General features: G+C 47.9%; 1 protein-coding gene and 1 long non-coding RNA gene across 4 annotated transcripts; one reads left to right on the forward strand and one right to left on the reverse strand.

Annotated features, from left to right (window-relative positions):
* Positions 1–62,536: 62,536 nt before the first annotated feature.
* On the reverse strand, positions 62,537–63,092 carry LOC138677430 (uncharacterized). Its single transcript, XR_011320885.1, has 3 exons — positions 62,921–63,092; positions 62,712–62,860; positions 62,537–62,670 (listed from the first exon to the last, which is right to left on the reverse strand). It is a non-coding gene; the product is annotated as an uncharacterized lncRNA (long non-coding RNA).
* A 34-nt stretch (positions 63,093–63,126) lies between these two features.
* Positions 63,127–116,819, forward strand: GIGYF1 (GRB10 interacting GYF protein 1). Of its 3 annotated transcripts, XM_069767546.1 has the most exons (26): positions 63,127–63,647; positions 88,552–88,610; positions 90,269–90,321; positions 97,492–97,621; positions 97,706–97,801; positions 102,308–102,419; positions 102,572–102,680; positions 102,753–102,793; positions 102,879–103,055; positions 103,131–103,351; positions 103,439–103,550; positions 104,381–104,563; positions 104,646–104,785; positions 104,863–105,013; positions 105,160–105,326; positions 105,560–105,651; positions 108,995–109,090; positions 109,460–109,560; positions 109,645–109,727; positions 109,818–109,946; positions 110,022–110,192; positions 110,273–110,436; positions 110,924–111,072; positions 112,159–112,313; positions 112,413–112,542; positions 112,648–116,819. In XM_069767546.1, the coding sequence occupies exons 3-26, from the start codon at positions 90,287–90,289 to the stop codon at positions 112,698–112,700; spliced, it is 2,997 nt and encodes a 998-aa protein (XP_069623647.1). In that variant the 5' UTR covers positions 63,127–63,647; positions 88,552–88,610; positions 90,269–90,286; the 3' UTR covers positions 112,701–116,819. The 3 variants fall into 3 exon arrangements, with proteins under 3 accessions (XP_069623647.1, XP_069623648.1, XP_069623650.1); XM_069767547.1 differs by lacking the exon at positions 90,269–90,321; XM_069767549.1 differs by lacking the exon at positions 108,995–109,090 and having other exon boundaries at positions 63,128–63,647.
* The last annotated feature ends 27,360 nt before the right edge of the window (positions 116,820–144,179 follow it).

The following is a 144,179-nucleotide window of genomic DNA, read 5'->3' on the forward strand; positions in this document are numbered from 1 at the left end:
GCTCAGGACTGGCACACAAGCCCAGAGGCCAATATTAATCTCCCTTTTTTTCTGGGAGAATTTATAAAACCAAAAAAATATTTAAATAGGCTTTCTATGGCCCACTATTTGTGAGAGAGATGGCACGCTCAGGACTGGCACAGATGGCACGCTCACAACTGGCACACAAGCCCAGAGGCCAATATTAATCTCCCTTTTTTCAGGGAAAATTTATAAAACAAAAAAAAAAATTAAATAGGCTTTCTATGGCCCACTATTTGTGAGAGAGATGGCACGCTCAGGGCTGGCACAGATGGCACGCTCAGGACTGGCACACAAGCCCAGAGGCCAATATTAATCTCCCTTTTTTTCAGGGAGAATTTATAAAACCAAAAAAAAAAATAAATAGGCTTTCTATGGCCCACTATTTGTGAGAGAGATGGCACACTCAGGACTGGCACACAAGCCCAAAGGCCAATATTAATCTCCCACTGTATTTTTATCAGGGAGAATTTATACACCCCACAAAAAAAAATACAGAAAAATGAAAAGGCTTTCTATGGCCCACTATGTGAGAGAGATGGCACACACAGGGATGGCACTCTAGCAGAAATGCCAAATTGCCAATCTTAATCTCCCACCAAAAAAAAAAAAAAAAAAAAAACAGGGAATGTCCTACAATTACTATCTCCCTGCCTGCAGTAATCTCAGCCAGGTATGGCAGGCAGCTACTATCTCCCTGCCTGCAGTAATCTCAGCCAGGTATGGCAGGCAGCAATAAGGAGTGGACTGATGCACAAATGAAATAAAAAGTGTGGACAAACAAAAAAGATAGCTGTGCAGAAAGGAAGGAACAAGAGGATTTGTGCTTTGAAAAAAGCAGTTGGTTTGCACAGCGGCGTACACACAGCAATGCAGCTATCAGGGAGCCTTCTAGGGCAGCCCAATGAGCTACAGCGCTGAGGGGAAAAAAAAAAAAAAAAAACTTCCACTGTCCCTGCACACCGAGGGTGGTGTTGGACAGTGCAAATCGCTGCAGCACAAGCGGTTTTGTGGTTAATGGACCCTGCCTAACGCTATCCCTGCTTCTGACAAAGCGGCAGCAACCTCTCCCTAAGCTCAGATCAGCAGCAGTAAGATGGCGGTCGGCGGGAACGCCTCTTTATAGCCCCTGTGACGTCGCAGACAGCAAGCCAATCACTGCAATGCCCTTCTCTAAGATGGTGGGGACCAGGACCTATGTCATCACGCTGCCCACACTCTGCGTTTACCTTCATTGGCTGAGAAATGGCGCTTTTCGCGTCATTGAAACGCGACTTTGGCGCGAAAGTCGCGTACCGCATGGCCGACCCCGCACAGGGGTCGGATCGGGTTTCATGAAACCCCGACTTAGCCAAAAGTCGGCGACTTTTGAAAATGTTCGACCCGTTTCGCTCAACCCTAGGTACCAGAGATTTGGTGGCTAGATCCTTTTGGTGGCCTTCTTTGTCACGGGATGTGCGTTCTTTTGTGCAGTCCTGTGGGACTTGTGCTCGGGCTAAGCCCTGCTGTTCTCGTGCCAGTGGGTTGCTTTTGCCCTTGCCGATCCCGAAGAGGCCCTGGACGCATATTTCCATGGATTTTATTTCTGATCTCCCTGTTTCTCAAAAGATGTCGGTCATTTGGGTGGTTTGTGATCGCTTCTCTAAGATGGTCCATTTGGTACCCTTATCTAAATTGCCTTCCTCCTCTGATTTGGTGCCGTTGTTTTTCCAGCATGTGGTTCGTTTGCATGGCATTCCAGAGAACATCGTCTCGGACAGAGGTTCCCAGTTTGTTTCAAGGTTTTGGCGGTCCTTTTGCGCTAAGATGGGCATTGATTTGTCTTTTTCTTCGGCTTTCCATCCTCAGACTAATGGCCAAACCGAACGAACTAATCAGACTTTGGAGACATATTTGAGATGCTTTGTTTCTGCTGATCAGGATGATTGGGTGTCCTTCTTGCCTTTGGCTGAGTTCGCCCTTAATAATCGGGCCAGCTCGGCTACTTTAGTTTCTCCTTTTTTCTGTAATTCTGGTTTCCATCCTCGTTTCTCTTCAGGGCAGGTTGAGCTTTCGGACTGTCCTGGTGTGGATGCGGTGGTGGACAGGTTGCAGCAGATTTGGACTCATGTGGTGGACAATTTGACATTGTCCCAGGAGAAGGCTCAACGTTTCGCTAACCGCCAGCGTTGTGTTGGTCCCCGACTTCGTGTTGGGGATTTGGTTTGGTTGTCATCTCGTCACGTTCCTATGAAGGTTTCCTCTCCTAAGTTTAAGCCTCGTTTCATTGGGCCATATAAGATTTCTGAAGTTCTTAATCCTGTGTCATTTCGTTTGGACCTTCCGGCTTCTTTTGCCATCCATAATGTGTTCCATGGGTCGTTGTTGCGGAGATACGTGGCGCCTATGGTTCCCTCCGTTGATCCTCCTGCCCCGGTGTTGGTCGAGGGGGAGTTGGAGTATGTGGTGGAGAAGATTTTGGATTCTCGTGTTTCGAGACGGAAACTCCAGTACCTGGTCAAGTGGAAGGGTTATGGTCAGGAAGATAATTCCTGGGTTTTTGCCTCTGATGTTCATGCTGCCGATCTTGTTCGTGCCTTTCATTTGGCTCATCCTGATCGGCCTGGGGGCTCTGGTGAGGGTTCGGTGACCCCTCCTCAAGGGGGGGGTACTGTTGTGAATTCTGTTGTCGAATTCCCTCCTGTGGTCGTGAATGGTACTTCGGCGAGTTCTGTCTATGGGCTCCCTCTGGTGGCTATGAGTGAAGCTGCTGCTTCTGAGGTTCCTTACACAGGTGACGTGGTTTATCCTTTGGTTGGCTGCTCTATTTAACTCCTCTCAGATCGTTACTCCATGCCAGCTGTCAATGTTTTTGCATTGATTCAGTTCGCTCCTGGATCTCTCTGGTGACCTGCCTTCTCCTGCAGAAGCTAAGTTCCTGATAGTCATTATTTGTTCACTGTTTTCTTGTCCAGCTGGTTATCATGATTTTGTCTTGCTAGCTGGAAGGTCTGGGATGCAGAGTGGCCCCTCCGCACCGTGAGTCGGTGCGGAGGTCTTTTTTGCACACTCTGCGTGGTCTTTTGTAGGTTTTTGTGCTGATCGCAAAGTTACCTTTCCTATCCTCTGTCTATTTAGTAAGTCTGGCCTCCCTTTGCTGAAACCTGTTTCATTTCTGCGTTTGTGACTTTCATCTTTACTCACAGTCAATATGTGTGGGGGGCTTCCTTTACCTTTGGGGAATTTCTCTGAGGCAAGGTAGGCTTTATTTTCTATCTTTAGGGCTAGATAGCTCTTAGGCTGTGACGAGGCGCCTAGGTATGGTCAGGAGCGCTCCACGGCTATTTCTAGTGTGTGTGATAGGATTAGGGCTTGCGGTCAGCAGAGCTCCCACATCCCAGAGCTCGTCCTGTATGAGGTTCAACTATCAGGTCATTCCGGGTGCTCCTAACCACCAGGTCATAACAGATCACCTCCATGCCATGCCGCATTGATGCAGTAATTGATGCTAAAGGAGCCCGACCAAGTACTGACTGCATTTACTGAACAGACATTTCAGTAGGACTGCTATAGGAAAAAAAATGGAGACACAAAGAGCAAAATAATAATAATAATAATAATAATCTTTATTTATATAGCGCCAACATATTCCGCAGCGCTTTACAGTTTAACAGTTTCAAACACAAATGTCATAAGTAACAACGTTAACAATACAATAATTAAAGCAAAATAAGACGACCCTGCTCGTGAGAGCTTACAATCTACAATGAGGTGGGGGAGATACAAAGTACAGGTGTGTATTTACAATGATGTATTTACAATCATGGTCCGGCCATCTTCAGGGGTTGGGGAATAGATGGGGATAGTGAATGGGCTACACACACACAAACATAACATAACTTTGATAGGGTCTTATCCTCTAGATAACCAAGAGAGCTTTCTTAAAATTGCTCACCTGATTTTGTTGAATGAAAAGCATTTCAGTAGGACGACATTCCAGATTTTACAATCATTTTTCATGCTGGTGTTATAAAGTATGCTAATTTCATTGAGATAATGACATAATCATCAACATTAACAGAAATAAACACATGAAATAGATCACTCTGTGTGTAATCACTCTATAGAATATAGGATTGTCACTTTTTGGTTCTTGGCCCCGGACCTCCCGCACATTGGGGGGTCTCCTTATGACTCTGATGAAGCCAGTGGTCCACCCTGATAGCCAGAGGCATGGCCGTCTCTCTGGAGACCGGAGTCTCATACAGGGCTACGAATACTCCTCAACCGGCCGGTCTCCCTGTCAGAGCTGACCCAGTGTGGACTCAGCCAGGGAGACGTGGTTGGTGTTGTCGTATATAAGGCCCAGCGCCAGAAAACATTGCTCAACCATCCGGAGTGACTTTGAGTTGGCTGGAAGAGAGAATGTCCAGGATTGGGGGTCCCCATGAAGGAGCGAGGCTACTATCACCACACGTTGCTCTTCGGTTCCTGAGGAACCAGGACATAACCTAAAGTACAGTTTACAGACCTCTCTGAAAACAATTAACTTGTCTCGCCCCCCAGAGAATGAGATCTTGGGCTTCACCTGGGGCTGCTTGGGAGTTACCTCTAGGCTGCGCTGCTGCAGTTACCCAGTCAGAGCAGTGATAGCATCCATGATGGATGAAAAAAATACTATGGGCCTGTGTTAATGTCACAACTCTGTTGTTGGGTGTCCTGGGTCTAGGGGCTCCTTCCCTGTCCCTAACACTAGGGGTGCCCTAGCTCTCTGTGCTATTGGGCCCCCTTCCTGATCCTAGGCAGAGGGGAGTAATAGTGTATGTATGTACACAATCCAGACTAACAAGGGAGGATGCACAGGGATAAATGAAAATACCAAACATACAAATAAGCAATTACAAACAATAGAGGGGAACACCAGGGAGAAAAGTTAGCGAAACTAAATAAGAGAGGATGAGAAATCGCACATAGCCGAAATGCCAAACACCAATCGCAGATTAACACTCCAAACGCCTCTACCAAGAACCGACACCTCCACTCCTCACCAGGCCATACAAGACTAACACTGGTAATCCAGATCGCCAGAGGCAAGTATATACAGTGTGTACGGAAAGTATTTACACCCCTTTACATTTCTCACTCTTTGTTTCATTGCAGCCATTTGGTAAATTCAAAAACGTTCATTTTTTTCTCATTAGTGTTCACTCTGCACCCCATCTTGACTGAAAAAACAGAAATGTAGAAATTTTTGCAAATTTATTAAAAAACAAAAACTGAAATATGACATGGTCATAAGTATTCAGACCCTTTGCTCAGACACTCATATTTAAGTCGCCTGCTGTCCATTACCTTGTGATCCTCCTTGAGATGGTTCTCCTCCTTCATTGGAAGAAGTTTGGGACCACCGGAAGTCTTCCTAGACCTGGCCGTCCAGCCAAACTGAGCAATTGTGGGAGAAGAGCCATGGTGAGAGAGGTAAAGGAGAACCCCAAGATCACTGTGGCTGAGCTCCAGAGATGCAGTAGGGAGATGGGAGAAAGTTCCACGAAGTCACCTATCACTGCAGCCCTCCACCATTCGGGCCTTTATGGCAGAGTGATCCGACGGAAGCCTCTCCTCAGTGCAAGACATAGGAAAGCCGCATAGAGTTTACTAAACAACACATGAAGGACTCCCAGACTATGAAAAATAAGATTCTCTGATCTGATGAGACGAAGATAGACCTTTCTGGTGATAATTCTAAGCGGTATGTGTGGAGAAAACCAGGCACTGCTGATCACCTGCCCAATACAATCCCCACAGTGAAACATGGTGGAGGCAGCATCATGCTATGGGGTGTTCTTTAGCTGCAGGGACAGGACGACTGGTTGTCATTAACCCCTTTACCCCCAAGGGTGGTTTGCACGTTATGGACTGGGCCAATTTTTACAATTCTGACCACTGTCACTTTATGAGGTTATAACTCTGGAACGCGTCAACAGATCCTGATGATTCTGACGTTTTCTTGTGACATATTGTACTTCATGAAAATGGTAACATTTCTTTGATATTACCTGTGTTTATTTGTGAAAAAAAAAAACGGAAGTTTGGAAAATATTTTTAAAATATCGCATTTTTCCAGCTTTGAATTTTTATGCCCTTTAATCACAGAGATATGTCACACAAAATACTTATTAAGTAACATTTCCCACATGTCTACTTTACATCAGCACAATTTTGGAACCAACATTTTTTTGTTAGGGAGTTATAAGGGTTAAAAGTTGACCAGCAATTTCTCATTTTTACAACACCATTTTATTTTAGGGACCACATCACATTTGAAGTCATTTTTAGGGGTCTATACGATAGAAAATACCCAAGTGTGACACCATTCTAAAAACTGCACCCCTCAAGGTTCTCAAAACCACATTCAAAAAGTTTATTAACCCTTCAGGTGTTTCACAGGAATTTTTGGAATGTTCAGAAAAAAAATGAACATTTAACTTTTTTTTCACAAAAAATTTACTTCAGCTCCAATTTGTTTTATTTTCCCAAGGGTAACAGGAGAAAATGGACCCCAAAAGTTGTTGTACAATTTGTCCTGAGTACGCCGATACCTGATATGTGGGGGTAAACCACTGTTTGGGCGCATAGCAGAGCTCGGAAGTGAAGGAGCGCCGTTTGACTTTTCAATGCAAAATTGACTGGAATTGAGATGGGACACCATGTTGCGTTTGTAGAGCCACTGATGTGCCTAAACATTGAAACCCCCCACAAGTAACAACATTTTGGAAAATAGACCCCCTAAGGAACTTATCTAGATGTGTGGTGAGCACTTTGAACCCCCAATTGTTTCACTAAAGTTTATAATGTACAGCCATGAAAATTAAAAAATCTTTTTTTTTTTCCCACAAAAATGATTTTTTAGCCCCCATATTATTATTTTCCCATGGGTAACAGGAGAAATTGGACCCCAAAAATTGTTGTACAATTTGTACTGAGTACGCTGATACCCCATATGTTGGGGTAAACCCCTGTTTGGGCGCACGGCAGAGCTCAGAAGGGAAGGAGCACTGTTTTACTTTTTCAATGCAAAATTGGCTGGAATTGAGATTGGACGCCATGTCGTGTTTGGAGAGCCCCTGATGTGCCGAAACAGTGGAAACCCCCCAATTATAACTGAAACCCTAATCCAAACACACCCCTAACCCTAATCCCAACAGTAACCCTAACCCTAGCCCTAACCCTGACTTTAGCCCCTAACCCTAATCCCAACTCTATTCCCAACCGCAAATGTAACACTAACCCTAAGGGTATGTTCACACGTTCCTGATTTCCATCCTTTTTTTTTCAGGACTGTTTTTTAAAAAACTGCAGCTCTTGGCAGAAAACGCAGGTCCTTTTTTTGGTCCTTTTTTGGTCCTTTTTTGATGCGTTTTTTGATGCAGTTTTCTAGCCAGAGTCTGTGTGTTTTCTAGGAATTTTTTTAGGGTTAAAATGGCTGAAAATACCCTAACCCTACCCCTAACCCTAACCCTACCCCTAACCCTACCCCTAACCCTAACCCTACCCCTAACCCTAACCCTACCCCTAACCCTAACCCTAACCCTACCCCTAACCCTACCCCTATTCTAACCTTAGTGGAAAAAAAAAAAAAAATTCTTTATTTTTTTTATTGTCCCTACCTATGGGGGTGACAAAGGGGGGGGGGGGGTCATTTACTATTTTTTTTATTTTGATCACTGAGATAGGTTATATCTCAGTGATCAAAATGCACTTTGTAACGAATCTGCCGGCCGGCAGATTCGGCGGGCGCACTGCGCATGCGCCCGCCATTTTGCAAGATGGCGGCGCCCAGGGAGAAGACGGCCGGACGGACACCGGGAGGCCGGGTAAGTATAAGGGGGGGAGATTAGGGCACGGGGGGGCATCGGAGCACGGGGGGGGCATCGGAGCATGGGGGGTGGGATCGGGGCAGCCACACTCCACCCACGCACTTCCGCCCGCTTCCCCGCACTTCCTGCTGCAGCGGTTCTGCACCACGAACCGCAATAAAACCCGCAGATCTATTTTTGATCTGCGGGTTTTACTGCGGGTTTGACGTCACAATGGAGGTCTATGGGTGCAGAACCGCTGCTGTTTTACAAAAAGAAGTGACATGGTACTTCTTTTTTACCGCAGCTAATCAGTGCGGTTTTTTATTTTTCAATTCAGGTCCATGTGCACAGTGGGTCCTGTTTTCCATAGGGTACAGTGTACTGTACCCTGCATGGAAAACAGCCGTGGAACCGCAGCGGTAAAAAACGCACTGTGTGAACATGGCCTAAGGCTGTGTGCACACGTTGCTGATTTTTCGTGTTTTTTTCCGCATTTTTTCACGATAAAAACGCTATAAAACCGCAAAAAAGCAGCATACATTATGCATCCCATCATTTAGAATGAATTCCGCAATTTTTGTGTACACGATGCCTTTTTTTCTGTGAAAAAAAACGCATCTTGGTAAAAAAACGCAGCATGTTCATTAATTTTGCGGATTTTTTGCGGATTTCCCACTATATAATGCATTGGGAAATGTCCGGAAAAATCCGCAAAAAAAAACGCACCAAAAACACGCAAAAAACGCATGCAGGTTTCTTGCAGATTTCTTGCAGAAAATTTCAGGTTTTTCTCAGGAAATTTCTGCAAGAAATCCTGAACATGTGCACATAGCCTAATGGGAAAATGGAAATAAATATTTTTTTATTTTATTATTTTTTCCTAACTAAGGGGGTGATGAAGGGGGGTTTGATTTACTTTTATAGCGAGTTTTTTAGCGGATTTTTATGATTGGCAGCCGTCACACACTGAAAGACGCTTTTTACTGCAAAAAATATTTTTTGCGTTACCACATTTTGAGAGCTATAATTTTTCCAGATTTTGGCCCACAGAGTCATGGGAGGTCTTGTTTTTTGCGGGATGAGTTGACGTTTTTATTGGTAACATTTTCGGGCACGTGACATTTTTTGATCGCTTTTTATTCCAATTTTTGTGAGGCAGAATGACCAAAAACCAGCTATTCATGAATTTCTTTTGGGGGGTGCGTTTATACCGTTCCGCGTTTGGTAAAATGGATAAAGCAGTTTTATTCTTCTGGTCAGTACGATTACAGCGACACCTCATTTATATCATTTTTTTTATGTTTTGGCGCTTTTATACGATAAAAACTATTTTATAGAAAAAATAATTGTTTCTTCATTGCTTTATTCTGAGAGCTATAACGGTTTTATTTTTTCGCTGATGATGCTGTGTGGCGGCTCGTTTTTTGCGGGACATATGTGCACTTTTATAGTTTTTTTTATTTACATAAAGAAATGTAGCCTGCACCATGTAATATGAAGGAGAAGAGCTTCTAGTCGTGTAGGAGTATGTGGAATTAGACGCTGCGGTCTTCTGGAGCCTCTCGGTAGGCCTGTGGTTTGTACTGCCCGTTGCTTGCACACTAAAGTAATTTGTCGGCTTCTGCGTCAGCTGTATAAGAGGACATCATGTCTAGTGGGAGCAGGGGCAGGTGAAAAGAATTGTTTATTTTTATATTTTTGGAGACGAACCACAGAACAGGGACATTATACTAGGATGGGGCCAAGGATGGAGAAATCATACCAACATGGGGCACATTATACCAGGATGGGGGACAATATACCAGGAAAGGGCCCAGGATGGGGGCATTATATCAGGGAGGAACCCAGGATGGGACACAATAAACCAGGGAGGAGCATTATACCAGGAAGAGGGATATTATACTAGGGAGGAGCCCAAGATAGAGAACATTATATCAGGATGGGGGGCATTATACCAGGGCAAAGCCTAGGAAGGAGGAAATGATGCCAAGTGTGTATACATGAGTGTTATTATATCAGTGATATAACACTGGGGGCAGGGCTGTAGTATAAGGGGTGTGGTCTCATTTCATATCAGTGATATAACACTGGGGGCAGGGCTGTAGTATAAGGGGTGTGGTCTCATGTCATATCAGTGATATAACACCGGGGGCGGGGCTGTAGTATAAGGGGTGTGGCCTCATGTCTTCATATCAGTGATATAACACCAAGGGTGGGGCTGTAGTATAAGGGGTGTAGCTTCATGTCATTTTATCAGTGATATAACACCAGGGGCGGGGCTGTAGTATAGGGGGTGTGGCCTCATGTCATTATATCAGTGAAATAAAACTGGGGGCGGGGCTGTAGTATAAGGGGTGTGGCCTAATGTCATAATATCAGTAATATAACAGCGGGGGCGGGGCTGTAGTATAACGGGTATAGCTTCATGTTATTATATCAGTTATATAACACCGGGGGCAGGGCTGTAGTATAAGGGGTATAGCTTCATGTTATTATATCAGTGATATAACACCCGGGGTTGGGGCTGTAGTATAAGGGGTATAGCTTCATGTTATTATATCAGTGATATAACACCAGGGGTGGGGCTGTAGTATAAGGGGTATAGCTTCATGTTATTATATCAGTGATATAACACCAGGGGTGAGGCTGTAGTAGAAGGGGTATAGCTTCATGTTATTATACCAGTGATATAACACCGGGGGCAGGGCTGTAGTATAAGGTGTAAAGCTTCATGTTATTATATCAGTGATATAACACCGGGGGCAGGGCTGTAGTATAAGGGGTATAGCTTCATGTTATTATATCAGTGATATAACACCAGGGGTGGGGCTGTAGTATAAGGGGTATTGTTATGATCTGGTGGCTTTGGAGCAGTATGAGACGTACTCTGGAGAAGGTGGCACCTGTACTGACCGCAAACCCTGAACTTAGCAGCGCAACTAGAAGTAGCCGTGGGGGGTACCTAACGCTCCCTAGACCCCTCGACACAGCCTAAGAATTAACTACCCCTAAAGACAGAAACAGGAAACCTATCTTGCCTCAGAGAAAATCCCCAAAGGATAGACAGCCCCCCACAAATATTGACTGTGAGAGGAGAGGGAAATAACATACGCAGACATGAAATCAGGATTTAGCATAGGAGGCCATACTAGCTAAAAAGAAAGGATAGAACAGAGTACTATGCGGTCAGTATAAAAACACTAGAAAATATCCACCACAGAAAATACAAAACACCACATCTGACTAAAGACATGGAGGGTATATCTGCATCTCCAGAGACACAGCTAGGCTGCAAAAAATCCTTCACAACAAAGCTGGACAAGACAAAACATGAAAAATGCACAGAACTATAAGGTCCACAGCAGGTGGACAGCAAAAACAAAGCCAGGACTTATCTTTGAAGAAAAGCACAGCGAACCGGAGAGACCAGAAGGGATGTGAATCCTCTAAAAACAATGGACAACTGGCACTGACTAAAGGAACAAGCAAGGCTATATAGCCCAGCCCGAATTGCAAAAAATAGATACACCTGATAAATGCTGCGATCCAACTACCGCAGCACTACCACTCATAACCACCGGAGGGAGCCCAAGAGCAGAATTCACAACAGTACCCCCCCCCCCCCCCTTGAGGAGGGGTCACCGAACCCTCACCAGAGCCCCCAGGCCGATCGGTACGAGCCAAATGAAAGGCACGAACCAAATCGTCAGCATGAACATAGGAGGCAACAACCCAAGAATTATCCTCCTGGCCATAACCCTTCCATTTGACCAGATACTGAAGCTTCCGCCTCGAAAAACGAGAATCCAAAATCTTCTCAACCACATACTCCAACTCCCCATCAATCAACACTGGGGCCGGAGGATCAACAGAGGGAACAACGGGCACCACATACTTCCGCAACAAAGATCTATGGAACACATTATGGATGGAAAAAGAGGCTGGAAGGGCCAAACGAAAAGACACTGGATTGATAATCTCAGAAATCCTGTAAGGACCAATAAACCGAGGCTTGAATTAAGGGGAAAAAATCTTCATAGGAACATGATGGGAAGACAACCAGACCAAATCCCCAACCCGAAGCCGGGAACCAACACACCGACGACGGTTAGCAAAACGCTGAGCCTCCTTCTGAGACAACACCAAATTGTCCACCACATGAGCCCAAATCCGCTGCAGCCTGTCAACCACAGAATCCACACCAGGACAGTCAGAAGGCTCAACCTGCCCTGAAGAAAAACGAGGATGAAAACCAAAATTACAAAAAAAAAGGCGAAACCAATGTAGCCGAACTAGCCTGATTATTAAGGGCAAACTAGGCCAATGGCAAGAAAGCCACCCAATCATCCTGATCAGCAGAAACAAAACATCTCAAATAGGTCTCCAAGGTCTGATTAGTTCGCTCGGTCTGGCCATTTGTCTGAGGATGAAATGCGGAAGAAAAAGACAAATCAATGCCCAGCCTAGCACAAAAGGCCTGCCAAAACCTAGAAATAAACTGGGAACCTCTATTGGACACAATATTCTCCGGAATACCATGCAAATGAACCACATGCTGAAAAAACAACGGAACCAAATCAGAAGAGGAAGGCAATTTAGGCAAAGGTACCAAATGAACCATCTTAGAAAACCGATCACAAACCACCCAGATAACCGACATCCTCTGGGAAACCGGAAGATCTGAAATAAAATCCATAGAAATATGCGTCCAAGGTCTCTCAGGGACCGGCAAAGGCAGAAGCAACCCACTAGCGCGGGAACAGCAAGGCTTAGCCTGCGCGCAAATCCCACAGGACTGCACAAAAGAACGCACATCCCGCGACAAAGAAGGCCACCAAAAGGACCTACCAACCAAATCTCTGGTACCAAAAATCCCAGGATGGCCAGCCAACACAGAACAATGAACCTCAGAAATTACTTTACTAGTCCATCTATCAGGAACAAACAGTATCCCCACTGGACAGCGGTCAGGTTTATCAGCCTGAAATTTCTGAAGAACCCGTCGTAAATCAGGGGAGATGGCAGAAAGGACCACCCCTTCCTTCAGAATGCCGACTGGCTCAAGAACCCCAGGAGAATCAGGCAAAAAACTCCTAGAGAGGGCATCAGCCTTAACATTCTTAGATCCCGGAAAATATGAGACCACGAAATCAAAACGGGAGAAAAACAGGGACCATCGAGCCTGTCTAGGATTCAGCCGTTTGGCAGACTCGAGGTAAATCAAATTCTTATGATCGGTAAGGACCACAATACGGTGCTTGGCCCCCTCAAGCCAATGTCGCCACTCCTCAAACGCCCACTTCATAGCCAACAACTCCCGATTGCCGACATAATTGCGTTCCGCAGGCGAAAACTTCTGAGAAAAGAAGGCACATGGTTTCATCAAGGAACCATCAGAATTCCTCTGAGACAAAACGGCCCCTGCCCCAATCTCAGACGCGTCAACCTCAACCTGAAATGGAAGAGAAACATCCGGCTGACGCAACACAGGGGCAGAAGTAAATCGGCGTTTAAGCTCCTGAAAGGCAGAAACAGCCGCGGAGGACCAATTCGTCACATCAGCGCCTTTCTTCGTCAAATCGATCAGAGATTTAACCACACTGGAGAAGTTGGCAATGAAACGACGATAAAAATTAGCAAAGCCCAAGAATTTCTGAAGGCTCTTCACAGATGTGGGCTGAATCCAATCATGAATGGCCTGAACCTTAACCGGATCCATTTCTATAGATGCGGGAGAAAAAATGAAACCCAAAAAAGAAACCTTCTGCACTCCAAAGAGGCACTTAGACCCCTTCTCAAATAAAGCATTATCACGGAGGATCTGAAATACCATCCTGACCTGTTTCACATGAGACTCCCAATCATCGGAAAAAATCAAAATATCATCCAAATATACAATCAGTCAGTATAAAACACTACAAAAAATCCACACAGAGTTTACAAAAATCTCCACACCTGACTAAAGGTTTGGAGGGTAAATCTGCTTCCCAGAGCTTCCAGCTACACAGAATTAATTCATACTGACAAGCTGGACAAACATAGAAAGCACAGAACGGATAAGTCCACAACCTGTGGACAGAAAAGAGCAAGCAAGGACTTAGCTTTGCTGAACTGGTCAGGATAACAGGGAAATCCAAAGAGATGTGAATCCAACCAGGAACCATTTACAAATGGCACTGGCTGAAGAGAGAGCCAGGCATAAATAGCCGAGCAAAAATACAATCAGTGGAAGCAGCTGCAGACTGCTAAATCCAAGGAGCAGCCATACCACTTAAAACCACCGGAGGGAGCCCAAGAGCAGAACTCACAAAAGTGCCACTTACAACCACCGAAGGGAGCCCAAAAGCGGAACTCACAACAGTACCCCCCTCCCTTGAGGAGGGGTCACCGAACCCTCACCAGAGCCCCCAGGCCGATCAGGACGAGCCAAGTGAAAAGCACGAACCAAATCGGCGGCATGGACATCGGAGGCAACAACCCAAGAATTATCCTCCTGGCCATAACCCTTCCACTTGACAAGATACTGAAGCCTCCGCCTCGAAAAACGAGAATCCAAAATTTTCTCAACCTCATATTTCAACTCTCCCTCAACCAACACCGGGGCAGGAGGATCAACCGAGGGAACAACGGGCACCACATATCTCCGCAACAAAGATCTATGGAAAACATTATGAATGGCAAAAGAGGCTGGAGGAGCCAAACGAAAAGACACCGGATTGATAATTTCAGAAATCTTATAAGGACCAATAAACTGAGGCTTAAACTTAGGAGAAGAAACCTTCATAGGAACATGACGAGAAGACAACCAAACCAAATCCCCCACACGAAGCCGGGGACCAACACACCGACGGCGATTAGCAAAACGTTGAGCCTTTTCCTGAGACAACGTCAAATTGTCCACCACATGAGTCCAAATCTGCTGCAGCCTGTCCACCACAGAATCCACACCAGGACAATCAGAAGGCTCAACCTGCCCCGAAGAAAAACGAGGATGAAAACCAAAATTACAAAAGAAAGGTGAAACCAAAGTAGCCGAACTAGCCCGATTATTAAGGGCAAACTCGGCCAACGGCAAGAAAGCCACCCAATCATCCTGATCAGCAGACACAAAGCATCTCAAATAGGTTTCCAAGGTCTGATTAGTTCGCTCAGTTTGGCCATTAGTCTGAGGATGAAACGCCGAAGAAAAAGACAAATCAATGCCCATCCTAGCACAAAAGGCCCGCCAAAATCTAGAGACAAACTGAGAACCTCTGTCAGACACAATATTCTCCGGAATGCCATGCAAACGAACCACATGCTGAAAAAATAATGGAACCAAATCTGAGAAGGAAGGCAACTTAGGCAAAGGTACCAGATGGACCATTTTAGAGAACCGGTGACAAACAACCCAGATAACAGACATCTTCTTGGAAACAGGAAGATCCGAAATAAAATCCATGGAAATATGCGTTCAGGGCCTCTCAGGGACCGGCAAAGGCAAAAGCAACCCACTAGCGCGGGAACAGCATGGCTTGGCCCGGGCGCAAGTCCCACAGGACTGCACAAAAGCACGCACATCGCGCGACAAGGAAGGCCACCAAAAGGACCTAGCAACCAAATCTCTGGTACCAAAAATCCCAGGATGACCAGCCAACACTGAACAATGGACCTCAGAAATTACCTTACTTGTCCATCCATCAGGAACAAACAGCTTCCCCACTGGACAGCGGTCAGGCCTATCAGCCTGAAATTCCCGAAGCACCCGCCGCAAATCAGGGGTGATGGCAGAAAGAATCACCCCTTCCTTAAAAATGCCAACCGGCTCAAGGACTCCAGGAGAATCAGGCGAAAAACTCCTAGAGAGGGCATCAGCCTTAACATTCTTAGATCCCGGAAGATACGAGACCACAAAATCAAAACGGGAGAAAAACAGGGACCATCGAGCCTGTCTAGGATTCAGCCGCTTGGCCGACTCGAGGTAAATCAGATTCTTATGATCAGTCAAGACCACAATGCGGTGTTTAGCTCCCTCAAGCCAATGTCGCCACTCCTCAAACGCCCACTTCATAGCCAACAACCCCCGATTGCCGACATCATAATTGAGTTCCGCAGGCGAAAACTTTCTGGAAAAAAAAGCACACGGTTTCATCAAAGAACCATCAGAATCCCTCTGAGACAAAACGGCCCCTGCCCCAATCTCAGAAGCGTCAACCTCAACCTGAAAAGGAAGAGAAACATCCGGCTGACGCAACACAGAGCAGAAGTAAATCGGCGTTTAAGCTCCCCGAAAGGCCTCAACAGCCGCAGAGGACCAATTCGTCACATCAGCGCCTTTCTTCGTCAAATCAGTAAGGGGCTTAACCACACTGGAAAAGTTGGCAATGAAACGGCGATAGAAATTAGCAAAGCCCAAAAATTTTTGAAGGCTCTTCACAGATGTGGGTTGAATCCAGTCATGAATAGCTTGGACCTTAACAGGATCCATTTCCATAGACGAGGGAGAAAAAATAAACCCCAAAAAAGAGACCTTCTGAACTCCGAATAGGCACTTAGACCCCTTCACAAATAAAGCATTATCACGAAGGATCTGGAACACCATCCTGACCTGCTTCACATGAGACTCCCAATCATCGGAAAAAAATCAAAATATCATCCAAATATACAACCATGAATTTATCAAGATAATTGCGGAAAATATCATGCATGAAGGATTGGAACACAGATGGAGCATTAGAGAGCCCGAATGGCATCACAAGGTATTCAAAATGGCCTTCGGGCGTATTAAATGCAGTTTTCCATTCGTCACCCTGTTTAATACGAACAAGATTATATGCCCCTCGGAGGTCAATCTTAGTAAACCAACTAGCCCCCTTAATCTGAGCAAACAAATCAGAAAGCAAAGGCAAGGGGTATTGGAATTTGACCGTGATCTTATTAAGAAGACGATAATCTATACAGGGTCTCAAGGAGCCATCCTTCTTAGCAACAAAAAAGAAACCCGCTCCCAATGGTGACGAAGATGGCCGAATATGCCCCTTCTCCAAAGATTCCTTAACATAGCTCCGCATGGCGGCATGCTCTGGCACAGACAGATTGAAAAGTCGGCCCTTAGGGAACTTACAACCAGGAATCAAGTTAATAGCACAATCACAGTCCCTGTGCGGAGGAAGGGAACTGGACTTGGGCTCATCAAATACATCCTGGAAATCCGACAAAAACTCAGGGACCTCAGAAGAGGGGGAAGAGAAAATTGACATCAAAGGAACGTCACTATGTACCCCTTGACAACCCCAACTAGTCACAGACATAGTTTTCCAATCCAGCACCGGATTATGTTCCTGTAACCATGGAAAACCCAGTACAGCAACATCATGCAGGTTATGCAACACCAGAAAACGGCAATCTTCCTGATGTGCTGGAGCCATGTACATGGTCATCTGTGTCCAGTACTGAGGTTTATCCTTGGCCAATGGTGTAGCATCAATGCCCCTCAAAGGAATAGGGCTCTGCAAAGGCTGCAAGGAAAAACCACAGCGCCTGGCGAATTCTAAGTCCATTAGGTTCAGGGCAGCGCCTGAATCCACAAATGCCATGACAGAAAAGGACGACAATGAGCAAATCAGGGTCACAGATAAGAGAAATTTAGGCTGTATAGTACTAATGGTAACAGACCTAGCGATCCTCTTAATACGCTTAGGGCAATCAGAGATAACATGAGCAGAATCACCACAGTAAAAACACAGCCTATTCTGACGTCTGAATTCCTGCCGTCCTGTTTTAGTCAAAATCCTATCACATTGCATAGGTTCAGGACTCTGCTCAGAGGACACTGCCATATGGTGCATAGCTTTGCGCTCGCGCAGACGCCGATCAATCTGAATGGCTAGAGACATAGATTCGCTCAAACCAGTAGGCGTAGGGAAGCCCACCATAACATCTTTAAGGGCTTCAGAAAGACCTTTTCTGAAAATAGCAGCCATAGCATCCTCATTCCATTTAGTGAGCACAGACCATTTCCTAAATTTCTGGCAGTATAATTCTGCCGCTTCCTGACCTTGACACAAGGCCAACAGGGTTTTTTCTGCTTGAAAAAATGCGTCTACATTCAGCAATGCCGGATCCCCTGATTCAAGGGAGAATGCCCAGTCCTGAGGGTCACCACGCAGCAAGGATATGATGATTTTCACCTGCTGAATGGGATTACCAGAAGAACGGGGTTTCAAAGCAAAAAAAAAATTGCAGTTATTTTTAAAGTTCAAAAACTTGGATCTGTCCCCAAAAAACAAATCAGGAGTAGGAATTCTAGGCTCTAAAGCCAGAGTCTGGACAACATAATCTTGGATACTCTGTAATCTTACAGCAAGTTGATCCACACGAGAAAACAAACCCTGAACATCCATGCCAGAGCATAAATCCTGAACCACCCAGAGATCAAGAGGAAAAAAAAGACAGAACAGAGCACAGAAAAAAAAATGGCTCAGAATTTTTTCCTTCTTTTGAGATGCATTTAATTCATTTGTGGCCACTTGTACTGTTATGATCTGGTGGTTTAGGAGCAACATGGGACGAGCCCTGAAGGAAGTGGTACCTGTACTGACCGCAGTCCCTAAGCTCAACACAACACTAGAAGTAGCCGTGGAATGCTCCTGTCACTCCCTAGGCACCTCGTCACAGCCTGAGAACTAACTACCCCTAAAGATAGAAACAGGAAAACTATCTTGCCTCAGAGAAAATCCCCAAAGGATAGATAGCCCCCCACAAGTAATGACTGTGAGTGGAGAGGGAAAAGACATACACAGAATGAAACCAGGATGAGCACAGGAGGCCAGTCTAGCTAGATAGATAGGACAGGATGGAATACTGTGCGGTCAGTATAAAACACTACAAAAAATCCACGCAGAGATTACAAAAATCTCCACACCTGACTAAAGGTGTGGAGGGTAAATCTGCTTCCCAGAGCTTCCAGCTACACAGAATTAATTCATACTGACAAGCTGGACAAACATAGAAAGCACAGAACGGATAAGTCCACAACCTGTGGACAGAAAAGAGCAAGCAAGGACTTAGCTTTGCTGAACTGGTCAGGATAACAGGGAAATCCAAAGAGATGTGAATCAAACCAGGAACCATTTACAAGTGGCACTGGCTGAAGAGAGAGCCAGGCATAAATAGCCGAGCAGAAAGACAATCAGTGGAAGCAGCTGCAGACTGCTAAATCCAAGGAGCAGCCATACCACTAGAAACCACCGGAGGGAGCCCAAGAGCAGAACTCACAAAAGTGCCACTTACAACCACCGGAGGGAGCCCAAGAGCGGAATTCACAACAGGGTGGGGCTGTAGTATAAGGGGTATAGCTTCATGTTATTATATCAGTGATATAACACCATGGGCGGGGCTGTAGTATAAGGGGTGTGGTCTCATGTCAGTGATATAACACCGGGGGTGGGGCTGTAGTATAAGGGGTGTGGCCTCATGTCATAATATCAGTGATATAACACCGGGGGCGGGGCTGTAGTATAAGGGATATAGCTTCATGTTATTATATCAGTGATATAACACCGGGGCGGAGCTCTAGCATAAGGGGTGTGGCCTCATGTCATTATATCAGTGAAATAACACCGGGGGTGAGGCTGTAGTATAAGGGGTATAGCTTCATGTTATTATATCAGTTATATAACACCAGGGGCGGGCTGTATTATAAGGGGTGTGGCCTCATGTCATTATATCAGGGATATAACACCAGGGGTGGGGCTTCAGTGTAGGGGTGTGGTCTCATGTCATTATATCAGTGATATAACACCAGGGGCGGGGCTGTAGTATAAGGGATGTGGTTTCATGTCAGTGATATAACACCGGGGGTGGGGCTGTAGTATAAGGGGTGTGGCCTCATGTCATAATATCAGTGATATAACACCGGGGGTGGGGCTGTAGCATAAGGGGTATAGCTTCATGTTATTATATCAGTGATATAACACCGGGGGCGGGGCTCTAGTATAAGGGGTATAGCTTCATGTCATTACATCAGTGATATAACACCAGGGGCGGGGCTGTAGTATAAAGTGTTTCACAGTTCATAGGGAAGAGATCTTTATCATCCCCAACACTCACACCAATTTGTTATGAACCGGGGTGGTTTGGTTGCCCCTGGTTCTTCTGAAGGGGATTTACATATATCCCAGTTCCCAGTCCCGGTTTGGAACCTGCAGCTCTCTGGTGCCTCCCTTACTCTCAGGTCAGATTAGGTACTGCACCTAGGGTAATTAGTCGCCAGAAAGGCTGCCTGCTATGTACTGGCTATTGGGCACACTGCAGCGACGCGATATGTTGTGAGTTCCGTTCTGTAGCTCCCTCCTGTGGTTGCTAATGGTATGTTTGCGAGTTCTGCCCTTGGGCTCCCTCTGGTGGTTTCGAGTGGAACTGCTGCTCCGTTAGGTAGCTGTAGCAGCTGCCTTCACTAATCGCCTTGCCTGGTTTGTTATTTAAACCTGCTCTGGGCTTTAGTCCATGCCTGCTGTCAATGTTCTTGGTTGGATTTGATTCTTCCCTTGTATTTTTCATATGGCCAGTCCTTGTCTGCAAAAGATAAGTTTTGCTAGTTTGTTTGTCCATTTGCTTGGACTCTATTGCTTTGCATTTTGTCTCTTTTGTCCAGCTTGTCACTATGTCTTATTTAGGCTAGCTGGAAGCTCTGGGAAAGCAGATTTGCCCCTCCACACCATGAGTCAGTGTGGAGTTCATTTTTGTAAACTCTGCGTGGATTTTGTAGTTTTTTATACTGACTGCACAGTATCCTTTGCTCTCTGTCTATCTAGTTTAGTATTGGCCTCCCCTTTGCTGAATTCTAATTTCATTTCTGTGTTCGTCATTTCCCTTTCCTTTCACAGTCAATATTTGTGGGGGGCTTTCTTTCCTTTTGGGGGTTTCTCTGAGGCAAGATAGCTTTCTATTTCCTTCTTTAGGGGTAGTTATATCTTAGGCTGTGACGAGGTGTCTAGGGAGTGTCAGGAACATCCCACGGCTATTTCTAGTTGTGTTGTTAGGATTAGGGACTGCGGTCAGTAGAGATACCACCTTCTCAGAGCTCGTTCCATGTTGCGTTTTAGCCACCAGGTCATTTCAGTGTGGCCTCTTAACCACCAGGTCATAACAGCGATATAACTACTCCCACTCAGGCGAGAACAATAATTATCAATGCCGCTGTCGCTACAAAGCCTCCCAAAGGCACAGAACAAATCCACTGCCACCAACTCCGATTTCCTAACTATTAACAGGTCTGCAGCCAATCCAAATTAGCAGCGTAATTCACTTCAGAGGACGTGACAGTTCGTTATAGAGCAAGAAGAACCGAAGCTAGTAATTTTATATATTTTACTCCAAAAAGGTAGGCAGTGTTTACAGAAGTATAAAAAGGTATTATAAAGACAAATATTGCATGTACAGTACAATTACAAATAAAATGGGAATGAAGTTGAAGAGAACACTTACATTTTGTTATGTCATTTCATCTCATGGCTGACCATGTGATGTGGGGGAGGGGACACACTTAGATGCATATCACACAAAAGACCTGGACAAAAGACCCCCTCACAACTCAGCAGGGTTAAGATATGCCCTTTCATCGTGACATCACTGAGTGGGCTGAGTTATGAAATGCACTCCTCTTTTCTCAGTTATGACAAACATTTTTATACATAGCTTGCTGTATGAACCTCGTATATGAAAGACACAATAATCAGGATGTGCACCCCGTCGGGGGGATTCTTTTAAGTGTAAACACGGCATAGCTCCATGATCCGCTTATGGAGAAACCCGCTCCTTGCACTCGTTGGGTTTAGCTCCTAGCGGTTTCAGTGAGCTATAGATCTCTCGATGGACATCCGGAATATATAATCCTTAAGCTATGTGCACACGTTGCGGATTCGTGTGCGGATTTTTCCACACCGTTTTTGCAAAATCTGCAAGTAAAAGGCACTACGTTTTACCTGCGGATTTACCTTGGATTTCCTGTGGTTTCGGTGCGGATTTCACCTGCGGTTTGACATCTGCGGATTCCTATAAAGGAACAGTTGTAAACCGCTGCGGAATCCGCACAAAGAATTGACTTTCTGCGGAAAATACAATGCAGCGTTTCCACGCACCATGGGCACAGCGGATTTTATTTTTCATGGGTTTACATGGTACTGTACACCGCATAGAAAACTGCTGTGAATCCGCAGCGAACAACCTGCAACGTGTGCACATAGCTTTATATCTCTAGCCCTGATCGGTGCCAATATATATAACTTTAACCCCTTAGTGACAGAGCCAATTTGGTACTTAATGACCAGGCCAATTTTTGCAATTCTGACCACTGTCACTTTATGAGGTTATAACTCTGGAACGCTTCAACGGATCCCGCTGATTCTGAGAATGTTTTTTCGTGACATATTGTACTTCATGTTAGTGGTAACATTTCTTCGATATTACTTGCGAATATTTATGAAAAAAACCGAAATATGGCGAAAATTTTTAAAATTTTGCAATTTTCGAACTTTGTATTTTTATGCCCTTAAATCAGAGAGATATGTCACGAAAAATAGTTAATAAATAACATTTCCCACATGTCTACTTTACATCAGCACAATTTTGGAAACAAAAATTTTTTTTGTTAGGGAGTTAAAGGGATAAAAGTTGACCAGCAATTTCTCATTTTTACAACACCATTATTTTTTAGGGACCACATCACATTTGAAGTCATTTTGAGGGGTCTATATGATCTATAATATAACGCTGGGAGCGTCACTCTGTCCGAAGCCTCTATAGACTGCGCAAGCGCAAGCGCCGGCGCAGTCTGGGCCTCACAGAGCGACGCTCCCGGGAGGTCGCGGTGTGCGTTCACACTGAACGCACACCGCGATCTCCACCGCAGAAGCAGGGACCGCCAGGAGGGTGAGTATCGGCCTATATTCACCTGTCCCCGTTCCATCGCTGAGCGGCGCCATCTTCCCGGTCTTCGGCCTGTGACCTTCAGTTCAGAGGGCGCGATGACGCGCTTAATGCGCGCCGGCGCCGCCCTCTGACTGAACAGTCACAGCCAGGAGACCGGGAAGATGGCGGCGCTCAGCGATGGAACGCCGGACAGGTGAGTATAGTAAGTGCTGGGGGGGCCTGAGCTGGCGGCGATACCGGCACCTGACCCCCACAGCGCGCCAGTGTCCCCGCCTGCTCAGACCCCCCAGCACTCGGCGCCGAGCGGGTCAGAGGCAGTATGGGGACGCAGGATGGAGCAGCACATAAGGATGGGGACGCAGGATGCAGCAGCACATAAGGATGGGGACGCAGGATGGAGCAGCACATAAGGATGGGGACGCAGGATGCAGCAGCACATAAGGATGGGGACGCAGGATGGAGCAGCACATAAGGATGGGGACGCAGGATGGAGCAGCACATAAGGATGGGGACGCAGGATGGAGCAGCAAATAAGGATGGGGACGCAGGATGGAGCAGCACATAAGGATGGGGACGCAGGATGGAGCAGCACATAAGGATGGGGACGCAGGATGGAGCAGCACATAAGGATGGGGACGCAGGATGGAGCAGCACATAAGGATGGGGACGCAGGATGCAGCAGCACATAAGGATGGGGACGCAGGATGGAGCAGCACATAAGGATGGGGACGCAGGATGGAGCAGCACATAACAGTATGGGGACGCAGGATGGAGCAGCACATAAGGATGGGGACGCAGGATGGAGCAGCACATAAGGATGGGGACGCAGGATGCAGCAGCACATAAGGATGGGGACGCAGGATGGAGCAGCACATAAGGATGGGGACGCAGGATGGAGCAGCACATAAGGATGGGGACGCAGGATGGAGCAGCACATAGGGATGGGGACGCAGGATGGAGCAGCACATAAGGATGGGGACGCAGGATGGAGCAGCACATAAGGATGGGGACGCAGGATGGAGCAGCACATAACAGGATGGGGACGCAGGATGGAGCAGCACATAAGGATGGGGACGCAGGATGGAGCAGCACATAAGGATGGGGACGCAGGATGGGAGCAGCACATAAGGATGGGGACGCAGGATGGAGCAGCACATAAGGATGGGGACACAGGATGGAGCAGCACATAAGGATGGGGACGCAGGATGCAGCAGCACATAAGGATGGGGACGCGGGATGCAGCATGAACATAAGGATGGGGACGCAGGATGCAGCATGAACATAAGGATGGGGACGCAGGATGCAGCATGAACATAAGGATGGGGACGCAGGATGGAGCAGCACATAAGGATGGGGACGCAGGATGCAGCATGAACATAAGGATGGGGACGCAGGATGGGAGCAGCACATAAGGATGGGGACGCAGGATGCAGCAGCACATAAGGATGGGGACGCAGGATGCAGCATGAACATAAGGATGGGGACGCAGGATGGGAGCAGCACATAAGGATGGGGACGCAGGATGCAGCAGCACATAAGGATGGGGACGCAGGATGGAGCAGCACATAAGGATGGGGACGCAGGATGCAGCATGAACATAAGGATGGGGACGCAGGATGCAGCATGAACATAAGGATGGGGACGCAGGATGCAGCATGAACATAAGGATGGGGACGCAGGATGCAGCAGCACATAAGGATGGGGACGCAGGATGCAGCAGCACATAAGGATGGGGACGCAGGATGGAGCAGCGCATGACAGGATGGGGACGCATGATGGAGCAGCGCATGACAGGATGGGGACGCAGGATGGAGCAGCACATGACAGGATGGGGAAGCAGGATGGGAGCAGCGCATCACAGGATGGGAGCAGCGCATCACAGGATGGGGACGCAGGATGGGAGCAGTGCATGACAGGATGACGGGCACAAGGGGGCATTCTTTGCGTCTGGAGGAGAGAAGGTTTTTCCACCAACATAGAAGAGGATTCTTTACTGTTAGGGCAGTGAGAATCTGGAATTGCTTGCCTGAGGAGGTGGTGATGGCGAACTCAGTCGAGGGGTTCAAGAGAGGCCTGGATGTCTTCCTGGAGCAGAACAACATTGTATCATACAATTATTAGGTTCTGTAGAAGGACGTAGATCTGGGTATTTGTTATGATGGAGTGTGGGCTGAGCTGGATGGACAGATGTCTTTTTTCGGCCTTACTAACTATGTTACTATGTTACTAGGATGGGGACGCAGGATGGGAGCAGCGCATGACAGGATGGGGACGCAGGATGGAGCAGCACATGACAGGATGGGGACGCAGGATGGAGCAGCGCATGACAGGATGGGGACGCAGGATGCAGCATGAACATAAGGATGGGGACGCAGGATGCAGCATGAACATAAGGATGGGGACGCAGGATGCAGCATGAACATAAGGATGGGGACGCAGGATGCAGCATGAACATAAGGATGGGGACGCAGGATGCAGCAGCACATAAGGATGGGGACGCAGGATGCAGCAGCACATAAGGATGGGGACGCAGGATGCAGCAGCACATAAGGATGGGGACGCAGGATGGAGCAGCGCATGACAGGATGGGGAAGCAGGATGGGAGCAGCGCATCATAGGATGGGAGCAGCGCATCACAGGATGGGGACGCAGGATGGGAGCAGCGCATGACAGGATGACGGGCACAAGGGGGCATTCTTTGCGTCTGGAGGAGAGAAGGTTTTTCCACCAACATAGAAGAGGATTCTTTACTGTTAGGGCAGTGAGAATCTGGAATTGCTTGCCTGAGGAGGTGGTGATGGCGAACTCAGTCGAGGGGTTCAAGAGAGGCCTGGATGTCTTCCTGGAGCAGAACAATATTGTATCATACAATTATTAGGTTCTGTAGAAGGACGTAGATCTGCAGCGCAGATCTGGAGCAGCGCATGACAGGATGGGGACGCAGGATGCAGCAGCACATACCAGGATGGAGACAATATACCAATATAAATGCTCGCCACCCGGGCGTAGAACGGGTCCAATAGCTAGTAGAAAATAATGAAGTGTGACACCATTCTAAAAACTACACCCCTCAAGGTTCTCAAAACCACATTCAAGAAGTTTATTAACCCTTTACGTGCTTCACAGGAACTGAAACAATGTGGAAGGAAAAAAATGAACATTTAACTTTTTTTTGCAAACATCTTAATTCAGAAACATTTTTTTTATTTTCACAAGTGTAAAAACAGAAATGTAACCATAAATTTTGTTATGCAATTTCTCCTGAATACGCCAATACCCCATATGTGTGGGTAAACCACTTTTTGGGCGCACCGCAGAACTTAGAAGTGAAGGAGCGCCGTTTTGACTTTTTCAATGCAGAATTGGCTGGAATTGAGATCGGACGCCATGTCGCGTTTGCAGAGCCCCTGATGTGTCTAAACAGTGGAAACCCCCCATAAGTGACACCATTTTGGAAACTAGACCCCTTAAGGAACTTATCTAGATGTGTGGTGAGCACTTTGAACCCCCATGTGCTTCACAGAAGTTTATAATGTAGAGCCGTGAAAAAAAAAATCGCATTTTTTTCTACAAAAATGATCCCAATATGTGAGGGTAAACAACTGTTAGGGCGCACCGCAGAGCTTGGAAGAGAAAGAGTGCCGTTTTACTTTTTCAATGTAGAATTGGCTGGAATTGAGATCGGACGCCATGTCGCGTTTGGAGAGCCCCTGATGTGGGGGTAAACCACTGTTTGGGCGCACGGCAGAGCTCGGAAGGGAAGGAGCACCTTTTTGGAATGCAGACTTTGATAGAATGGTCTGCGGGCGTTATGTTGCGATTGCAGAGCCCCTGATGTACCTAAACTGTAGTAACCCCCCACAAGTGACCCCATTTTGGAAACTAGACCCCCCAACGAACTTATCTAGATGTGTGGTGAGAACTTTGAATGCCCAAGTGCTTCACAGAAGTTTAGAATGCAGAGTCGTGAAAATAAAAAATATTTTTTTTTTCACAAAAAAGATATTGTAGCCCCCAAGTTTTTATTTTCACAAGGGTAACAAGAGAAATTCGACCCCAGAAATTGTTGTCCAATTTATCCCGAGTACGCTGATGCCCCATATGTGGAGGTAACCCACTGTTTGGGCGCACGGCAGAGCTCAGAAGGGAGGGAGCACCATTTGACTTTTTGAGCGCAAAATTTGCTGTCGTGTTTGGAGACCCCCTGATGTACCTAAACAGTGGAAACCCCCCAATTCTAGCTCCAACCCTAACCCCAACACACCCCTAACCCTAATCCCAACCTCATCCATAATCCTAATCACTAACCCTAACCCTAATCACAACCCTTACCCCAAAACAACCCTAATGTCAACCCTAACCATAACCCTAATCAAAACCCTAAATCCAACACACCCCTAATCCTAATCTCAACCCTAACCTCAAACCTAACCCTAATCCCAATACACCCCTAATCACAACCCTAACCTTAACCCTAATCCCAAACCTAACCCTAATCCCAAGCGTAACCCTAATGCCAACCCTAACCCTAATACCAACCCTAATCCAAACCCTAATCCCAGCTCTAACCCTAACTTTAGCCCCAACCCTAGCCCTAAGGCTACTTTCACACTTGCGTCCTTTGGCATCCGTCGCAATCCGTCGTTTTGGACAAGAAACGGATCCTGCAAATGTGCCCACAGGATGCGTTTTTTGCCCATAGACTTGTATTGCCGACGGATCGTGACGGATGGCCACACGTCGCGTCCGTCGTGCACTGGATCAGTTGTGTTTTGGCGGACCGTCGGCACAAAAAAACGTTCAATGAAACGTTTTTTTGTACGTCGCATCCGCCATTTCTGACCGCGCATGCGTGGCCGTAACTCCGCCCCCTCCTCCCCAGGACATAGATTGGGCAGTGGATGCGTTGAAAAACTACAGCTGCTGCCCACGTTGTGCACAATTTTCACAACGTGCGTCGGTATGTCGGGCCGACGCATTGTGACGGCCCCGTACCGACGTAAGTGTGAAATAAGCCTAACCCTAAATTTAGCCCCAACCCTAACCCTAAATTTAGCCCCAACCCTAACCCTAAATTTAGCCCCAACCCTAGCCCTAACCCTAACCCTAGCCCTAGCCCTAACCCTACCCCTAACCCTACCCCTAACCCTACCCCTACCCCTAACCCTACCCCTAACCCTACCCCTAACCCTACCCCTAACCCTACCCCTAACCCTAATTTTAGCCCCAACTGCTGTTCTCCTGCCGGCCGGCAGATGGAGACAGATGGCGGGCGCACTGCGCATGCGCCCGCCATTTTCTTCCGCCGGCGGCCAGGAGGAGCAGCAAGAGGATCCAGGGACACAGGTGAGTATTGTAGGGTCCCCGAATCCCCCTATTTCTCTGTCCTCTGATGTGCGATCACTTCAGAGGACAGAGAATTACACTTTACTTTTTTTTTTTTTTTTTTTTTGCGGTCGCCGGTAAACAGTTAATTACCGGCGATCGCAAAACAGGGGTCGGTAAAACCGACCCCGATCATGCTCTTTGGGGTCTCGGCTACCCCCGGCAGCCGAGACCCCAAAGATTCTCCCGGTGCCAGCCGGCGGGCGCACTGCGCATGCGCCCGCCATTTTGAAGATGGCGGCGCCCACCGGGAGACATGAGGTGCATCGGGGGAGATAGGTGAGTATTGGGGGGCTACCTGGGACCCCTTTTCTCTATCCTCCGACGTGCGATCACATCGGAGGACAGAGAAATTAAAGAGATCGCGTTTTTTTTTTTTGCGATCGCCGGTAAACGGTTAATTACCGGCGATCGCAAATGTGGGGTGGGTTAAAAACCCCCCGAATCATGTTCTCTGGGGTCTCGGCTACCCCCGGCAGCCGAGACCCCGGAGAAAATCGGCCTCTGGGGGGCGCTATTCACTTTTTCCACAGCGCCGTTAATTAACGGCGCTGTGGTTTAAGTACCCTTAGCGGCCGCCGTTAAAAGGCGTATCAGCGGTCGCTAAGGGGTTAAAAGAACAATAGAATCCCATGCTTTCTGTACCAGTTTTGGCTGGTATGCGGTGGGAGGGGGGAATGAGGAGTTTAAGGAGACCTGCTTTTGCAGCTCAAAGCTATAAAAATTCTTGAGGGAGGGGGAAATGAGGGGTTTAACCCCTTAAGCCCCGAGGGTGGTTTGCACGTTAATGACCGGGCCAATTTTTACAATTCTGACCACTGTCCCTTTATGAGGTTATAACTCTGGAACGCTTCAACGGATCTTGGCGATTCTGACATTGTTTTCTCGTGACATATTGTACTTCATTGTAGTGGTAATATTTATTCGATATAACTTGCGTTTATTTGTGAAAAAAACGGAAATTTGGCGAAAAATTAGAAAATTTCGCAATTTTCCAACTTTAAATTTTTATGCCCTTAAATCACAGAGATATGTCACGCAAAATAGTTAATAAGTAACATTTCCCACATGTCTACTTTACATCAGCACAATTTTGGAACCAAAATTTTTTTTTGTTAGGGAGTTATAAGGGTTAAAAGTTGACCAGCAATTTCTCATTTTTACAACACCATTTTTTTTTAGGGACCACATCTCATTTGATGTCATTTTGAGGGGTCTATATGATAGAAAATACCCAAGTGTGACACCATTCTAAAAACTGCACCCCTCAAGGTGCTCAAAACCACATTCAAGAAGTTTATTAACCCTTCAGGGGTCTCACAGGAATTTTTGGAATGTTTAAATAAAAATGAATATTTAACTTTTTTCACACAAAATTGATTTCAGCTCCAATTTGTTTTATTTTACCAAGGGTAACAGGATAAAATGGATGCCAAACATTGTTGGACAATCTGTACTGAGTACACTGATACCCCAAATGTGGGGGTAAACCACTGTTTAGGCGCATGGCAGAGCTCGGAAGGAAAGGAGCGCCATTTGACTTTTCAATGCAAAATTGACAGGAATTGAGATGGGACACCATGTTGCGTTTGGAGAGCCCCTGATGTGCCTAAACATTGAAACCCCCCACAAGTGACACCATTTTGGAAAGTAGGCCCCTTAAGGAACTTATCTAGATGTGTGGTGACCACTTTGACCCACCAATTGCTTCACAGAAGTTTATAATGCAGAGCCGTAAAAATAAAAAAATCATATTTTTTCACAAAAATGATCTTTTCGCCCCCAATTTTTTATTTTCCCAAGAGTAAGAGAAGAAATTGGACCTCAAAAATTGTTGGGCAATTTGTCCTGAGTACGCTGATACCCCATATATGGGTGTAAACCATTGTTTGGGCATATGGCAGAGCTCGGAAGGGAAGGAGCGCCATTTTACTTTTCAATGCAAAATTGACTGGAATTGAGATGGGACGCCATGTTGCGTTTGGAGAGCCCCTGATGTGCCTAAACATTGAAATCCCCACAAGTGACACCATTTTGGAAAGTAGACCCCTTAAGGAACTTATCTAGAGGTGTGGTGAGCACTTTGACCCACCAAGTGCTTCACAGAAGTTTATAATGTAGAACCGTAAAAATAAAAAATCATATTTTTTCACAAAAATAATCTTTTCGCCACCAATTTTTTATTTTCCCAAGGGTAAGAGAAGAAATTAGACCACAAAAGTTGTTGTGCAATTTGTCCTGAGTGCGACGATACCCCATATGTGGGGGTAAACCACTTTTTGGGTGCATAGCAGAGCTCGGAAGGGAAGGAGCGCCATTTGACTTTTCAATGCAAAATTGACTGGAATTAAGATGGGACGCCATGTTGGTTTGGAGAGCCCCTGATGTGCCTAAACATTAAAACCCCCCACAAGTGACACCATTTTGGAAACTAGACCCCCTAAGGAACTTATCTAGATGTGTTTTGAGAGCTTTGAACCCCCAAGTGTTTCACTACAGTTTATAACGCAGAGCCGTTAAAATAATTTTTTTTTTTCGCAAAAATTATTTTTTAGCCCCCAGTTTTGTATTTTCACAAGGGTAACAGAATAAATTGGACCCCAAAAGTTGTTGTCCAATTTGTCCTGAGTACGCTGATACCCAATATGTGGGGGGGAACCACTGTTTGGGCGCATGGCAGAGCTCGGAAGGGAAGGAGCGCCATTTGGAATGCAGACTTAGATGGATTGGTCTGCAGGAGTCACGTTGCATTTGCAGAGCCCCTGATGTACCCAAACAGTACAAACCCCCCACAAGTGACCTCATATTGGAAACTAGACCTCCCACGGAACTTATCTAGATGTGTTGTGAAAACTTTGAACCCCCAAGTGTTTCACTACAGTTTACAACGCAGAGCCGTGAAAATAAAAAATCCTTTTTTTTTCCCACAAAAATGATTTTTAGCCCCCAAAATTTTTATTTTCCCAAGGATAACAAGAGAACTTGGACCCAAAAAGTTGTTGTCCAATTTGTCTCGAGTACGATGATACCCCATATGTTGGGGTAAACCCCTGTTTGGGCGCATCGGAGAGCTCGGAAGTGAAGGAGCACTGTTTTACTTTTTCAATGCAGAATTGGCTGGAATTGAGATCGGACGCCATGTCGCATTTGGAGACCCCCTGATGTGCCTAAACAGTGGAAACCCCCCAATTATAAATGAAACCCTAATCCAAACGCACCCCTAACCCTAATCCCAACTGTAACCCTAACCACACACCTAACCCTGACACACCCCTAATTCAAATCCCAACCCTAATCCCAACCGTAAATGTAATCCAAACCCTAACCCTAACCCTAGCCCTAACCCTAGCCCTAACCCTAATGGGAAAATGGAAATAAATACATTTTTTTTAATTTTATTATTTTTCCCTAAGGCTAGGTTCACATTGCGTTAGGGAAATCCGTTTAGCGCTAGCGGATTGCGCTAACGCAATGTCTTTTTAGGTGTCGTGTTTAGTGGTCGCGTTAACGTCCCCGCTCTGGAAGATCGGGGATCGGACCTCGGGCGCGCTGCGGACGCTGCAAGCAGCGTCTGAGGCGCGCCACAAAAGAACGGCACCTTGCTAGCGCGAGCCGAAAATGGCACGCTCTAGCGATGCGCTACACCCGAAAATCACATTGCTGTCAATGGTTGTGCTAACTGTTGTGAATTCTGTGGCTGAATTCACTCCTGTGGTCACAAGTGGTACTGCAGCTTCTGACCTTCCTTCCTCAGGTGTTCTGGTGAGCTCATTAGCTGCTTCGTTACTTAACTCCACCTGATGCTGCTATCCTTGCTCCTAGTCAATGTTCCAGTGTTGGATCTGAGCTTCTCCTGATTGTTCCTGTGACCTGCTGCTCTGTATAGCTAAGTGCTTTTTTGCTATTTTGTTGCCTTTTTTCTGTCCAGCTTGTCTTTTGTTTTGCTGGAAGCTCTGAGACGCAAAGGGTGTACCGCCGTGCCGTTAGTCCGGCACGGTGGGTCTTTTTTGCCCCCTTTGCGTGGGTTTGCTTTAGGGTTTTTTGTAGACTGCAAAGTTCGCTTTACTGTCCTCGCTCTGTCTAAGAATATCGGGTCCCACTTTGCTGAATCTATTTCATCCCTACGTTTTGTCTTTTCATCTTACTCACAGTCATTATATGTGGGGGGCTGCCTTTTCCTTTGGGGTATTTCTCTGGGGGCAAGTCAGGCCTATTTTTCTATCTTCAGGCTAGCTAGTTTCTTAGGCTGTGCCGAGTTGCATAGGTAGTGGTTAGGCGCAATCCACAGCCACTTTTAGTTGTGTTTAGGATAGGATCAGGTGTGCAGTCTACAGAGTTTCCACGTCTCAGAGCTCGTTCTTGTATTTTTGGGTATTTTTCAGATCACTGTGTGCGCTCTGATCGCTAAGCACACTGTGTCTCTGGATTGCCTTCATTACACCTTTCATTAGCAGACATAACAGTACTAGGAGCCAACTAATGATTCTCAATAGAGGGAAAGAAAAAGTTCTGACATCATTTTTTTTTTTTCTCTGCTCTGTGTTCACTTTTTTTTTTTTCCCCTAGACATTTGGGTGATTCTGGACACAGGTGTGGACATGGATATTCAGGGTCTGTGCTCTTCAATGGATAATCTCGTTATAAATGTACAAAAGATTCAAGATACTATTGATCAGAAATCTATGTTAGAACCAAGAATTCCTATTCCTGATTTGTTTTTTGGAGATAGAACTAAGTTTCCAAGTTTCAAAAATAATTGTAAGCTATTTCTGGCCTTGAAACCTCATTCTTCTGGTAATCCTATTCAACAGGTTTTGATTATTATTTCTTTTTTGCGCGGCGACCCTCAAGACTGGGCATTTTCTCTTGCGCCAGGAGACCCTGCATTGAGTAGTGTCGATGCGTTTTTCCTGGCACTCGGATTACTGTACGATGAGCCCAGAGGCGTAGCTAGAGCTTTTGCCGCCCGGGGCTGTTCCCGAGTTTGGCGCCCCCCCCCTACCCCCCACTCAATACACACAAAGGTTACCAAAAATGGTTTTCCTGTTTTGTAGAACGTAAACTGGGCCTAATGGTGTCACCCCCACATGCCAAACCTGTGACTTAATACCACCACACCATGACCAGGCCACATAGTGACCGAATAATACTACATACAAGGGACAAATACCACAACACCATTTCCAGACCACATATTACCACCACATAGTGACTGAATACTACAATACTGATCAGTAATAAAAAAAAACCACAATACTATCACCATAAGTGCCAGTATTCACAGGAGATCTGTACTTAGTATGCAGTGTCTGTGTAGAGGTAATACAGAGATCACTGGTGACATTATACACAGGACCTCTATATAGTATACAGTGTATAGTGTCAGTGTATAGGTAACACTGACTCACCAGTGATGTCTCTAGGTGAAGTCCTTCATCTTTCATCCAGCACAGACCGCCATCATTCCTTCCAGCCAGGACTCGTTTCTGCAGGAAATAACACAGTTATCTCGAGCTCCGCTTGCAGAACACATTACTTAATTTTTCACAACTTCTACATTACACCACATGAAGATAAAAAGGCGATATAGTGTCACTCTGCACAGTAACAGGACCGCCCCCCCCATTTAAAACAGTATACTCAAAAAATAAAATAAATACATCACTGCAGTAATAATATCCCTTAATTATCCCCTATGGTAACACTATTCCCCACCCTGGCCCCGTTTATCTCATTCCTGGCTCCAGCCATATGTTCTCGCATCCTGCCCTCATGAGTATCCATTCTACCCCATATGATCTCCCCATCCTGCCCCACCAGCCTCCATCGTATCCGTCCTGCCCCATGATCCAATCCTGCCCCGTATCTCCAATCATGCCCCGTATCTACATTCTGCCCATGCCTCAAGTCCTGCCCCCAGTGTGTCCAGCATATTACCCCCATGTTGTCCAGCAATCTGCCCCAGTGTGTCCAGCATATTACCCCCATGTTGTCCAGCAATCTGCCCCAGTGTGTCCAGCATATTACCCCCAGTGTGTCCAGCAATCTGCCCCAGTGTGTCCAGCACTGCCCCCAATGTGTCCAGCAATCTGCCCTAGTGTCCAGCCTTTCCCCAGTGTGTCCAGCAGTCTGCCCCAGTGTGTCCAGCATATTACCCCCAGTGTCCAGCATTGCCCCAGTGTGTCCAGCAATCTGCCCCAGTGTCCAGCATTGCCCCAGTGTGTCCAGAAGTCTGCCCCAGGGTCTCCAGCATTGCCTCAATGTGTCCAGAAATCTGCCAAAGGGTCTCCAGTATTGCCCCGGTGTGTCCAGCAATCTGCCCCATGGTCTCCTGTATTGCCCCAGTGTGTTCAGCATTCTGCCCCATGGTCTCCAGTATTGCCCCGGTGTGTCCAGCAATCTGCCCCATGGTCTCCAGTATTGCCCCAGTGTGTCCAGCATTCTGCCCCATGGTCTCCAGTATTGCCCCAGTGTGTCCAGCAATCTGCCCCATAGTCTCCTGTATTGCCCCAGTGTGTCCAGCAATCTGCCCCATGGTCTCCTGTATTGCCCCAGTGTGTCCAGCATTCTGCCCCATGGTCTCCAGTATTGCCCCAGTGTGTCCAGCATTCTGCCCCATGGTCTCCAGTATTGCCCCAGTGTGTCCAGCAATCTGCCCCATAGTCTCCGGTATTGCCCCAGTGTATACAGCAATCTGCCCCATGGTCTCCTGTATTGCCCCAGTGTGTCCAGCATTCTGCCCCATGGTCTCCAGTATTGCCCCAGTGTGTCCAGCAATCTGCCCCATAGTCTCCTGTATTGCCCCAGTGTGTCCAGCAATCTGCCCCATGGTCTCCAGTATTGCCCCAGTGTGTCCAGCAATCTGCCCCATGGTCTCCTGTATTGCCCCAGTGTGTCCAGCAATCTGCCCCATGGTCTCCTGTATTGCCCCAGTGTGTCCAGCATTCTGCCCCATGGTCTCCAGTATTGCCCCAGTGTGTCCAGCATTCTGCCCCATGGTCTCCAGTATTGCCCCAGTGTGTCCAGCATTCTGCCCCATGGTCTCCAGTATTGCCCCAGTGTGTCCAGCATTCTGCCCCATGGTCTCCAGTATTGCCCCAGTGTGTCCAGCAATCTGCCCCATGGTCTCCAGTATTGCCCCAGTGTGTCCAGCATTGCCCCCAAATAGTCAGACATAAAGAAAAAAAAAAAAAGTAAAATCCTCACCTCTCCCGTTCCCAGCGTAGGTCCGGTGCAGTCAGCGTCTCTCCGGCTCTGCGACGCTCAGGACAGAGAGGCAGAGCGGCGCGCACAGTAGTGACGTCATCGCGCCCTCTGCTCTGAGACGTCGCAGAGTCAGAGGACGCTGCAGCTGCCGGTGCCGCAGGAACCAGGAGAGGTGAGTATAGAGCGGGGGGCGGGGCCCGGGGGTGGGGGGAGCTGGCCCTGGTCGTGGCGGCGGATGGCGCCGCCCGAAGATTTAAAGGGGCGTCTTCTTTTTTTTTTTTTTTTTCTTCTTCTCCTGCAGCGCCGGCCGCGGCCGCCCCCCGCATTGTGCCGCCAGGGGCGGACCGCCCCCCCCCGCACCCCTCTTCCTACGCCACTGGATGAGCCTAATTCAGTGGATCAGGCTGAGAAAAATTTGCTGGCTTTGTGCCAGGGTCAGGATGATATAGAAGTATATTGTCAGAAATTTAGGAAATGGTCAGTACTCACTCAGTGGAATGAATCTGCACTAGCGGCTTTGTTCAGAAAGGGTCTCTCTGAGGCTCTTAAGGATGTCATGGTGGGATTTCCTATGCCTGCTGGTTTGAATGAGTCTTTGTCTTTGGCCATTCAGATCGGTCGTCGCTTGCGCGAGCGTAAATCTGTGCACCATTTGGCGGTATTGCCTGAGGTTAAACCTGAGCCTATGCAGTGCGATAGGACTATGACTAGAGTTGAACGGCAGGAATACAGACGTCTGAATGGTCTGTGTTTCTACTGTGGTGATTCCACTCATGCTATTTCTGATTGTCCTAAGCGCACTAAGCGGTCCGCTAGGTCTGCCGTCATTGGTACTGTACAGTCCAAATTCCTTCTGTCCATTACCTTGATATGCTCTTTGTCGTCGTTTTCTGTCATGGCGTTTGTGGATTCGGGCGCTGCCCTGAATCTGATGGACTTGGAGTATGCTAAACGTTGTGGGTTTTTCTTGGAGCCTTTGCGGTGTCCTATTCCATTGAGAGGAATTGATGCTACACCTTTGGCCAAGAATAAACCTCAGTACTGGGCCCAGCTGACCATGTGCATGGCTCCTGCACATCAGGAAGTTATTCGCTTTCTGGTGTTGCATAATCTGCATGATGTGGTCGTGTTGGGGTTGCCATGGCTGCAAACCCATAATCCAGTATTGGATTGGAATTCCATGTCGGTATCCAGCTGGGGTTGTCAGGGGGTACATGGTGATGTTCCATTTTTGTCTATTTCGTCATCCACCCCTTCTGAGGTCCCAGAGTTCTTGTCTGATTATCAGGATGTATTTGAAGAGCCCAAGTCCGATGCTCTACCTCCGCATAGGGATTGTGATTGTGCTATCAATTTGATTCCTGGTAGTAAATTCCCTAAAGGTCGATTATTTAATTTATCCGTGCCCGAACACGCCGCTATGCGCAGTTATGTGAAGGAATCCCTAGAGAAGGGACATATTCGCCCATCGTCATCACCACTGGGAGCAGGGTTCTTCTTTGTAGCTAAGAAGGATGGTTCGCTGAGACCGTGTATTGATTACCGCCTTCTTAATAAGATCACTGTTAAATTTCAGTATCCCTTGCCATTGTTATCTGACTTGTTTGCTCGGATTAAGGGGGCTAGTTGGTTCACTAAGATAGATCTTCGTGGTGCGTATAATCTGGTGAGAATCAGGCAAGGAGATGAATGGAAAACTGCATTCAATACGCCCGAGGGTCATTTTGAGTATCTAGTGATGCCGTTCGGACTTGCCAATGCTCCATCTGTGTTTCAATCCTTTATGCATGACATCTTCCGTGAGTACCTGGATAAATTCCTGATTGTTTACTTGGATGACATTTTGATCTTCTCAGATGATTGGGAGTCTCATGTGAAGCAGGTCAGAATGGTTTTTCAGGTCCTGCGTGCTAACTCTTTGTTTGTGAAGGGATCAAAGTGTCTCTTCGGTGTGCAGAAAGTTTCATTTTTGGGATTCATCTTTTCCCCTTCTACTATCGAGATGGATCCAGTTAAGGTCCAAGCCATCCAGGATTGGATTCAGCCGACATCTCTGAAAAGTCTGCAGAAATTCCTGGGCTTTGCTAATTTTTATCGTCGCTTCATCTGTAATTTTTCTAGCATTGCCAAACCATTGACCGATTTGACCAAGAAGGGTGCTGATTTGGTTAATTGGTCTTCTGCTGCTGTGGAAGCTTTTCAGGAGTTGAAGCGTCGTTTTTCTTCTGCCCCTGTGTTGTGTCAGCCAGATGTTTCTCTTCCGTTCCAGGTCGAGGTTGATGCTTCTGAGATTGGAGCAGGGGCGGTTTTGTCACAGAGAGGTTCTGATTGCTCAGTGATGAAACCATGTGCTTTCTTTTCCAGGAAGTTTTCGCCCGCTGAGCGTAATTATGATGTGGGCAACCGAGAGTTGCTGGCCATGAAGTGGGCATTCGAGGAGTGGCGTCATTGGCTTGAAGGAGCTAAGCATCGCGTGGTGGTATTGACTGATCATAAGAACTTGACTTATCTCGAGTCTGCCAAGCGCTTGAATCCTAGACAGGCCCGTTGGTCGTTATTTTTTGCCCGCTTCGACTTTGTGATTTCGTACCTTCCGGGCTCTAAAAATGTGAAGGCGGATGCTCTGTCTAGGAGTTTTGTGCCCGACTCTCCGGGTTTATCTGAGCCAGCGGGTATCCTCAAGGAAGGAGTCATTGTGTCTGCCATCTCCCCTGATTTGCGGCGGGTGCTGCAAAAATTTCAGGCGAATAAACCTGATCGTTGTCCAGCGGAGAAACTGTTCGTCCCTGATAGGTGGACTAATAAACTTATCTCTGAACTTCATTGTTCGGTGTTGGCTGGTCATCCTGGAATCTTTGGTACCAGAGAGTTAGTGGCTAGATCCTTCTGGTGGCCATCTCTGTCACGGGATGTACGTACTTTTGTGCAGTCCTGTGGGATTTGTGCTAGGGCTAAGCCCTCCTGTTCTCGTGCCAGTGGGTTGCTTTTGCCCTTGCCGGTCCCAAAGAGGCCTTGGACACATATTTCGATGGATTTCATTTCTGACCTTCCCGTTTCTCAAAAGATGTCAGTCATTTGGGTGGTCTGTGATCGCTTTTCTAAAATGGTCCATCTGGTGCCCTTGGCTAAATTGCCTTCCTCCTCTGATTTGGTACCTTTGTTCTTTCAGCATGTGGTTCGGTTGCATGGCATTCCTGAGAATATTGTTTCTGACAGAGGTTCCCAGTTTGTTTCAAGGTTCTGGCGAGCCTTTTGTGGTAGGATGGGCATTGACCTATCCTTTTCCTCGGCTTTCCATCCTCAGACTAATGGCCAGACCGAACGAACCAATCAGACCTTGGAAACATATCTGAGATGTTTTGTTTCTGCAGACCAGGATGATTGGGTGTCCTTTTTGCTGTTGGCTGAGTTCGCCCTTAATAATCGGGCCAGCTCGGCTACCTTGGTTTCTCCATTTTTCTGCAATTCTGGGTTCCATCCTCGTTTCTCTTCAGGACAGGTTGAGTCTTCGGACTGTCCTGGTGTGGATTCTGTGGTGGACAGGTTGCAGCAGATCTGGACTCAGGTAGTGGACAATTTGACCTTGTCCCAGGAGAAGGCTCAACTTTTCGCTAATCGCAGACGCCGTGTGGGTCCCCGACTTCGTGTTGGGGATCTGGTTTGGTTATCTTCTCGTCATATTCCTATGAAGGTTTCCTCTCCTAAATTTAAACCTCGTTTTATTGGTCTGTATAGGATTTCTGAGGTTCTCAATCCTGTGTCTTTTCGTCTGACCCTCCCAGACTCCTTTTCCATACATAATGTATTCCATAGGTCATTGTTGCAGAGATACGTGGCACCTATGGTTCCATCTGTTGAGCCTCCTGCCCCGGTTTTGGTGGAGGGGGAATTGGAGTATATTGTGGAGAAGATTTTGGATTCTCGTGTTTCTAGACGGAAACTCCAGTATCTGGTTAAATGGAAGGGTTATGCTCAGGAAGATAATTCCTGGGTTTTTGCCTCTGATGTTCATGCTCCCGATCTTGTTCGTGCCTTTCATGCGGCTCATCCTGGTAGGCCTGGGGGCTCTGGTGAGGGTTCGGTGACCCCTCCTCAAGGGGGGGGGTACTGTTGTGAATTCTGTGGCTGAATTCACTCCTGTGGTCACAAGTGGTACTGCAGCTTCTGACCTTCCTTCCTCAGGTGTTCTGGTGAGCTCATTAGCTGCTTCTTTACTTAACTCCACCTGATGCTGCTATCCTTGCTCCTAGTCAATGTTCCAGTGTTGGATCTGAGCTTCTCCCGATTGTTCCTGTGACCTGCTGCTCTGTATAGCTAAGTGCTTTTTTGCTATTTTGTTGCCTTTTTTCTGTCCAGCTTGTCTTTTGTTTTGCTGGAAGCTCTGAGACGCAAAGGGTGTACCGCCGTGCCGTTAGTCCGGCACGGTGGGTCTTTTTTGCCCCCTTTGCGTGGGTTTGCTTTAGGGTTTTTTGTAGACTGCAAAGTTCGCTTTACTGTCCTCGCTCTGTCTAAGAATATCGGGCCCCACTTTGCTGAATCTATTTCATCCCTACGTTTTGTCTTTTCATCTTACTCACAGTCATTATATGTGGGGGGCTGCCTTTTCCTTTGGGGTATTTCTCTGGGGGCAAGTCAGGCCTATTTTTCTATCTTCAGGCTAGCTAGTTTCTTAGGCTGTGCCGAGTTGCATAGGTAGTGGTTAGGCGCAATCCACAGCCACTTTTAGTTGTGTTTAGGATAGGATCAGGTGTGCAGTCTACAGAGTTTCCACGTCTCAGAGCTCGTTCTTTTGTTTTTGGGTATTTGTCAGATCACTGTGTGCGCTCTGATCGCTAGGCACACTGTGTCTCTCGATTGCCTTCATAACACCTGTCATTAGCAGACATAACAGCTAACGGACCCGTTGCACGGCGTTAATTGTGACATTTCGCCGTGCAACGCTGTCCGTTAGCGTTAACCCATTAACGCAATGTGAACCTAGCCTAACTAAGGGAGTGAGGAAGGGGGGATTGTTTTACTTTTATAGCGTTTTTTATATCGGATTTTTATAATTGGCAGCCGTCACACACTAAAATACGCTTTTTATAGCATAAAAGTTTTTGCGTCTCCACATTTTGAGACCTATAATTTTTCCATATTTTGGTCCACAGAGTCATGTGAGGTCTTGTTTTTTGCGGGACGAGTTGACGTTTTTATCGGTTACATTTTCGGACACGTGACAGTTTTTGATCGCTTTTTATTCCGATTTTTTGTAAGGCAGAATGACCAAAAACCAGCTATTCATGAATTTCTTTTGGGGGAGGCGTTTATACCGTTCCGCGTTTGGTAAAATTGATAAAGCAGTTTTATTCTTCAGGTCAGTACGATTACAGCGATACCTCATTTATATCATTTTTTAATGTTTTGGCGCTTTTATACGATAAAAGCTATTTTATAGAAAAAATAATTATTTTGGCATCGCTTTATTCTGAGGACTATAACTTTTTTATTTTTTTGGTTATGATGCTATATGGTGGCTCATTTTTTGCGGGACAAGATGACGTTTTCAGAGGTACCATGTTTATTTATATCCGTCTTTTTGATCGCGTGTTATTCCACTTTTTGTTCAGCGTTATGATAATAAAGCGTTGTTTTTTGGCTCGTTTTTTTTTTTTTTTTCTTACGGTGTTCACTGAAGGGGTTAACTAGTGGGCCAGTTTTATAGGTCGGGTCGTTACGGACGCGGCGATACTAAATATGTGTACTTTTATTGTGTATTTGTTTTTTTTTTAGATAAAGAAATGAATTTATGGGAATAATATTTTTTTTTTTCTGCTTTATTTAGGAATTTTTATTTTTTATTTTTTTTTACACGTGTGGAAATTTTTTTTTTTACTTTTTCACTTTGTCCCAGGGGGGGGACATCACAGATCACCGATCTGACAGTGTGCACAGCACTCTGTCAGATCGGTGATCTGACATACAGCCGGGCAGGATTAGAGCTGCAGCTGCAGCCTGATCCTGACCCAGAAGTGCTCCCTGCAGGACCCGGATGCAGCCCCACGGCCATTTTGGATCCGGGGACTGCAGGGAGAAGACGCTCGGTACACGGTGAGCACATCACCGTGTACAGATCGTCTCAGGGAAGCCCGCAGGGAGCCCCCTCCCTGCGCGATGCTTCCCTGCAACGCCGGCACACCGCGATCATCTTTGATCGCGGTGTGCCGGGGGTTAATGTGCCGGGAGCGGTCCGTGACCGCTCCTGGCACATAGTGCCGGATGTCAGCTGCGATAGGCAGCTGACACCCGGCCGCGATCGGCCGCGCTCCCCCCGTGAGCGCGGCCGATCGCATATGACGTACTATCCCGTCACTGGGAATTAAGTCCCAGGTCACCTGGACGGGATAGTACGTCATATGGGATTAAGGGGTTAAGATGACACATGCAGGCACAGTAAACTGCAGCTGAGAGCTCTGTATGTGTAATTGAAGTAGTCAGAACTTCTTCCTATTTCCCGACAAGGGGTGTGGCCTCATGTCATCATATCAGCGATATAACACCGGGGCGGGGCTATAGTATAAGGGGTGTGGCCTCAGGTCATTATATCAGTGATATAACACTGGAGAGGTGGGGCTGTAGTGTAAGGGGCGTGGCCTCATGTCATCAGTGATATAACACTGTGGGCGGGGCTGTAGTATAAGGGGGATGGCCTTAGGTCATATTAGTAATATAACACCGGAGAGACGACACTGTAGTGTAAGGAGCGTGGCCTCATGTCATATCAGTTATATAACACCGGGGGCAGGCCTGTAGTACAAAGGGTGTGGCCTCATGTCATTACATCAGTGATATCACACCAGGGGCGGGGCTGTAGTATAAGGGGTGTGGTCTCGTCATATCAGTTATATAACACAGGGGGTGGGGCTGTAGTGTGAGGGGTGTGGTCTCATGTCATATCAGTGACGTCACTACTTGTGGGTGGAGTAGCAGTATAAGAGGTGTGGCCTCATGTCATGTCCGTGATATAACACCAGTGGACGGGACTGTAGTATAAGGGGGGTTGCCTCATGTCATATCCATGATATAACACCGGGGGCCGGTCCGTAGTATAAGGGGTGTGGCCTCATGTCATATCCGTGACATAACACCAGGGGGCAGGGCTGTAGTGTAAGGGTGTGGCCTCATGTGTTGTGAATTCTGTTATCGGGCTCCCTCCTGTGGTCATGGATGGTACTTCGGCAGGTTCTGTCCATGGACTTTCTCTGGTGGCTGTGGGTGTTTCTGAGTTTCCTTCCACAGGTGACGAGGTTAATTCGTTAGCTGGCTGCTCTATTTAACTCCACTTAGATCTTTTCTCCATGCCACCTGTCAATGTTCCAGTATTGGTCTAGTTCTCTCCTGGATCGTTCTTGTGACCTGTCTTCCCAGCAGAAGCTAAGTGACTGCTTGTTTTTCTCTGGTTTGCTATTTTTCTGTCCAGCTTGCTATTTGGATTGTTGTCTTGCTTGCTGGAAGCTCTGGGACGCAGAGGGAGCGCCTCCGCACCGTGAGTTGGTGCGGAGGGTCTTTTTGCGCCCTCTGCGTGGTCTTTTTGTAGGTTTTTGTGCTGACCGCAAAGCTACCTTTCCTATCCTCAGTCTGTTCAGTAAGTCGGGCCTCACTTTGCTCAATCTATTTCATCTCTGTGTTTGTATTTTCATCTTTACTCACAGTCATTATATGTGGGGGCTGCCTTTTCCTTTGGGGAATTTCTCTGAGGCAAGGTAGGCTTTATTTTTCTATCTTTAGGGCTAGCTAGTTCCTTAGGCTGTGCCGAGTTGCATAGGGAGCGTTAGGAGCAATCCACGGCTATTACTAGTGTGGTTGATAGGATTAGGGATTGCGGTCAGCAGAGTTCCCACGTCCCAGAGCTCGTCCTATATTATCAGTAACTATCAGGTCATTCCGTGTGCTCTTAACCACCAGGTCCATTATTGTCCTGACCACCAGGTCATAACAGTACAGGTGGCCCAAAGTACTAATGCATCTCAATAGAGGGATAAGAGAAGTTCTGAGACCATTTTTTTTTTCTTTGCAGTGTGTTTTGTCTCTCTTTTCCCCTTTACCTCTGGGTGGTTCAGGATACAGGTGTAGATATGGACATTCAAGGTCTGTCCTCTTGTATGGATAATCTCACTACAAGGGTACAAAACATTCAAGATTTTGTGGTTCAGAATCCGCTGTCAGAGCCTAGGATTCCAATTCCTGATTTGTTTTTTGGTGATAGATCTAAGTTCTTGAATTTCAAAAATAATTGTAAATTGTTTCTTGCCTTGAAACCTCGCTCCTCAGGTGACCCTGTTCAACAAGTAAAGATCATTATTTCTTTGTTACGTGGTGACCCTCAAGACTGGGCATTTTCCCTTGCGCCAGGAGATCCGGCATTGCGTGATGTTGATGCGTTTCTCCTGGCGCTTGGATTGCTTTATGACGAACCTAATTCAGTGGATCAGGCAGAGAAAATCTTGCTGGCTCTGTGTCAGGGTCAGGATGAAGCGGAGATATATTGTCAGAAGTTTAGAAAGTGGTCTGTGCTCACTCAGTGGAATGAATGTGCCCTGGCAGCAATCTTCAGAAAGGGTCTCTCTGAAGCCCTTAAGGATGTCATGGTGGGATTTCCCATGCCTGCTGGTCTGAATGAGTCTATGTCTTTGGCCATTCAGATCGATCGACGCTTGCGTGAGCGTAAAGCTGTGCACCATTTGGCGGTACTATCTGAGCATGGGCCTGGGCCTATGCAATGTGATAGGACTTTGACCAGAGCTGAACGGCAAGAACACAGACGTCGGAATGGGCTATGTTTTTACTGTGGTGATTCCACTCATGCTATCTCCGATTGTCCTAAGCGCGCTAAGCGTTTCGCTAGGTCTGCCACCACTAGTACGGTACAGTCAAAATTTCTATTGTCTGTTACTCTGATTTGCTCTTTGTCATCCTATTCTGTTATGGCATTTGTGGATTCAGGCGCTGCCCTGAATTTGATGGACTTGGAGTTTGCTAGGCGATGTGGTTTTTTCTTGGAGCCCTTGCAGTATCCTATTCCATTGAGAGGAATTGATGCTACGCCTTTGGCCAAGAATAAAAGAATAAGCCTCAGTACTGGACCCAATTGACCATGTGCATGGCTCCTGCACATCAGGAGGATATCCGCTTTCTGGTGTTGCATAATCTGCATGATGTGGTCGTTTTGGGGTTGCCATGGCTACAGGTTCATAATCCAGTATTGGACTGGAAATCTATGTCTGTGTCCAGCTGGGGTTGCCAGGGGGTACATGGTGATGTTCCATTTTGTCTTCCACTCCTTCTGAAGTTCCAGAGTTTTTGTCGGATTATCGGGATGTATTTGATGAGCCCAAAGCCAGTGCCCTACCTCCTCATAGGGATTGCGATTGTGCAATTAATTTGATTCCTGGTAGTAAGTTTCCTAAGGGCCGATTGTTCAATTTATCTGTGCCAGAGCACGCCGCTATGCGGAGTTATATAAAGGAATCCTTGGAGAAAGGCCATATTCGCCCGTCGTCATCACCGTTAGGAGCAGGGTTCTTTTTTGTGGCCAAGAAGGATGGTTCTTTGAGACCTTGTATTGATTACCGCCTTCTTAATAAAATTACAGTCAAATTTCAGTATCCTTTGCCGTTGCTGTCTGATTTGTTTGCTCGTATTAAAGGGGCTAGTTGGTTCACCAAGATAGATCTTCGAGGGGCGTATAATCTTGTGCGTATTAAACAAGGCGATGAATGGAAAACAGCATTTAATACGCCCGAGGGCCATTTTGAGCACCTGGTTATGCCATTCGGGCTTTCCAATGCTCCATCAGTATTTCAGTCCTTTATGCATGACATCTTCCGAGAGTACCTGGATAAATTCCTGATTGTGTATTTGGATGATATTTTGGTCTTTTCGGATGATTGGGAGTCTCATGTGAAGCAGGTCAGAATGGTGTTCCAGGTCCTTCGTGCGAATTCCTTGTTTGTGAAGGGGTCAAAGTGTCTCTTTGGAGTTCAGAAGGTTTCATTTTTGGGGTTCATTTTTTCCCCTTCTACTATCGAGATGGACCCTGTTAAAGTCCAGGCCATTTACGATTGGACTCAGCCGACATCTGAGAAGAGCCTGCAAAAGTTCCTGGGCATTGCTAATTTTTATCGGCGCTTCATCGCTAATTTTCCTACTGTTGCTAAACCGTTGACTGATTTGACCAAGAAGGGTGCTGATGTGGTCAATTGGTCTTCTGCAGCTGTAGAGGCTTTTCAGGAATTGAAGCGTCGTTTTTCTTCTGCCCCTGCGTTGTGCCAGCCAGATGTTTCGCTCCCGTTTCAGGTTGAGGTTGATGCTTCTGATATTGGAGCAGGGGCTGTTTTGTCGCAAAGAAGTTCTGATGGCTCGGTGATGAAACCATGTGCTTTCTTTTCTAGAAAGTTTTCGCCTGCTGAGTGTAATTATGATGTTGGTAATCGTGAGTTGTTGGCCATGAAGTGGGCATTCGAGGAGTGGCGTCATTGGCTTGAAGGAGCCAAGCATCGCGTGGTGGTCTTGACAGATCACAAGAATTTGACTTATCTCGAGTCTGCCAAACGGTTGAATCTGAGACAGGCTCGATGGTCGTTATTTTTCTCCTGTTTTGATTTTGTGGTTTCGTACCTTCCAGGCTCTAAGAATGTGAAGGCTGATGCCCTGTCAAGGAGTTTCGTGCCTGACTCTCCGGGTGTTCCTGAGCCGGCGGGTATTCTCAAAGAGGGGGTAATTTTGTTCTGCCATCTCCCCTGATTTGCGGCGGGTGCTGCAAAAGTTTCAGGCTGATAGACCTGACCGTTGCCCAGCAGAGAAACTGTTTGTCCCTGATAGATGGACTAGTAGAGTTATCTCTGAGATTCATTGTTCAGTGTTGGCTGGGCATCCTGGAATCTTTGGTACCAGAGATTTGGTGGCTAGATCCTTTTGGTGGCCGTCTTTGTCACGGGATGTGCGTTCTTTTGTGCAGTCCTGTGGGACTTGTGCTCGGGCTAAGCCCTGCTGTTCTCGTGCCAGTGGGTTGCTTTTGCCCTTGCCGGTCCCGAAGAGGCCCTGGACGCATATTTCTATGGATTTTATTTCGGATCTCCCCGTCTCTCAAAAGATGTCGGTCATTTGGGTGGTTTGTGATCGCTTTTCTAAGATGGTCCATTTGGTACCTTTGTCTAAATTGCCTTCCTCCTCTGATTTGGTGCCATTATTTTTCCAGCATGTGGTTCGTTTACATGGTATCCCGGAGAACATCGTTTCTGACAGAGGTTCCCAGTTTGTTTCGAGGTTTTGGCGAGCCTTTTGTGCTAGGATGGGCATTGATTTGTCTTTTTCCTCGGCTTTCCATCCTCAGACAAATGGCCAAACCGAACGAACTAATCAGACTTTGGAAACATATCTGAGATGCTTTGTTTCTGCTGATCAGGATGATTGGGTGTCCTTTTTGCCATTGGCTGAGTTCGCCCTTAATAATCGGGCCAGCTCGGCTACTTTGGTTGTGCCGTTTTTCTGCAATTCTGGTTTCCATCCGCGTTTCTCTTCAGGGCAGGTTGAGTCTTCAGACTGTCCTGGTGTAGATACTGTGGTGGATAGGTTGCAGCAGATTTGGACTCATGTGGTGGACAATTTGACATTGTCCCAGGAGAAGGCTCAACGTTTCGCTAACCGCCGGCGTTGTGTGGGTCCCCGACTTCGTGTTGGGGGATTTGGTTTGGTTGTCGTCTCGTTATGTTCCTATGAAGGTTTCCTCTCCTAAGTTTAAGCCTCGTTTCATTGGTCCGTATAAGATTTCTGAGGTTATCAATCCTGTGTCATTTCGTTTGGCCCTTCCTGCTTCTTTTGCCATCCATAATGTGTTCCATAGGTCGTTGTTGCGGAGATACGTGGCGCCTGTGGTTCCATCCGTTGATCCTCCTGCCCCGGTGTTGGTTGAGGGGGAGTTGGAATATGTGGTGGAGAAGATTTTGGATTCTCGTATTTCGAGAAGGAAACTCCAGTACCTGGTTAAGTGGAAGGGTTATGGTCAGGAAGATAATTCCTGGGTTTTTGCCTCTGATGTTCATGCTGCCGATCTGGTTCATGCCTTTCATTTGGCTCGTCCTGGTCGGCCTGGGGGCTCTGGTGAGGGTTCGGTGACCCCTCCTCAAGGGGGGGTACTGTTGTGAATTCTGTTGTCGGGCTCCCTCCTGTGGTCATGGATGGTACTTCGGCTGGTTCTGTCCATGGACTTTCTCTGGTGGCTGTGGGTGTTTCTGAGTTTCCTTCCACAGGTGACGAGGTTAATTCGTTAGCTGGCTGCTCTATTTAACTCCACTTAGATCTTTGCTCCATGCCACCTGTCAATGTTCCAGTATTGGTCTAGTTCTCTCCTGGATCGTTCTTGTGACCTGTCTTCCCAGCAGAAGCTAAGTGACTGCTTGTTTTTCTCTGGTTTGCTATTTTTCTGTCCAGCTTGCTATTTGGATTGTTGTCTTGCTTGCTGGAAGCTCTGGGACGCAGAGGGAGCGCCTCCGCACCGTGAGTCGGTGCGGAGGGTCTTTTTGCGCCCTCTGCGTGGTCTTTTTGTAGGTTTTTGTGCTGACTGCAAAGCTACCTTTCCTATCCTCAGTCTGTTCAGTAAGTCGGGCCTCACTTTGCTTAATCTATTTCATCTCTGTGTTTGTATTTTCATCTTTACCTACAGTCATTATATGTGGGGGGCTGCCTTTTCCTTTGGGGAATTTCTCTGAGGCAAGGTAGGCTTTATTTTTCTATCTTTAGGGCTAGCTAGTTCCTTAGGCTGTGCCGAGTTGCATAGGGAGCGTTAGGAGCAATCCACGGCTATTTCTAGTGTGGTTGATAGGATTAGGGATTGCGGTCAGCAGAGTTCCCACGTCCCAGAGCTCGTCCTATATTATCAGTAACTATCAGGTCATTCCGTGTGCTCTTAACCACCAGGTCCATGATTGTCCTGACCACCAGGTCATAAAACTCATGTCATTATGTCAGTGATATAACACCGGGGGCAGGGCTGCAGTGTGAGGGGTGTGGCCTCATGTTATATGAGTGATGTCACCACTTGTGGGCGGGGCAGACACCCTCATACACTAACATGTTGTGAGCACTGCACAGTGGTCGCTATGTTGGTATCTTCCAACAGCCGGTCGTCCCTTCCCCCAGGCACTGATGATACCTTGGTACATTCCGGGGTGACGCAGGACGCACAAGCTCCGCTGGTAGTCATGCCCTGTGGGCAGTGTTATCTCCACAACTTGTCAACAAGCTTCTGTGGCACCCCAGGAGTCCGGATGCCACAGTGGTACAGCCTTCCTCACGGGGAGGGGGATGCCATGCCTTGAAGCGACAAGAATCCCTTTAACCCCTTAAGCCCCGAGGGTGGTTTGCACGTTAATGACCGGGCCAATTTTTACAATTCTGACCACTGTCCCTTTATGAGGTTATAACTCTGGAACGCTTCAACGGATCTTGGCGATTCTGACATTGTTTTCTCGTGACATATTGTACTTCATTTTAGTAGTAACATTTATTCGATATAACTTGCGTTTATTTGTGAAAAAAACGGAAATTTGGCGAAAATTTTGAAAATTTCGCAATTTTCCAACTTTAAATTTTTATGCCCTTAAATCACAGAGATATGTCACGCAAAATACTTAATAAGTAACATTTCCCACATGTCTCCTTTACATCAGCACAATTTTGGAACCAAAATTTTTTTTTGTTAGGGAGTTATAAGGGTTCAAAGTTGACCAGCAATTTCTCATTTTTACAACACCATTTTTTTTTAGGGACCACATCTCATTTGATGTCATTTTGAGGGGTCTATATGATAGAAAATACCCAAGTGTGACACCATTCTAAAAACTGCACCCCTCAAGGTGCTCAAAACCACATTCAAGAAGTTTATTAACCCTTCAGGGGTTTCACAGGAATTTTTGGAATGTTTAAATAAAAATGAATATTTAACTTTTTTTCACACAAAATTTATTTCAGCTCCAATTTGTTTTATTTTACCAAGGGTAACAGGATAAAATGGATGCCAAACATTGTTGTACAATCTGTACTGAGTACGCTGATACCCCATATGTGGGGGTAAACCACTGTTTGGGCGCATGGCAGAGCTCGGAAGGGAAGGAGCGCCATTTGACTTTTAAATGCAAAATTGACAGGAATTGAGATGGGACGTCATGTTGCGTTTGGAGAGCCACTGATGTGCCTAAACATTGAAACCCCCCACAAGTGACACCATTTTGGAAAGTAGACACCCTAAGGAACTTATCTAGATGTGTGGTGACCACTTTGACCCACCAATTGCTTCACAGAAGTTTATAATGCAGAGCCGTAAAAATAAAAAATCATATTTTTTCACAAAAATGATCTTTTCGCCCCCAATTTTTTATTTTCCCAAGAGTAAGAGAAGAAATTGAACCTCAAAAATTGTTGGCCAATTTGTCCTGAGTACGCTGATACCCCGTATATGGGTGTAAACCATTGTTTGGGCGTATGGCAGAGCTCGGAAGGGAAGGAGCGCCATTTTACTTTTCAATGCAAAATTGACTGGAATTGAGATGGGATGCCATGTTGCGTTTGGAGAGCCCCTGATGTGCCTAAACATTGAAATCCCCACAAGTGACACCATTTTGGAAAGTAGACACCTTAAGGAACTTATCTAGAGGTGTGGTGAGCACTTTGACCCAACAAGTGCTTCACAGAAGTTTATAATGCAGAGCCGTAAAAATAAAAAATCATATTTTTTCACAAAAATAATCTTTTCGCCACCAATTTTTTATTTTCCCAAGGGTAAGAGAAGAAATTAGACCACAAAAGTTGTTGTGCAATTTGTCCTGAGTGCGACGATACCCCATATGTGGGGGTAAACCACTGTTTGGGCGCATGGCAGAGCTCGGAAGGAAAGGAGCGCCATTTGACTTTTCAATGCAAAATTGACTGGAATTGAGATGGGACGCCATGTTGCGTTTGGAGAGCCCCTGATGTGCCTAAACATTGGAACCCCTCACAAGTGACACCATTTTGAAAAGTAGACCCCTTAAGGAACTTATCTAGATGTGTGGTGAGCACTTTGACCCAACAAGTGCTTCACAGAAGTTTATAATGCAGAGCCGTAAAAATAAAAAATCTTATTTTTTCACAAAAATGATCTTTTCGCCCCCAATTTTTTATTTTCCCAAGGGTAAGAGAAGAAATTAGACCACAAAAGTTGTTGTGCAATTTGTCCTGAGTGCGACGATACCCCATATGTGGGGGTAAACCACTTTTTGGGTGCATAGCAGAGCTCGGAAGGGAAGGAGCGCCATTTGACTTTTCAATGCAAAATTGACTGGAATTAAGATGGGACGCCATGTTGGTTTGGAGAGCCACTGATGTGCCTAAACATTGAAACCCCCCACAAGTGACACCATTTTGGAAACTAGACCCTCTAAGGAACTTATCTAGATGTGTTTTGAGAGCTTTGAACCCCCAAGTGTTTCACTACAGTTTATAACGCAGAGCCGTTAAAATAAATTTATTTTTTTTTCGCAAAATTTTTTAGCCAACAGTTTTGTATTTTCACAAGGGTAACATAATAAATTGGACCCCAAAAGTTGTTGTCCAATTTGTCCTGAGTACGCTGATACCCCATATGTGGGGGGGAACCACTGTTTGGGCGCATGGCAGAGCTCGGAAGGGAAGGAGCGCCATTTGGAATGCAGACTTAGATGGATTGGTCTGCAGGAGTCACGTTGCATTTGCAGAGCCCCTGATGTACCCAAACAGTACAAACCCCCCACAAGTGACCCCATATTAGAAACTAGACCTCCCATGGAACTTATCTAGATGTGTTGTGAGAACTTTGAACCCCTAAGTGTTTCACTACAGTTTATAATGCAGACCCGTGAAAATAAAAATTCTTTTTTTTTTCACAAAAATGATTTTTTAGCCCCCAGCTTTGTATTTTTACAAGGGTAACAGAATAAATTGGACCCCAAAAGTTGTTGTTCAATTTGTCCTGAGTACGCTGATACCCCATATGTGGGGGGGAACCACTGTTTGGGCTCATGGCAGAGCTCGGAAGGGAAGGAGCGCCATTTGGAATGCAGACTTAGATGGATTGGTCTGCAGGCGTCACGTTGCATTTGCAGAGCCCCTGATGTACCCAAACAGTAGAAACCACCCACAAGTGACCCCATATTGGAAACTAGACCTCCCATGGAACTTATCTAGATGTGTTGTGAAAACTTTGAACCCCCAAGTGTTTCACTACAGTTTACAACGCAGAGCCGTGAAAATAAAAATCCTTTTTTTTCCCACAAAAATGATTTTTAGCCCCCCAAATTTTTATTTTCCCAAGGATAACAAGAGAACTTGGACCCAAAAAGTTGTTGTCCAATTTGTCTCGAGTACGCTGATACCCCATATGTTGGGGTAAACCCCTGTTTGGGCGCACGGGAGAGCTCGGAAGTGAAGGAGCACTGTTTTACTTTTTCAATGCAGAATTGGCTGGAATTGAGATCGGACGCCATGTCGCGTTTGGAGACCCCCTGATGTGTCTAAACAGTGGAAACCCCCCAATTATAAATGAAACCCTAATCCAAACGCACCCCTAACCCTAATCCCAACTGTAACCCTAACCACACACCTAACCCTGACACACCCCTAATTCTAATCCCAACCCTAATCCCAACCGTAAATGTAATCCAAACCCTAACCCTAGCCCCAACCCTAGCCCTAACCCTAACCCTAACCGGAAAATGGAAATAAATACATTTTTTTTAATTTTATTATTTTTCCCTAAGGCTAGGTTCACATTGCGTTAGGGAAATCCGTTTAGCACTAGCGGATTGCGCTAACACAATGTCTTTTTAGGTGTCGTGTTTAGTGGTCGCGTTAACGTCCCCGCTCTGGAAGATCGGGGATCGGACCTCGGGCGCGCCACAAAAGAATGGCACCTTGCTAGCGCGAGCCGAAAATGGCATGCTCTAGCGATGCGCTACACCTGAAAATCACATTGCTGTCAATGGTTGTGCTAACGGACCCGTTGCACGGCGTTAATTGTGACATTTTCGCCGTGCAACGCTGTCCGTTAGCGTTAACCCATTAACGCAATGTGAACCTAGCCTAACTAAGGGGGTGATGAAGGGGGGTTTGATTTACTTTTATAGCGAGTTTTTTAGCGGATTTTTATGATTGGCAGCCGTCACACACTAAAAGACGCTTTTTATAGCAAAAAAGTTTTTGCGTCTCCACATTTTGAGACCTATAATTTTTCCATATTTTGGTCCACAGAGTCATGTGAGGTCTTGTTTTTTGCGGGACGAGTTGACGTTTTTATCGGTTACATTTTCGGACACGTGACAGTTTTTGATCGCTTTTTATTCCGATTTTTTTGTGAGGCAGAATGACCAAAAACCAGCTATTCATGAATTTCTTTTGGGGGAGGCGTTTATACCGTTCCGCGTTTGGTAAAATTGATGAAGCAGTTTTATTCTTCGGGTCAGTACGATTACAGCGACACCTCATTTATATCATTTTTTTTATGTTTTGGCGCTTTTATACGATAAAAGCTATTTTATAGAAAAAATAATTATTTTGGCATCGCTTTATTCAGAGGACTATAACTTTTTTATTTTTTTGGTTATGATGCTATATGGCGGCTCGTTTTTTGCGGGACAAGATGATGTTTTCAGAGGTAACATGGTTATTTATATCCGTCTTTTTGATCGCGTGTTATTCCACTCTTTGTTCAGCGTTATGATAATAAAGCGTTGTTTTTTGGCTCGTTTTTTTTTTTTCTTACGGTGTTCACTGAAGGGGTTAACCAGTGGGCCAGTTTTATAGGTCGGGTCGTTACGGACGCGGCGATACTAAATATGTGTACTTTTATTGTTTTTTTGTTTTGTTTTTTATGTAAAGAAATGTATTTATGGGAATAATATTTTTTTTTTTCTGCTTTATTTAGGAATTTTTTTTTTATTTTTTTTTTTACAAGTGTGGAAATTTTTTTTTTTACTTTTTCACTTTGTCCCAGGGGGGGACATCACAGATCACCGATCTGACAGTGTGCACAGCACTCTATCAGATCGGTGATCTGACATACAGCCGGGCAGGATTAGAGCTGCAGCTGCAGCCTGATCCTGACCCGGAAGTGCTCCCTGCAGGACCCGGATGCAGCCCGGCGGCCATTTTGGATCCGGGGACTGCAGGGAGAAGACGCTCGGTACACGGTGAGCACATCACCGTGTACCGATCGTCTCAGGGAAGCCCGCAGGGAGCCCCCTCCCTGCGCGATGCTTCCCTGCACCGCCGGCACACCGCGATCATCTTTGATCGCGGTGTGCCGGGGGTTAATGTGCCGGGAGCGGTCCGTGACCGCTCCTGGCACATAGTGCCGGATGTCAGCTGCGATAGGCAGCTGACACCCGGCCGCGATCGGCCGCGCTCCCCCCGTGAGCGCGGCCGATCGCATATGACGTACTATCCCGTCCATGGGAATTAAGTCCCAGGTCACCTGGACGGGATAGTACGTCATATGGGATTAAGGGGTTAACAGGTAACACATACATGCAACATGTTCTGACTCCAGGCCAGAAAGGGGAGCTCTAGACCCAGTTTCAGGGGAGCTTCCCTATATCTGTTCTGGCTTGGAAGAGGAGTTAGGGGAGGAGCACAGGAGAAGTGAGGAGCTGGAGGGGAGCTGCGACTGAGCTCCTGCCACGCTGAAGGGCAGGAACCGGACACCTGGAGTCCGAGGCTGTGTGTCACTGAATGCCCCACAGCAGAAACCGGAGGGCAGGAGATTTCCTGGCCACCATTACACCCGAAGACACAGCAGCACATAGAGCCCGGAGTCAACACGAGAAGGGACATCTGTAAGAAGGCTCGTGCTGCCTGCCATGCGGGTACTGTCCCGACATATAGGACAGAGAGAGAGAAAGGACCTTGTGTGAAACCTCAGGCAGCAGGGAACACAGCGCAGTAACACAGGGAACACAGGGAACACAGCGCAGTAAGGAAAGCTTCCAACCCCACCTGGCTAGGGGGATTCCGAATCGCTTCCAGGCAGGACAGCACCATCACCTGTGATCCGTACCCTGGACTGTGGCTGAATACCACCAGTAAAAGGTAAAGAGGCTGCAACCCTGTGTCCTCTCATTCTCATCTGCACCAGAAGCGGACCCTTACAGCTTGGGGCCCCTGTGCAAGAAATGTGTCTGGGCCCCCTCCTTTTATGGCGACAAAGCATATATAAACATATATCGCACACACACATGTATATACATTACATAGTCTCCTTTATTATGTATATTGCCTTCCCTTATTATACAGTGTCCTCTCTTGTTATGTGCAGCACCGACCCTTACATATCGTATTATATAGAGCCCTGTCTTTATTACATACCGTCCTCTCTTGTTAGATGTATAATGCAATGATGGCTGATAGAGCATGGGAAAGCTTATTTTCTAAAGGAGGAGATGATGGACTGGTCGTCTGGTCACCGGCTCCTCCATCAGTCATTTTATATCTAACAAGAGAGGGGACTATGTAATAAAAGAGGGCGCTGTGAATAACAAGAATACACTATGTAAGAGACAGCACTGTATATGACAGCAGAGGAAGCTATATAATCAGTGTCGGACTGGGGTGCCAAGGGCCCACCAGTAACACTGACTTTAGGGGCCCACTCTTCACCTGTATACACATAGTACATGACCCCCATTCACAAATTTCCCTCTATCTCTACATAATAATAAACTGGGCAGTTTGGTTAATGAATGATGAGATGCCGCTTTTTTCTGTGAATTATGTAAATCATGTGAATTATGCCAAGTACTGCCCATATATTGGGGTTGGGGGCCCGGTTCTGCACAGGAGCCCTCCGGGGGATTCCGCTGTTCCCCTATGGGCCAGTCCGAGCCTGTATACAATAAGGGATGGCACCATGTATAACTAGAGAGAATGGCATGTAATAAGTAACGGTGTAATACATAATAAAAGAGGAAACTATGTAACTAAGGGTGGCGCTATACCTAGGTATGTGCACTCTATACTAACGGACTGCGTTAGACATAATAAGCGATAATAATATCTTCCTCCACCTCCCCCTGTTCCTAAGTCAATTATAAGTCCTTCCTCCCATCCTAATCCCCCACACTCCTCATTGTCCTCCTCTCCCTGCATCCCATTATTGTCCTTTCCACCACCACCATCATTGCATTCTCCCCCACCACCCCCATCATTGTTCTTTCCACCACCTCCATCATTGCTTTTTCCCCTACCACCCCATTATTGCCCTCTCCATCACCCCCATCATTGACCTTTCCACCACCTCCATCACAGCCTTCTCCTCCACCACCCCCATTCATTGCCACCTTCCCCACCACTCCCATCATTGTGTTTTCCATTACCACCATCTTTGCCTTCTCCCCCACCACCTCCATCATTTCCTCCTCCCCAACCATACCCATTATTGCCCTCTCCATCACTGCCTTCTTCTCATCTGCCCTCTCCTCCTCCTACACACACACACAGCACTATTCACCTCCCTGCACATTCCCCCGCAGCACTGCGCATGCACACACAGCACACACTCACAGCTCTGCTGCGCCATCACCATCGGCAGCTTCCTCTCTGTGGCACAGCCGATAGCTGAATGATGACGTCATGGAGTGAGGCTGCTGTCTGTGTGAGAGGAAGGGCAGGCAGGACAAATTGCTGCAGCTCCGCTATTTTCTCTTGTAGGCATCGGAGCTGCAGGGATCACTCCCTGCCCGCCGCACATGAGGGCAATCTGGCCAGGGGCCCTCTGGAGCCTGATAACCAAGCCCGATTGCCCTCATTATTAGCCGCCTTGCAGGGGCCCCAGTGCAGCCGCACATGCAGTATGTCCGCCCATGATCTGTACCCACTACACCGGGAGCCCTGGGGACTAAGCTTTCCCTGTAGGAAGTCATCATCTCCAGAGGACCCCTTTAATCCCTTTCTGCCATTAGATGTACTATTCCGTCCATGTGACCCGGGCCCTACTTCCCATGGACGGGATAGTACGTCATACGCGATCAGCCACGCTCACGGGGGGAGCGCGGCCAATCGTCGCCCGGTGTCAGCTGATTATTACAGCTGACATCCGGCACTATGTGATACGTCATGGACCGCTCCCGGCACATTAACCCCCGAAACACTGCGATCAAAGATAATTGCAGCGTTCCGGCGGCATAGGGAAGCATCGCGCAGGGAGGGAGGGCAATATACTACGTGACTGGGCAATATACTACGTGACTGGGCAATATACTACATGGCTGGGCAATATACTACGTGGCTGGGCAATATACTACGTGGCTGGGCAATATACTACGTGACTGGGCAATATACTACATGACTGGGCAATATACTACGTGGCTGGGCAATATACTACGTGGCTGGGCAATATACTACGTGACTGGGCAATATACTACGTGGGCTGGGCAATATACTACGTGACTGGGCAATATACTACGTGGGCTGGGCAATATACTATGTGGCTGGGCAATATACTACGTGGGCTGGGCAATATACTATGTGGCTGGGCAATATACTATGTGGGCTGGGCAATATACTACGTGACTGGGCAATATACTACTTGGCTGGGCAATATACTACGTAGCCTGTGCTATATGCTACGTACGCTGTTATATACTACGTAGTCTGCTATATACTACGTACGCTGTTATATACTACGTAGCCTGTGCTATATACTACGTACGCTGTTATATACTACGTAGCCTGTGCTATATACTACGTACGCTGTTATATACTACGTAGCCTGTGCTATATACTATGTAGCCTGTGCTATATACTACGTAGCCTGTGCTATATACTACGTAGCCTGTGCTATATACTACGTAGCCTGTGCTATATACTATGTACGCTGTTATATACTACGTAGCCTATGCTATATACTACGTACGCTGTTATATACTATGTAGCCTGTGCTAAATACTACGTACGCTGTTATATACTATGTAGCCTGTGCTATATACTACGTAGCCTGTGCTATATACTACGTACGCTGTTATATACTATGTAGCCTGTGCTATATACTACGTACGCTGTTATATACTACGTAGCCTGTGCTATATACTACGTACACTGTTATATACTACGTAGCCTGTACTATATACTACGTACGCTGTTATATACTATGTAGCCTGTGCTGTATACTACGTACGCTGTTATATACTATGTAGCCTGTGCTATATACTATGTACGCTGTTATATACTATGTAGCCTGTGCTATATACTACGTACGCTGTTATATACTACGTAGCCTGTGCTATATACTACGTACGCTGTTATATACTATGTAGCCTGTGCTATATACTACGTACGCTGTTATATACTACGTAGCCTGTGCTATATACTACGTACGCTGTTATATACTACGTAGCCTGTGCTATATACTACGTACGCTGTTATATACTATGTAGCCTGTGCTATATACTACGTACGCTGTTATATACTATGTAGCCTGTGCTATATACTACGTACGCTGTTATATACTATGTAGCCTGTGCTATATACTACGTACGCTGTTATACACTACGTAGCCTGTGCTATATACTATGTACGCTGTTATATACTATGTAGCCTGTGCTATATACTACGTACGCTGTTATATACTACGTAGCCTGTGCTATATACTACGTACGCTGTTATATACTATGTAGCCTGTGCTATATACTACGTACGCTGTTATATACTACGTAGCCTGTGCTATATACTACGTACGCTGTTATATACTATGTAGCCTGTGCTATATACTACGTACGCTGTTATATACTACGTAGCCTGTGCTATATACTACGTGCGCTGTTATATACTACGTAGCCTGTGCTATATACTACGTACGCTGTTATATACTATGTAGCCTGTGCTATATACTACGTACGCTGTTATATACTATGTAGCCTGTGCTGTATACTACGTACGCTGTTATATACTATGTAGCCTGTGCTATATACTACATACGCTGTTATATACTATGTAGCCTGTGCTATATACTACGTACGCTGTTATATACTACGTAGCCTGTGCTATATACTACGTACGGTTATATACTACGTAGCCTGTGCTATATACTACGTACGCTGTTATATACTACGTAGCCTGTGCTATATACTACGTAGCCTGTGCTATATACTACGTAGCCTGTGCTATATACTACGTACGCTGTTATATACTACGTAGCCTGTGCTATATACTACGTAGCCTGTGCTATATACTACGTAGCCTGTGCTATATACTACGTACGCTGTTATATACTACGTAGCCTGTGCTATATACTACGTAACCTGTGCTATATACTACGTACGCTGTTATATACTACGTAGCCTATGCTATATACTACGTACGCTGTTATATACTACGTAGCCTGTGCTATATACTACGTAGCCTGTGCTATATACTACGTAGCCGTGCTATATACTACGTACGCTGTTATATACTACGTAGCCTGTGCTATATACTACGTAGCCTGTGCTATATACTACGTAGCCTGTGCTATATACTACGTACGCTGTTATATACTACGTAGCCTGTGCTATATACTACGTAGCCTGTGCTATATACTACGTAGCCTGTGCTATATACTATGTACGCTGTTATATACTACTTAGCCTATGCTATATACTACGTACGCTGTTATATACTATGTAGCCTGTGCTATATACTACGTACGCTGTTATATACTATGTAGCCTGTGCTATATACTACGTAGCCTGTGCTATATACTACGTGCGCTGTTATATACTACGTAGCCTGTGCTATATACTACGTACGCTGTTATATACTATGTAGCCTGTGCTATATACTACGTACGCTGTTATATACTACGTAGCCTGTGCTATATACTACGTACGCTGTTATATACTATGTAGCCTGTGCTATATACTACGTACGCTGTTATATACTATGTAGCCTGTGCTATATACTACGTACGCTGTTATATACTATGTAGCCTGTGCTAAATACTACGTACGCTGTTATATACTATGTAGCCTGTGCTATATACCACGTACGCTGTTATATACTATGTAGCCTGTGCTATATACCACGTACGCTGTTATATACTATGTAGCCTGTGCTATATACTACGTACGCTGTTATATACTATGTAGCCTGTGCTATATACTACGTACGCTGTTATATACTACGTAGCCTGTGCTATATACTACGTACGCTGTTATATACTATGTAGCCTGTGCTATATACTACGTACGCTGTTATATACTATGTAGCCTGTGCTATATACCACGTACGCTGTTATATACTATGTAGCCTGTGCTATATACTACGTACGCTGTTATATACTATGTAGCCTGTGCTATATACTACGTACGCTGTTATATACTATTTAGCCTGTGCTATATACTACGTACGCTGTTATATACTACGTAGCCTGTGCTATATACTACGTACGCTGTTATATACTACGTAGCCTGTGCTATATACTACGTAGCCTGTGCTATATACTACGTACGCTGTTATATACTACGTAGCCTGTGCTATATACTACGTAGCCTGTGCTATATACTACGTAGCCTGTGCTATATACTACGTACGCTGTTATATACTACGTAGCCTGTGCTATATACTATGTAGCCTGTGCTATATACTACGTACGCTGTTATATACTACGTAGCCTGTGCTATATACTACGTACGCTGTTATATACTATGTAGCCTGTGCTATATACTACGTACGCTGTTATATACTACGTAGCCTGTGCTATATACTACGTACGCTGTTATATACTATGTAGCCTGTGCTATATACTACGTACGCTGTTATATACTATGTAGCCTGTGCTATATACCACGTACGCTGTTATATACTATGTAGCCTGTGCTATATACCACGTACGCTGTTATATACTATGTAGCCTGTGCTATATACCACGTACGCTGTTATACACTATGTAGCCTGTGCTATATACCACGTACGCTGTTATACACTATGTAGCCTGTGCTATATACTACGTACGCTGTTATATACTATGTAGCCTGTGCTATATACTACGTACGCTGTTATATACTATGTAGCCTGTGCTATATACTACGTACGCTGTTATATACTATGTAGCCTGTGCTATATACCACGTACGCTGTTATATACTATGTAGCCTGTGCTATATACTACGTACGCTGTTATATACTATGTAGCCTGTGCTATATACTACGTACGCTGTTATATACTACGTAGCCTGTGCTATATACTACGTACGCTGTTATATACTTTATAGCCTGTGCTATATACTACGTACGCTGTTATATACTATGTAGCCTGTGCTATATACCACGTACGCTGTTATATACTATGTAGCCTGTGCTATATACTACGTACGCTGTTATATACTATGTAGCCTGTGCTATATACTACGTACGCTGTTATATACTATGTAGCCTGTGCTATATACTACGTACGCTGTTATATACTATGTAGCCTGTGCTATATACTATGTAGCCTGTGCTATATACTACGTACGCTGTTATATACTACGTAGCCTGTGCTATATACTATGTAGCCTGTGCTATATACTACGTACGCTGTTATATACTACGTAGCCTGTGCTATATACTACGTACGCTGTTATATACTATGTAGCCTGTGCTATATACTACGTACGCTGTTATATACTACGTAGCCTGTGCTATATACTACGTACGCTGTTATATACTATGTAGCCTGTGCTATATACTACGTACGCTGTTATATACTATGTAGCCTGTGCTATATACCACGTACGCTGTTATATACTATGTAGCCTGTGCTATATACCACGTACGCTGTTATATACTATGTAGCCTGTGCTATATACCACGTACGCTGTTATACACTATGTAGCCTGTGCTATATACCACGTACGCTGTTATACACTATGTAGCCTGTGCTATATACTACGTACGCTGTTATATACTATGTAGCCTGTGCTATATACTACGTACGCTGTTATATACTATGTAGCCTGTGCTATATACTACGTACGCTGTTATATACTATGTAGCCTGTGCTATATACTACGTACGCTGTTATATACTATGTAGCCTGTGCTATATACTACGTACGCTGTTATATACTATGTAGCCTGTGCTATATACCACGTACGCTGTTATATACTATGTAGCCTGTGCTATATACTACCTACATATTCCAGAATACCCGATACCTTAGACTCGGGCCTCCATCTAGTAACCTCATAAAGGGACAGTGGTCAGAATTGTACTAATTGTCCAGGTCAGTAACGTACAAACCACCCTCGGGGTAAAGAGGTTACGCAGCGTCGGTCTCCTCTGACTGAATACCACAGGTGGAGACACGAACATTCCTCATATTCTTTCAAAACAACCTCTTTAAGGACCTTCCCTTTAACGTGGACGTCCAGCACCAAAGACTGGGTCACCATGACTTCCCCTTTAACGAGCCGCGGTCCTAGCGGGGCCCACACTGGCTCCTGCCCACAGCCGGGGGCACACGTGACCGTCTCCCGGCCCCGCCGCACACACGGACTCTGCGCCAACAACGAACACAAAGTAACAATAAAGTTGTTGAAGATAAAAGTAAATAAGAAAAGCAGCCGCCTGGGATTGGTGCGCAGTTTGATCACGTGATCAAAGGAGGGCGTGACCTGGCTGCGGGAGACGACGTTCCTCATAGTGGGCGGAGTCACCTCCAAGGTCACGTGATCCCTCTCCTCACGGCGCGGCCGCCATCTTGTTTTGGGATCCTCCGCACACGGAGGAGGGTGCGTGACGTGTCGTGACGTAACTGAGGCTATCGCGACTGAGGCGACACTGAAAATTACCTCCACACAGAGAGAGACACAGAGAGGGGGAGAAAAGAGCGACAGCGCGGCCTCTCCGGGAGTCACCGGCCCGAGAGCGTGAGCGGCCCGCGGCCTACTACCGAGCTCTGCCCGTGCACAGCGAGAGGAGCGGGCCCGGGGCCTGGCCGGGGGGGGGACACCGGACTACCGGAGAGGAGGCTCCCGGGGACACACCGGACTACCGGAGAGGAGGCTCCCGGGGACACACCGGACTACCGGAGAGGAGGCTCCCGGGGACACACCGGACTACCGGAGAGGAGGCTCCCGGGGCCTGCACTGCTTATAGGGGGCGGAATACACCTGCCCGGGGCCTGCCCTGTATATTGGGGGTGGAATACAGCTGTCTGGGGGAAATCACTGCATATAGGGGGCATAATACACCTGCCCGGGTCCTGCATTGCTTATAGGGGGCCTGCACTAATTATAGGGGGCGTAATACACCTGCCCGGAGGCCTTCACTGCTTATAAGGGGCGGAATACACCTGTGCGGGGCCTCCACTGCATATAGGGGCAGAATAGACCTGCACTGCTTATAGGGGGCCTGCCCTGCATATTGGGGGCCTGCACTAGTTATAGGGGGCGTAATACACCTGCCCGGGGGCCTTTACTACATATAGGGGGTGTAATACACCTGCCGGGGTCCTGTCCTGTATATTGGGGGCCTGCACTAGTTATAGGGGGCGTAATACACCTGCCGGGGTCCTGTCCTGTATATTGGGGGTGGAATACACCTGTCTGGGGGAAATCACTGCATATAGGGGGGGTAATACACCTGCCCGGGTCCTGCATTGCTTATAGGGGGCCTGCACTTCTTATAGGGGGCGTAATACACCTGCCTGGGGGCCTTCACTGCATATAGGGGGCGGAATACACCTGCCTGGGGGCCTGCACTTTTTATAGGGGGCGTAATACACCTGCCCGATCCTGCATTGCTTATAGGGGGCCTGCACTAATTATAGGGGGCGTAATACACCTGCCCGGGGGCCTGCACTTTTTATAGGGGGCGTAATACACCTGCCCGATCCTGCACTGCTTATAGGGGGCGGAATACACCTGTGCGGGGCCTCCACTGCATATAGGGGCAGAATAGACCTGCCCGAGACCTGCACTGCATATAGGGGGGATATATTGCAGCAGCACAGTGTACCCTATGCAGCTGCCGTCCTGTGCTATCCGCCAGAAGTATATACTATCTCCATAGTCCGAGCACATGTTTACACTCATTGGGGGGCTGTCACACACACACGGGCTTGCGGGACCCCCGCAGCAATTACTACGTCTCTCAACACCCACTAATGTTCATGCTGCAGAAAGTTAATACATTGGACGGCGGCGCCCGCTCAGGGTGTTAACACGGACACACACCACAGAGACCAGCGCACCAAGGGCTGCCGGACCACAGGACGTCCAGGAGAAAGGCAAGTGACCTGGGGGCGCCACAGGGTGGAAGAAAAGGCAAAGCGTCACTATCACCTGTAGGGTCAGACCACCGTGTCACATTGTGGAAACGTCACATTGTGTTAGGCTACGTTCACATTAGCGTTGCGTCGGGCGCAGCCGCGGCTACGCATGCGTCATGCGTCCCTATATTTAACAAGGGGGCGCATGGACATGCGTTGTCCTGCGTTTTGTGACGCATGCGTCATTTTTGGCGCAAGCGTCAGGGCGCAGAGGACGTAGCAAGTTGTATTTTTTTTGCATCCAAAAGCAACCCAAAAATGGACGCATGCGTCACAAAACCATACGTTTTTGCATGTGTTGTGCGTTGCGTCGCCGACGCAACACACAACAACGCAAATGTGAACGTAGCCTTAGTAGCTTTGTGAAAGGTCTAATGTTCTGTATTTACAGCTGTCATTTACAGATCCTGAGTTACCTACTGTATTATACCCCAGAGCTGCACTCACTATTCTGCTGGTGCAGTCACTGTGTACATACATTACTGATCCTCAGTTACATCCTGTATTATACTCCAGAGCTGCACTCACTATTCTGCTGGTGCAGTCACTGTGTACATACATTACTGATCCTCAGTTACATCCTGTATTATACTCCAGAGCTGCGCTCACTATTCTGCTGGTGCAGTCACTGTGTACATACATTACATTACTGATCCTGAGTTACCTCCTGTATTATACTCCAGAGCTGCACTCACTATTCTGCTGGTGCAGTCACTGTGTACATACATTACTGATCCTCAGTTACATCCTGTATTATACTCCAGAGCTGCGCTCACTATTCTGCTGGTGCAGTCACTGTGTACATACATTACATTACTGATCCTGAGTTACATCCTGTATTATACTCCAGAGCTTTATTCACTATTCTGCTGCTGCAGTCACTGTATACATACATTACATTACTGATCCTGAGTTACATCCTGTATTATACTCCAGAGCTGCACTCACTATTCTGCTGGTGCAGTCACTGTGTACAAACATTACATTACTGATCCTGAGTTACACCCTGTATTATACTCCAGAGCTGCACTCACTATTCTGCTGGTGCATGTCACTGTGTACATACATTACATTACTGATCCTGAGTTACCTGCTGCATTATACCCCAGAGCTGCACTCACTATTCTGCTGTTGCAGTCACTGTGTACATTACATTACTGATCCTGAGTTACATCCTTTATTATTCTCCAGAGCTGCACTCACTATTCTGCTGGTGCAGTCACTGTGTACATACATTACATTACTGATCCTCAGTTACATCCTGTATTATACTCCAGAGCTGTTCTCACTATTCTGCTGGTGCAGTCACTGTGTACATACATTACATTACTGATCCTGAGTTATATCCTGTATTATACTCCAGAGCTGCACTCACTATTCTGCTGGTGCAGTCACTGTGAACACACATTACATTACTGATCCTGAGTTACCTCCTGTATTATACCCCAGAGCTGCATTCACTATTCTGCTGGTGCAGTCACTGTGTACATACATTACATTACTGATCCTGAGTTACGTCCTGTATTATACTCCAGAGCTGCACTCTTTATTCTGCTGGTGCAGTCACTGTGTACATACATTACTGATCCTGAGTTACATCCTGTATTATACTCCAGAGCTGCACTCACTATTCTGCTGGTGCAGTCACTGTACAAACATTACTGATCCTGAGTTACACCCTGTATTATACTCCAGAGCTGCACTCACTATTCTGCTGGTGCAGTCACTGTGTACATACATTACATTACTGATCCTGAGTTACCTCCTGTATTATACTCCAGAGCTGCACTCAACATTCTGCTGGCGCAGTCACTGTGTGCATACATTACATTACTGATCCCGAGTTAAATCCTGTATTATACCCCAGAGCTGCACTCACTATTCTGCTGGTGCAGTCACTGTGTACATACATTACATTACTGATCCCGAATTACATCCTGTATTATACTCCAGAGCTGCACTCACTATTCTGCTGGTGCAGTCACTGTGTACATACATTACATTACTGATCCTGAGTTATATCCCGTGTTATACCCCAGAGCTGCACTCACTATTCTGCTGGTGCAGTCACTGTGTACATACATTACATTACTGATCCTGAGTTACATCCTGTATTATACCCCAGAGCTGCACTCACTATTCTGCTGGTGCAGTCACTGTCTACATACATCACATTATTGATCCTGAGTTATATCCCGTGTTATACCCCAGAGCTGCACTGACTATTCTGCTGGTGCAGTCACTGTGTACATGCATTACTGATCCTGAGTTACCTCCTGTATTATACTCCAGAGCTGCACTCACTATTCTGCTGGTGCAGTCACTGTGTGGATACATTACATTACTGATCCTGAGTTACATCCTGTATTATACCCCCAGAGCTGCACTCACTATTCTGCTGGTGCAGTCACTGTGTGCATACATTACATTACTGATCCTGAGTTCCATCCTGTAATTATTCTCCAGAGCTGCACTCACTATTCTGCTGGTGCAGTCACTGTGTACATAATTTACATTACTGATACTGAGTTACCTCCTGTATTATACTCCAGAGCTGCACTCAACATTCTGCTGGCGCAGTCACTGTGTGCATACATTACATTACTGATCCCGAGTTAAATCCTGTATTATATTCCAGAGCTGCACTCACTATTCTGCTGGTGCAGTCACTGTGTACATACATTACATTATTGATCCTGAGTTACATCCTGTATTATACCCCAGAGCTGCACTCACTATTCTGCTGGTGCAGTCACTGTGTACATACATTACATTACTGATCCTGAGTTAAATCCTGTATTATACTCCAGAGCTGCACTCACTATTCTGCTGGTGCAGTCACTGTGTACATACATTACATTACTGATCCTGAGTTACATCCTGTATTATACCCCAGAGCTGCACTCACTATTCTGCTGGTGCAGTCACTGTGTACATACATTACATTACTGATCCTGAGTTACCTCCTGTATTATGCCCCAGAGCTGCACTCACTATTCTGCTGGTGCAGTCACTGTGTACATACATTACTGATCCTGAGTTACATCCTGTATTATACTCCAGAGCTGCACTCTCTATTCTGCTGGTGCAGTCACTGTGTACATACATTACTGATCCTGAGTTACATCCTGTATTATACTCCAGAGCTGCACTCTCTATTCTGCTGGTGCAGTCACTGTGTACATACATTACTGATCCTGAGTTACCTCCTGTATTATACCCCAGAGCTGCACTCACTATTCTGCTGGTGCAGTCACTGTGTACATACATTACATTACTGATCCTGAGTTACCTCCTGTATTATACCCCAGAGCTGCACTCACTATTCTGCTGGTGCAGTCACTGTGTACATACATTACATTACTGATCCTGAGTTACCTCCTGTATTATACCCCAGAGCTGCACTCACTATTCTGCTGGTGCAGTCACTGTGTACATACATTACATTACTGATCCTGAGTTACCTCCTGTATTATACTCCAGAGCTGCACTCACTATTCTGCTGGTGCAGTCACTGTGTACATACATTACATTACTGATCCTGAGTTACATCCTGTATTATACCCCAGAGCTGCACTCACTATTCTGCTGGTGCAGTCACTGTGTACATACATTACATTACTGATCCTGAGTTACCTCCTGTATTATGCCCCAGAGCTGCACTCACTATTCTGCTGGTGCAGTCACTGTGTACATACATTACATTACTGATCCTGAGTTACATCCTGTATTATACTCCAGAGCTGCACTCACTATTCTGCTGGTGCAGTCACTGTGTACATACATTACTGATCCTGAGTTACATCCTGTATTATACTCCAGAGCTGCACTCTCTATTCTGCTGGTGCAGTCACTGTGTACATACATTACTGATCCTGAGTTACCTCCTGTATTATACCCCAGAGCTGCACTCACTATTCTGCTGGTGCAGTCTCTGTGTACATACATTACATTACTGATCCTGAGTTACCTCCTGTATTATACTCCAGAGCTGCACTCACTATTCTGCTGGTGCAGTCACTGTGTACATACATTACTGATCCTGAGCCACATCTTGTATTATACCACAGAGCTGCACTCACTATTCTGCTGGTGCAGTCACTGTGTGCATACAGACATTACTGATCCTGAGTTACCTCCTGTATTATACTCCAGAGCTGCACTCAATATTCTACTGGTGCAGTCGCTGTGTACAAACATTACATTACTGATCCTGAGTTACACCCTGTATTATACTCCAGAGCTTCACTCACTATTCTGCTGCTGCAGTCACTGTACAAACATTACTGATCCTGAGTTACACCCTGTATTATACTCCAGAGCTGCACTCACTATTCTGCTGGTGCATGTCACTGTGTACATACATTACATTACTGATCCTGAGTTACCTGCTGCATTATACCCCAGAGCTGCACTCACTATTCTGCTGGTGCAGTCACTGTGTACATACATTACATTACTGATCCTGAGTTACATCCTGTATTATACTCCAGAGCTGCATTCACTATTCTGGTGGTGTAGTCACTGTGTACATACATTACATTACTGATCCTGAGTTACCTCCTGTATTATACTCCAGAGCTGCACTCACTATTCTGCTGGTGCAGTCACTGTGTACATACATTACTGATCCTGAGTTACCTCCTGTATTATACCCCAGAGCTGCACTCACTATTCTGCTGGTGCAGTCACTGTGTACATACATTACATTACTGATCCTGAGTTACATCCTGTATTATACTCCAGTGCTGCACTCACTATTCTGCTGGTGCAGTCACTGTGTACATACATTACTGATCCTCAGTTACATCCTGTATTATACTCCAGAGCTGCACTCACTATTCTGCTGGTGCAGTCACTGTGTACATACATTACTGATCCTCAGTTACATCCTGTATTATACTCCAGAGCTGCGCTCACTATTCTGCTGGTGCAGTCACTGTGTACATACATTACATTACTGATCCTGAGTTACCTCCTGTATTATACTCCAGAGCTGCACTCACTATTCTGCTGGTGCAGTCACTGTGTACATACATTACTGATCCTCAGTTACATCCTGTATTATACTCCAGAGCTGCGCTCACTATTCTGCTGGTGCAGTCACTGTGTACATACATTACATTACTGATCCTGAGTTACATCCTGTATTATACTCCAGAGCTTTATTCACTATTCTGCTGCTGCAGTCACTGTGTACAAACATTACATTACTGATCCTGAGTTACACCCTGTATTATACTCCAGAGCTGCACTCACTATTCTGCTGGTGCATGTCACTGTGTACATACATTACATTACTGATCCTGAGTTACCTGCTGCATTATACCCCAGAGCTGCACTCACTATTCTGCTGTTGCAGTCACTGTGTACATTACATTACTGATCCTGAGTTACATCCTTTATTATTCTCCAGAGCTGCACTCACTATTCTGCTGGTGCAGTCACTGTGTACATACATTACATTACTGATCCTCAGTTACATCCTGTATTATACTCCAGAGCTGTTCTCACTATTCTGCTGGTGCAGTCACTGTGTACATACATTACATTACTGATCCTGAGTTATATCCTGTATTATACTCCAGAGCTGCACTCACTATTCTGCTGGTGCAGTCACTGTGAACACACATTACATTACTGATCCTGAGTTACCTCCTGTATTATACCCCAGAGCTGCATTCACTATTCTGCTGGTGCAGTCACTGTGTACATACATTACATTACTGATCCTGAGTTACGTCCTGTATTATACTCCAGAGCTGCACTCTTTATTCTGCTGGTGCAGTCACTGTGTACATACATTACTGATCCTGAGTTACATCCTGTATTATACTCCAGAGCTGCACTCACTATTCTGCTGGTGCAGTCACTGTACAAACATTACTGATCCTGAGTTACACCCTGTATTATACTCCAGAGCTGCACTCACTATTCTGCTGGTGCAGTCACTGTGTACATACATTACATTACTGATCCTGAGTTACCTCCTGTATTATACTCCAGAGCTGCACTCAACATTCTGCTGGCGCAGTCACTGTGTGCATACATTACATTACTGATCCCGAGTTAAATCCTGTATTATACCCCAGAGCTGCACTCACTATTCTGCTGGTGCAGTCACTGTGTACATACATTACATTACTGATCCCGAATTACATCCTGTATTATACTCCAGAGCTGCACTCACTATTCTGCTGGTGCAGTCACTGTGTACATACATTACATTACTGATCCTGAGTTATATCCCGTGTTATACCCCAGAGCTGCACTCACTATTCTGCTGGTGCAGTCACTGTGTACATACATTACATTACTGATCCTGAGTTACATCCTGTATTATACCCCAGAGCTGCACTCACTATTCTGCTGGTGCAGTCACTGTCTACATACATCACATTATTGATCCTGAGTTATATCCCGTGTTATACCCCAGAGCTGCACTGACTATTCTGCTGGTGCAGTCACTGTGTACATGCATTACTGATCCTGAGTTACCTCCTGTATTATACTCCAGAGCTGCACTCACTATTCTGCTGGTGCAGTCACTGTGTGGATACATTACATTACTGATCCTGAGTTACATCCTGTATTATACCCCCAGAGCTGCACTCACTATTCTGCTGGTGCAGTCACTGTGTGCATACATTACATTACTGATCCTGAGTTCCATCCTGTAATTATTCTCCAGAGCTGCACTCACTATTCTGCTGGTGCAGTCACTGTGTACATAATTTACATTACTGATACTGAGTTACCTCCTGTATTATACTCCAGAGCTGCACTCAACATTCTGCTGGCGCAGTCACTGTGTGCATACATTACATTACTGATCCCGAGTTAAATCCTGTATTATATTCCAGAGCTGCACTCACTATTCTGCTGGTGCAGTCACTGTGTACATACATTACATTATTGATCCTGAGTTACATCCTGTATTATACCCCAGAGCTGCACTCACTATTCTGCTGGTGCAGTCACTGTGTACATACATTACATTACTGATCCTGAGTTAAATCCTGTATTATACTCCAGAGCTGCACTCACTATTCTGCTGGTGCAGTCACTGTGTACATACATTACATTACTGATCCTGAGTTACATCCTGTATTATACCCCAGAGCTGCACTCACTATTCTGCTGGTGCAGTCACTGTGTACATACATTACATTACTGATCCTGAGTTACCTCCTGTATTATGCCCCAGAGCTGCACTCACTATTCTGCTGGTGCAGTCACTGTGTACATACATTACTGATCCTGAGTTACATCCTGTATTATACTCCAGAGCTGCACTCTCTATTCTGCTGGTGCAGTCACTGTGTACATACATTACTGATCCTGAGTTACATCCTGTATTATACTCCAGAGCTGCACTCTCTATTCTGCTGGTGCAGTCACTGTGTACATACATTACTGATCCTGAGTTACCTCCTGTATTATACCCCAGAGCTGCACTCACTATTCTGCTGGTGCAGTCACTGTGTACATACATTACATTACTGATCCTGAGTTACCTCCTGTATTATACCCCAGAGCTGCACTCACTATTCTGCTGGTGCAGTCACTGTGTACATACATTACATTACTGATCCTGAGTTACCTCCTGTATTATACCCCAGAGCTGCACTCACTATTCTGCTGGTGCAGTCACTGTGTACATACATTACATTACTGATCCTGAGTTACCTCCTGTATTATACTCCAGAGCTGCACTCACTATTCTGCTGGTGCAGTCACTGTGTACATACATTACATTACTGATCCTGAGTTACATCCTGTATTATACCCCAGAGCTGCACTCACTATTCTGCTGGTGCAGTCACTGTGTACATACATTACATTACTGATCCTGAGTTACCTCCTGTATTATGCCCCAGAGCTGCACTCACTATTCTGCTGGTGCAGTCACTGTGTACATACATTACATTACTGATCCTGAGTTACATCCTGTATTATACTCCAGAGCTGCACTCACTATTCTGCTGGTGCAGTCACTGTGTACATACATTACTGATCCTGAGTTACATCCTGTATTATACTCCAGAGCTGCACTCTCTATTCTGCTGGTGCAGTCACTGTGTACATACATTACTGATCCTGAGTTACCTCCTGTATTATACCCCAGAGCTGCACTCACTATTCTGCTGGTGCAGTCTCTGTGTACATACATTACATTACTGATCCTGAGTTACCTCCTGTATTATACTCCAGAGCTGCACTCACTATTCTGCTGGTGCAGTCACTGTGTACATACATTACTGATCCTGAGCCACATCTTGTATTATACCACAGAGCTGCACTCACTATTCTGCTGGTGCAGTCACTGTGTGCATACAGACATTACTGATCCTGAGTTACCTCCTGTATTATACTCCAGAGCTGCACTCAATATTCTACTGGTGCAGTCGCTGTGTACAAACATTACATTACTGATCCTGAGTTACACCCTGTATTATACTCCAGAGCTTCACTCACTATTCTGCTGCTGCAGTCACTGTACAAACATTACTGATCCTGAGTTACACCCTGTATTATACTCCAGAGCTGCACTCACTATTCTGCTGGTGCATGTCACTGTGTACATACATTACATTACTGATCCTGAGTTACCTGCTGCATTATACCCCAGAGCTGCACTCACTATTCTGCTGGTGCAGTCACTGTGTACATACATTACATTACTGATCCTGAGTTACATCCTGTATTATACTCCAGAGCTGCATTCACTATTCTGGTGGTGTAGTCACTGTGTACATACATTACATTACTGATCCTGAGTTACCTCCTGTATTATACTCCAGAGCTGCACTCACTATTCTGCTGGTGCAGTCACTGTGTACATACATTACTGATCCTGAGTTACCTCCTGTATTATACCCCAGAGCTGCACTCACTATTCTGCTGGTGCAGTCACTGTGTACATACATTACATTACTGATCCTGAGTTACATCCTGTATTATACTCCAGTGCTGCACTCACTATTCTGCTGGTGCAGTCACTGTGTACATCCATTACATTACTGATCCTGAGTTACCTCCTGTATTATACTCCAGAGCTGCACTCACTATTCTGCTGGTGCAGTCACTGTGTACATACATTACATTACTGATCCTGAGTTACATCCAGTATTATACCCCAGAGCTGCACTCACTATTCTGCTGGTGCAGTCACTGTGTACATACATTACATTACTGATCCTGAGTTACCTCCTGTATTATACTCCAGAGCTGCACTCACCATTCTGCTGGTGCAGTCACTGTGTACATACATTACATTACAGATCCTGAGTTACATCCAGTATTATACCCCAGAGCTGCACTCGCTATTCTGCTGGTGCAGTCACTGTGTACATACATTACATTACTGATCCTGAGTTACATCCTGTATTATACCCCAGAGCTGCACTCACTATTCTGCTGGTGCAGTCACTGTATACTTACATTACATTACTGATCCCGAGTTACCTCCTGTATTATACTCCAGAGCTGCACTCACTATTCTGCTGGTGCAGTCACTGTGTACATACATTACATGACTGATCCTGAGATACATCCTGTGTTATACTCCAGAGCTGCACTCACTACTCTGCTGGTGCAGTCACTGTGTGCATACATTACATTACTGATCCTGAGTTACCTCCTGTATTATACCCCAGAGCTGCACTCACTATTCTGCTGGTGCAGTCACTGTGTACATACATTACATTACTGATCCTGAGTTACCTCCTGTATTATACTGCAGAGCTGCACTCACTATTCTGCTGGTGCAGTCACTGTGTACATACATTACATTACTGATCCTGAGTTATATCCTGTATTATACCCCAGAGCTGCACTCACTATTCTGCTGGTGCAGTCACTATGTGCATACATTACATTACTGATCCTGAGTTACATCCTGTATTATACCCCAGAGCTGCACTCACTATTCTGCTGGTGCAGTCACTGTGTACATACATTACATTACTGATCCTGAGTTACCTCCTGTATTATACCCCAGAGCTGCACTCACTATTCTGCTGGTGCAGTCACTGTGTACATACATTACATTACTGATCCTGAGTTACATCCTGTATTATACTCCAGAGCTGCACTCACTATTCTGCTGGTGCAGTCACTGTGTACATACATTACATTACTGATCCTGAGTTACCTCCTGTATTATACTCCAGAGCTCCACTCACTATTCTGCTGGTGTAGTCACTGTGTACATACATTACATTACTGATCCTGAGTTACATCCTGTATTATACTCCAGAGCTGCACTCACTATTCTGCTGGTGCAGTCACTGTGTACATACATTACATTACTGATCCTGAGTTACATCCTGTATTATACTCCAGAGCTGCACTCACTATTCTGCTGGTGCAGTCACTGTGTACATACATTACATTACTGATCCTGAGTTACATCCTGTATTATACTCCAGAGCTGCACTCACTATTCTGCTGGTGCAGTCACTGTGTACATACATTACATTACTGATCCTGAGTTACATCCTGTATTATACTCCAGAGCTGCACTCACTATTCTGCTGGTGCAGTCACTGTGTACATACATTACTGATCCTGAGTTACATCCTGTATTATACCCCAGAGCTGCACTCACTATTCTGCTGGTGCAGTCACTGTGTACATACATTACATTACTGATCCTGAGTTACATTCTCTATTATACTCCAGAGCTGCACTCACTATTCTGCTGGTGCAGTCACTGTGTACATACATTACATTACTGATCCTGAGTTACATCCTGTATTATACTCCAGTGCTGCACTCACTATTCTGCTGGTGCAGTCACTGTGTACATCCATTACATTACTGATCCTGAGTTACCTCCTGTATTATACTCCAGAGCTGCACTCACTATTCTGCTGGTGCAGTCACTGTGTACATACATTACATTACTGATCCTGAGTTACATCCAGTATTATACCCCAGAGCTGCACTCGCTATTCTGCTGGTGCAGTCACTGTGTACATACATTACATTACTGATCCTGAGTTACCTCCTGTATTATACTCCAGAGCTGCGCTCACTATTCTGCTGGTGCAGTCGCTGTGTACATACATTACATTACTGATCCTGAGTTACATCCTGTATTATACCCCAGGGCTGCACTCACTATTCTGCTGGTGCAGTCACTGTGTACATACATTACATTACTGATCCTGAGTTACATCCAGTATTATACCCCAGAGCTGCACTCACTATTCTGCTGGTGCAGTCACTGTGTACATACATTACATTACTGATCCTGAGTTACCTCCTGTATTATACTCCAGAGCTGCACTCACCATTCTGCTGGTGCAGTCACTGTGTACATACATTACATTACAGATCCTGAGTTACATCCAGTATTATACCCCAGAGCTGCACTCGCTATTCTGCTGGTGCAGTCACTGTGTACATACATTACATTACTGATCCTGAGTTACATCCTGTATTATACCCCAGAGCTGCACTCACTATTCTGCTGGTGCAGTCACTGTATACTTACATTACATTACTGATCCCGAGTTACCTCCTGTATTATACTCCAGAGCTGCACTCACTATTCTGCTGGTGCAGTCACTGTGTACATACATTACATGACTGATCCTGAGATACATCCTGTGTTATACTCCAGAGCTGCACTCACTACTCTGCTGGTGCAGTCACTGTGTGCATACATTACATTACTGATCCTGAGTTACCTCCTGTATTATACCCCAGAGCTGCACTCACTATTCTGCTGGTGCAGTCACTGTGTACATACATTACATTACTGATCCTGAGTTACCTCCTGTATTATACTGCAGAGCTGCACTCACTATTCTGCTGGTGCAGTCACTGTGTACATACATTACATTACTGATCCTGAGTTATATCCTGTATTATACCCCAGAGCTGCACTCACTATTCTGCTGGTGCAGTCACTATGTGCATACATTACATTACTGATCCTGAGTTACATCCTGTATTATACCCCAGAGCTGCACTCACTATTCTGCTGGTGCAGTCACTGTGTACATACATTACATTACTGATCCTGAGTTACCTCCTGTATTATACCCCAGAGCTGCACTCACTATTCTGCTGGTGCAGTCACTGTGTACATACATTACATTACTGATCCTGAGTTACATCCTGTATTATACTCCAGAGCTGCACTCACTATTCTGCTGGTGCAGTCACTGTGTACATACATTACATTACTGATCCTGAGTTACCTCCTGTATTATACTCCAGAGCTCCACTCACTATTCTGCTGGTGTAGTCACTGTGTACATACATTACATTACTGATCCTGAGTTACATCCTGTATTATACTCCAGAGCTGCACTCACTATTCTGCTGGTGCAGTCACTGTGTACATACATTACATTACTGATCCTGAGTTACATCCTGTATTATACTCCAGAGCTGCACTCACTATTCTGCTGGTGCAGTCACTGTGTACATACATTACATTACTGATCCTGAGTTACATCCTGTATTATACTCCAGAGCTGCACTCACTATTCTGCTGGTGCAGTCACTGTGTACATACATTACATTACTGATCCTGAGTTACATCCTGTATTATACTCCAGAGCTGCACTCACTATTCTGCTGGTGCAGTCACTGTGTACATACATTACTGATCCTGAGTTACATCCTGTATTATACCCCAGAGCTGCACTCACTATTCTGCTGGTGCAGTCACTGTGTACATACATTACATTACTGATCCTGAGTTACATTCTCTATTATACTCCAGAGCTGCACTCACTATTCTGCTGGTGCAGTCACTGTGTACATACATTACATTACTGATCCTGAGTTACATCCTGTATTATACTCCAGTGCTGCACTCACTATTCTGCTGGTGCAGTCACTGTGTACATCCATTACATTACTGATCCTGAGTTACCTCCTGTATTATACTCCAGAGCTGCACTCACTATTCTGCTGGTGCAGTCACTGTGTACATACATTACATTACTGATCCTGAGTTACATCCAGTATTATACCCCAGAGCTGCACTCGCTATTCTGCTGGTGCAGTCACTGTGTACATACATTACATTACTGATCCTGAGTTACCTCCTGTATTATACTCCAGAGCTGCGCTCACTATTCTGCTGGTGCAGTCGCTGTGTACATACATTACATTACTGATCCTGAGTTACATCCTGTATTATACCCCAGGGCTGCACTCACTATTCTGCTGGTGCAGTCACTGTGTACATACATTACATTACTGATCCTGAGTTACATCCTGTATTATACTCCAGAGCTGCACTCACTATTCTGCTGGTGCAGTCACTGTGTACATACATTACATTACTGATCCTGAGTTACATCCTGTATTATACTCCAGAGCTGCACTCACTATTCTGCTGGTGCAGTCACTGTGTACATACATTACATTACTGATCCTGAGTTACATCCTGTATTATACTCCAGAGCTGCGCTCACTATTCTGCTGGTGCAGTCACTGTACATACATTACATTACTGATCCTGAGTTATATCCCGTGTTATACCCCAGAGCTGCACTCACTATTCTGCTGGTGCAGTCACTGTACATACATTACATTACTGATCCTGAGTTACCTCCTGTATTATACCCCAGAGCTGCACTCACTATTCTGCTGGTGCAGTCACTATGTACATACATTACATTACTGATCCTGAGTTACATTCTGTATTATACCCCAGAGCTGCACTCACTATTCTGCTGGTGCAGTCACTGTGTACATACATTACATTACTGATCCTGAGTTACCTCCTGTATTATACTCCAGAGCTGCACTCACTATTCTGCTGGTGTAGTCGCTGTCTACATACATTACATTACTGATCCTGAGTTACCTCCTGTATTATACCTCAGAGCTGCACTCACTATTCTGCTGGTGCAGTCACTGTGTACATACATTACATTACTGATCCTGAGTTACATCCTGTATTATACCCCAGAGCTGCACTCACTATTCTGCTGGTGCAGTCACTGTGTACATACATTACATTACTGATCCTGAGTTACCTCCTGTATTATACTCCAGAGCTGCAGTCACTATTCTGCTGGTGCAGTCACTGTGTACATACATTACTGATCCTGAGTTACATCCTGTATTATCCTCCAGAGCTGCACTCACTATTCTGCTGGTGCAGTCACTGTGTACATACATTACATTACAGATCCTGAGTTACATCCTGTATTATACCCCAGAGCTGCACTCACTATTCTGCTGGTGCAGTCACTGTGTACATACATTACATTACTGATCCTGAGTTACCTCCTGTATTATACCTCAGAGCTGCACTCACTATTCTGCTGGTGCAGTCACTGTGTACATACATTACTGATCCTGAGTTACATCCTGTATTATACTCCAGAGCTGCACTCACTATTCTGCTGGTGCAGTCACTGTGTACATACATTACATTACTGATCCTGAGTTACATCCTGTATTATACTCCAGAGCTGCGCTCACTATTCTGCTGGTGCAGTCACTGTACATACATTACATTACTGATCCTGAGTTATATCCCGTGTTATACCCCAGAGCTGCACTCACTATTCTGCTGGTGCAGTCACTGTACATACATTACATTACTGATCCTGAGTTACCTCCTGTATTATACTCCAGAGCTGCACTCACTATTCTGCTGGTGCAGTCACTATGTACATACATTACATTACTGATCCTGAGTTACATTCTGTATTATACCCCAGAGCTGCACTCACTATTCTGCTGGTGCAGTCACTGTGTACATACATTACATTACTGATCCTGAGTTACCTCCTGTATTATACCTCAGAGCTGCACTCACTATTCTGCTGGTGCAGTCACTGTGTACATACATTACATTACTGATCCTGAGTTACATCCTGTATTATACCCCAGAGCTGCACTCACTATTCTGCTGGTGCAGTCACTGTGTACATACATTACATTACTGATCCTGAGTTACCTCCTGTATTATACTCCAGAGCTGCAGTCACTATTCTGCTGGTGCAGTCACTGTGTACATACATTACAGATCCTGAGTTACATCCTGTATTATACCCCAGAGCTGCACTCACTATTCTGCTGGTGCAGTCACTGTGTACATACATTACTGATCCTGAGTTACATCCTGTATTATACTCCAGAGCTGCACTCACTATTCTGCTGGTGCAGTCGCTGTGTACTTACATTACATTACTGATCCTGAGTTACCTCCTGTATTATACCTCAGAGCTGCACTCACTATTCTGCTGGTGCAGTCACTGTGTACATACATTACATTACTGATCCTGAGTTACATCCTGTATTATACCCCAGAGCTGCACTCACTATTCTGCTGGTGCAGTCACTGTGTACATACATTACATTACTGATCCTGAGTTACCTCCTGTATTATACCTCAGAGCTGCACTCACTATTCTGCTGGTGCAGTCACTGTGTACATACATTACATTACTGATCCTGAGTTACATCCTGTATTATACCCCAGAGCTGCACTCACTATTCTGCTGGTGCAGTCACTGTGTACATACATTACATTACTGATCCTGAGTTACCTCCTGTATTATACTCCAGAGCTGCAGTCACTATTCTGCTGGTGCAGTCACTGTGTACATACATTACAGATCCTGAGTTACATCCTGTATTATACCCCAGAGCTGCACTCACTATTCTGCTGGTGCAGTCACTGTGTACATACATTACTGATCCTGAGTTACATCCTGTATTATACTCCAGAGCTGCACTCACTATTCTGCTGGTGCAGTCGCTGTGTACATACATTACATTACTGATCCTGAGTTACCTCCTGTATTATACCTCAGAGCTGCACTCACTATTCTGCTGGTGCAGTCACTGTGTACATACATTACATTACTGATCCTGAGTTACATCCTGTATTATACCCCAGAGCTGCACTCACTATTCTGCTGGTGCAGTCACTGTGTACATACATTACATTACTGATCCTGAGTTACATTCTGTATTATACTCCAGAGCTGCACTCACTATTCTGCTGGTGCAGTCACTCTGTACATACATTACATTACTGATCCTGAGTTACCTCCTGTATTATACTCCAGAGCTGCACTCACTATTCTGCTGGTGCAGTCACTGTGTACATACATTACATTACTGATCCTGAGTTACATCCTGTATTATACTCCAGAGCTGCACTCACTATTCTGCTGGTGCAGTCACTGTGTACATACATTACATTACTGATCCTGAGTTACATCCTGTATTATACTCCAGAGCTGCACTCACTATTCTGCTGGTGCAGTCACTGTGTACATACATTACATTACTGATCCTGAGTTACATTCTGTATTATACTCCAGAGCTGCACTCACTATTCTGCTGGTGCAGTCACTGTGTACATACATTACATTACTGATCCTGAGTTACCTCCTGTATTATACTCCAGAGCTGCACTCACTATTCTGCTGGTGCAGTCGCTGTGTACATACATTACATTACTGATCCTGAGTTACCTCCTGTATTATACACCAGAGCTGCACTCACTATTCTGCTGGTGCAGTCGCTGTCTACATACTTTACATTACTGATCCTGAGTTACATCCTGTATTATACTCCAGAGCTGCACTCACTATTCTGCTGCTGCAGTCACTGTTTACATACATTACATTACTGATCCTGAGTTACATCCTGTATTATACTCCAGAGCTGCACTCACTATTCTGCTGGTGCAGTCACTGTGTACATACATTACATTACTGATCCTGAGTTACATCCTGTATTATACTCCAGAGCTGCACTCACTATTCTGCTGGTGCAGTCACTGTTTACATACATTACATTACTGATCCTGAGTTACATCCTGTATTATACTCCAGAGCTGCACTCACTATTCTGCTGGTGCAGTCACTGTTTACATACATTACATTACTGATCCTGAGTTACATCCTGTATTATACCCCAGAGCTGCACTCACTATTCTGCTGGTGCAGTCACTGTGTACATACATTACTGATCCTGAGTTACATCCTGTATTATACTCCAGAGCTGCACTCACTATTCTGCTGGTGTAGTCACTGTGTACATACATTACATTACTGATCCTGAGTTACCTCCTGTATTATACCTCAGAGCTGCACTCACTATTCTGCTGGTGCAGTCACTGTGTACATACATTACATTACTGATCCTGAGTTACATCCTGTATTATACCCCAGAGCTGCACTCACTATTCTGCTGGTGCAGTCACTGTGTACATACATTACATTACTGATCCTGAGTTACATTCTGTATTATACTCCAGAGCTGCACTCACTATTCTGCTGGTGCAGTCACTCTGTACATACATTACATTACTGATCCTGAGTTACCTCCTGTATTATACTCCAGAGCTGCACTCACTATTCTGCTGGTGCAGTCACTGTGTACATACATTACATTACTGATCCTGAGTTACATCCTGTATTATACTCCAGAGCTGCACTCACTATTCTGCTGGTGCAGTCACTGTGTACATACATTACATTACTGATCCTGAGTTACATTCTGTATTATACTCCAGAGCTGCACTCACTATTCTGCTGGTGCAGTCACTCTGTACATACATTACATTACTGATCCTGAGTTACCTCCTGTATTATACTCCAGAGCTGCACTCACTATTCTGCTGGTGCAGTCACTGTGTACATACATTACATTACTGATCCTGAGTTACATCCTGTATTATACTCCAGAGCTGCACTCACTATTCTGCTGGTGCAGTCACTGTGTACATACATTACATTACTGATCCTGAGTTACCTCCTGTATTATACTCCAGAGCTGCACTCACTATTCTGCTGGTGCAGTCACTGTGTACATACATTACATTACTGATCCTGAGTTACCTCCTGTATTATACTCCAGAGCTGCACTCACTATTCTGCTGGTGCAGTCGCTGTCTACATACTTTACATTACTGATCCTGAGTTACATCCTGTATTATACTCCAGAGCTGCACTCACTATTCTGCTGGTGCAGTCACTGTTTACATACATTACATTACTGATCCTGAGTTACATCCTGTATTATACTCCAGAGCTGCACTCACTATTCTGCTGGTGCAGTCACTGTGTACATACATTACATTACTGATCCTGAGTTACATCCTGTATTATACTCCAGAGCTGCACTCACTATTCTGCTGGTGCAGTCACTGTGTACATACATTACATTACTGATCCTGAGTTACATCCTGTATTATACTGCAGAGCTGCACTCACTATTCTGCTGGTGCAGTCACTGTGTACATACATTACATTACTGATCCTGAGTTACCTCCTGTATTATACTCCAGAGCTGCACTCACTATTCTGCTGGTGCAGTCACTGTGTACATACATTACATTACTGATCCTGAGTTACCTCCTGTATTATACACCAGAGCTGCACTCACTATTCTGCTGGTGCAGTCGCTGTCTACATACTTTACATTACTGATCCTGAGTTACATCCTGTATTATACTCCAGAGCTGCACTCACTATTCTGCTGGTGCAGTCACTGTTTACATACATTACATTACTGATCCTGAGTTACATCCTGTATTATACTCCAGAGCTGCACTCACTATTCTGCTGGTGCAGTCACTGTGTACATACATTACATTACTGATCCTGAGTTACATCCTGTATTATACTCCAGAGCTGCACTCACTATTCTGCTGGTGCAGTCACTGTGTACATACATTACATTACTGATCCTGAGTTACATCCTGTATTATACTCCAGAGCTGCACTCACTATTCTGCTGGTGCAGTCACTGTGTACATACATTACATTACTGATCCTGAGTTACCTCCTGTATTATACTCCAGAGCTGCACTCACTATTCTGCTGGTGCAGTCACTGTGTACATACATTACATTACTGATCCTGAGTTACCTCCTGTATTATACTCCAGAGCTGCACTCACTATTCTGCTGGTGCAGTCACTGTTTACATACATTACATTACTGATCCTGAGTTACATCCTGTATTATACTCCAGAGCTGCACTCACTATTCTGCTGGTGCAGTCACTGTGTACATACATTACATTACTGATCCTGAGTTACATCCTGTATTATACTCCAGAGCTGCACTCACTATTCTGCTGGTGCAGTCACTGTGTACATACATTACATTACTGATCCTGAGTTACATCCTGTATTATACTCCAGAGCTGCACTCACTATTCTGCTGGTGCAGTCACTGTGTACATACATTACATTACTGATCCTGAGTTACCTCCTGTATTATACTCCAGAGCTGCACTCACTATTCTGCTGGTGCAGTCACTGTGTACATACATTACATTACTGTTCCTGAGTTACATCCTGTATTATACCCCAGAGCTGCACTCACTATTCTGCTGGTGCAGTCACTGTGTACATACATTACATTACTGATCCTGAGTTACCTCCTGTATTATACTCCAGAGCTGCACTCACTATTCTGCTGGTGCAGTCACTGTGTACATACATTACATTACTGATCCTGAGTTACCTCCTGTATTATACACCAGAGCTGCACTCACTATTCTGCTGGTGCAGTCGCTGTCTACATACTTTACATTACTGATCCTGAGTTACATCCTGTATTATACTCCAGAGCTGCACTCACTATTCTGCTGGTGCAGTCACTGTTTACATACATTACATTACTGATCCTGAGTTACGTCCTGTATTATACTCCAGAGCTGCACTCACTATTCTGCTGGTGCAGTCACTGTGTACATACATTACATTACTGATCCTGAGTTACATCCTGTATTATACTCCAGAGCTGCACTCACTATTCTGCTGGTGCAGTCGCTGTCTACATACATTACATTACTGATCCTGAGTTACATCCTGTATTATACTCCAGAGCTGCACTCACTATTCTGCTGGTGCAGTCGCTGTCTACATACATTACATTACTGATCCTGAGTTACATCCTGTATTATACTCCAGAGCTGCACTCACTATTCTGCTGGTGCAGTCGCTGTCTACATACTTTACATTACTGATCCTGAGTTACATCCTGTATTATACTCCAGAGCTGCACTCACTATTCTGCTGGTGCAGTCACTGTTTACATACATTACATTACTGATCCTGAGTTACGTCCTGTATTATACTCCAGAGCTGCACTCACTATTCTGCTGGTGCAGTCACTGTGTACATACATTACATTACTGATCCTGAGTTACATCCTGTATTATACTCCAGAGCTGCACTCACTATTCTGCTGGTGCAGTCGCTGTCTACATACATTACATTACTGATCCTGAGTTACATCCTGTATTATACTCCAGAGCTGCACTCACTATTCTGCTGGTGCAGTCACTGTTTACATACATTACATTACTGATCCTGAGTTACATCCTGTATTATACTCCAGAGCTGCACTCACTATTCTGCTGGTGCAGTCGCTGTCTACATACATTACATTACTGATCCTGAGTTACATCCTGTATTATACTCCAGAGCTGCACTCACTATTCTGCTGGTGCAGTCGCTGTCTACATACATTACATTACTGATCCTGAGTTACATCCTGTATTATACTCCAGAGCTGCACTCACTATTCTGCTGGTGCAGTCGCTGTCTACATACATTACATTACTGATCCTGAGTTACATCCTGTATTATACTCCAGAGCTGCACTCACTATTCTGCTGGTGCAGTCACTGTTTACATACATTACATTACTGATCCTGAGTTACATCCTGTATTATACCCCAGAGCTGCACTCACTATTCTGCTGGTGCAGTCACTGTCTACATACATTACATTACTGATCCTGAGTTACATCCTGTATTATACTCCAGAGCTGCACTCACTATTCTGCTGGTGCAGTCGCTGTCTACATATAGTACTGACCCTGCAGTGGTGCGGAGGGGAGGGCAGGAGGGTGGATAATTAGGGGCCGCGCTGTGAACTTTGAGGCTTCATAGAAATGTCATTTTTATCTGGAGCAGTGTAAATACTTGCAGAATGTTTACAGTTATCAGTAACCATGGGAACGACTGACTGACACTGTAGTTGCAAAATGTGTAAACCATAAGTTGTCAGATTTTTGGCCCCTTTGTGCTTAGTGACTCCTGCAGAGCTGCATTTTGTGTTCTGCCGCTTCAGTGCTGATCTCTCCCAGCCGGTTTTGTTTGGTGTCTGTGCAGCACATAGGAAATCTGCTGCAGAATTTTCTGCACTAAGGTTGTGTTCACACATTGCGGGTTTTTCGCGTTTTTTTCCGATAAAAACGCTATAAAACCGCAAAAAAACCGCATACAATAAGCATCCCATCATTTAGAATGAATTCCGGATGTTTTGTGCACATGATGCGTTTTTTTCCGCAAAAAAAACGCATACCGCACAAAATCCGGACATGCTCTATCTTTTTGCGTTTTTTTTTGCGGATTTCCCACTCCAAAATGCATTGGGAAGTGTCCGGAAAAAACCGCAGCAAAAACGCACGCGGTTTTCTTGCGGATTTCATGCAGAAAATGTCCGGAATTCTCAGGAATTTTCTGCATGAATTCCTGAACGTGTGCACATAGCCTAAATCTGCATCTCCTGGCAGAATCCGCATGTGCGGTTTTTGTTGCAGTTTTTGTGCAGATTTTACCACTGCAGATCTTTATCATGGAGCGGTGCAGAAACGCAGCAGAACTGCACAAAAGAAGCGACGTGCACTTCTTTGAAATCTGCAGCGTTTCTGCGCAGATTTTTCTGCACCATGTGCACAGCTTTTTTTCTTTTCACATTGATTTACATTGTACTGTGAATCACAGTGCAGTTCTGCAGCAGAAAAATCTGCTGCAGAACTGCACTAATTCTGCACTAAATCTGCATCGTGTGCACATACCTACGCTGTGTGCACACATTGCAGATTTTGATGCGTTTCTGCAGTGTTTTTGGATGCTCAGAATTGCATGAAATCTGCAGTATAGCACAGTAACAAAATTGGAGCATGCTTAGTTTAATAAAACGGATCAGGCTGCCAGATCCGCCTTTTTCTGGATCCGGCACCTTCCTGCTCCCATAGGCTTCCATTCTAGCAAACAGCCGGAAGCGCCGGAGACAAAAAACGTCGCAGTAGACTTTTTTTTCAGACGCCGGAATCGAATCTTCGCCGGATCCGGAAAAAAAAACCGAAAGAAACGCTGGGCCATCCGGCGCTAATACAAGTCAATGGGGGAAAAAAATCGGCTCCGGTTTGTATTTTTTCCGGTTCCGGTTTTTCTCCAAAGAACCGGATTTAGCCTGAAACAAAAATCCTGATGTGTGAAAGTAGCCTAAGGAAAAACCACACTTCAAAAAACGCATGACAGTCCGCACAAATTCCCAAGTAAGGCTGTGTGCACACGTTGCGGTTTTTTCACAGTTTTTCCCGATAAAAACGCTATAAAACTGCAAAAAAACTGCATACAATAAGCATCCCATCATTTAGAATGAATTCCGCATGTTTTGTGCACATGATCCGTTTTTTTCTGCGAAAAAAACGCATCGCGGCAAAAAACGCAGCATGTTCATTAATTTTCCGTTTTTTTTGTGGATTTCCCACTCCAAAATGCATTGGGAAGTGTCCGGAAAAAAACGCAGCAAAAACGCATGCGGTTTTCTTGCGGATTTCTTGCAGAAAATGTCCGGAATTCTCAGGAATTTTCTGCAAGAAATCCTGAACGTGTGCACATAGCCTAATCCGCAAGAAATCCGCATCAATTCCGCAAGAGATCCGCATCAATTCCGCAAGAGATCCGCATCAATTCCGCAAGAGATCCGCATCAATTCCACAAGAGATCCACATCAATTCCGCAAGAGATCCGCATCAATTCCGCAAGAGATCCGCATCAATTCCGCAAGAGATCCGCATCAATTCCGCAAGAGATCCGCATCAATTCCGCAAGAGATCCGCATCAATTCCGCAAGAGATCCGCATCAATTCCGCAAGAGATCCGCATCAATTCCGCAGGAGATCCGCATTAATTCCGCAGGAGATCCGCATTAATTCCGCAGGAGATCGGCATTAATTCCGCAGGAGATCCGCATTAATTCCGCAGGAGATCGGCATTAATTCCGCAGGAGATCGGCATTAATTCCGCAGGAGATCCGCATTAATTCCGCAAGAGATCCGCATCAATTCCGCAAGAGATCCGCATCAATTCCGCAAGAGATCCGCATCAATTCCGCAAGAGATCCGCATCAATTCCGCAAGAGATCCGCATCAATTCCGCAAGAGATCCGCATCAATTCCGCAAGAGATCCGCATCAATTCCGCAAGAGATCCGCATCAATTCCGCAAGAGATCCGCATCAATTCCGCAAGAGATCGGCATTAATTCCGCAGGAGATCGGCATTAATTCCGCAGGAGATCGGCATTAATTCCGCAGGAGATCGGCATTAATTCCGCAGGAGATCGGCATTAATTCCGCAGGAGATCGGCATTAATTCCGCAGGAGATCGGCATTAATTCCGCAGGAGATCGGCATTAATTCCGCAGGAGATCGGCATTAATTCCGCAGGAGATCGACATTAATTCCGCAGGAGATCGGCATTAATTCCGCAGGAGATCGGCATTAATTCCGCAGGAGATCGGCATTAATTCCGCAGGAGATCGGCATTAATTCCGCAGGAGATCGGCATTAATTCCGCAGGAGATCGGCATTAATTCCGCAGGAGATCGGCATTAATTCCGCAGGAGATCGGCATTAATTCCGCAGGAGATCGGCATTAATTCCGCAGGAGATCGGCATTAATTCCGCAGGAGATCGGCATTAATTCCGCAGGAGATCGGCATTAATTCCGCAGGAGATCGGCATTAATTCCGCAGGAGATCGGCATTAATTCCGCAGGAGATCGGCATTAATTCCGCAGGAGATCGGCATTAATTCCGCAGGAGATCGGCATTAATTCCGCAGGAGATCGGCATTAATTCCGCAGGAGATCGGCATTAATTCCGCAGGAGATCGGCATTAATTCCGCAGGAGATCGGCATTAATTCCGCAGGAGATCGGCATTAATTCCGCAGGAGATCGGCATTAATTCCGCAGGAGATCGGCATTAATTCCGCAGGAGATCGGCATTAATTCCGCAGGAGATCGGCATTAATTCCGCAGGAGATCGGCATCAATTCCGCAGGAGATCGGCATCAATTCCGCAGGAGATCGGCATCAATTCCGCAGGAGATCGGCATTAATTCCGCAGGAGATCGGCATTAATTCCGCAGGAGATCGGCATTAATTCCGCAGGAGATCGGCATTAATTCCGCAGGAGATCGGCATTAATTCCGCAGGAGATCGGCATTAATTCCGCAGGAGATCTGCATTAATTCCGCAGGAGATCCGCATTAATTCCGCAGGAGATCGGCATTAATTCCGCAGGAGATCTGTCAGCATTTTTTCCAGCGTTTCGTGCAGAGATGCAGAATGTGTGAGCATAATTCCGCAGGCCTGTCCGTGACATGTGCTCACAGCCTACGTGCGGTTTTTGTGCAGTGTCATCTTTGCCCCCGATGCGGCATCACTTGGAGGTTTCTGGATTCGGTCTCTTCCTCAGCTTGCTGACGGTTTCCTCTGTCTTTGGTTGATGTGTCGGTGCGCACACACTGGGTTCTCTGATGATTTTTTCCTGCAGAGTTGTCAGTGAGAGTTGATCCTCCCAGTTGTCATTGTGCGTTTTCCACGTGGCGGTTTCCACCATTATTGAGGCCCATCCTGAGTCTAGTGCACATGTTTTGGGGGTCTCCGTTCTGTGACTTGTTTGCTGTGTGAGTGGGCAGGTTCTTGGTGCTCCCAGCCCATCATGCAGTGCGCTGTGCTCTGAGCCAATCACATCTCCCAACCTCTGCCCCTCCCCCCGTGTATCCAGAATTGCTGTGCTCTAATGGTAAACGTTTCCTCATCAGGTCCGATCGGCAGATTCATCCCATGAACAGAGATCGTTGACGGAGCATTCCACACACAGGTATGTACAGTTGGGCGGAGCCTACTACTAGCCCACCTTATGTAAATGTGCATCTTATGGTGTCCAGGGGGCGGAGCCTACTACTAGCCCACATTATGAAAATGCATCTTATGGTGTCCAGGGGGCGGAGCCTACTGCTAGCCCACCTTATGTAAATGTGCATCTTATGGTGTCCAGGGGGCGGGGCCTACTACTAGCCCACATTATGTAAATGTGCATCTTATGGTGTCCAGGGGGCGGAGCCTACTACTAGCCCACCTTATGTAAATGTGCATCTCATGGTGTCTGGGGGCGGAGCCTACTACTAGCCCACCTTATGTAAATGCATTTCATGGTGTCTGGGGGCGGAGCCTACTACTAGCCAACCTTATGTAAATGTGCATCTTATGGTGTCTGGGGGCGGAGCCTACTACTAGCCCACCTTATGTAAATATATCTTATGGTGTCTGGGGGGCGGAGCCTACTACTAGCCCACCTTATGTAAAAGTGAATCTTATGGTGTCTGGGGGGCGGAGCCTACTACTAGCCCACTTTATGTAAATGTATATCTTATGGTGTCTGGGGGCGGAGCCTACTACTATCCCACCTTATGTAAATATATCTTATGGTGTCTGGGGGGCGGAGCCTACTACTAGCCCACCTTATGTAAAAGTGAATCTTATGGTGTCTGGGGGGCGGAGCCTACTACTAGCCCACTTTATGTAAATGTATATCTTATGGTGTCTGGGGACGGAGCCTACTACTATCCCACCTTATGTAAATATATCTTATGGTGTCTGGGGGGCGGAGCCTACTACTAGCCCACCTTATGTAAAAGTGAATCTTATGGTGTCTGGGGGGCGGAGCCTACTACTAGCCCACTTTATGTAAATGTATATCTTATGGTGTCTGGGGGCGGAGCCTACTACTATCCCACCTTATGTAAATATATCTTATGGTGTCTGGGGGGCGGAGCCTACTACTAGCCCACCTTATGTAAAAGTGAATCTTATGGTGTCTGGGGGGCGGAGCCTAATACTAGCCCACTTTATGTAAATGTATATCTTATGGTGTCTGGGGACGGAGCCTACTACTATCCCACCTTATGTAAATGTACATCATATGCAGTCTGGGGGCGGAGCCTGATATCCCACCTGGTGTTCACACTCACCCCTGGTGGGCGGCGTTTTATATTAACCCTCTGATGTGCGGGCTCATCCTTTGTGTCTGGTGGGCGTTGCCTAATATTAGCCCATGTGTCCTCTCCTGAGTCAGGTGGGCGGAGCTGTGTGGCAGGCACATACGGGCCCACGTGGTGGAGGGCGTCCTTCTCCCAGTACGTTACCAGCTTCCTCCCGCCATCTTGCTCTGAGCATGTGCAGTGTATACCGCTGCCAATAATCAGTGCCATGCTGGATTAACAGACTTGGGTCCCGACTGTCTGCAGCGCCTCACTGGTGGTCAGCGCTGTATCGCTGGCGGACGCTTCCACCGCCCCTTACAGCAGCTTTGTGTTCAGTCATCCAGTAATCTGACAGCGGGTTCCAGATCAGCAGTGAGATGTGACGAGACCCCCTATTACAGCACTGGCGGGGTCTGCGGCTTCAGTCCAGGTTATTGTCAGTGAATGAGAACTTCCTGTGTACGTCGGTTCACTCTGCGCCTTCTTGTCCCTCCAGGTACCTATTCTTCACATCATGGCTGCTGAAACACTAAACTTCGGGCCGGAATGGTGAGTGCTGATGTCCTGCAGTAAGGGTGGTCAGTGAGGATGCCCCCTGTGTATAATGGTCAGTGAGGAGGCCCCCTGTGTATAATGGTCAGTGAGGATGCCCCCTGTGTATAGTGGTCAGTGAGGATGCCCCCTGTGTATAATGGTCAGTGAGGAGGCCCCCTGTGTATAATGGTCAGTGAGGATCCCCCTGTGTATAATGGTCAGTGAGGATGCCCCATGTGTATAGTGGTCAGTGAGGAGGCCCCCTGTGTATAATGGTCAGTGAGGATGCCCCCTGTGTATAATGGTCAGTGAGGATCCCCCTGTGTATAATGGTCAGTGAGGATGCCCCCTGTGTATAGTGGTCAGTGAGGATCCCCCTGTGTATAATGGTCAGTGAGGATCCCCCTGTGTATAATGGTAGGTGAGGATGCCCCCTGTGTATAATGGTCAGTGAGGAGGCCCCCTGTGTATAATGGTCAGTGAGGATGCCCCCTGTGTATAATGGTCAGTGAGGAGGCCCCATGTGTATAATGGTCAGTGAGGATGCCCCCTGTGTATAATGGTCAGTGAGGATGCCCCCTGTGTATAATGGTCAGTGAGGATGCCCCCTGTGTATAATGGTCAGTGAGGATGCCCCCTGTGTATAATGGTCAGTGAGGAGGCCCCCTGTGTATAATGGTCAGTGAGGATCCCCCTGTGTATAATGGTCAGTGAGGATGCCCCATGTGTATAGTGGTCAGTGAGGAGGCCCCCTGTGTATAATGGTCAGTGAGGATGCCCCCTGTGTATAATGGTCAGTGAGGATCCCCCTGTGTATAATGGTAGGTGAGGATGCCCCCTGTGTATAATGGTCAATGAGGAGGCCCCCTGTGTATAATGGTCAGTGAGGAGGCCCCCTGTGTATAATGGTCAGTGAGGATGCCCCCTGTGTATAATGGTCAGTGAGGATCCCCCTGTGTATAATGGTCAATGAGGAGGCCCCCTGTGTATAATGGTCAGTGAGGATGCCCCCTGTCTATAATGGTCAGTGAGGATGCCCCCTGTGTATAATGGTCAGTGAGGATGCCCCCTGTGTATAATGGTCTGTGAGGATGCCCCCTGTGTATAATGGTCAGTGAGGATGCCCCCTGTGTATAGTGGTCAGTGAGGATGCCCCCTGTGTATAGTGGTCAGTGAGGATCCCCCCTGTGTATAGTGGTCAGTGAGGATGCCCCCTGTGTATAGTGGTCAGTGAGGATCCCCCCTGTGTATAGTGGTCAGTGAGGATGCCCCCTGTGTATAGTGGTCAGTGAGGATGCCCCCTGTGTATAGTGGTCAGTGAGGATGCCCCCTGTGTATAGTGGTCAGTGAGGATGCCCCCTGTGTATAGTGGTCAGTGAGGATGCCCCCTGTGTATAGTGGTCAGTGAGGATGCCCCCTGTGTATAGTGGTCAGTGAGGATGCCCCCTGTGTATAGTGGTCAGTGAGGATGCCCCCTGTGTATAGTGGTCAGTGAGGATGCCCCCTGTGTATAGTGGTCAGTGAGGATGCCCCCTGTGTATAGTGGTCAGTGAGGATGCCCCCTGTGTATAGTGGTCAGTGAGGATGCCCCCTGTGTATAGTGGTAGGTGAGGATGTCCCCTGTGTATAATGGTCAGTGAGGATGCCCCCTGTGTATAATGGTCAGTGAGGATGCCCCCTGTGTATAGTGGTCAGTGAGGATGCCCCCTGTGTATAATGGTCAGTGAGGAGGCCCCCTGTGTATAATGGTCAGTGAGGAGGCCCCCTGTGTATAATGGTCAGTGAGGATGTCCCCTGTGTATAATGGTAGGTGAGGATGTCCCCTGTGTATAATGGTCAGTGAGGATGCCCCCTGTGTATAATGGTCAGTGAGGATGCCTCCTGTGTATAATGGTCAGTGAGGAGGCCCCCTGTGTATAATGGTCAGTGAGGATGTCCCCTGTGTATAATGGTCAGTGAGGATGCCCCCTGTGTATAGTGGTCAGTGAGGATGCCCCCTGTGTATAATGGTCAGTGAGGATGCCCCCTGTGTATAATGGTCAGTGAGGAGGCCCCCTGTGTATAATGGTCAGTGAGGATGTCCCCTGTGTATAATGGTCAGTGAGGAGGCCCCCTGTGTATAATGGTCCGTGAGGATGCCCCCTGTGTATAATGGTCATTGAGGATGCCCCCTGTGTATAATGGTCAGTGAGGATGCCCCCTGTGTATAATGGTCAGTGAGGATGCCTCCTGTGTATAATGGTCAGTGAGGAGGCCCCCTGTGTATTATGGTCGGTGAGGAGGCCCAATGTGTATAATGGTCAGTGAGGATGCCCCCTGTGTATAATGGTCAGTGAGGAGGCCCCCTGTGTATAATGCAGGGCTGTGGAGTCGGTAAAGGTACCGTCACACTTAGCGACGCTGCAGCGATACCGACAACGATCCGGATCGCTGCAGCGTTGCTGTTTGGTCGCTGGAGAGCTGTCACACAGACAGCTCTCCAGCGACCAACGATCAGGGGAAAGACTTCGGCATCGTTGAAACTGTCTTCAACGATGCCGAAGTCCCCGGGTAACCAGGGTAAACATCGGGTTACTAAGCGCAGGGCCGCGCTTAGTAACCCGATGTTTACCCTGGTTACCATCGTTAAAGTAAAAAAAACAAACGCTACATACTTACCTACCGCTGTCTGTCCCCGGCGCTGTGCTTCTCTGCTCTGGCTGTGAGCACAACGGCCGGAAAGCAGAGCGGTGACGTCACCGCTGTGCTCTGCTTTCCGGCTGCCCGCCGCTCACAGCCAGAGCAGAGAAGCCCAGCGCCGGGGACAGACAGCGGTAGGTAAGTATGTAGCGTTTGTTTTTTTTACTTTAACGATGGTAACCAGGGTAAACATCGGGTTACGAAGCGCGGCCCTGCGCTTAGTAACCCGATGTTTACCCTGGTTACCAGCGAAGACATCGCTGAATCGGCGTCACACACGCCGATTCAGCGGTCAGCGGGACCTCAACGATCAAAAAATGGCCCAGGCCATTCCGACACGACCATCGATCTCACAGCAGGGGCCTGATCGCTGCTACATGTCACACATAGCGAGATCGCTGTTGCGTCACAAAACTTGTGACTCAGCAGCGATCTCGCTAGCGATCTCGCTATGTGTGACGGGGCCTTAAGACAAACCTCCTAATCTGACTCCACAGCTCCAACTCTTATATGGCTCATGTTTAAGCGATAAATTTCCTGTAGTAAAATAGTAACATCAGGCCTTTATCATTATTATGATACAATAATCAAGCCATTTAGATAGGACATGAAATATATTTATTGGAATGCAGCTTTAGGACAAAAAACTTTTGCATATTTACAATTTATTATACACTCTGCAGTTAGTAGAAAGAAACTTCTGGGCGGCAGTGTTGTAAATGTCTTTTTAGATTGGAAGCTCTTGAAGGAGCATTTTTATCACTGCCTGAGTATGCACTGATTTTGGGATCACAGCATTTGTTTTCATCTTGGTCACTTACACTACAGTTCCAAAGTTTAGGGTCACCCAGACAATTTTGTGTTTTCCATGAAAACCCATGCTTTTATTAATCAAATGAGTTGCCAAATGAAAGTAAATCTAGTCCAAACATTGACAAGGTTCGAAAAAAAGATTTATAATAATCTCCTTCAAACTTTGCTTTCGTCACAGAATGCTCCTTTGCAGCAATTCCAGCATTGCAGACCTTTGGCATTCTAGCAGTTAGTTTGCTGAGGTAATCTGGAGAAATTTCCCTCCATGCTTCCAGAAGCCCTCCCACAAGTTGGTTTGGCTGATGGGCAATTTTTTGCACCATACGGTCAAGCTGCTCCCACAACAGCTCAATGGGGCTGAGATCTGGTGACTACGCTGGCAGCTCCATTACAGATAGAATACCAGCTGCCAGCTTCTTCCCTAAATAGTTCTGGCATAATTTGGAGGTGACTTTGGGTCATTGTCCTGTGGTAGGATGAAATTGGCTCCAATCAAGCGCTGTCCACAGGGTATGGCATGGCACTGTAAAATGGAGTGATAGCCTTCCTTATCCAAAATCCCTTTTACCTTGTACAAATCTCCCACTTTACCAGCACCAAAGCAACCCCAGACCATCACATTACCTCCACCATGCTTGACAGATGGCTTCACACTATTCCAGCATCTTTTCAGTTGTTCTGCATCTCACAAATGTTCTTCTGTGTGATCCAAACACCTCACACCTGTATTCGTCTGGCCATAACACTTTTTTCCAATCTTCCTCTGTCCAATGTCTGTGTTGTTTTGCCCATATTAATCTTCTCCTTTTATTAGCCAGTCTCAGATATGGCTTTTTCTTGGCCACTCTGCCCTGAAGGCCAGCATCCCGGAGTCACCTCTTCACTGTAGACGTTGACACTGGTGTTTTGCGTGTACTATTTAATGAAGCTGCCAGTTGAGGACCTGTGAGGCGTCTATTTCTCACTACAGACTCTATTGTACTTGTCTTGTTGTTCCGTTGTGCAGCGCGGCCTCCCACTTCTCTCCTCTGAAGGGAGTAGTACACACCGTTGTAGGAAATCTTCAGTTTCTTGGCAATTTCTCGCATGCAATAGTCTTCATTTCTAAGAACAAGAATAGACTGTCGAGTTTCACATGAAAGTTCTTTTTTTTTTCTGGCCACTTTGAGAGTTTAATGGAACCAACAAATATAATGCTCCAGATTCTCAACTAGCTCAAGGGAAGGTCAGGTTTATAGGTTCTCTAATCAGCCAAACTGTTTTCAGATGTGCTGACATACTTACACAAGGGTTTTCAAGGGTATTCTAACCATCCATTAGCCTTCTTACACAGTTAGTAAACACAAAGTACCATAAGAACACTAGAATGATGGTTGAAATGGGCCTCTATACACCTATGAAGATATTGCATTACAAACCAGACGTTTGCAGCTAGAAAAGTCATTTACCTCATTAACAATGTAGAGAGTGTATTTCTGAATTATTTAATGTTAGTGTCATGGATCCCTTACTCTGTGGTGTCACTAATTCGCCACGTGCCCGCTCTCCCACATTTGACTTGGGGTTGTGCCTGCAAGGGTTAATCTATCTCCCCACTCTCCGTCCAGCATTCAACCTCTGTCCTATGTTGTAATGGGAGCATAAATCACACACCGACCCAGGCCACACAGCAGCTCATACACGCTGCCACCACTCACCGAACACACGGGCGATGAGTCCCGGAAATATTAATACTAATAATGTCTATCACTCATAAGGCTCGCACACCTTAGGCTATGGATTCTTTAGAACATTCAAGGTTCAACTTGTTTAAGTTTTATACTTTAATAATAAAAGGGTCAGTGCTTACAGTACACAAAGATATAAAAATGTGATAATCAAGACATACAACTTATGCAAAACAGTATAAAAATAAAAAGGAGAAACTTACAGAAATCATCTAACTGGTAGTTGCTTTCTGCTCCCTGAGGGTAGGACGAATGTAGATTGGATCACATCAGCTTCTCAGGCCGCCCCCATTATGTGAACACAATTCTCTGTGTACAGCCTTAATTTGTAGCTTGGTCTGGAGGTCAGGTTTCTAGACCGGCCCCTCAGGTTAATATCATACTTGCTGGCTGTTTGATTGGGCCACGGCCGCGCTACTAATGAATATATTATTTTTCTCTTGAGACACCCTGTGTAAAGGTTCTCACGGATAGATACCCTCAGGCCACAATTAACAGCTCCCCTGCAAGACCCAGGAGGTGCCAAATGTTACCTTTCTTCTTGGCCCTAGCTAGACCTCCTGGTGAGATTTGGAGACAGTCTACTTGTCCCAGGGAAGTACCTATTAACACACAGGATGCCCCCTGTGTATAATGGTCGGTCAGTGAGGATGCCCCCTGTGTATAATGGTCGGTCAGTGAGGATGCCCCCTGTGTATAATGGTCGGTCAGTGAGGATGCCCCCTGTGTATAATGGTCGGTCAGTGAGGATGCCCCCTGTGTATAATGGTCGGTCAGTGAGGATGCCCCGTGTGTATAATGGTCGGTCAGTGAGGATGCCCCCTGTATATAATAGTCGGTCAGTGAGGATGCCCCCTGTGTATAATGGTCGGTCAGTGAGGATGCCCCCTGTGTATAATGGTCAGTCAGTGAGGATGCCCCGTGTGAATAATGGTCGGTCAGTGAGGATGCCCCCTGTGTATAATAGTCGGTCAGTGAGGATGCCCCCTGTGTATAATGGTCAGTCAGTGAGGATGCCCCGTGTGAATAATGGTCGGTCAGTGAGGATGCCCCCTGTGTATAATGGTCGGTCAGTGAGGATGCCCCCTGTGTATAATGGTCAGTCAGTGAGGATGCCCCCTGTGTATAATGGTCGGTCAGTGAGGATGCCCCCTGTGTATAATGGTCAGTCAGTGAGGATGCCCCGTGTGAATAATGGTCGGTCAGTGAGGATGCCCCGTGTGTATAATGGTCAGTCAGTGAGGATGCCCCCTGTGTATAATGGTCGGTCAGTGAGGATGCCCCGTGTGTATAATGGTCAGTCAGTGAGGATGCCCCCTGTGTACAATGGCCGGTCAGTGAGGATTCCTCTTTTACAGGGTCTTTCACTAGATCTATGTATTTGTAGTGTAAGTGTGTTGATAACACTACAGCCGACTTTTTGGGATCCAGCTCTGCTCCTCTTCTCAATGACAACACCGACTCTCGGGGGGGCATTCTGCGGAGTCTCGGAGTGGGGGGCGCTCTGCGGATTCTTGGGGGGCTTTCTGCGGAGCCGGAGGGGGGGTGTTTCTCTGCGAATTCTCCGGGGGCGCTCTGCGGAGTCTCAGGGCGGGGCGCTCTGCGGAGTCTCGGGGCGGGGGGGGGGGGGGTTTGTGTTTTCTCTGCGGATTCTCGGGGGGGGCGCCCTGCGGAGTCTCTGGGGGGGGTGGGGGGGTGTTGCTCTGCGGAGTCTCGGTGGGGGGCGCTCTGCAGTGTCTTGGGGGGGCGCTCTGCGGAGTCTCGGGGGGGAGTTTTCTCTGCGGACTCTTGGGGTGCGCTCTGCGCCTCCGTCACTGCTGAATGGCGCTAGACCCTCGAGATGACTCAGGCAGGTCAGTATATGAACACATACTCTGATCTGGGGAGTTGGTGGGAGGCTCCTCTAACATTGGGTTCAAGCCCCTGAAGGTGACATATAGTAATCCTCTTTTTTTTTTTTCCCCAGGCTTCGTGCACTATCCAGTGGGGGGTCCATTGCTTCCCCTCCTCCTTCCCCCGCTATGCCAAAGTATAAACTGGCGGAGTATCGCTATGGACGAGAGGAGATGTTGGCACTTTATATAAAAGAGAACAAGGTGGGCACTCCGTCATGGCAGCGGTGTATTGTGTCATGTGACAATAGCGCTAGTAGATCGAGGGTCTCTCCTTCCTCTCCGCAGGTTCCTGAAGAAATGCAGGATAAGGAGTTTGCTGTGATCCTGAACGAGGAGCCGCTGCAGCCCCTCGCCCTACTGCCGCTGACCGAGGAGGAGCAGGTACAGATGATGGGCCAGCATCCTGATCAGCTGTTCCTGCACCAACCTCACCACTTCTCTCTGCCCCCTCCCCTCCTTCTCCCTCCTTCTAGTCTCTCGTGCCTCCGCCTCTCTATATCCCCGCCGCCGCCCTTCACTACTAGTCTATCTCTCGCCGCCCCTTCTCTCTCTCGCCGGCCCCTCTCTATAGCCCCACCGCCACCCTTCACCACTGGTCTATCTCTCGCTGCCCCCTCTATAGCCCCGCCTCCGCCCTTCACCACTGGTCTATCTCTCGCCACCCCTTGTCTTTCTTGCCGCCCCCTCTCTATAGCCCCGCCGCCACCCTTCACCACTAGTCTATCTCTCGCCACCCCCTCTCTATGGCCCTGCTGCCACCCTTCACCACGAGTCTCTCTCTCGCCGCCCCCTCTATAGCCCCGCTGCCGCCCTTCACCACTAGTCTATCTCTCGCCGCCCCATCTCTATAGCCCCGCCGCCGCCCTTCACCACTGGTCTCTCTTGCCGCCCCTTCTTTCTCTCGCTGGCCCCTCTCTATAGCCCTGCCGCCGCCCTTCACCACTGGTCTATCTCTCGCCGCCCCTTCTCTATAGCCCCACCTCCGCCCTTCACCACTAGTCTCTCTCTCGCCGCCCCCTCTCTATAGCCCCGCCGCCGCCCTTTACCGCTAGTCTATCTCTCGCTGGTCCCTTTCTATAGCCCTGCCCGCCGCCCTTCACCACTATTCTCTCTCGCTGGTCCCTCTCTATAGCCCTGCCACCGCCCTTCACCACTAGTCTCTCTCTCGGTGCCCCCTCTCTATGGCCCTGCTGCCACCCTTCACCACTAGTCTCTCTCGCCACCCCTTGTCTTTCTTGCCGCCGCCTCTCTATAGCCCCGCCGCCGCCCTTCACCACTAGTCTATCTCTCGCCGCCCCATCTCTATAGCCCCGCCGCCACCCTTCACCACTGGTCTCTCTTGCTGCCCCTTCTTTCTCTCGCTGGCCCCTCTCTATAGCCCTGCCGCCGCCCTTCACCACTGGTCTATCTCTCGCCGCCCCTTCTCTATCTCGCCGCCCCCTCTCTATAGCCCCACCTCCGCCCTTCACCACTAGTCTCTCTCTCGCCGCCCCCTCTCTATAGCCCCGCCGCCGCCCTTTACCGCTAGTCTATCTCTCGCTGGTCCCTCTCTATAGCCCCGCCGCCGCCCTTTACCGCTAGTCTATCTCTCGCTGGTCCCTCTCTATAGCCCCGCCACCGCCCTTCACCACTAGTCTCTTTCTCGCCGCCCCCTCTCTATAGCCCTGCCGCCGCCCTTCACCACTATTCTCTCTCGCTGGTCCCTCTCTATAGCCCTGCCACCGCCCTTCACCACTAGTCTCTCTCTCGTCGCCCCCTCTCTATGGCCCTGCTGCCACCCTTCACCACTAGTCTCTCTCTCGCCGCCCCCTCTCTATGGCCCTGCTGCCACCCTTCACCACTAGTCTCTCTCTCGGCGCCCCCTCTCTATGGCCCTGCCACCGCCCTTCACCACTAGTCTCTCTCTCGCTGGTCCCTCTCTATGGCCCCGCCGCAGCCCTTCACCACTAGTCTCTCTCTCGCCGCCCCCTCTCTATGGCCGTGCTGCCACCCTTCACCACTAGTCTCTCTCTCGCCGCCCCCTCTCTATGGCCCTGCCGCCGCCCTTCACCACTAGTCTCTCTCTCTGCGCCCCCTCTCTATGGCCCTGCCGCCGCCCTTCACCACTAGTCTCTCTCTCGCTGGTCCCTCTCTATGGCTCCGCCGCAGCCCTTCACCACTAGTCTCTCTCTCGCCGCCCCCTCTCTATGGCCCTGCTGCCACCCTTCACCACTAGTCTTTCTCTCGCCTCCCCCTCTATGGCCCTGCTGCCGCCCTTCACCACTAGTCTCTCTCTCGCCGCCCCCTCTCTATGGCCCTGCTGCCACCCTTCACCACTAGTCTATCTCTCGCCGCCCCCTCTCTATAGCCCCGCCGTCACCCTTCACCAGTAGTCTATCTCTCGCTGGTCCCTCTCTATAGCCCCGCCGCCGCCCTTCACCACTAGTCTCTCTCTCGCCGCCCCCTCTCTATAGCCCCACCGCCACCCTTCACCACTAATCTATCTCTCGCTGGTCCCTCTCTATAGCCCCGCTGCCACCCTTCACCACTAGTCTCTCTCTCTCTCACCGCCTCCTCTATAGCCCTGCCGCCGCCCTTCACCACTAGTCTCTCTCTCTCTCTCACCGCCTCCTCTATAGCCCTGCCGCCGCCCTTCACCACTAGTCTCTCTCGCCGCCCCCTCTCTTTGGCCCTGCCGCCGCCCTTCACCACTAGTCTCTCTCGCCGCCCCCTCTCTTTGGCCCTGCCACCGCCCTTCACCACTAGTCTCTCTCTCTCGCCGGCCCCTCTCTATAGCCCCGCCGCCGCCCTTCACCACTAGTCTGTCTCTCGCCGCCCCCTCTATAGCCCCGCCGCCGCCCTTCACCACTAGTCTCTCTCCCGCCGCCCCCTCTCTATGGCCCTGCCGCCGACCCTTCACCACTAGTCTCTCTCTCGCCGCCCCCTCTCTATGGCCCTGCTGCCACCCTTCACCACTAGTCTCTCTCTCGGCGCCCCCTCTCTATGGCCCTGCCACCGCCCTTCACCACTAGTCTCTCTCTCGCTGGTCCCTCTCTATGGCCCCGCCGCAGCCCTTCACCACTAGTCTCTCTCTCGCCGCCCCCTCTCTATGGCCGTGCTGCCACCCTTCACCACTAGTCTCTCTCTCGCCGCCCCCTCTCTATGGCCCTGCCGCCGCCCTTCACCACTAGTCTCTCTCTCGCTGGTCCCTCTCTATGGCCCCGCCGCAGCCCTTCACCACTAGTCTCTCTCTCGCCGCCCCCTCTCTATGGCCCTGCTGCCACCCTTCACCACTAGTCTTTCTCTCACCTCCCCCTCTATGGCCCTGCTGCTGCCCTTCACCACTAGTCTCTCTCGCCGCCCCCTCTCTATGGCCCCGCCGCAGCCCTTCACCACTAGTCTATCTCTCGCCGCCCCCTCTCTATAGCCCTGCTGCCACCCTTCACCACTAGTCTCTCTTGCCGCCCCTTCTTTCTCTCGCTGGCCCCTCTCTATAGCCCTGCCGCCGCCCTTCACCACTGGTCTCTCTCTCGCCGCCCCCTCTCTATAGCCCCACCTCCGCCCTTCACCACTAGTCTCTTTCTCGCCGCCCCCTCTCTATAGCCCCGCCGCCGCCCTTTACCGCTAGTCTCTCTCTCGCTGGTCCCTCTGTATAGCCCCGCCACCGCCCTTCACCACTAGTCTCTCTCTCGCCGCCCCCTCTCTATGGCCCTGCCGCCGCCCTTCACCACTAGTCTCTCTCTCGCTGGTCCCTCTCTATAGCCCCGCCACCGCCCTTCACCACTAGTCTCTCTCTCGCCGCCCCCTCTCTATGGCCCTGCCGCCGCCCTTCACCACTAGTCTCTCTCTCGCTGGTCCCTCTCTATGGCTCCGCCGCAGCCCTTCACCACTAGTCTCTCTCTCGCCGCCCCCTCTCTATGGCCCTGCTGCCACCCTTCACCACTAGTCTTTCTCTCGCCTCCCCCTCTATGGCCCTGCTGCCGCCCTTCACCACTAGTCTCTCTCTCGCCGCCCCCTCTCTATGGCCCTGCTGCCACCCTTCACCACTAGTCTATCTCTCGCCGCCCCCTCTCTATAGCCCCGCCGTCACCCTTCACCAGTAGTCTATCTCTCGCTGGTCCCTCTCTATAGCCCCGCCGCCGCCCTTCACCACTAGTCTCTCTCTCGCCGCCCCCTCTCTATAGCCCCGCCGCCACCCTTCACCACTAGTCGCTCTCTCGCTGGTCCCTCTCTATAGCCCCGCTGCCACCCTTCACCACTAGTCTCTCTCTCTCTCACCGCCTCCTCTATAGCCCTGCCGCCGCCCTTCACCACTAGTCTCTCTCTCTCTCACCGCCTCCTCTATAGCCCTGCCGCCGCCCTTCACCACTAGTCTCTCTCGCCGCCCCCTCTCTTTGGCCCTGCCGCCGCCCTTCACCACTAGTCTCTCTCGCCGCCCCCTCTCTTTGGCCCTGCCGCCGCCCTTCACCACTAGTCTCTCTCTCTCGCCGGCCCCTCTCTATAGCCCCGCCGCCGCCCTTCACCACTAGTCTCTCTCTCGCCGCCCCCTCTATAGCCCCGCCGCCGCCCTTCACCACTAGTCTCTCTCCCGCCGCCCCCTCTCTATGGCCCTGCCGCCGACCCTTCACCACTAGTCTCTCTCGCCGCCCCCTCTCTATGGCCCCTCCGCCGCCCTTCACCACTAGTCGCTCTCGCCGCCCCCTCTCTATGGCCCTGCCGCCGCCCTTCACCACTAGTCTCTCTTTCGCCGCCCCCTCTATGGCCCTGCTGCCGCCCTTCACCACTAGTCGCTCTCTCGCCGCCCCCTCTATGGCCCTGCCGCCGCCCTTCACCACTAGTCGCTCTCTCGCCGCCCCCTTTATCGCCCCGCCGCCGCCCTTCACCACTTGTCTCCACATTTCTTTGCAGAGGAACTTTTCCCTGTCTGTGAACAGCGTTCCTGTGCTGAGGCTGATGGGTAAAGGAGCAGCTGCGGCCCCCGCAGGGGTGAGCCGAGGCCGGGGCACCACACGTGGCCGGGGTAAGGCTCTGTAAATGTCTGGTGAGCGGAGGTCTGTGCCTGCCTCCTTCTGTGGCACCGGGACTACGGAGGTCGGACCCCGCTGATCAGACATCACTAGACGAGGGTCCGCTGCTGCGTGCACTGGTGCTGATCACTGTCCACTTTTTCAGGCCGTGGTCGTGGGGATCCTGCTGTCTACCAGCGAGCTCTGGATGATGGAGACTCTGGTTTTGGCCGTGGAGCTCGGGAGATTCACCGGAGCCAGAGCTGGGATGACAGGTGGGGCACCGTTCCTGTGGGTGCACATCGGGGGGCTCTGGGGTCACATTGTTATTGCTACTCTCATTTTAGGGGGGAGAGGAGATTTGAGAAGCCCATCAGGAGGGAAGCCGGTACGTCATGTGATCCAAGCCGCCCAAACCCTGAGCCCTTATCCTGTAGGCATTCTTCACTCTGATTGGTCCTCTTCTCCTGCAGTGCGCGTGGGCTTTGAGGAGAACGCGGTGCCGTCAAGAAAAGAGTTTGCTCGTTCAGACAGTGACAACTGGCGCACCCTGCGTGACGGGCAAGAGGAGGATGAGGAGGGCAACTGGAGGCTGTCAGTCTCCCGGAGAGACGACCGCTGGCGCTCTACGAGCCCTGGAGGCAGCACAGGTCGGTCCTGTTGACGTCCCGATGCCCGCACCTCTGCTGGGGCTCGTGCATCTCACCTGTCGTGTGTCTTTTCAGAGGGGCCGCGGTCCGCAGGATGGAGGGAGCACGGGGACCGGCGGCGGAAGTTTGATTTCGAGATGGTGCGTGAAGAAGGCAGCGCTGCCCCGAGAGGAAGTGGACGAGGCGGCGAAAACGCACAGGAGGAAGACCGTGACGGGCTCCCTGAGTGGTGCATGGAGGATGAGGACGACGAGATGGGGACATTCGACTCCTCCGGGGCTTTCCTATCCTTCAAGGTGAGTGGATGGTGGGTCATCACCGAGGTGGAGCTGTAACGAGGCCGTCGTTACAGGGGGGTCAGTAATGCCTATCATCTTCCACAGAAAAGCCCCAAAGACACCATCATGGAAGAGCAGGAGCTGGAGTTCCAGGGTGTGGAGGAAGAGGACGATGACGACACAGCGGAGGGAGCTGCAGACCGGCCTGGAATGATCAGTAAGGGCGGGAGGGCACGGGATCCTCCAGCAGCACAGAGGATTTCAGGTGTAGATTGCGCCGACCACCTTGGAGGGCACGGGATCCTCCAGCAGCACAGAGGATTTCAGGTGTAGATTGTGCCGACCACCTTGGAGGGCACGGGATCCTCCAGCAGCACAGAGGATTTCAGGTGTAGATTGTGCCGGCCACCTTGGAGGGCACGGGATCCTCCAGCAGCACAGAGGATTTCAGGTGTAGATTGTGCCGACCACCTTGGAGGGCACGGGATCCTCCAGCAGCACAGAGGATTTCAGGTGTAGATTGTGCCGACCACCTTGGAGGGCACGGGATCCTCCAGCAGCACAGAGGATTTCAGGTGTAGATTGTGCCGACCACCTTGGAGGGCACGGGATCCTCCAGCAGCACAGAGGATTTCAGGTGTAGATTGTGCCGACCACCTCGGAGGGCACGGGATCCTCCAGCAGCACAGAGGATTTCAGGTGTAGATTGTGCCGGCCACCTTGGAGGGCACGGGATCCTCCAGCAGCACAGAGGATTTCAGGTGTAGATTGTGCCGACCACCTTGGAGGGCACGGGATCCTCCAGCAGCACAGAGGATTTCAGGTGTAGATTGTGCCGACCACCTTGGAGGGCACGGGATCCTCCAGCAGCACAGAGGATTTCAGGTTTAGATTGTGCTGGCCACTTGGGAGGGCACGGGATCCTCCAGCAGCACAGAGGATTTCAGTGGAGGAATGTTTTGGCATCTTTGGGGAGAGTACAGAGTGAGGCCTCTGTGGCGCAGAGTATTTCAGGAGCGGTCTCCTGACTCTTGCCTCTTTCTCCAGGCGATGAGCAGTTGGCCGCCTCGGAGGACGCTCAGCAGGAGCCGCCATGCCAGTCTCCGGAGCAGAGCGGGTCTGCGTGGGCTGCAGCGGGGTACTCGGAAGAGGGCGAGCGCGCCCATGACATCTCTGCGAACGGAGAGGATGGGGCCCTGGTGGAGCCTCCACCGTGCTCCATAGAAGATGGTGAGCGGTGGGACGCCCGTGCTGGGCCGGGGGTGCGGATGGCTGATGACCACCTACACTATGTTCCTCTTTTGTCTTGTAGTAAACCCTGGAGCCTTTGTTCCTTCCTCCGTCTCCCCACTTTCCTCTCTGCCGACCCCTCCTTCTCCCCCCACAGTTGCTGCTACTGAATTTTCTGTGGGGGATCCGGAAGAGGACGAGGGCATGAAACATCTCCAGCAGGTAGGTGTCTCCCCGCCGCCGCCATCGCTGTGCCTGGCCGGCTTGACCTCACCATGTCCCCTCTGTGTCCTTCACAGGAGGCCGAGAAGTTGGTGGCTTCCTTGCAAGATTCCTCCCTAGAAGAAGACGGCTTCTCCTCCAGCCGCTCCCATAGTGCTGCTGCGCTGCCCCTGTCCCACGAGGCCGCCATGAAATGGTTCTACAAGGACCCTCAGGGGGAGATCCAAGGTGCCCGCTGCGTCCAACAGTGGAGGATGGGGCGGCATACATGACGGGATCATACTTCTGCTGCATCCACTGCTGACCATGGCCCGCACACCAGCGTCACACACCGCTGCTCCGATCTGACCACCTTCCCTTTCTGCCGCCTGCAGGTCCGTTCAGTACACAAGAGATGGCGGAGTGGTGCCAGGCAGGATACTTCACCATGTCTCTCCTGGTGAAGAGAGGCTGTGACGAGGGCTTTCAGCCGCTGGGTGAGGTCATCAAGATGTGGGGTCGGGTACCATTTGCCCCAGGACCTTCTCCGCCGCCCCTGCTGGTGAGTTCTGTGCATTTATCCGGCTTCCTCTGCTCCCTGCTTGTGCCCAGTGTTGGACAGTCGGATTATCTGCCCTCGCAGCGAGCCGTCCGGCTGCTCTCTGCTGGATGCTGATGTGGCAGAGCCTAGCCCGTTATCCTGTGACGTGCGATATGCAGAAACTCATGCAGCCTCCTTCCCTGCGGCTAGAGCGCCCCCAGCAGGGGCTGTAACGCATCTTTTCTAATTTCTAGGGTAACATTGATCAGCAGTGCCTGAAAAAACAGCAGGAATTAGCTTTGTATCAGCAGATGCAACATCAGTACTTGCTGCAGCTCATCAGCAGGTAATGCCGCTAGAACGTGTGCTTGCTCTTGTCGTACGCCCGGATTTTCCTTCTCTTGTGCATGGCTTCCTGCCTAATGTTCATCTCTATAATTCCTTTTACCTTTCACATTTTACCTTTTCTACCCTCACTGTTGCCGTTTTCCACTATCCCGCTTTACTTCCTGCAGCATTGGCTCTTCCCGCACATCATCTGTGCTCCATTACTTCCTGCAGCATAGGCTCTTCCCGCACATCATCTGTGCTCCATTACTTCCTGCAGCACAGGCTCTTCCGGCACATCATCTGTGCTCCATTACTTCTTGCAGCATAGGCTCTTCCCGCACATCATCTGTGCTCCATTACTTCCTGCAGCATAGGCTCTTCCCGCACATCATCTGTGCTCCATTACTTCTTGCAGCATAGGCTCTTCCCGCACATCATCTGTGCTCCATTACTTCCTGCAGCTTAGGCTCTTCCCGCACATCATCTGTGCTCCATTACTTCCTGCAGCATAGGCTCTTCCCGCACATCATCTGTGCTCCATTACTTCCTGCAGCATAGGCTCTTCCCGCACATCATCTGTGCTCCATTACTTCCTGCAGCTTAGGCTCTTCCCGCACATCATCTGTGCTCCATTACTTCCTGCAGCACAGGCTCTTCCGGCACATCATCTGTGCTCCATTACTTCCTGCAGCACAGACTCTTCCCGCAGATCATCTGTGCTCCATTACTTCCTGCAGCATAGGCTCTTCCCGCACATCATCTGTGCTCCATTACTTCCTGCAGCATAGGCTCTTCCCGCACATCATCTGTGCTCCATTACTTCCTGCAGCTTAGGCTCTTCCCGCACATCATCTGTGCTCCATTACTTCCTGCAGCACAGGCTCTTCCGGCACATCATCTGTGCTCCATTACTTCCTGCAGCATAGGCTCTTCCCGCACATCATCTGTGCTCCATTACTTCCTGCAGCTTAGGCTCTTCCCGCAGATCATCTGTGCTCCATTACTTCCTGCAGCATAGGCTCTTCCCGCACATCATCTGTGCTCCATTACTTCCTGCAGCATAGGCTCTTCCGGCACATCATCTGTGCTCCATTACTTCCTGCAGCATAGGCTCTTCCCGCACATCATCTGTGCTCCATTACTTCCTGCAGCATAGGCTCTTCCCGCACATCATCTGTGCTCCATTACTTCTTGCAGCATAGGCTCTTCCCGCACATCATCTGTGCTCCATTACTTCCTGCAGCTTAGGCTCTTCCCGCACATCATCTGTGCTCCATTACTTCCTGCAGCATAGGCTCTTCCCGCACATCATCTGTGCTCCATTACTTCTTGCAGCATAGGCTCTTCCCTCACATCATCTGTGCTCCATTACTTCCTGCAGCATAGGCTCTTCCCGCACATCATCTGTGCTCCATTACTTCCTGCAGCATAGGCTCTTCCCGCACATCATCTGTGCTCCATTACTTCCTGCAGCATAGGCTCTTCCCGCACATCATCTGTGCTCCATTACTTCCTGCAGCATAGGCTCTTCCCGCACATCATCTGTGCTCCATTACTTCCTGCAGCATAGGCTCTTCCCGCACATCATCTGTGCTCCATTACTTCCTGCAGCATAGCCTCTTCCCGCACATCATCTGTGCTCCATTACTTCCTGCAGCATAGCCTCTACCCGCGCATCATCTGTGCTCCATTACTTCCTGCAGCATAGGCTCTTCCCGCGCATCATCTGTGCTCCATTACCTCCTGCAGCATAGGCTCTTCCCGCACATCATCTGTGCTCCATTACTTCCTGCAGCATAGGCTCTTCCCGCACATCATCTGTGCTCCATTACTTCCTGCAGCATAGGCTCTTCCCGCACATCATCTGTGCTCCATTACTTCCTGCAGTATAGGCTCTTCCCGCACATCATCTGTGCTCCATTACTTCCTGCAGCATAGGCTCTTCCCGCACATCATCTGTGCTCCATTACTTCCTGCAGTATAGGCTCTTCCCGCACATCATCTGTGCTCCATTACTTCTTGCAGCATAGGCTCTTCCCGCACATCATCTGTGCTCCATTACTTCCTGCAGCATAGGCTCTTCCCGCACATCATCTGTGCTCCATTACTTCCTGCAGCATAGGCTCTTCCCGCACATCATCTGTGCTCCATTACTTCCTGCAGCATAGGCTCTTCCCGCACATCATCTGTGCTCCATTACTTCCTGCAGCATAGGCTCTTCCCGCACATCATCTGTGCTCCATTACTTCCTGCAGCATAGGCTCTTCCCGCACATCATCTGTGCTCCATTACTTCCTGCAGCATAGCCTCTTCCCGCACATCATCTGTGCTCCATTACTTCCTGCAGCATAGCCTCTTCCCGCACATCATCTGTGCTCCATTACTTCCTGCAGCATAGGCTCTTCCCGCACATCATCTGTGCTCCATTACTTCCTGCAGCATAGGCTCTTCCCGCACATCATCTGTGCTCCATTACTTCCTGCAGCATAGCCTCTTCCCGCACATCATCTGTGCTCCATTACTTCCTGCAGCATAGGCTCTTCCCGCACATCATCTGTGCTCCATTACTTCCTGCACCATAGGCTCTTCCCGCACATCATCTGTGCTCCATTACTTCCTGCAGCATAGGCTCTTCCCGCACATCATCTGTGCTCCATTACTTCTTGCAGCATAGGCTCTTCCCGCACATCATCTGTGCTCCATTACTTCCTGCAGCATAGGCTCTTCCCGCACATCATCTGTGCTCCATTACTTCCTGCAGCATAGGCTCTTCCCGCACATCATCTGTGCTCCATTACTTCCTGCAGCATAGGCTCTTCCCGCACATCATCTGTGCTCCATTACTTCCTGCAGCATAGGCTCTTCCCGCACATCATCTGTGCTCCATTACTTCCTGCAGCATAGGCTCTTCCCGCACATCATCTGTGCTCCATTACTTCCTGCAGCATAGCCTCTTCCCGCACATCATCTGTGCTCCATTACTTCCTGCAGTATAGGCTCTTCCCGCACATCATCTGTGCTCCATTACTTCCTGCAGCATAGGCTCTTCCCGCACATCATCTGTGCTCCATTACTTCCTGCAGCATAGCCTCTTCCCGCACATCATCTGTGCTCCATTACTTCCTGCAGCATAGCCTCTTCCCGCACATCATCTGTGCTCCATTACTTCCTGCAGCATAGGCTCTTCCCGCACATCATCTGTGCTCCATTACTTCCTGCAGCATAGCCTCTTCCCGCACATCATCTGTGCTCCATTACTTCCTGCAGCATAGGCTCTTCCCGCACATCATCTGTGCTCCATTACTTCCTGCAGCATAGGCTTTTCCCGCAGATCACTCTAATGCTCGTGTCGCCTGCAGGCAGCAGTACTCTCAGCAGAAAGCCAGTGATCTAACCGCTCAGCAACAGCAGCAGTTGACACTGTTTCTCCAGCAACTGAACCCCTCAAAATCCAGGTAGTGTCCTCCTTCCACCCGTCAGGCCCAGTACTACTCCCCATTCAGACATTAGTCAGTGACTGACGCCTTCTGTTATGGAAACGGACTGACCTGGGCACTGACGGGTTGGATAAATGTTCTGCATGTGGGCGCTAGTAATCTGCATGCACCCCATAGAGCATGATGGGGGTAGTGTCAGTCAGCTGCTTGTAAAGCCCCCCACAGTAGAAGTCTAAGACTGAGCACGGCACCGATCCAGGTACACGCAGGACAGACAGGAGTATCTCCCTTGCTTGATCCCTACTTCCTCCCTACACTGTCCTCTTCTCGTGGTTTATGTTTCTGGACGTCTGTCTCTTAGCGCCACTGTTCTGTGCTATCCTGCAGGGGGTCCGATGCTGCCCTCCTCCCCGCTATGAACCGATCTCTCTCTGTGCCAGACACTGGATCCTTGTGGGATCTGAATACCTCAAATACATCGGCAGCAGGTAAGTGGCGCCGCTCTGTTGTGACGTCTGCCCGGGGGGTTTGGGTTCTGCCCTCCAGTCATTAAGCCTCTTGTCCTCTGCCAGGTGGGGACTCCGCTCTGTGGGACCTGCCAGTGACTGCCGTATCTCAGGGGCCAATATTGGAGCAGCTGCAACTGCAACAGAAGGTATCGATGTCTGCACGTGGACAAGTCGGGCGTGGGGGGCAGCACATCGGGCGTGGGGGGCAGCGCAGGTGCTGATAACGTGCCTCTCAGTTGCAGGAGCGTAGAGAAGCAGAACTCAGGGCCAAGAGAGAGGAGGAGGAAAGGAAGAGGAGAGAGGAGAAGCGGCGCCAGGAGGAGCAGAAGCGCCGGGATGAGGAGGAGATGTACAGGAGGAAGCAGGTGAGTGGTCCGCATTCTCTCCCCGGACCCTGGAGCTTTCCTACACCGAGGTCCTGACCACTCTGCTTTCTCCAGTGTCGTCAACAGCAAGAGCTGCTTCTGAAACTGATCCAGCAGAGCGGGCAGTCGTCCTCCTCATCACCGATGTGGGCTGCTCACGGCAAAGGGGTCTCTATCAAAGCCATGCTGGAAATGCAGGAGCGTGAGGGGCAGATGCTGAAGCAGAGAGCGCAGTCGTCAAGGACGGTGGGTTGTGGGTGGATGTAGTGGATGAATGCGGCGTATGGATGTGGCGGCTGTATTGACTTTATTGCCCTTCTTCACAGCATGGAGGTCTTGGGATGTCTGGTGCCCCCATCATTCCCTCACAGTGGGGGTCTGACTCAGGATCTCTGTGGGGTGGGCTGGAGAAGAGCCCCTGGGAGGAAAGTGTCAAAACTGGGGCGAGTAGCAGAGGCCTAAGGAACAGCAGAAGTAGCCCATCACTGACGTGAGTACTGCCCTCTTCCCGTGCAGCCATATTGTGTCAGACCGTGTACCGCTCCCCCCGTCCCCCGAACCCTGGCCTGGGCCGCTATAATTCCCTCGCGGGACCCTGGGTCGCTCCCCCTACACCCACCTCCCCGGAACATACCCCGTGTGTCGCTACACCACAGCCAACCCCCAGAGCTCTGCATGTCGTTTAACGTCCCCCACCCCTCCAAGTGTGTCTCTCCACTTGGCCCCCGGAGTGCATAGTACCACCCCATCCCTTTTCCCAGAGTCATGTGTGTTCCCTCCCCCCTCAAACCTGTCTGTCGCTTCTCTTATTCGCCCCCTAACCTCCTCCCCTGTAATCCTGTTTGTCACTTGCCCCAGCACCCCCCCACCCCTCCCGGTGTGTTGTTTCCCCCTCTCCATCCCCCCTTCCCATAACTTGTATTTTGCTCCATCCACCGGTCCCCCTTCAACCCTGAATCGTTTCTTTCACCCCCCAGCGACTCTTATTCTGCTTCTGCCCGGCGCAAGAAAACAGATGACGAGGAGAAGCTCCTGAAACTACTGCAGGGAATTAAGCCTTCAGACGGGTTCACTCAGTGGTGCGAGCAAATGTTACACATCCTGAACACATCCAACAACCTGGACGGTGAGATCCTGCTGCTCTGTGCTCTCCCCGTGCCCTCTGTGGCCGCACCGTGCCAACACCTTCTGTGGCCGCGCTGACTCCCCTGTGGCTGCACCGTCGCCGCCCCTCTGACTACCCTCTGGCCGTCCCCTCGCCGACTCCCCTCTGTGGCCGCCCCCTCGCCGACTTCCCCTCAGTGGCCGCCCCCTCGCCGACTTCCCCTCAGTGGCCGCCCCCTCGCCGACTTCCCCTCAGTGGCCGCCCCCTCGCCGACTTCCCCTCAGTGGCCGCCCCCTCGCCGACTTCCCCTCAGTGGCCGCCCCCTCGCCGACTTCCCCTCAGTGGCCGCCCCCTCGCCGACTTCCCCTCAGTGGCCGCCCCCTCGCCGACTTCCCCTCAGTGGCCGCCCCCTCGCCGACTTCCCCTCAGTGGCCGCCCCCTCGCCGACTTCCCCTCAGTGGCCGCCCCCTCGCCGACTTCCCCTCAGTGGGCGCCCCCTCGCCGACTTCCCCTCAGTGGGCGCCCCCTCGCCGACTTCCCCTCAGTGGCCGCCCCCTCGCCGACTTCCCCTCAGTGGCCGCCCCCTCGCCGACTTCCCCTCAGTGGCCGCCCCCTCGCCGACTTCCCCTCAGTGGCCGCCCCCTCGCCGACTTCCCCTCAGTGGCCGCCCCCTCGCCGACTTCCCCTCAGTGGCCGCCCCCTCGCCGACTTCCCCTCAGTGGCCGCCCCCTCGCCGACTTCCCCTCAGTGGCCGCCCCCTCGCCGACTTCCCCTCAGTGGCCGCCCCCTCGCCGACTTCCCCTCAGGGGCCGCCCCCTCGCCGACTTCCCCTCAGCGGGCGCCCCCTCGCCGACTTCCCCTCAGCGGGCGCCCCCTCGCCGACTTCCCCTCAGCGGGCGCCCCCTCGCCGACTTCCCCTCAGTGGCCGCCCCCTCGCCGACTTCCCCTCAGTGGCCGCCCCCTCGCCGACTTCCCCTCAGTGGCCGCCCCCTCGCCGACTTCCCCTCAGCGGGCGCCCCCTCGCCGACTTCCCCTCAGCGGGCGCCCCCTCGCCGACTTCCCCTCTGTGGCCACCCCGCGCCGACTCCCCCTGTGTCCTCTTCACAGTCCCCACTTTAGTGGCCTTCCTGAAGGAACTGGAGTCTCCGTACGACGTCCATGATTACATCCGCTCCTGTCTTGGGGAAACACTTGAAGCCAAAGAATTCGCTAAACAGTTCTTGGAACGACGAGCAAAGTACAAAGCCAGCCAACGTCAGCAGGTAGGGTCCTCCAGTCACTCCCAGAGCTGTGTTCACAGCACTATGTAAGGTGAGGAGCAGCCATGTGACGCCATGATGCCTCGCCCTCTGCCCCTGCAGGAAGCCGCCTGGTTAGCGCCCTCCATGTTTCCACCACCACAGAATTCCAAGCCGAGCAGCGGATATGACGTCCAGAGCAGCAAGATGAAGAGGCGGATTCACATGTTACACTCAGACCCCAGCATACTGGGTAGGTATGGTGGTCCTGCAGCCCCTGCCCCCATATTGCTGGAGGAGCTGCCATGACGCCGCCTCCAGTCCCTGCTATAGTGATGATTTCTGTGTTTGCCCCCAGGTTACTCCCTGCATGGCTCTCCTAACGAGATGGAAGCTATCGACGACTACTGAGGCGCTCGTCTTCCTCTGACGCCATCTTTACCTAAGCCGCCGACTTCTCTTGTTTTCGGCAGGTGTACTGCACTGCAAACTTTACCCTTCCCTCCACAGGAGGGGGGGCAGAGACTTAGAAAAGGAGGGGGTGGGTGTAATCCCACCCAGAGCCAGGGAGGGGGGAGAGCGCCTGCGTTCCCTCCCCCACTCCCCTAAACATAATGCACTCATTTTAAAGCACCTTAAAAAATGCACTTTACAGAAACTGATCAAAAATCTAATTTTCTTTTTTTTTCTTTTTTTTTTTTTTAACTAAGAAAATTAAAAAAAAAAAAAAAACCCGAAAGAAGGGTGAACTGGATTTATTGACCTTTGACTGTTTGTTAGAAATGTACCTTTTGGATTTTTGACTTTCTTTAATTTCTTAAGTTGTATTTTTTTTTAACGTGACAGTTTCTGATTTTGGAGTTTTTGTTTTGTTTTTTACATTTTCTTTTCTTTTTTTTTTTTGAATGAAAAAGTTTAGTATTCCGGCAACGGATATGGTAAAATATATAAAAAAAAAAATGAATATATATATATATTATTTTGGGAAAAGAAGAAATACAGCCAAATACACTTTCCTCAAAAAAATATTTTTTTTTTTGCTAAATATATTTTTGTTTAAAAAAAATAAAATAAGAATAAAGAGAAAAAAAAACCTAAAAAAAAGAAGAAAAATAATAAAAAAAAATAAGGAATTAAAAACAAAGAAAAAAAAAGTTTTCAGCGCTTCTTGCAAAATGACAACGCTCTGCTTTGAGTTCCCTGTCGTATTGGGGAGGGTCGAAGGGGGGTTAATCCATCAAAACTTGAAGAATGCACTTAGCAATTTTGAAGGGGGGGGAATCTGCATTTTTAATGGTTATTTTTTGCACAGATGTAAAATGTTGTGATTTTTTTTTCTTACAAAAACAGCTGAAAAAAAAAAGAAAAAAAAAAAGAAGCCCCGATCCCTTTTTTGAACTGTTAAAATTGTGCTATTTTCCCTTCTGCTCATAAAGGATGCACTTACTTTTCAATAGAAGATGCCCATGAAGGACGCAGCATATGGAGCATTACTGGACGCCAGGACTTGGGGCCCTCGGCCACGTCGGTCTGGGGGCCCCGCACCGGACCGCTCCCCAGTTTTGGGCCTTTCAGTGTTTATTTGGAGGATTTGCACCTTTGCCTTCTGTGTGACTTTTTATTAACCTGTTTTTTTTTTTAATTTTTGTTGTCTTGAGGAGCCGGTACCTGTTCTTACCCCTGACTTCTCAGACCTGTTTGTGTTCTCCCTTCCTCCTCGGTTTAATGTTTTGTTTTTTTTTTATTCTGCTTTTGTTTACAAACTGTCCCGAAGTGGACACCAATGTCGGAGATGGCGGACCCCCTCGGACAGACTTTCCCAAGGGTCCGGAGGAAGAGACGACTTAGCTTTGGGCGTGTACGGTGCCGTTGCCTTAATATTGACACCGCCGCCGCCGCTCTGCGGAGCAGACGGGACCAGCTTCTACGACCCTTCTTCAGGAGCTTCTCCGGCAGTCGGGAAGCCGTGGGTCTCTACAATAACTTCAGGAGTGCCACCTTCTAACAAGCTAAAAGGGTTTATCTGTGGACCGGCTGAGAGACTTGTGCCCACCAGTGGGGGAACATCACAACGTGAACCCTTCCAGGAGGTGCGCTCCGACAAAGCAGTGTTTAAAGGCTGACCAAGGCCGCTGGACATTGTTAGGACTTCCGGGGGCCAGGGATGAGGGGACCTTCATGTCTCACACCCCACCCTCCAAAAAAAAAATAAAACTTGCAAACTTTCTGGAGCTATACTGTGTACATAGGACTTCAAAGGAAAAAAACAAAAACAAAACGCTAGTTTGCCTAAAGCGGAAGAAAAGCGTCTGATGTTTGCTGTGGGCTTCATGTTTCCAATCACCACACGAATGTATTCGGGCAGGAGCTGGTATCCAGCGCGTCCGCTGCTCCTGGCCCCCGCCATCGTGGGGGGGCCACGTGTATATACTCGGTGCCCTTGCTTTCTGGGGGTCGTGTACTGTGAGGCCCCTGCGCTCGGTGACGCCCCCACTGCTTGTATATAATTCTCGTATATTGTGCTGAATGTATAATGTGTGCATATGACGTCTGTACGGATGAGCCGGGGGGTTGCGCACCGCAATGCTGTGCCGCGGACCCCCGCTCCTGCTTACAGACCTAGGGCAGGTACGCTCCCAGGGCCGGGCTGTCGGCTGTGTGACTGTATCTGCCCCTGGATGTGTGGCCCCCGGGTTCTGGGCGCTCCTGTCCGTCCTATAATCCGGGGGTCTGTCTCCATCTCCGTACGTCTTATGGCGTACGCCCGCGTTCACTCTCTACTGCTATTTTGCCTGGTTAATGCGTCTTTAAGGTTTTTTTTTTTTTTTTTGTGATATTTTTGCCTTATTTCAGTATTAAAAAGAGAAAAAAAAAAAGGTTGACGTGAACAGAATTAGCTTTACCTGCTCGCAAGTCGGCTCCGCTGCTCACCGCGAGTCCCGTCACTGGGCTCACTGTGGTCCAGTTAGTATGTACACCCCTCTGCTTATGACGGGTCCAGACTAGGGGGCGGACGGAGGGATAGCCGCAGCCTCCGGTAGTCCGCTTATTTTACAAGACCCTCGCCGCTCCATGTAGCGACTTATCCTGAGTGTTAAAGCTCTATGGACAGTGGCCTACTCTAGTCACTACCGGAGCTGCAGTCAAACACGTGGCAGCCGAGCACCAATCCCTCTCTGCTGTGTCGCATCGTGTGGGATGTAGTGTTTAGTTTTGTTTTTTTTGTTTTTTTTTTAACCATACAGTGCCTGGTAAAAACACCATATCTCCCATAATGCAGCGCAGCAGGCTGCACTCTGCAGCCTTCACAGGAAGCCAGTAGATATGTGTCTGCAGCACTGGATGTGACTGGAGTATAGGAAGACTTGATGTAAATTACAAGCAAAAAAATAGAACATAGAGCAAAGTCATTTAATTTTTTTTCTTTTTTTTTTCTTTTGTACATTAAACCTGGAAAATGGTGATCAGAGGTGGAGCGCTGCAGAAATATATAGTGCCAGGTGTAGGGATAAACCTTGAGAATGGTGATCAGAGGTGGAGCGCTGCTGAAATATATAGTGCCAGGTGTAGGGATAAACCTGGAGAATGGTGATCAGAGGTGGAGCGCTGCTGAAATATATAGTGCCAGGCGTAGGGATAATCCTGGAGAACGGTGATCAGAGGAGGAGCGCTGCAGAAATATATAGTGCGAGGCATAGGGATAAACCTGGAGAATGGTGATCAGAGGTGGAGCGCTGCTGAAATATATAGTGCCAGGCGTAGGGATAATCCTGGAGAACGGTGATCAGAGGAGGAGCGCTGCAGAAATATATAGTGCGAGGCATAGGGATAAACCTGGAGAATGGTGATCCGAGGTGGAGCCCTGCAGAAATATATAGTGCCAGGCGTAGGGATAAACCTGGAGAACAGTGATCAGAGGAGGAGCGCTGCAGAAATATAGTGCGAGGCGTAGGGATAATCCTGGAGAACAGTGATCAGAGGAGGAGCGCTGCAGAAATATAGTGCGAGGCGTAGGGATAAACATGGGGAATGGTGATCAGAGGAGAAGCGCTGCAGAAATATAGTGGCAGGCGTAGGGATAATCCTGGAGAACAGTGATCAGAGGAGAAGCGCTGCAGAAATATAGTGGCAGGCGTAGGGATAAACATGGGGAATGGTGATCAGAGGTGGAGCGCTGCAGAAATATATAGTGGCAGGCATAGGGATAAACCTGGAGAATGGTGATCAGAGGTGGAGCGTTCCAGAAATATATATCGCGCTAGGTGTAGAGATAGGACGACAGCAGCGGCCGCCCTGGGACTCAATTCACGTTGGCAACACGAACCACATAGGTCTCGGTGGGTCGGTTGGAGGCTAGGAAGCATTTGTTTAGGTTTTTTCTCATGACCACAGGATGGCGCTGTTGTATTCTCTATGATGGAGCAGTTACCACTATGATGAATAAAAAGCTTCTCTGTGCAGATATTAAGCTGTCGCCTATGTATTTGCCCAACGTAGAAAATGTGACAATAAATCTGACTGTACAAAGGAGGAGAGGCTGTGTGTGTTCTCTGCTGTTGGGGGATCGGGGTGGTCACTGCTGCCATGGATCCAGCGGGACGGCCCGGGGGCTAGTGCTTTCCATTGTAGCAGGCGCTGCCAATCACAGTACAAACCCCCATACCCAGTCACCGGCTGAGCAGGTTATAACTTGCAGAGCACGGCCCCCAGAGAGGACAGATGTCCAGGGGTGCGCACATCAATCCAAGGTGTCCCAAAGAGGCCGGACGTCCAGGTGTTGCCATTGTCTGGGCGTGTAGGGGGATTACCAGAGAGGCTGGACATCCATGGGGTGCCCAAGTCAGTCCGGGTATCCAGGAGTGTCCATGTCAGTTGGGGTCGTAGAGAGGCCGGACGTGAAAGTTTTAAAAGAAAGTCTGCAAAAAGAAATAAGCTCGGTTCTCCCTGGAATGATTGATTTCCACATATATTACAGGCAGCATGAAAGGGCTACATTAGGATATCAGACATTTATGACTACCCCGCCCAGGAGGAACTTGCTTTCTTGGGATGTGATGTATAACTGCTCTCCGGTGGTGAAGGTTTCGAGTGGGGTTTTTTTGAGGCTAGATGTCTCTTCGCTCTCCTTTCACATCGGTGTCAGTCAGAAGGGCGAGATTGGGTTGTGTGCCAATTCCTGATTGTCGAGTTACTAATTTGTCATGAAATAACAGTCTTTCTGAACCCTGCTACATCTTGTTTTTGTGACTGTCATGCTGCAGCCACGATTCCCCCCCGTACAGCTCTCTTTCCCCTCCAGCTACACACTCCGTGCAAGGTGATGCTGGTGGGCTGGCAGCCCCAACTGTGAAGTTTTATGGCCCTAACTGGTTAGAAGCCGCCCAAGCACATGAGACTTTCTTTGTCTAAGACAGGGTTATTACAGATGAAATATAATAGCCCCAATTATTGATATAGGTGTGAATCTCACATTCTTGGCTCTACATCGGTAAGAGCCACCACTCCATAAATTTCCTAAGCTCCTGCAGAATCCAAGAAATGGATTTCCACATAACCGGGTCATACAGCCACTTCATGTTTAGGCTTAATAGAACATTAATTCAAGAACACGAGTAATGATGGACCCGCCATCGCTCGGCGAGGTTTCCAGCCAGAAATATGGAATTAATAAGGTGTTACTAAGTTTTCACTCCTTCGATCATCTCTGTCCTCCAGCAAGATTTCCTGCTGTTAAATCACATTCTGATTTTGAGATCCCAGGAGAATTTCTTAGGGTCGCACTATTCTTAGGGCACTTAGTCCCTTGTTTTCAATTCACCACCCTCCCTTGTGGTCGGCCTTCATCCCTTTGGTCTTCAAGAAAGTTACTGCTGATCCTCAGAGATCAAAGAGTATTTCTCGTCTGGACAATTGGTTTCTGACTCAAAATGTGAGCAGCTTCCCTCACGTAAATGCCACCATCACTGTCGAAATACAGACCTCTCCAGTGAAGAGGAAAGAACTGACGTTTAACCTTGTGAAGTAGGCCTTCACATTGAACATATGGGGAAGTGAAAAGAAACTGACATCCATTCTGAAATTTGTTTACCATGGATGAAGCATGCTTTCCCAGGCATAGGGTTTTCATAAACCACAGACTGCAGATGTTCCAGTGGTTGTGAATGAATATTGAGGTCTGCATTTATCTGATATTTATGGGATATACATTTTTGAAGTCATAACGAAGGGACGAATGGAACGCATTCATAACAGTCCGATAAATGATGTTAACCAGGTCATATTTGGTCTCTAAAGTAAAATTACGATAAATGATGATATATCCTGCTCAGAATCCCCAGGGTCGAAGATACCCTGAAAGTCGGGGATCTCCTTAAATGTTAACAGACCCAGCACATCCCACAATCCTCCACATAAGCTCATCAAGGGACGGTGTGTAGGCGTAACCTAAGGGCTAATAAAATACAGAAACTGAATTTGGTCTTTGTCATTTTGGGAAGACCTAGTTCGTTGTGTGTCCATTTTCCAAATCTGGAGTACCTCCCTCTGCTAATCTGAGCCATTTCTGTGACCAGGTTTGGTAAGTTTATTTTGTTATCCCTTTTACTTTATGTAATTGTATACATCATGTTTTCCAGGACATCCCCCTGACAGCACATTGGGAGGACGTCCTCCTCCTCCTTGCAGGGACAGGAAACACAACACGAAAGGTTAAAAGGTCCCACTCCACCCCCCTTTTCAGTGTTTTTTCCTGTCCCTACATGGAGGGAGACACGAGGATGCAGCACTATGCAAGCGTGAAGACTCACCAGTCCGGAGGGCTCGGGGGATCGTGCGACTAACGCCAATAACCTTCCCCCGCAACACTAAGCCCCAGGCAGAAACTTCCCGGTGGGGAGTCCCTCTGCCAAGAGACCAGTCGAGCGGAAGAGCTCCTGGGTTGAACCGCTTCCTCCCGGGTGGGGCTCTCGGTTCGGGCGCCAGGAGAAGAGGAGCTGCAAGAGATCTGGCGCCAGCAGCAGCAGCGTGCGTTCCACAGTGTGGAACGCGGAAGTAAGATCATTAGACCTGAGCAGTACTTCCGGTGTCAGGCGCAGGTAAGGTGACGTCAGATCCGGGGGCATCTCGGCGTGCGTTCCACCTTGTAGAACGCGGAAACAAGTGTTATTAAGAGCGCAAAAGCTCAGGGCACTCGTAGATTAGTATCCAACGCTTCTGGTGGTAAGAGAGTGCCGGAGTGAATACCTGGAGAATATTTTGCGGCAGGACACAGAAGTTCGTGGGGTCCGTGCTAGCAGGCTGCTGCAAACATGCCAGAGACTAAGGGTGAGTGCAGCTGATGCTGCTATATCCCTTATGTGTATAGGAGATCACATATTTATAATGGCATTTCTCCACAGAAGATATGGAGAACAGGAATGAGGAGACGGGGGTAAGTGCGCAGAGTACATATATTTACGCCTGCACACACACTGAGCCGTTCTTGTCCTTATTCTTATATTTAGGATAAAGAGGCCAGTCAGACTCCCCTCCCTCAGACTAAAAAGTCTGGCAAGGTGTTAACAAAATCTAAGAGGTGCTCTATATGTAATGTGAAGCTTTCAGAAACATACAAGAAAGCTCTCTGCAGCTCTTGTATTCAGAAGATTGTCAGAGATGAACAACCATCAATGTTATCGGAGATGAGTATAATCAGGGAGGAGGTCCAGAATTCCTTGGCCTCAATGTCTCAACGGGATGTGTACAGTTCGAGTCCGGCTCGTAAGAGACCAAGAAGGGATCCAGAACAAGGGGATCAGGAGGATTCATCAGAAGCGGAATCAGAATACAGAGGTTCTGATCAAGAAGGAGAATTGCTAATGGAAGAACAGGAAGGGAAAAGGTATTACTTTCCAGTCGAAGAGACAGAAGAGCTGGTCCAGGCGGTCAGACGTACTATGCAAATGAAAGAAGATCCACGTCCGAGATCTAGACAAGACCAGATGTTTGGAGGGCTCACATATCCAGAACGGACTGTGTTCCCGGTGAGTGAGCATATACGTCAGATGATTTCACAAGAATGGAAAGATGCGGAACGAAGATTGGTGATGTCCAGAGAGTTTAAAAACCGTCTCCCGTTCGATCCAGAAGAGATCAAGACATGGGAAGAAATTCCTAAAGTGGATGTCCCTATAGCCAAGGTGGCAAAGAAAACATCCATACCTTTTGAGGATTCATCCAGTCTCAAGGATGCAATGGATCGCAAGGCGGATATCCTTTTACGTCGAGCCTGGGAGACTTCAGCAGCTTTAATAAAGACTAACATCGCAGCCACGTCCGTAGCAAGATCCATGTTCCTATGGATGGAACAATTGGAAGAACATTTAATTAATAAAACTCCATGGGCGGATATAATTGCTTCTCTGCCTATCATTAAGTCAGCCACGGCCTTTATGGGGACACATCAGCTGAATCTGTTAGATTTGCGGCTAGGAATAGCTCTTTGTCCAATGCAACCCGAAGGGCTATTTGGCTTAGATCTTGGTCGGGGGATAATGCATTCAAAAATAAATTATGTGCCATTCCATTCTCAGGTTCCAGAATATTTGGTCAGGCTTTAGATGACATTCTAGAGTCAGCAGCTGACCGTAAAAGAGGGTTCCCCGAGGATGTGCACTCTCGATCTGAAGAGTGCGTATTATCAGGTTCCGATACATCCCTCATCTAAGGAGCTACTGAGATTCTCGGACCAAACCTGCCACTTCCAATTTCAATGCCTCCCATTCGGTCTAGCATCTGCCCCAAGAATTTTCACGAAATTGGTAGCAGAGGTGATGGCTTTCCTAAGAAACCAAGGAATAACAATAATTCCATACTTGGACGATTTTCTGGTTGTAGCACGAACAAGGGACATTCTGCTGCAACACAGAGATCGAGTCATAGCAGTATTAGAACAACTAGGATGGGTGGTCAATCGAGAAAAGTCACATCTAAAACCAGAATCCCGGAAAAAAATTCTAGGAGTACTCTTGGATTCTACAACCAGACAATCCTTCTTACCAAGGGACAAACGAACTTCAATAAAGATGATTTTAGAGTTCCAAAGAAGTCCAGTTACGATAAGAGCGGCAATGAAAGTCTTGGGGAAGATGACAGCTTGCATCCCGTGTGTCAGATGGGCTCAGGCTCACTCAAGACCATTACAAGAACAAGTACTCACGGTATGGGATCGGCGTCGTGCGTCATTAGACAAGAAGCTACAGCTATCAATGAAGGCAAGAAGATCACTACGATGGTGGACCCAGGACTACAATCTAAGAAAGGGCGTCCCTTGGATATCAACCCCTTGTGTGGTAATCACCACAGACGCAAGTCAGTGGGGATGGGGAGCACACTTGGGAGGAAGATTCTTTCAGGACAAATGGCCCGAAGAGATCCGTCAGATGTCGTCAAATTACAGAGAATTATACGCAGTTTGGGAGGCTCTCAGAAGAAACCGTTCACACCTAAAGGACAAACATGTAAAAGTCCTATCCGACAATGTGACGGCGGTATCCTTTTTGAGACATCAGGGAGGTTCCAGACACAGAGCGCTTCAGGGTCTAGCGCAGAGAATATTTGCCTGGGCAGAAGATGTGGTCCTGTCTATAACAGCAGTGCATCTAGAAGGATCACAGAACATACTAGCCGACTAAGCAGAAGAAAGGTTTGTCCAACCGAATGGGAACTAAATCAAGAAATGTTCCAAATACTTTGCCACCGTTGGGGAACTCCCAGGATAGACTTATTTGCCACAAGGAAAAATTCAAAGGTGCCCAGATTTTATTCCCTCAACCCTTTAGACATGCCGGAAGCAGTCGACGCCTTAAGTCAAACATGGAACGAGCCTCTGTCTTGAGCATTTCCACCAATAGCACTTATTCCAGTAGTGCTCAGGAAGATTCAAGAAGACCAGGCAACAGTACTGACGATTGTACCATTTTGGCCAAAGAGAAGTTGGTTCCCATTGTTGGGAACCATGACGACGGAAGACCCTATCAAACTCCCGTTTTTGAAGGATATCATCCATCAGGGGCCCGTTCTACACCAAGACCCGGAGAGATTACATCTATCAGCATGGATCCTGAGAGGGACATCTTGAAATCCAGAGGTCTTTCAGATGAAGTAATTACAACCATCCAGGCTAGTAGAAAACCTGTGACATCAGCCATCTACCACAAGATCTGGAAAAAAATTTGTATGGAAAGTGGCAGGTCGGCCGTGATTTCGGGAGCCTTAGATGTTCCTAGAGTCTTAAATTTTTTACAGGCGGGTTTTAACTTAGGGCTCAGGCCAAGTACGATTAAAGTCCAAATCTCGTCCCTCAGTACTTTCCTGGATTATCCATTGGCCTCCCACCCCTGGATAATTAGATTTGTAAAAGCCATCCAGAGATTAAAGGTACCGTCACACATAGCGACGCTGCAGCGATACCGACAACGATCCGGATCGCTGCAGCGTCGCTGTTTGGTCGCTGGAGAGCTGTCACACAGACCGCTCTCCAGCGACCAACGATCCCGAGGTCCCCGGTAACAAGGGTAAACATCGGGTAACTAAGCGCAGGGCCGCGCTTAGTAACCCGATGTTTACCCTGGTTACTATTCTAAAAAGTAAAAAAACAAACGCTACATACTTACCTTCCGCTGTCTGTCCTCGGCGCTCTGCTTCTCTGGTCTGGCTGTGAGCGCCGGGCAGCCAGAAAGCAGAGCGGTGACGTCACCGCTCTGCTTTCCGGCTGACCGACGCTCACAGCCAGAGCAGGAGGAGTGCAGAGCACAGCGCTGGAGGACAGACGGCTGTAGGTAAGTATGTAGTGTTTGTTTTTTTACTTTTAGGATGGTAACCAGGGTAAACATCGGGTTACTAAGCGCGGCCCTGCGCTTAGTTACCCAATGTTTACCCTGGTTACCAGCGAAGACATCGCTGAATCGGTGTCACACACGCCGATTCAGCGATGTCTACGGGGAGTCCAGCGACGAAATAAAGTTCTGGACTTTCTTCCCCGACCAGCGATCTCCCAGCAGGGGCCTGATCGTTGGTCGCTGTCACACTGGACGATATCGCTAGCGAGGACGCTGCAACGTCACGGATCGCTAGCGATATCGTCTAGTGTGACAGTACCTTAAGACCTACTTTAAGACAGTTAGCTCCTACATGGGACTTAAATCTGGTGCTTAGGGCTCTATGTAAAGATCCTTATACTCTTGAGGAAGACATGCCCATTTCAATACGTACCTGGAAGACGGCCTTCTTAGTAGCGATTACAACAGCTAAACGCGTAGGGGAAATTCAGGCCCTATCAATTAAGGATCTATATCTTCACGTTCGAGAGGACCATATAATTCTAAAATTAGATCCAGCTTTTATCCCTAAAATAGCCTCAGCTAAAAATCGAGATCAGGAAATAATTTTACCTTCCTTTTGTGAGAACCCTTCTAATGAAAAATAATAGGCTTTACACTCCCTGGATGTTAGACAGGCAGTATTAAACTATCTAGAGGCCACTAGCTCCTGGAGGAAAGATTCTAATCTTTTTATTCTATTTGGGGGTAAGAATAAAGGTAAAAAAGCTTCCAAGGCCTCAATAGCTAGATGGATCACGATTCACGACTATAATTTCAAAAGCCTACTCATCAGAAGGGATAGCTTGCCCAACAGGGATTAAAGCACACTCTACTAGGGCTGTTTCAGCATCATGGGCTGAACGAGCAGGAGCGTCCCTAGATCAGATTTGCAAGGCCGCAACTTGGGCCAGGGTAAATACGTTCTGTAAGCACTATAAACTAGACGTAGTAGCAGCTCAGCAGACGTCTTATGGGAGAAAAGTTCTCCAAGCAGTTGTTCCACCCTAAACGAGGTTTTTTCTTTGGTATTCTCCAATGTGCTGTCAGGGGGACGTCCTGGAAAATGGGTATTATACCTACCGATAATTCGGTTTCCAGGAGTCCATCCTGACAGCACCGTTATTTCCCCCCCTATGTATGCCAGTTCATATGCTGTAATATGTTTGGTTAATAAAGTTTTCAAAAGTATATCTATCCATGGTGTGGTACTTGTCAAAACACTGAGGAAAAGGGGGTGGAGTGGGACCTTTTAACCTCTCGTGTTGTGTTTCCTGTCCCTGCAAGGAGGAGGACGTCCTCCCAATGTGCTGTCAGGATGGACTCCTGGAAACCGAATTATCGGTAGGTATAATACCCATTTTCTTCCCATTTTTTATCATCTTGCATATCTTTTATAAATGCTGCCTATCTTTCCGGATTAAATATAAAATTTATTCGCTCTGTTACTCTTGCTCTGTAAACCGCACCTCTGATGCCATACGATGCCTGTAATCGACCCGTATTAAGACTGGTGGAGGCAGCTAGTAGTGGTTCTTGTTTATACGCAGCTGGTAGTGACCGTACTGAGGTGTCTGTAGATGTACGAGGGGCGTTCATTAAAGATTTCCCCTGACTCGCTTCCTGTGGACTGAAAGCGATGAAACTTGGCACAGTTATTGTTGAGGGAGGATCTAAAATGACCCTTTACGGTTGACTCAGTGATTTTCAAATTGATCCACAGGGCGTTGCCAGCAACTGAAAATGACCAGACGGAGACGTGTGTGTCTGGGAGGATCGAGCAGATCTCTAAGCCCCGTTTATGGTGTCGCACTTTTCATAATCTTAACAAGTTACAATTCAACCAATCAACATAAGAACACGCTCACAGTTCTTAACCTATAAGAATGCAGGAACAGCCTGTACGTCAAGGTCTTCATAGAACAATACACCTTCAGTCTCATGTCTTGTTCAGATTGATACAATCAAGGTCTCGTAACGACTATGAACTTTAACCTAGTAACAAAATTTTATCTTAAAACAGCAAGATGGAGTTAAAAAAGCACAAAATGAAGCCTGCTTTAATTTTTCTTAGTTTAACCCTTCACATTATTAGTCCTCTACATAGGTGCCACCTGGGGACACACACTTCTCCCATCTCTTTATGCAATTGTAAACACCTCACTTGTAGAAGTCGACAGGATGCTCCAAAAGCCACGTTGTGAGTTCGGAAATCAGTCTCATGGAAAATGCTTACCCTTCAAAAATAACTTCATTGTTGGAAAGAGGTGGAAGTTGGATGGTGCGAGGTCGAGTTAATAAGGGGATGCGGTAGAATTTCATAGCCACAGGAGCATGCTTTCCATTCGGGCAACATGTGAGTTGTGAACTGGTGCTTTGTCTTGCAGAAGGCGGACATCTTTGGTGAGCATGCCACGTCTCTTGGTTCTGATGGCCTCATGCAATTTCCTCAGCTGTGAAGCATAGTATGCCCCAGTGATCATGGTGCCCTTTACTAGGACATCCATCAATACTACTCCATGCTGGTCCCAAAATACTGTGAGCATGACCTTGCCTGCCGAGGTTTGGGCATGTGCCTTCTTTGGAGACGGCGAGTCATGATGCTTTCTTTGCATCGACTGGACTTCAGTCTGTGTCACAGTGATGGACCCAGCTTTCATCCTTTGTGATCAGTCTGTTCAAAAAGTCCTCCTGGTCTCCATGGCACATCGTCAATAGAGCCTGAGAGCATTCGCCTCGTTCCTGCTTCTGGAAAGGTGTGAACAGCCAGGGAACCCAGCAAACGGCTACTTTATGCAGGTGAAGATGGTCTTGGATGATTTTTTTTTTCCACGGACCCCACACTAATCTTGACATTTTGGGCTAGGTAGTTACGTGATGATTTTCCATAATGGCGACCTCCACTTGCCGAATGGTGTGTTCATCAATAGCAGAGTGGGGTCGCCCTGGAATTGGAGCTGTTTGCACTGAAGTCTAACCACAATTGACAATGCCAGATCTTGACTACATCATATGATGGGAATCATCACCATAAACCTCTTTCATCTCATCGAACGTCTCCTTTGGTGTGTGGCCTTTCCAGTAAAGGAACTTGATGACGGCCCTGTATCCACTGGGTCCATTATCAAACCTCACACTACGTCAGCCCTGTGACATCAGGACCGGTATCCGTTCTGAGCTGCAAATTGGCACAAACCCTATGTAGAGGCTTATATCATTGCACATGTGCAGTGTCGGCGTCCTGTGATAAATAGAAGTGGTCAGGGAACATCTTTAATCAACGCCCCTCGTATATATATTATATATTTTCCATGTGTTGGACTCTGGTGTATACACCATACGCTCACTGAGTCACCCAGTCATGGCCTAGTTGTGTAAGTAGTCGCAGCCTCGTCCATCACTTGTCAGCCAATCGTGTGATTGTACTGATGATTGGAGGTGGCGGAGTTGTTTCCTTGACAACTGGTGGGATCAGTGAGATCTCTCTGATATCATCTGTGACAAACCGGTAACAGTGGTATGGGTATATGCCAGGTGAATTGGGGCAGAACAATATGGTGTCAGATAATGAGCAATATCCATATAAAACATTCATTGTGCCTTGGTGGTAGACATTTCGGTCACTCTTTTTGGCCAGAAAGGACCTGGTTTCTGAATCATTAGAAGGGCGTTTAGTAGTAAATATTCCCCTGCAGAACTGACCCCCACTACAAAGGATTCTGGCTCAACCAGACAAGTTTTATCTTAGAATCTGAAGGATAAATGATTAATGAGAAAGGGTCTGGAGAAGTCTCATTCTGAAGGTCTCCGAGCCTCCAAGTGGACCACCCCATGTTTCTCTTTCCTGGTGCTCAGAATGTTTGATGTTGTCTTCAGTGAAAACCTCACATTCATTATTGTAGGGTTTGTCCTTTGGAAATCTCCAGTGGTGATCACATCGGCAGGAGGAGAAGCTGAGACATTAGTCTCATTCTCTTCACTGGTCCACGTTTTCTACAGCAAAAGTTTTAACCTCCTTAAGAATCTGAATAGTTTTATGTCTCCCCTTCGACTAGCCAGTTTTTATTGTTCCTTCGGCTTAGTTATATGAGGGCTCGATATTTGTGTGACAAGTTGTAGTTGTTAATGACACCATTTATTTTTTCATATAATGCACTGAGGCAAAGCAAAAATGCATTCTTCAAAACCATTAAAGGGGGGGCAGGGGAAGAATTCAAAAGCTGCTGATTTAGCTCAGCAGAGTGGATTTCCCATAGAAATGAATTGGGATTTTCCTCGAGTTTTTGAGACGATCACCTTAAAAAAAAACCTACGAGTATAGCTTTACCTGAAAAGTCTGCCATCTCATGATCCAACAAGAATACAGTTCGCAGCTCAGTCACCAAAAACTTCATACCCAGAGGAGAGATTTGTGTTACATTCATTTTCATGTCCTCTGTTATGAACAGGTAATTCAGAATCACAATGGACATTGAAGTTCAGAGCACACAAGGTGACCTGACATTTAACAAAAACATAGGACGAGCTCTGAGACGTGGAAACTCTGCTGACCGCAATCCCTAATCCTATCACACCACACTAGAGGTAGCCGTGGATTGCGCCTAACGCTCCCTATGCAACTCGGCACAGCCTGAGAAACTAACTAGCCCTGAAGATAGAAAAATAAGCCTACCTTGCCTCAGAGAAATTCCCCAAAGGAAAAGGCAGCCCCCCACATATAATGACTGTGAGTAAAGATGAAATACAAACACAGAGATGAAATAGATTTAGCAAAGTGAGGCCCGACTTACTGAATAGACCGAGGATAGGAAAGATAGCTTTGCGGTCAACACAAAAACCTACAAACAACCACGCAGAGGGGCAAAAAGACCCTCCGCACCGACTAACGGTACGGAGGTGCTCCCTCTGCGTCTCAGAGCTTCCAGCAAGCAAGAAAAACCAATATAGCAAGCTGGACAGAAAATATAGCAAACAAAAATAACACAAGCAGAACTTAGCTCATGCAGGATAGAGAGGCCACAGGAACGATCCAGGAGGAAGCAAGACCAAAACTAGAACATTGACTGGAGGCCAGGATCAAAGCACCAGGTGGAGTTAAATAGAGCAGCACCTAACGACTTAACCTCGTCACCTGAGGAAGGAAACTCAGAAGCCGCAGTACCACTCTCATCCACCAAAGGAAGCTTATAGACAGAACCAGCCGCAGTACCACTCACGACCACAGGAGGGAGCTTGGCCACAGAATTCACAACAGTCCTCCCACAGTGTCCTGGCAGGTTCTGGGGCCTCTGATCCGCATGTCTTCCCACAACGTCCCGGCAGGAGCTGGGGCCTCTGATCCAATCATCCTCCCACAACATTCCAGCAGGAGCTGGTGCCTCTGATCGGTTCGGCCTCAACGTCCCTACAGGGGCTGGTGCTTCTGATCCGCATTTCATTCCACAACGTCCCGGCAAGGGCTGGTACCTCTGATCCTCGTCCTCCCACAGCGTCCTGGCAGGAGCTGGTGCCTCTGATCCAATCATCCTCCCACAACATTCCAGCAGGAGCTGGTGCCTCTGATCGGTTTGGCCTCTCAACGTCCCAGTAGGGGCTGGTGCTTCTGATCCGCATGTCTTACCACAATGTCCTGGCAGGGTCTGGTGCCTCTCATCCATACATCCTACCACAATATCCCGACGGGCTGGTGACTCTGATCCGAACATCCTTTCACAACATCCCAGCAGGGGCTTGTGCCTCAGATCCTCATGTCCTCCAACAACGTCCTGGCAGTTCCTGGTGCCTCTAATCAACACATCCTCCCACAACATTCTGACAGGAGCTGGTGCCTCTGATCTCGTCCTGGCAGGGGCTGGTGCCGGTGCCTCTGATCCGCACGTCCTTTGACAACATCCCGGCAGGAGCTGGTGACTCTGATTCACGTCCTTTGACAACATCCTGGGAGGAGCTGGTGCTTCTGATCCACACGTCCTCCCACAACATACTGGCAGGGGCTGATGACTCTGATCCTCATGTCCTCGCACAACATCCCACCATGGGATGATGACTCTGATCCACACATCCTCCCACAAAGACCTGGCAGAGGCTGGGGACTCAGATCCGCTCATCCTCCTGTAAGCAGGTTGCGAGATGCAGTGACAGACAGAAGGCAGAGCAAGGGTTAACCAAATGTGACAATTTAATAGAACAGGGTATTCACTCCTCGCAGGGAGATAGTTAAAGAATGGTTAATAAGAATAATAAAAGTAAAACAATAGCAGTCCAGTTAAAGAACTTATGGTGTCATTTATGCTCCTCCTCAGCAGGTGGTCCTCCAGGGGTTGTATCGGGGGCGTCCGGGGAGATGTCCTCGGATGGGGTCCTTTAAATGATGGTCCGTCTTCTGGCGGCATCGGTCGTTCTCCTGTACCGTCTGCTGAGCCCTTAGTCCATAAACACGCGTGTCCAAAGCAAACAAGGCTGCGGCACTTCCAGTGTCAAACGGGAACGAGCTTGAGGTCACTGGCAGGGAAGGCTGCATGGTTCTGTCCGGTGCTCGGCTTTTTCTCTGATCGTGTGCGGTACTCTAACTGAGCACACAGTACCTCTCCTCAGCGGTCATGCTGGAGACAGTGGGGGCCAGCCAATGCAACCTATTGCGGCATCAGTACTCAGGGGACAGAGCACGGTGCTCACCCAGCTGCATGCTGCTAGTTCGTGCCAAACTGCCAGCTGCTGTGCGTGCTTTTGCTTATGTTTTGAACCTCCTACCCGGGTCATGAGATTGGTCTGAGTCATGATAATGTAAAAATGTCATATTGTGAGTTTCAGAAGGTTACATGGCTTTCCAGGCACACACTGCAGATTCGACCCCCCCTTTTCTCCCCCTCTGCATTCGCTCATACAAAGACAAAGACCCATGGCAGACACTCTGTGCAACTTGATACCAATGTGTGAGCAACTTATTGCTTTTATTATTATTATTATTATTATACATTTTTATATTTTTATGCTTTTAGCTGCAGCAGACAAATCCCCATAAAACTACTCATTCCCTCCTCCCAACCAATACCAGCCCAAACTGGTATAGCCCCTTCCAAACTGCATGAGATCCTTTGTTCTATTAATGTGATATATATGGGCATTGATCTGAGCTAGGAATATAAGAATTATATATTCTGGATGTCCATCGATAGATCTATCACTCACTGAAAGCGCTAGCAGCTAATCACAACGAGCGCAAAGCGTGGATTTCTCCTTAAGCAGTTCGTGTAAGTATGGCGTGCTTACACTTAAAAGAATCGCCCCAACGTGGTGCACCTCGGGAACCTGGTGTATTTCGTATACGAGATTCATACAGCGAGATATGCGTAAAAATTGTTTTTATATTCTAAGTAAAGGGGAGGAGTCAGCCTCTAAGTGATGTCACCACAGGGGGAGAACCTGGGTTTTGGGCTAGGAATAACTTGGTGAGACAGCATTCTTGCAGTGTCTTTTGTCTAGGGTCTAGCTGCTGGTTAGATGTATGATGCATCTTGATGTATGGCCGTCCTTTCCCCCAGCACATGGTCAGTCATGAGAGATGATGCCATAATGAAATGTAAGTGTTCTTTTCCATTTTAATCCCATTTTATTTGTAATTTGTATTGTACATATGATATTGTCTCCTTTATAATATGTTTTTATACTTTGTAAACACTAGAGATGAGCAGTGTTCAAGTCGAACTGTTTGCCAATCTCAAATTCGAGCTGTTTTGGGCGGTGTTCGAGTCGTTCGACGAACCCGAACAATTTGCTTAAAATTCGACTGTTTGAGTTTCTGTTCGATAACTTCGTTCAGCAAAAGCCTCGCTTGATTCGCACATTAAAACTGTTTATCATTGTAAATAGACTGTTTCAGTGTATAGTGGGCGGGGGATAGATCTGTGCTGAAATAACACCGATTTCAATTTTTTTTTCTTTCCTGCATTCACAGTGGGGCAGTGCAGTCTCTCAGCCTATCAGCAGTGCGCACACACACAGCAATGTGCATGTGATGCATGTGTCATTGGCTGTGTATGTCACATGTCCTTGCCCTATAAGAACCAGCCATTTGCCCCGTCGCCACCATTTCCTCACTGCTGCAGCTTAGTGTTAGACGGCACCGCTGCTGCTGTGGCCGCAATACAGACAAAGTGTTTTTTTGGAGCGAATTGTCAGAGAGAAAGGTTTAGAGAGTCGGGACTAGTTGTAATATCAGCCCTTTTCAGGATAGGTTACAGCAGTTCATAGCACTGTTTGCCAGGCAGGTCTGTGCCAGTGCTCTGCAAGTGTTTGTCACAGCATTTGGTGTAATCTAGCTCAGCCAATCCTTTTGAGCTAGTAGCATTGTCTGATAGTCATCTGAGTAGCCCGCCTGTGAAACTAACTACACCGCCTGTGTATCTCAATTTTCACTGCATCTATTCCAGTTAATAGTTTAGAGCCTAGGAGCAGTGTCTGCACGTCAGCAGAGTAGCCCGCATGTGAAGCAAACTATACCGCCTGTGTATCTCTATTTTCACTGCATGTAATCCAGCTATTAGTTTTGGGCCTAGTACCACAGTTTAGCCACTCAGTTCTGCTCAGTTTTCATCCATCGGTTGTTGTGCCAACAACTACAGATACAGAGTTGCCAATTAGTTGGGCACTAAAATGAGTGGCAAAAGGCCTGCTGCTGGTGGAAAGGGGAATAGGCGTGTTGGAAAGGGAAAAAAAGGTTGTGTCCGTGGGGTAGGTGGTAAAGCAACAGTAACATCTGCAGAAGAAAGACCATCTTCCAGCCAAAGTAAGATGTCTACTTCTTTTCGTGGACAATCTATGATCCCTTTCTTATGACCATTGCTACGAGCATCGCCAAAAATTCCAGATGAGGCACAAAAACAACAGGTGCTTGAACGGATATCAAGTGCTCGTTCAAGTGGGCTCTCCTCCACCTCATCTTCAACATCACAAATACTCCAGTCCTCAGAGTTGTCACCCCAATCGCACTTGCTTCCTCACAGCTCCCAAGTCTCCAGCCGCCCGTCTGAGCATGGGGTAACACACATGGTTGAGTCTGTAGAGCTATTTATGCATACTATAGCCTGGGAATCAGAGGTCTGCTCCAGAGCTTCTGTGAATCCAGACGAGGAAATGATCTGCACTGATGCCCAGAATCTTTGTGAGTCGGATCCAGCCCCAGATGAAGAAGGTTCTGAGCATAATGTAGACCCTCGTTCCCAAACTGTAACTCCTGTTGGTGGAGAGACAATGAGGAAGATGATGATGAGACTGAGATACCTGATTGGAACGAAAACTTGACTTTTCAGTCGGGGCAGTAAGAGGTTGGCTCTGAGGACGATGGGTGTGAGAACACAGGATGATGATGACGAGGTTGTAGACCCCACTTACTGTCAACCCCCAGTCCGCCGGTCCATGAGGTCAGCAGAGGAGGTGGAGGAAAAATGCTAGTGACAAGTCGGACGACGAGGTAACGGTGCGCCTTCCTGGACAGAGGCGGAGTACTGGAAGCACGTCAACAACTGCATCCTCAACCCCAACTATGCCTCAGACCAGAAGTCGTGGTGGCTCTTCAGGTCGCACGGGCTCTAAGCCTTGCATAGCCTGGGCATTTTTTTACATCGCAAAGGATGACCCAACTCATGTGGTCAACAAAATCTCAGTAGAGGCCAGAAAATCACTAGCTTGAGTACTTCATGCATGAACCGTCACATGGATATGAGGCATAAGTTGCAGTGGGAAGCTCACTGTGCTACAATACGGCCTAGTGGGCCGGGTCAACCACCATCTGCCCCATCAAGTGCATCTGCATCCTCTTCATCCTCTGTGACTGTGGGGACAGCAGTCACACATGGTTTTGGATGCAGACCTTCCACCTCTTTACCCGCAACAGTCAGTGTGATTGGCAGGTCGTCAGTCAGGACATTTGCTAGTGGAAACACCTGCTGGTGTTGAGCGCTCTCCGACATCGACACCACATTTTGATCAAGGCACCATAACATCTCCGCCTGCACCTTCCTCACAGACCAGCAGTTTGCCGGGGACACCCTACTCAACTCTGTCTAAGCACGGCAGCCAGCCCTCAGTTCCTCAGATGTGGACAAGTAAAAGACCATTTCCTCCTAGCCATGACAAAGCTAAGAGGTTGAATTTCTCCATCAGCAAGCTGTTGGCTACAGAAATGCTGCCTTTCCGCCTGGTGGATACAGAGGATTTTTGAGACCTTATGTCCATCGCAGTGCCCCAGTACCAGATGCCCAGTCGCCACTACTTCTCAAAGAAAGCTGTGCCTGCGCTACACCAGCATGTCGCACACAACATCACCGCTTCCTTGAGAAACTCTGTGTGTGACAGGGTGCATTTCACCACAGACACTTGGACGAGTAGACATGGACAGGGGCGTTACATGTCGGTGACTGGGCACTGGGTAACTATGGCGACATCAGAAGGGGCTGCTGTCCAAGTCTTGCCGTCGCCACGAGTTGCTCGTCGATCCTCTGTATCTAGAAGTTCCTCCACTGCTTCTGCCTCCTCAACCTCCTCTCGGTCCTCCACCTGCACCCAAAGCCTGTCTGGCAATGCCACCCGCGTTGTAACTGCGCAGAAGGAATCCTGCACACCTCACTATGCTGTCACCAGGGCTCAACGGCATCAGGCAGTGTTTACATTGAAATGTCTGGGAAATGTGAGTCACACAGCAGAGGAGTTGTGGTCAGCTCTGGAGACTGAGTTCGATCAATGGTTGTCTCCACTCAACCTGCAGCCAGGGAAGGCTGTGTGTGACAATGCTGCAAACCTGGGTGCGGCCCTTCACCGGGGCAATGTCACACACGTGCCTTGTATGGCTCACGTTTTGAACCTGGTTGTCCAGCAATTTTTATCCCACTATCCCGGACTAGATGGGCTTCTGCAGAGGGCACAGTCGCTGTGTGCTCACTTCCGCCATTTGCATCCCGCAGCTCGACGACTTGCATCTCTACAGAAGTCATTGGGCCTGCCTGTTCACCGGCTGAAATGCGATGTGCCCACATGGTGGAATTCAACTCTGCACATGTTGCAGCGACTGTGGCAGCACCGACGAGCCCTGGTGCAATACGTTATGACTTATAGCCTGGGCCAACAAGATCAAGAGGTGGGGCAAATCACGCTGCAGGAGTGGTTTCAGATCAGGGATTTTTTTTTCCAATCATTACAAGATTTTTTTAGACCATCCTTTGCAAGGCCACAGGAGACAAGAAGTTTGACACACAGCCAACGCCTAGAGAGGATGGTACAAGAGTATCTCCAAGTTAACATCGATACCATGACTGTGGAACTGGACCCTTGCTCATTTTAGGCTTCCAATCTTGAAAAATGGCCTGAGCTCGCCACTCACGCCTTGGAGGTCTTGTCGTGCCCCGCAGCCAGCGTTCTCTCTGAACGTGTGTTCAGCGCTGCTGGTGGTGTGCTGACAGATAAGTGCACGCGGCTGTCCAGTGACAATGTAGACAGACTAGCGTTCATCAAGATGAACAAATCCTGGATGCGCAAGGACTTTTCTACCCCTGTGTCATCCTGGGGAGACTAAAAGCTTGATAATTTTTGAAAATCACCTCACCAACCGTTTTAAAAAACTCTGGCGAAATTTATGCCACTTAAGTGGTGTCTGTGGCCGAATTTTTGGAAAAAAATGGAGACTCTTTTATTTAGTCCCCTTGCTGAGTTTTACATGACGTTGCCATCGTCAATTCCAGGTGGGTGGGGTCGTCTGCAGAGTTGTTTCCTCATACTATGGCCTGGGATTCAGAGGTCTGCTCCAAAGCTTCAGTGTCTGCTAGTCAGCAGAGTAGCCCAGCCACCCACCGCCTGTTTACCTAACTACTATTTTGTAACGGCATCTAGCCCAGGAAATCCTTTTGGGCCTAGTAGAATTTGGTGCAACGCAGCAGCGTACCCCACCCATGAAGCAAGCTACACCGCCTGTTGATCTAATTACTAATTTTTAACTGCATCTAGCCCAGGAAATCATTTTGTACCTAATAGCATTTTGTGCTACTTAGAGTACCCCACCCATGAAGCAAGCTACACCGGCTGTTTACCTAACTACTATTTTGTAACGGCATCTAGCCCAGGAAATCCTTTTGGGCCTAGTAGAATTTAGTGATACTCAGCAGCGTACCCCACCCATGAAGCAAGCTACACCGCCTGTTTACCTAACTACTATTTTGTAACGGCATCTAGCCCAGGAAATCTGTTTGGGCCTAGTAGAATTTAATGATACTCAGCAGCATACCCCACCCATGAAGCAAGCTACACCGGCTGTTGATCTAATTACTAATTTTTAACTTCATCTAGCCCAGGAAATTGTTTTGTACCTAATAGCTTTTTGTGCTACTCAGCAGAGTACCTCACCCATGAAGCAAGCTACAGCGCCTATTTACCTAAGTACTATTTTTAACGGCATCTAGCCCAGGAAATTGTTTTGGGCCTAGTAGAATTTTGTGCAACTCAGCAGCATACCCCACCCATGAAGCAAGCTACACCGCCTTCTTTCTTTCTCAATCTAACCCCTCGGCTCTGGGGTATCCACTCTTCCTCCAGCTCTCTCCTCACAGGTGGACTACCGCGTGTTTTCACACTGTGGTGAATCTTTTGGGCCCAGGCATAAGAAGTCGTCGAGGTAATGGATAATATGTGCCACCTTACAAACGTCCATGACGACACATTCGAAGAAGCAACTAAACGCCTCAAATAGTGAGCAGGATATGGAGCACCCCATGGGCAAACAGCGATCTATGTAGTACGCTCCTTCACAGAAGCAGCCCAATGGGAGGACACTATTCGGAGGCACAGGTAGTAACCGGAACGCCCCCTCAATGTCTGTTTTGGCCATTAGGGTGCCCCTTACCAACCTCTTGACCCGCCTGATTGCCTAGTCAAAGGAGGTACAGTACATAGTACTATACTTGGTTCCGCGTCGATGTTGTCATTTACTGACCTGCCCCTTGGATATGACAAATGGTGGATTAGTCTGAATGTATTGGGTTCATTTTTTGGCACAACTCCCAATGGGGGTACCACTACGTCTTCTAAGGAAAGTGTTCTGAATGGACCCGCCGCCATTCTACCTAAAGATATTTATTTTTTTATTTTTTTTTTGTCAAGGCGTCTGGGTGTTGGTAGAGTGATTTTAGATTTTTACTTTAGCCTTTCTTGATTTTAGAAGGGCATGACATGCCTATATCTGTGTCTCCTCCTCATTTTACTCCTCCACCTCTTTTCTTTTCGCATGACTATATGTAGTTGTGACTTTTCCATGTGTTTGTTGTGTCTTCTGAGCAGTTTGTCAGCTTTTGGACACCTTTTAAGGTGTTTTCTATGTGTTTTCCATGTGTTTGTATGTGTTTGCCTGCCATTGGTTTCAATGGGGTTCAACGGTGTTGGTCAAACGTTCGACGAACAGTTCGGCAGACACCTCCCTGTTCGACGAACCAAACTCGAACACTAGGGAGGTGGCTCAACACTAGTAAACACTGCCTACCTTTTTTGGAGTAAAATCTAAAATTACTAGCTTGTCTCTCCTTGCTCTATAACGTACTGTCACGTCCTCTGAAGTGAATTACGCTACTAATCTGAGTTGGCTCCGGACCTGTTAATAATTAAGAAATCAGAGCTGGTGGCAGCGGATTTGTCCTGTGCGGTTGAGAGTTCTTGTAGCGACTGGCGGCGTTGATAATTATTGTTCCCGCCTGAGTGGGAGTAGTTATATCACCCTCGCTGCAGCGTGCCCAGTAGCCAGTACACAGATGGCAGCCTTTCTGGCGACTAATTATTTTAGGTGCAGTACTCGGTCTGACCTGAGGGTAAGGGGGCGCCAGAGAGCTGCAAGTCCCAAACCGGAACTGGGAAGTGGGATATAGATAAATCCCCTTCAGAAGGAACCAGGGGCAACCAAAACAACCCTGGTTCATGACAAATCGGTGTGAGTGGTGGGGATGATAAAGGTATCTTCCCCGTGAACCGTAACATATTGGTGGGATCCCTGACATAGCCTGTGGTATCCATGACAGTCCGACTTCTCATTCTTTCCCCAAGGCAACAAGGGAGGCAGCCTCAACAGTTCCGGACCCGGCTCGGTATATGTACCCACAGCACGGTCTTCCTCCTTACACTCCCCTTCTCTTTTAGCTTACCATTCCACGGGCGACAGTTCTTGCAGCAGGCATTGACACTCCTCCATCTCTTGAATGATCCGCTGCCAAATATATTGGTCTTGTTCATAACGATTGGGAGGTATTGCAGCTGTCTTTCATTCTGTGCAGCGTAAGTCAGATTGGGTGGTCGAGTCAGGTTGGGCAGTTGAGGACAGGGATGCGTCAGGGTCCAATGGAGCAGCCATATCGGAAGTTTCAGGTTCTTGCACTTCCCCTGGGCCAGTGGTTAGTGGACCGTCCAGATCAGAGGGTGAGGCAGGTTTTTCTTCTTCATCACCATCAAAGGTCGCTGGAGTGGACACTTTGGGAACACTTGGCGCTCTCCCTTCTATTTCGGGATCTCGTGAAAGGCAAGGACATAGCATGCTTTGGTGGACTACTTGGGTAGGGGCTCCTACTTCCCCCCCAGGCTGGACTTTAAAGACAGGTCGATCAGTCCCAATTTGGAGTTTCACCCGATATGGAGTTTTTTCACATCAATGCTCTAGCTTGCCTCGAGCTCGCTTGTCTCGGACCAATACTCTGTACCCTGCCTTGAGAGCTGTCCCTTGCAGGGGCGTCATCTCATGGTGCTCAAATTTCCGAAACATGGTCTGTACTAGTCGATGTAGAGTCTGCAAGTGATGTCAATGTTCGCGGACCCAGGTGGACACCCCCGTTCATGGGTAGTCCTCCTCTGGGTTCTACTTCAGCTCTGTAATCTCTCGTCCTTTTCGGCGGAACAACAGGGTGTATTCGATTGTACTGTGCACTCGATTATTGTACACCCAGGCTAACTCTGCTACATACTCGGGCCAACAGACTTTCCTGTCTTCCTCCAACGTTATCAACATTTGAATACTTTTAATTCGATACAGGCGGTGGAATTCTTCCATAACTCGACCTTGAAAGCAGGTGCCTTGGTCAGAATGGATCTTTTTTGGGCACCCATACACCCGGATGAAATCTTGACAAATGGCCTGTGCATCTGACCCAGCTCCCGGATCAGAGTCACCACAGCAAACTTAGTGAAAAGATCGGTCATTACAAGACAATGTTCATATCTGAGGTGACTAGGACCCACGGTCAAGTAGTCGATCATTAGCAGTTCCAAGGGAGTGGAGGTCATAATAGTCTGTGTAGGAGCTCTCTGTTCTGGAGGTTTAGCCAGTTCACAACTCTGACACTGTCGATAGGCCTCTTCCACTGCAGACTTCAAACAAGGATGAAAGACTAGCTTCTGTAATCACTGAAATTTTTTCTCCAGAACAAAGTGAGCCACTCTTACATGAGCTCCCGTGGCCAACTCACTACTACTTGCCATGTGACTCCCAATTCCCGTACCAACTGCACCTTATAATACAGCAAACTGTCTTCCAGTTGAAGCCTCTCCCATTGTTGCAGAATCTGCAGCATTCCTGGGGACAAGGCATCTCGCTCACTCTGGCTGGGAAGTTGTTTTAGGGCCACCCATTGTCTTAACTGAGCGAGTTCTCTGTCTTTTTGAAGCTGCACCCAGTCATCTTGACGTCATCCCAACTGGGCGCTTCAGTAAGGGCCATCTTCAGGGCTCGAGAGGCTTCCTCGTGGCTTCTTCCCCACTGTATGGTCCGATTCTTCACACCAGACGGCACTCCACTCAACAATGGACTGACAATTTGGGTGAAGCCCTTCACTAACCGTTGATAGAACCCCAGAAAGGCCCGCATGTCCTTCACTGTCTTTGGAGTGGGCCATTCCTGTACTGCCGCTATCTTTTCACGTGCAAGTTGCACTCCCTCAGTGGATACATGTCCGAGGTATTCAATTTGCTGGCGGTAGAGGTGACACTTCTGAGGTTTCACTGTCAAGCCGTGCTTCTGCAACCGGCTCAACACCTGCTCTAGCCGTCGAAGATGTTTCTCGAAAGCTGCATAGACAATGATGTTGTCCAAATAAATGAGGGTGGCTTCAAAGTTCATGTCTCCTAAGTACCGCTCCATCAGTTGCTAAATGGTGCCAGGCGTGTTGTAAGGCCCGAAGGGCATCCGGTTGAATTCAAACAACCTCATAGGCAGTATGAGTGCTGTTTTTTGCTGGTCTTGCTCAGCCATGGGCACTTGCCAATGTCCACTGGCTAGATCTAATGACGAGAAGTATTTGGCTTTTCCCAGGGCAGACAATGACTCCTGAATTCTCAGTATTGAATAAAAGTCCCGTTCTGTACAGGCATTTAGTCGGCGGTAGTCAACACAAATGCAGGATTCCGTCCATTTTCCGAACTAAAATGATGGGAGCTGCCCATGGGCTTTGGCTCTCCTGTATGACCCCATTCTGCAGAATATATGTCAGCATTTCCTTCACTTCCTGGTACATTTGTGGAGGGATCTGTTGACAGCACTCCCTAATCGGTGTGGCACTTCCTGTAGGAATCCCGTGAGTTATGGCTGTGGTGCACCCGAAATCATCATCATGACAGCCAAAGACATACTGATAACGCCCTAGCACAGCTTCTACCTGCTGCACCTGTTGCGATGAGAGTCTTATCAGTTCAGCCCGCATCTGCTCCAGGATCCGGCGCCCCTTTTTCATGGTGTTAGACGAAGGTTCTGAGGGCACGTTCATGGCTACAGTTCAGGGATCACCTTGTTTCACCGCTAAGTGAACGGCCTCTGGTTGCATCAGTACTTCCGGCATGCCCAGTACTTGCGCCACTTCATTCTTGGGCAGAAGCGTGAAATTGTCCTCTTGGTTGACACACCGCACCACTACTTTACTGTTGTGGATGGTGACTAATGTCCAAGCAATGAGGAGTCCTCAAGGCAGTTGATCCATCAGAGATGGCTTTATTTGAACTTCCATTCCTTTGAGGGGGTACAGGCTCGCTCGGGCAGCGTGAGCACAGTCTGGCCAGGCGGTAAAACAAGTTTGGCAGAGGCCGGCACAACCACCTTCCCCAGGACTTTTCCTTCTATCAGTGTCTGTTGAGCCTGGGCTACCTGTATCAGCTGTTGGAACACCTTCCTTTGGAGGGTGCAGAGGCTCCATCGATGAAGAAAAGCATCTCGTGACTTACTGACTTACTGACTAGGATGGTCCCAAGTTCCTTCAGCACATTCATCCCTAGCATCACGGTGGGGCCACTGCCAGGGTCTCCAGCGGTCAATACTACTCCTTTTCAGCCCACATCCTTGCCACACACGGTAATTTGCATCCAGACCACCCCTGTGACCAGGATTGGCAATTGGTTGGGCGCCGCCAACTTGATCACTGGGTCCCATTCAGGCCTCATCGCCTCGGAGAAATGAAATAAGTCTCTCGCATGGTAGTCACTTGGGTATCAACTAGACAGCTGACTGCCTGTCCATCCATTTTAGCCCACACGAGGGGGCTCAGGGAACCTAAACTTGCGTGACTTCCTTCTCCTTCTTGGCAGCTCAGGCTCTGGGCGGCGGCCCCCAGCCACGGAGCCCACTAGTTTAACGGCAGACTGGTCGGTGGCCTACACCGTCTGGCGCATCCTCGGGCACAATGTCTAGTGTCCCCATGTCTAAAAAAAAAAAATCTCCTGCCTCCCTGCTCGGGATGGCCCTATTTCCGGACGGGACTCGGAGTTTTGCATCCGGAAGAGTTCGGCACTTCCAGGGGGGGGGGGTTCTCAAGCCGGACCTCTCTTCTCGTATGTCCTGAATTTCTTTCCAGATTTCTCTAACCCGACCTGGTTCAGCTGCGGGCAGAATGGGTACCTCCCTCTTCTGGAGCTTCCCTGTCGAGGCTGCCATCCCCTGCTCTTGCTCGCACGCGTTTCCGCCCCAACTTCTAGAATACATACGCGGATTGAATCGCAAGCGCTCCTGCTGGGCCTGTTTAAGCAGTGCATCCCTCAGGCCTTCCACAAGTTGGTCCCTCAAAATTACATCAGGGGGCCCCACATCATCCCTCTTAGCAATCGCTGCGTGGATCTCCTGCAGCACGTTCATATATTGGGTCACAGACTCCCCCCTCCCTTTGGACGCAGCTAAACAAGCACATCCACAATTCACCGATATTCGTGGGGTCCCCATGCATCTCTTCCAAGATCTGTAACACTTTGGTGGACATATTCCGCTCGTGTGGGTGCCGGAACATAATAGAACATCTAGCCTCTCCATCTAGGGCCATCACAGCAAGCTCAGCCTGAATAGTGGGGGTCACGGGGTGCATCCTTAACATGCCCTTAACCCGCTCGGACCAGTCTCATAACAGTGAATTGCTCCCTGTAAACTTTGGGAGATCGCGGAGCATGGCCCCCAACGGTAAGCTAGCCCTTGGGACACCCACGGCAGCTTGGTCTGCCACTGTGCGTGTGGACTGCACCCTGCTGACTACGCCAAGTGTAAGCAGTTTGCGGGATGCAGTGCAGAAAGGAGAAAGGGTTATCCAAATGTAATAATTTAATAGAACAGGGTATTCACTCCTTGCAGGGAGGTAAATGGTTAAAGAATGGTTAATAAGAATAATGAAAGAAAAACAACAGCAGTCCAGTTAAAGAACTTATAGTGTCCTTTATGCTCCACCTCAGCAGGTGGTCCCGCAGGGACCGGGGAGATGTCCTCAGATGGGGTCCTTAAAGCGACAGTCCATCTTCTGGCGGCAGCAGTCGGTCTTTGATACCTTCCGCTGAGCCCCTAGTCCATAAACACGAGCGGCTGAAGCAAACAAGGCTGCGGCACTTCCTGTGTCAAGCGGGAACGGGCGTGGTCACTGGCAGGGAAGGCCGCACGATACTGTCCGCTGCTCGGCTCTCCTCTGCTCGTCCACGGTACGAACAGTCACTGACCGCACGGCACCTCTCTCCTCAGCGGCCCCGCTGGAGACGGCAGGGAACAACCAACGCAGCCTGTCATGGTGCCGGTACTTGAGATGGAGCACGCTGCATGTGGAGCGCCCCCAGACACAGGGCCACAGGTTACTCGGTACCGGTCCTCTCTGTCTCAGTTCTGGGGCTGTCACGGTGGCTGGACCCGGTCCGTGACCCTGCTAAGGGGCATCCAATAAAAGGGGTGATGGTAGTTTGTCAAAGGTTCGTGACGCCACCTGTGGTATTCGGTCAGGGTGACCGACGCTGCTTGGGGCCCACTGGGATGATGTGATGGCAGCTAGATGGTGAACCTTCCCACAGGTGAAGTACGTCCCCAGGGCTTCCCAGTGTGAAGAGCAGAACAAAAATGATTACCTCAATGAACAAAAAAAAAAAAAAAAAGAATTTGTGATAAACATTGACCTGTCCATTCAAGGACATTTTAGCTATAGTATGAAATCCTGTTTTTCTTGTCTGTGGAATTGCCATTGTACTGTTTGTTGTGAAACTGCCGCCCACGAAACTGTTTTCTTTTCTTTTCTTTCTTTCCTGTTTTGTCTCTTTGTTTAAACATGCAAAACTTGTATAACCACTAAACCTACTGAAACAACTATATAAAGAAGGGGTAGCACCTTGAAGGCAGGCGTGCTTCAGAGACTTCCCAGTGATACACTATACAAGACGTGTCTTGTGTATTATTTCTGGTGATTCCCCACTTCCAAAGGCTGCTCCGACTGAGTGTGATCCCGACATTTCCTGGCGCCCGAACAGGGACCCGAGGTCTGTGTATTCCTTCAAGAACACCGGCAGAATACGAACGAAAAGAGAATCTGGGATAATGGACGGCAGATGAACAAAAACCTGGCCAGGTAAGAGACACTGTTAGATCTCTTATATCTGCCCTGCACTGTCCGTAAGATTTTCTGTGTCGTGTTCTTTAGCGGGTAGTTCTAGTAGAGGAGGATACCTATAGCTCGGGTTCTTGAACTATTTAGGAATTGATCACCTCACGGAGTACGGCATTGAATGAGAGTGAATGTGAATAGAAGGTGTGTGGAAGTTGGGAATAGCCCTATAAGCCGCCCAGGGGGTTGAAACAGAAGAAGTGACTGTCCCACTGGGCAACGTGGTTGCGTCCTTTCGGGGAGACCTCCGCTCCGATGTTCATTCTCTGATCCTGTCTTTGACAAAAACCTGGTGACGGATAAGTGTATGATAGTATGAGCCCAGGACAGATAAATTAGCCTGGGACAAGAATACGTTGTATGTGATAGTATAAGCCCAGGACAGATAAATTAGCCTGGGACAAGATACGTTGTATGTTCTTTTTCTTTTTCTGTCTGGTTGCATTTGTGTTGTTTGCTATAGGTGTAGGAATCAGGATTTTCTTACATCAACACAGTTTAAACATCCTAGCTCCTTAGGAAGAAGGTAACGAGGTATTCTCATACCCAAACGCCACCTAGGGCAAGAAAAAAGACATCCTAGCTCCTTAGGAAGAAGGTAACGAGGTATTCTCATACCCAAACGCCACCTAGGGCAAGAAAGCTCAGGATAAGAAAATGGGGAATAAGCAAACAAAGTCGGAACCAGAAGAATTAGATATCTACACTATCATAAAGGAGAGAAGTGGTGAAGATGCCACTAAGGGGCTGAAAAAGATTTTTAGTAAGTTTGGAGTTACTAGGGCAGAAGCTTTTAGTAGAAAACTATGGGAAGGAATTCAGGAAGGGAAAAAAGGCATAATCAGAGACAAGAAATGGATAGATCAGATCCAAGCATTGATTGATGTCTCTAGGGTAGCAGAAAATGAGGGATGGACATATAATCAACAGAGTAAAAAGTGGTGTATTAGACCCACAGGCTGTGGAGAAAAACAAAATGTCGAATCTAAAAATACCCCACCCCCATACCTTAACCCACATGCCCCATCTTTTCTCCAAACACCACCTCAAAGTTTAGCCGGACCAGGAGGATGGATATGTCCGCACTGTGGACAACAAAATCCAGACTGGAGAAATGATTGCCTAGCCTGTGGTACACC

This window comes from Ranitomeya imitator, chromosome 4, assembly GCF_032444005.1.
Source record: "Ranitomeya imitator isolate aRanImi1 chromosome 4, aRanImi1.pri, whole genome shotgun sequence".
Classification (NCBI taxonomy): domain Eukaryota; kingdom Metazoa; phylum Chordata; class Amphibia; order Anura; family Dendrobatidae; genus Ranitomeya; species Ranitomeya imitator.

Coding starts and splice junctions, on each gene's coding strand:
- GIGYF1 (XM_069767546.1), top strand. CDS start 90,287: ATGGCTGCTGAAACACTAAACTTCGGGCCGGAATG. Junction 104,564..104,645: donor ACCGTGCTCCATAGAAGATG/GTGAGCGGTGGG, acceptor TTTGTCTTGTAG/TAAACCCTGGAGCCTTTGTT. Junction 105,327..105,559: donor CTTCTCCGCCGCCCCTGCTG/GTGAGTTCTGTG, acceptor TCTAATTTCTAG/GGTAACATTGATCAGCAGTG.